The sequence below is a fragment of the Dipodomys spectabilis genome, unplaced genomic scaffold (assembly GCF_019054845.1).
Source record: "Dipodomys spectabilis isolate Male_0828 unplaced genomic scaffold, ASM1905484v1 ptg000307l, whole genome shotgun sequence".
NCBI classification, from domain to species: Eukaryota; Metazoa; Chordata; class Mammalia; order Rodentia; family Heteromyidae; genus Dipodomys; species Dipodomys spectabilis.
The window spans coordinates 5,637,082-5,781,260 of record NW_024870984.1 but is presented as its reverse complement, the minus strand read 5'-3'; the positions used below and the strand labels follow the sequence as shown (position 1 = coordinate 5,781,260).

The following is a 144,179-nucleotide window of genomic DNA, read 5'->3' as shown; positions in this document are numbered from 1 at the left end:
GATACAACCTCACCCCAGTTAGAATGGCAATAATCAAGAACTCTAATAACAACAGATGCTCGAGGGGATGTGGAGAGAAGTGAACATTACTACATTGCTGGTGGGAGTGTAAACTTGTTCAGCCACTTTGGAAAGCAATATGGAGGTTCCTTAAAAGACTCCACAAAGAGCTCCCCTATTTCCCAGCAATCCCACTTTTGGGCATTTACCCAAATGATCACAAACAAGACCACACTAAAGCTACCAGCACGACTATGTTTATTATTGCAGCATTATTTACCATAGCTAAGATATGGAACCAACCCAGATGCCTCTCAGTAGAGGAATGGATCAAGAAAATGTAGTATATATACACAATGGAATTCTATGCCTCCATCAGAAAGAATGACATTACTCCATTTGTTAGGAAAGGGAAAGGCTTGGAAAAAATTATATTCAGTGTACTTGTTAGATTGGTAGTTAAATAAATGATATTATTGTTAATATGAATTTTAATGCAATTTCAGGGAACTCTCCTGTCTCTGACCTCGTAACACTTGTATTTTGGGATTTGTCTCTGGACATCTAGGATTTAGCAGGACTCAAAATAAACCAAGATCTTGCCCATGTAGTTGTAATTCCTTTGTGTGGTATTCTCACAGTTATAAAAAAAATAAAATAAGCAGAGAGTATTTGAATTCTACTATTAAGGTTTAATGATAGATCTCTAATGATCTTTTTCTTAAGTGTGTTGGAGAAACCAAAGCAGAAATTAACTTGGACTTTTGTGGTGGATGTAAATGTCTTAACTACCATTTCTGGTAGTAGGTGCCATTAAATTTCAATTAGCCATCACAGGCTCAAGCCTGTAATCCTAGTTACTCAGGAGGCTGAGATCTGAGGATCGTTATTCAAAGCCAGCTCGGATAAGAAAATCCATGGGACTTGAACTCCAGTTGACTGCCAAAAAGACTAGAAGTGGAGATGTGTCTCAAGTGGTAGAGTGCTAGCCTTGAAGGACAAAGCCCAGGTTCTGAGTTCAAGCCTAGATACACCAATTAACAAATTCAGAGGTTCCACTGTGAGTGCTATATTCTTTTAGAGACTGAAGTATTTTTTTTTCGCATAGTCTTTCAAACATCAGCATCTCTAATGGAGAATCATTCTAGATCCTTCTTTTCCACTTGAATAATTGTTATTCTCCAGGAGTAGAGTGGCCAAGAGGCTTGCAGATCAAGAGCTCAGACATTAAATTGGCTAAAAAGAGATCAAATTAAAATGTATTCCTTGGTTGCAAATACCACATTTTTGGTATGTGTTTGCTAGCTCTGGCACTTGAACTGAGGACCTGGGTGCTGTTCCTGAGCTTTTGTGTCCAAGACTATTGCTCTACCACTTGAACCACAACTCTACTTCGGGCTTATTTGTGGTTAATTGGAGATAAAAGTCTCACAGACATTCTGGACCTGGGTGGCTTCAAACTAGAACACTGAGTAGACAGGATTACAGGTATATGCCACCAGCATCTGGCTCAAATACCACCTATAATGTTAAAAGTCAAGGATATCTGCTAACATCTATCTCTGACAGATGTACAATGTTTTACTCCTCACTGAATGAATGTTCCTTTGAACAGTATTGCATCAAATGGAGTGGACTCAAGTTAGGTCTTGAACACCAACAATGTGGTTTGTTGGAAGTGGCCTTGTTTATCTACACCTTTGTTTTATCATTGGAATACAAAATAGGTACTGGTAACTTACTAGCATTTGCTTATGTGCCTTAAACAACTTTGGATTTAGTAAGTACTCTGTGTGTGTGTGTGTGTGTGTGTGTGTGTGGTATGTGCTGGGTACTGGGGCTTGAACTTATGGCTTTTGCATTCTTGCTTGGCTGATTTTTCCTACAGTAAGTAGTTTTTCTCAACAGATTTAAATTAACTTAAGTTATCAAGAAATGCTGACATGCTGCTTTAGAATATTATTCTCATTTAGTCTTGAATTCCTGACAATGTCACAAGCTTGGTAAAGAAGAAAAATATACTGTTAGAATCAAAGATGACATATATCATATTGATAAACAAAAGCAAAAACAGACAATTGTCATATTTATTAGTATTTTAGTGAAAATAGTAGGATGCGATATTGTTCATTTTAGTATTTTTAATTTTCATGTGCCAGTACTGGGGCTAGAACGCATGGCCTGAGCACTATCTCTTAACTTTTGCATTCAAGGCTGATACTCTACCACTTGTGCCATAGCTCCAATTCTGTTTTTGCTGGTTTATTGGAGATGAGTCTCACAGAGTTTTCAGGCTGGGCTGGATTTTAACCACAATCCTCAGATATCAATATTCCTAGTAGCCAGGATTACAGGTGTTTGACCATGTTATTATATTTTTTAACTCTGTACATGCTTAAAATTAGACTCAAAGACTATGGGTGGAAGAACTTAAAGCCATGAATTGATGGGAAGAAATAAAGTAGGTTGTTATATGCAAGGAAGAAAAATGGAGGAAAGAGGAAACAAAATTGATAAAAATCCTGTGCTGGATAGCACAAAGACAAATTTTCCTACTTCAATATTTTATAATAAGCAGGTTCCTGAAGCCATGAATATAATTATCTTGGCTGGAATTCCTGTGCTAGAGTAAAAAGAAATTTGAGCACATCAACATATTATTTAATCAAACAGAGTGGGTGGCAGTGTGAAGGAGAAATTAAAATGTTCACTAAGATAATGTGAAACTGGCACTGGTGGCTCACACCTGTCATCCTAACTACTCAGGAGGCTGAGGTATGAGGAACCTAGTTTGAAGCCAACTCAGGCAGGAAAGGCCAAGAGACTCTATCCCTAATTAACCAGCGAAAAGCCAGACGTGTATATGTAGCTCAAGTGATGGAGCACTAGTTGGATCAAAAAAGCCAAGCAAAAGCATGAGGCCCTAAGTTCAAGCTTGAGTACTGGTAACAACAACAACAACAAAAGACAATGTGTGAAAAGCTTCAATAGGGATAGAGTAAAGAAAGACAAACACTCATATATACATAAGTATATACATATACACACAGATATGTATATATACATATATGCAAAATTGTTTTTTTGAGCACCAACTTAATCAGAAGAAAATGAAACAAAAATAAGCTTAGGAAAATGAAATTATATTACCGAAGAAAATATACACATTTGCATCAATCTGTTGAATTTTAACAATTTTTTGTGTATGCCACTACTGGGGCTTGAACTCCAGGCCTAAGCATTCTCCCTTAGCTTAGTGCTCAAGGCTAGCACTCTGCCACTTGAGCCACAGCTCCATTTTCAGATTTTTGCTGATTAATTGGAGATAAAAGTCTCATGGACTTTCCTACCTGGTCTAGTTTTGAACCTTGATCTGCAGATCTCAGCCTGCTGAGTAGCTGGGATTAGAAGTCTGAATCACTGGTGTCCAGGTGAGTCTTCTTGCTAAGTTGGAGCTTGGGGTCATTGGAAATAGCATTAAGACCTTGGCGCAGGAAGAAGCCAGGATGAGGAGTCCCTGTGTCTCTACATGCCAGAAATAAGGGCACAGGTATCTGGGGGAAATCAGGAAGGCAAGTTAGCAAGCTAAGTGCTACCAGTACAAAGTTAGGAAGTACCAAAAGAAAATAAATATACTGTACTCCAAATTCAGAGCATCTTATTCTTGCTTGGCTTTTTCACTGAAGGCTGATGCTCTACCAATTGAACCACAGCTCTACTTCCTTTTTTCATTTTTTGCTGGTTCACTGGAGATAGGAATTTCACAGACTTTCTAGCCTTGGCTGGCTTTGAACAAGAGTCCTCAGACCTTAGCCTCCTGAGTAGTTAGTATTACAAGTATGAGAACTTGGTAGTTTTCTTTTCTTTTCCTTCCTTCCTTCCTTCTTTCTTCTTTCTCCTTCCTTCCTTCCCTCTCCTTCCTTCCTTCCTTCCCTCTCCTTCCTTCCCTCTCTCCCTCCCTTCCTCCTTCCCTTCTTTCTTTCTTTCTTTCTTTCTTTCTTTCTTTCTTCCCTCCCTCCTTCCTTCCTTCCTTCCTTCCCCTTCCTTCCTTCCCCTTCCTCCCTCCCTCCCTTCCCCTCTCTCTTGCTTGCTTGCTTTTACCTATATCTTTTTAATATATTGCTCTTTCTGTCTCTCTCTGTCTCTCTGTCTCTGTCTTTCTCTTTATCCCTGTCATGAGGCTTGAACTCAGGGCCTGGGCACAGCCCCAAGCTCATTTCCTCAAGGCTAGTGCTCTACCACTTTGAGCCAGATAGCCACTTCAGTGATTAATTGAACATAAGATCTTATGGACTTTCTTGCCTGAGCTGGATTTGAACCACGATCCTCAGATCTCAACCCTCTGAGTAGCTAGGATTACAGTTGCTAGCCACTGGTGCCAGTTTTCTCTCTAATTTTTTATTTCACTTTTCAAGCTTTCATAATGAACTAAGTTGTGTCATTCTCCTTTCTTTTAAAAAATTCTAAACATTTCTGTCCCTTGCAATATCTAATGATATCATTCTTTTCCACAATAATTGAACTATATTCTTGCACAAGAATGGTTCCTTATTTTTAACTCTTACACAAATAAATTTTGTTTGTCTAACCCCTTCCTATAGCATATAGGAACACTAGTTCCTTTCCCATAGTTATGACCAGTTGTACGAATAATGTATTCTATTACATATAGAATATGTACAATGTCAGATATATATCTGGCATTGCAATTAATGGTACTTGGTATTGAATTGGGGACTTTGTTATACCCAAGCCAGTGGTGAGAAATGACACATAAACCGTGCCACAACCCAAACCTGCCAAGTCAGACAGAATAATTCCATGGAAAGTTGTTAGATAACTGAAACTCCAAACCAGAAATGACAACAAATTTCAGATGAGCAAAGTTCAGTACAAAGAGCACACAAATTACACAAATGAAAGGCAATTAGAGGCATCAAAAAGTAAGTGATATTATAACAAAGGTTCTGCATGATAGTAAGGGGATGGAACCTCACACACTGAGATCAACCAGGAGAATGATGATAAGAACATTTAATGAGAGAAAAGAAGGTATGTATAAACACTTCAGTGAAATCCAAGAGAAGATAAATAAATACCTAATTGAATCCAAAGGGAATATAAATGAATAACTAAATGAGCTGGAAAAAGGATACAAATGGGGGCTGGGAATGTGGCTTAGTGGTAGAGTGCTTGCCTAGCATGCATGAGGCCCTGGGTTCGATTCCTCAGCACTACATAAGTAGAAAAAGCTGGAAGTGGTGCTATGGCTCAAGTGGAAGAACACTAGTCTTGAGCTGAAGATCTGAGGGACAGCGTCCAGACCCAGAGTTCAAGCCCCACAACTGACAAAAAAAGGAGCAAATAAACCCATAAATAAATGCAAAGAAGATGCAAATTAAGAGCACAAGAAACAAGAAAGATATGACAAATAATTTTACTAAAGTTGGAATTATTGAAAAATCAAACTGAATTCCTGAATATGAAAACTCTACATGACAAATAAAAAGAAAGTTGAGCTGGGCACTGAGCGTCATGCCTGTCATCCGAACTACTCAAGAGGCTGAGAACTGAGAATCACAGGACAGATGGCTGGCAGAGATTCTTATCTCCAATTAACCACCCAAAAGCTAGAAGTAGATGTGTGGTTCAAGGGGTAGAGCTCCAGCCTTTAGTGGAAAGCAAGATTTCAAGGCCCGAAGTTCAAGTTTCAGTACCATAGCAAGGGCTGGGAGAGACTGGGGGAACCCCTATTCCTGGGCTGCAAGGTCCCCACATAATCTCCTCTAGCTCTAGGTCCTAGAGTCTGAGCCTCAGGCCACAGTGGGAGTCTAAGGCCTCAGGGCACCCTCAGCACCCCCTCCCCCCAGCAGTCTCTGGCCCACTTCCTCCTGGACTATTTTTGAGCCTCAGATCTCCAGGCCAATACCCTGTTATGGAACCCCCTCATCTTCAAGCCCTCATGGTTCCAGACTGGAGTGCAAATACCCCAGGCCCCCTGCTACCTGCTACCCACACAGCACCAGGTCCTGGGGGAGCCCCAGCTGAGGCCCCCACTTCTGTACCCACCAGCTGTCTAGCCAAGGCCTGCAAAGCTTTTCCCGTGAGCTCTTCTCACAGTGACTAAAACAGAGAAATGTGAAGACCATGGATTTTGAGAAGTGAAGAACATGCCTAAGTGTTTAATATGCAAATAATGTTTGTATGTTAATAGATGCAAACACATGTATTTCAAGACTACAATTTAAAAAACCACTGTAAGTCACAACATGGTCAGAAGTACAGAGAGTACAGAGCAGAATCAGTGCCATCCTCAGTGAACAAAGCAGGGCCTCGAGTGTCAGCAGGGGTGAAAGAGAACATCTTGGGCATGAACACTTCACAACAGACCACAAGTGTGGATAAGAGTTGCAACTCACGACTGAGACTGACTGAGTGTCATGGGTATTTGCATAAGGCCATGAGTTCACGATTGGCCTAAGGCTTTCCAGACCTCTGTGGCTGGCAGAGTCCCATCACGTGACCTTTGCCACCACTGCACTTTTACCAGCCACTGAGGTATTTTACTTTGATGCATTTTTTACTGTTATTTTAAAGGTGATGTACAGGTGGGCTTACAGTCACATAAGTCCAGTAATGAGTCCATTTCTTTTTGGACAATGTCCCCCCTTCCCTCACTCTCTCTCAGTTTTTCCTCCCATGCCCAACCACAAGTTGTAGAGTTTATTTTCCACAGTGTCCAGTGAATACCACGGCTGCGTTTGTTTCTCCTTTGTCCCTCCATTTCTATGTCCCTGCATGCCCTCCAAAAGACAGATACATGGACAAGAAAAAATAAAACAAAAACAGCAATGAGAAAAAACCTCTTGTTTCATTTTTCTGGAGTTCATTTGGATAAATATCATTTTGTATGATCAGAGGTGCATAGGCATAGTGCCTTTGTGTTCCTCTCCTAAGATATCCTCCTTTGGTCTTACTGTGTGTGATTGCCTAGAGATGTGTCTAATTTATCATGTCCTAGTGAATTGTGTTTTTTTTAAAACATCCAGTGTGTTTACTTACAGATTTATAGGCACATTCTAGCTCCCACAAATGAGGGTAACCACACAGCCTATGTTTCTTTGTATTAGTTTCTCTTCTTCATTTGATTTTTTGTGAGAATCTTGAGGTGACTGAATAACTCTCCTTGGTGGCAGGATTTCCACTGGAATATGGCTTCCTTGTTGTGGATTGAGACAAACCAAGCATCCTCGTGCTAGGCAGGTTTCTTAAGTGCAGCTGCACAGGGTGGCAGTGACCTCAGAATCTGTCACTCTATGCGGTATCAGGTAGGGTCAGGTCATTAGGCAGTGAGACATGTCACGGATGCCTTTGACACAAATCTCTGTGCTTCAGCCATGCATCAGTTAACGTGACTTGAAACATGGCCCAGAATCTCCAAGACCTGCTTGTGTCAGAAATCCCCGTTGTTGAACTTGGGTCATTTCAGATCACACAAATGCCACGCCTTGGTCCTCCTGAACCCTGGCTACCACTGCAGGACTGTGCACAGATGGCACCTTGAATGTGTGGGTCCTATTCCTGCCACTGCAATGTATAATCGAGTTCTTTCCTCTGCTGTAGTTGCTTTCTGGACTTCCAGGACCACCCCTCTTACGTGAGCCAACACTGGCCTTTCTCCTTTGTCAGCCCATGTTCCACTGTGTGAACTCAGGCCCCAAATGGCAGCAGTAGGGTGCTGATTCTTGAGCACTGTTCTTTTGGAAGCCAGGAGGAAAAAAAAGAATTATGACACAGTAAGATTTTATCATTTTTAACCACAGACAGAATGTTTATTTCCTGTTTAAATTAGTCTTCACTTACTATATTTTCACTTATTAGGAACAGAAAATATATCGTAACTTGTACATAGCAAAAGCAAATGGGTGCAATCATTCAAACATTAAAATTGTAATCAAATATGTACAACAGATAAATAAACGTATATCTCTAAGAGTTATCTTATACAAAAAAAGCTAGCACGAAAATGCACACATTTATTGCCCAAAGTCACAAGTTCACTTCCAATTCTACTGTGGCCATCCATCTCAGTCATAACTTGAAGCTTCATGACACTGCACAGGCTTAGATAGACAAATATTTTTTTAAAATAGGCAGGGTTCATAGGAAATAGCCAAATGGCTATGAAGAACTTTCTAAACATTGGAAATAATATGCAGAAATTAATTAATAGGAAGAAAACATATCAAATGGGTCTAAAGAGTACCTGACATTATACTGATGTAGTCTAAGGAAAACAGACAGGTGAGTATTTGACCTTTTTGTAAAAAGAAGCAATGACAGTAACCAACAATGCAAAACCCTGTCATAACTGCTCATAACAACTCTGGAGAAACTAAGTGAACAAAGATTTGGGCTTTAATACGTACAATACTTCTATTTTCCAGTTGGTATTTTATACAATTTTGAATTTAAATTTAAAGCCTAAGAGGACACCTCTTATAAACATAAGAGGTGTCCTCTTAGGCTTTAAATTTAAATTCAAAATTGTATTCAGACTTATTTGCAATAACTAGTATATGTCTGAATGATGATTTTAAATATTCACATTTCTCTCCCCATTCAATGATAGATTTATCTCTTCTTTCAATCAGAATATTTTGGATGATTATGAAGTAATTATTGGCTTGATAAGAAATGTACTCATTATCTTTCCCAAGTAATTGTAACCCCTCTATATGGTATTTTCACAATAGAAAAAGAAAAAGAAAAGAAAATCATTATTCATAGAATTATACAAATGCTTGAGGAAAAATTACGTCAATATCATTTTTTTGAATCTTAAATATAAGAAAGGTTCCAAATCTGGATATATCATTAGAACATAAATATGTATCATTCTAAAAGCAATGCTGAAAGTGGTAAAATATTTTTCCCAGCATAAACACTATTTAATGAAAATAGTAAATATTTTCAAAGTAACCTAATTGCTATAGCAGTTCCAACTTCAGCTCCAACTACTTCAGTCAAAAATAAACAGATATTTAGGTGCAGAAAGCAACTGAGTTATGAGCTTTTTGGTGGGGAGTGGGGGAGTGCTGGTACTGGGGCTTGAACTTAGGGTCTCATATTCTCACTTAGCTGTTATATTCATGATGAAGCTCTGCCACTTGAGCTACACCTGGATAATCTGAGATAAGAGTCTCAAGGACTTTCCTGCCCAGGCTGGCTTTGAACCTCCCTCCTCAAATCTCAGCCTCCTGAGTAGCTGATAGTACAGGTATGAACATCAGCACCCAGCTTTTTAATTCATTCTTTAAGGATCAGATATTCCAATGATAAGAAACATTTTTAAATAAACAAGTCCTAGAATAAAGAATGAAGTGTATTTTCTAGAATATTGTACAAATATAAATTTCTTTTGCTCACTTGGCCAGTTTTTCCTCTCATCATCATTATGGGCACAGAGTCTTAGAATACAGCTAGACACAGCACCCCCTCCCCCCAGGACAATTCAAGGGACCGCGTCTCTAAGGTGTCATGTAGTTACGAATGCTAGAAACTTGAGACAAATTTTGTGGAAGATAAATAACTAAAACATCAAGTGTTCACTTAACATGTTCCAAATGTTGTAAGGCAGAGTTTTAATCCTACCAATCTGGGTGGCAATTGCTCACCTGTCATCTCTCTTAACTATTCAGGAGGTTGACATGTGAGGATTTAGATTTGAAGCCAGCCTGAACAAGAAAGTCTGTGAAACTATCAAAATCTCAGAAGTGGAGGTGCGGCTCAACTGGTAGAGCACCAGTCTTGAGGGAAAAAGCTAAGAAGAGATAGTGGCTAGGCCCTGAGTTCAAGCCCTAGTACACAGAAACACACAGACACACATGAGTCTCAACTGGCCTCCTCCACACACACCATTTTTAATCTTTCCAAAGTTCTATGAGAAATCACAATGAGTGTCTTCATGTTGAGAATGAAGGAGTCTAGATACAGAATAATTCATGCTTCAGGCTGAGGAATTAAAAAGTAGCAGATCAAGGTTAGACTTAAGCATTACTTTGCATTGTCAACTATCTTTAAACCAACCAATAGAACCAATAACTCAGTGTGATTAATTTTAATTCAAGAAGCCAGAGAACTGTAAAATAACCTGCTCAAGGTTATTTAGAAGATTAAGTGTCAGTGCAAGGGTTTAAACCTGAGTCAGGTTGACTACAAAGCCACCTTCCTCCTGCTTTGCTGCTTTATATTAGAGTTGAGACCAAATTCCGTACCATACATTGGCATCTGGAACTTGGTAGAGTCTTGACATGTGGTCATGGGTCCTTTGAAGGTGCTGATTCAGTCACTGGAGTTGGGGAAAAGAAAAATCCACAGAAACTCACACGAAGCAGGAACTGATGGTTCACATCTGTAATCCCAGCTACTCAGGAAGCTGAGATCTGAGGTTTGTGGTTCAAAGTCAGTTCAGTTAGGAAAGTCCATGAGACTCTTATTTTCAATTAACCAGCAGAAAGCTAGAAGTAGAGCTGTGGCTCAAATGGTAGAGTACTAGCCTTAAGCTGAAGAGCTGAGGGACAGCTCCCAGGACCAGAGTTCAGGGTCCATGACCACCACCACCAACAACAAAGTCAAACTAGATATATCAATGGTAATAAAAAAACGTATATAATATTAGAATCTTTAAGAACTAGTAATATAACTTATGTAACATAATAATATATAATATAAAATGTAATATTAGAGTTTCTAAGAATTACATGAATTTTAAGAAATACATTTGAATACATACATACAACTAGAATATTGTCACATAGAAACAGGCTTTTAATCAATTTACCATTATAGGATTAGCAACCAGCAGAAAAGCCAGAAGTGGAGCTGTGGCTCAAAAGGTAGAGCACCAGACATGAGGGAAAAAAATCTTAGGGACAGTGCACAGGCCCTAATACTAGCACACTCAAAAATAGCAGCAACAACAAAAACCAAAGAAAAAGCATAATGTGAATAATGTTATACATATACACTATATTAAAAGGTTATATACACTATTATTAAAATAGTTAAAAGGTTATATATATATATATATACTATTATTAAAATAAGGTTATGTATACTATATTATTTTAAAAAGTAGCCAAGTTTGGTAATGCATGTCTATAATCCCTGCACTCTGGACGCAGGAGGATTAAGAGATCAAGGCAGTCTGGGCTGTATTACAAGACCCTGTCACGAAAAGAAAACCCAAAACTAAAAGCACTAAAACTAAGCCAAAACCAAAACAAGATATCATTCTTCCATTATTATTATTATTATTATTCCTGAATGCTATTACATATAGAAGTCTGCTTCCTTTTTTTGCCAATCCTTGGGCTTGAACTCGGTCTGGACATTTTGTTTCTTTCCTTCTTTTAAATACATTTTTTGTAAATGGGGTTACAGTTTCAGAAGCAAGGTATTGAGCATTGTTACCTCCTCCTTTGATTTTCTTCTACCATCCCTTCCCTCCCCATCTCCCCAACTACACTCTCTCCCTCCCCACTTCCCCGCCTAAATTGTAAACTTCATTTTTCAACATAGTGTTTTGTACATCTCATTGTTACAATGGGTCAATCTGTATACCTATTTAAGAATTTTGCTTTTTCCCTTCCCCTCCCCAAGCTAGAGAAGTGTATATATAAGCTGCAGGGAACCACGTCAAGTACAGTGAAAATGGGTTATACCATGGGGGAGGAACATACAAAGAAACAAAAAAAATCACATGTTTCTTTGGGCCTGGCTTACTTCACTTAATATAATTTTTCCAAGTCTTTTCATTTCCTAACAAATGTGGCAATGTCATTCTTTCTGATGGAGGCATAGAATTCCATTGTGTATATATACCAAATTTTCTTGATTCATTCATCTACTGAGGGGCATCTGGGTTGGTTCCATATCTTAGCTATGGTAAATAATGCTGCAATAATAAAAATAGTCGTGCCGGTAGCTTTAGTGTGGTCTTGTTTGTGAATATTTGTGCAAATGCCCCAAAGTGGGATGGCTGGGTCTTAGTGGAACACTATGTGGAGTCTTTTGAGGAATCTCCATATTGTTTTCCAAAGTGGTTGAACACTCCCACCAACAATGAAGTAAGGTTCCCTTCTGTCCTTATTTGCAATAACTAGTATATTTCTGAGTCAAGAGAAAAGGTCAGGTAAGTTGATGTTAGGGAAATGAACCCTAAAATATGTATTCAAATGTATTATTCTTACATGTGATTATCTCTAACACATTTACAAGATTATTTCTTTGTTGCTTTGTATGTCCCTCCCCCACAGTATAACCCCTGCTTTCACTGTATTTGATGCTGGTATAATTTGTGGAGGGGAAGGGAAAAAACAAATTGGTTAAATAGGGATACAGGTGGACCCATTGCAACAATGAGATGTATAAGTCGTTATGTCGAAAACGAGCTTTACAACTTTTGGAGGGGGAGAGGAGGATTGGTTGGCGGGGGGCGGGGGAAGGATGGGAAGGGATGGGGAGGGGAAACAAAGGAGGAGGCTACAATGCTTGATAAGAAAGGTACTCATTATCTCACCCATGTAATTGTAACCCCTCTGTACAGTATTTTTACAATAAAATAAAAAATGGAAAAAAAATCACATAGTACATTATAAATTCGTTAGGAACAATAGCAAGAAAGAAAGAAAAAACGTGTCCCTATCTTGCGGTTCATTTCACTTAGACTCCACATACAGCTTCCCTATGACCTGGCAATCCCACTTTTGGGTATTTACCCAAATGATCACAAACAAGACCATTCTAATGCTACCAGCACAAATATGTTTATTGCAGCTAAGATATGGAACCAACCCAGATGCCCCTCAGTAGATGAATGGATCAAGAAAATGTGGTATAAATATGTAATGAAATTCTATGCCTCAATCAGAAAGTTATGAAATGGAAACTCTTGGAAAAAACTATATTAAGTGAATTCAGCCAGGCCCAAAGAAACATAATAGGTCCCATGGTTTCCCTTATTTGCAATAACTAGTACATGTATAGGATAAGCAGAAAAGGTCAAAAGCTCTGTACATAGGACCAGATAAGATGATGTTAAGCAAAATGGACACTTTCTGAGCTTCTTTTGCTCAAGGTGATCACTCTATCACTTGAGCCACAGTGCCATTTTTGACTTTTTTGAGTAGTTAATTGGAGATAAGAGTCTCAAAGAGTTAACTGCCTAGACAGGCTGTAAATCATGATTTCCAGATCTCAGCCTCCTGAGTAGCTAGGATTACAGGCATGAGTCATCTGCACCCAGCTGATTATTCCTTTAAAACGATACCTGAGAGAGTGTGGATACTCCACATGCACATGCAAGTTTTAGAATTGTTTAATTGGGAATGTGGAATGGGAATGGGAAGAAAATTTTTGGAATTATTAGAAATGTGTTTCTTCCAATGGATCTTTCTCCCCCCTCCTCTCCTCTTTCTCTCTTTCTCTCTCCCTCCTTCCCTCCCTTCCTTCCTTCTCCCTCTCTCTCATTCCTTCCTTCCTTCCTTCTTCCTTCCTTCCCTCCTTCCTTCATCCCTGCCTTCCTTTCTTTCTTCCTTCCTTCCTTCCTTTCTTTCTTTCTTCCTTTCTTTCTTTCTTTCTTTCTTTCTTTCTTTCTTTCTTTCTTTCTTTCTTTCTTTCTTTCTTTCTTTCTTTCTTTCTTTCTTTCTTTCTTTCTTTCTTTCTTTCCTTCTCTCTCTCTTTCTTTCTTCCTTTCTTTCTTTCGTTCTTTCTCTCTCTCTGTGCCTCTGCCTCTGTCTCTCTGTCCATCTCTCTCCTCTCTCTCTCTCTTTCTCTTTCTTTTTGCAAGTCCTGATGCTTGAACTCAGGGTCTGAGCACTGCCCCTGAGCATCTTTTGCTCAAGGCTCTACCACGTGAGCCACAGTGTTACTTCCAGCTTTTTCTGTGTATGTGGTACTGAGCCATTGAACCGAGGGTTTCACGCATGCTAGGCAAGCACACTACCACTGAGCCACATTCCCAGCCCTCTTTGCTTTCTTTTTTTTTTTTTTTTTGGTGAGTGGACAGCCCTTTTTCACTTTTTCAAAAAGGCCACAGAGATGAAATGCTGGAAGTATTAGAGAAATTATTAGAGAAAATGCTGGGTAGAAAGAGTGCTCCAAATGGGAAGTGCTTTGATGAACCCCATGACCTTTCAGGATTACTAAGGAAATTCTTGTAGCAGGTTTTTTATTTGCTTCCCCGCCCCCCCCCCATCAGTGAAATAGTCAGCAAATGAAGCAATGCATCTGAGCATGCTCAAGTGCTAGGAAAACAAATCTGCTGTTTAAAGGACTTCTCTAATAAGAAGCAGAAGACAGATGACAGAGCTGGGTTGTGTTCTGTTCCCTTGGGGGACATTCTTTGGTGATGAACTTTTCCAAGAGCCCAGGGCTGATAAACTTCTCACCTCAGGAGCTCCTGCCAAGCCTGTGGACATTAAAAACTAGACACAGAGCAGAGACCAGTCCCACTGGCTCAGCCAGGTCTACCCTCCTTTAGCAATGGGGAAGAGACTGCAGGGCAACAAATACAGATCCAGTGTGATTTAAGGACTTTTTAAACACCTTTAAGTCTAAAGAACTTATGACTATTCCTGAAGAAATAACCCCAACTTCTTTCATGATATGAAATTACTATAATTTAAAAAACCGCACCATTTTCCCTACTGAGGAATCAATATTATTTCAATTAGTTTAAATATGTCTTTATTCTGGCAAAAAAAAAAACCCCTCAATGTCAATAAAATGTGACATGCTAGGTGGGAAAGTTGAAATATAGAAATAAAAATGTAAGTAAAACTACTACAATCTGACTACAGGGTACATGAATGCAGGGCTTCCAAGATGTATTAATTTACCATTCCCTTGTAAGTCTCTACTCTACTAAAATTGCTGCCATCTGTTTTTATGGGTACAGTTAGTGCTAGAGTTTGGGTTTGGAGTCATTTAGTTTGCTTTTTTTTCTCCCACTACCCTCCTAGCTTTGCATATCAAGAAAATCCAATTAGGTTAATGTAGAGAGTTGCCTGTTTGAGAAAGTTTATGATGCTCAACCATTAAGGAGTATGTCTTATATGAGATTCATCTAACCACAGCCCAAGTTCTCTAAGCAACAAAAGAAAAAACTGATGAAATTCAAGGAAGATTCTGGAAGGATGACTCAATGGATTGTTAAAGCTACTAAGTGATTCACTATTGTAGTTAGGAGGTAACTCTTCCCTTCAAAGTTCATGGATACCATGGAACAAGTTCAGGTTTTATACAAACAAGAGGTTCTATTTGCTCTGGAATAAAAGATCTTATATCTCAAGTCCTAGAAAAGAATGGTGTGAAACATGCTCTCAGGAAAAACAACAAAAAAGACACCATGCTTCTGTTTAGCCATGCTGTGAATAAATTAAAGGTTTTATACCATTGGTAAAAAGAGTTTTAACCAAGTTGTTTATTTTAGAGACTGGAAATTTGATGATGCGGGAGGTGGAGAGCATGATGTGACTCATCCTGTCTGGCGTTTATTTCTTCCTCTGATTCTTTTTACTCTCTCTCCTACCCAGCATCTTATAAATTGAAAAAATTCTTATTTGTATTGCAGTGGTTCTTATTTTTTAATCTCTGTATAAAAATTTGAGCATCTTTCTTGCTTTGACCATTGAAAGAAATAAGAGTTCCATTTCTGTCTGCTTTGCTTAACTTTTCTTTTCGACTTTTGTGTAGGACTTTTGTTTGCAAGAGAGCTATAGCTTTGGGTCATTTTAACTACTTTATACCTACAAGTGATCCCTAGATACCTATGTATCTTAATGCTCAGACATTTACTTATAGTTTGATAGTTTTAAAATATTTAATTATATTAAGGAGAGAAATATCAAGTACTAAATTTTTGTTTTTGCTTTAGTTTTTTTTTAAATAGTAGCCAAAGTTAAATGTATTGAAAAGGGATGGGGGTAGAAAAGTAGTGTCATGGCTTGTTTATTTAGAAATATTATTTACATTAAACTCCCTTTCCTGTGAATAAAACAAGAAAAGAAAATGCAGGAGAGGTCAAGTTCAAAGTGAAGTTGGGTTGCTTTCATATTTGTCTTTTGTTTTTGTTATTATTTCTTAATTAGAGAAGTAACATAATTGCAGCAACACCTTGACAAGCGTTCCCTTAAGTCACACAATTCCTAAGACCCACGAACCTCTCTTCTTCCCTCTGCCCCACCAGTCCCTCCCTCTCTCCTCCTTCCTCCCTCTCTCTTTGTCTCTCCTGGTACAATGGCTTGGGTATAGACTCTTAGCTTTTTCACTCATGGCTGGCACTCTAACACTTGAATCACAGTTCTACTGCCTGTTTTTTGTGGTTAATTATCAAGAATGTCATAGACTTTGATGCCTGGGCTAACTTTGAACTTTGATTTTCACAATCTCAACCTCCTGAGTAGCTAGGATGATTGGCTTGAGTCACCAGGGTCCAGCTAGATTTATATATTTATGTATTTATGTATGTATTTATTTATTGGAATTCCATACAATTTTATCTGAACCCTAGTTATGGAACTCAAATATTAGGATTGTGGTAAATTGGGTCTGAGGCAGTGCTTTCTCCCCTTATATCCACAGAATTTATGTCTGTATTATGCATTTTGAATATTTGATGTCTTGAATGCTAAGATGGTCGTTCCTATAGTTCTAAGATCTCGGTCTTCAGGCTCTGTCTCAGAATCCAGGCTACCATCTCTAGTTTAGGCTTTAGAATTTTATATAAATATAATTTTAATCAAGAATAGTTAATACTGTATCTTTTTCCATTTATTGTTTTATTTTTTGTGCTGGTACTGTAGCACGAACTCAGAGTTTTATCACTCAAGCCTAGCACTCTATCACTTGAGGCACATCTTTACTTCCAAATATTTTGGTAGGGAATTAGAGATAAGAGTCTCATGGACTTTCCTAACAGGGATGGCTTTGAAGTGGGATCCTTAGATTTCAGTCTCTTGAGTAGCTAGGATTACAGGCATGAGTCACCGAGGCCTGGCCTTATTATTTATTTTTATTATGAGGGGACCTTTTTTTTAAAAAGTTACAAAAAAGTTTCAATTCAACATGGCTGTTCATTAGTTCAATGCATCTAGATCACCATCATCTAGTACTGTATTCTTTTGTCCTCAATTATTTAATTTGCAGAATATGACATTGCAAAGGAAAGTCTACTGAAACTGGACATGCAATTCATGGAGGCACTTCCTGTGGCTGAGATATAAATAGGAGAACATCTTTTGTGAACCACTGTGATAGCTTGCACACTTCAAAGCCACTTTCTTTGAGAAAGCTTGGTGATGAAAGTTCTAAACAAAACTGAGGCCAAACGGCCTGGGGCAAGCTGAATTAGGGAACAAGGATTTTAGGGGTTTCATTAAAAGTAAAATTGCAAGCTGGGCTCTGGTGGCTCATGCCTGTAATCCTAACTACTCAGGAGGCTGAGATCTGAGGATCACGGTTCAAAGCCAGCCCGGGCAGGAAAGACTGTAGGACTCTTATCTCCAATAAACCACCAGAAAACCAGAAGTGGCGCTGTAGCTCAAGTGGTAGAGTGCTCACCTTGAGCTGAAGAGCTGAAGGACAGCACCCAGGCCCAAAGTTCAAGCCCCACAACGGACAAAAAAAAAAAGTAAAATTGCAGTTTCAGTGCTTGCCCTAATGAAGGTGTTAAAGAAAGCTTAGCCATTATCACTATATTTTTATATTTTATTTATTGCTTCTGTTTTATATTATAGACATTTATATTTTGCTTTACATATAATCAGAGGCTTACTATTGTTCAATTTTTCATGATTGGCTCTAATGTCATATTGACAGGAATCATTTTATCTAAAGGAAAGGGAAGAGAATGCATGTCTTTTCTACCCCCACTCTGTCCTGCTGCCTGCCAGTCCTGGTGTGCGGTCCCTGAGCATTTTTCCTTCTTCTTATTTCTCTCCTCTCCTCTCCCCCTGCTCTCTCTTTCTTTTTGTTTCTTTCTTCCTTGCCAGTCCTGGGGCTTAATGCTGGATACTATCCCTGAGCTTCTTTTGCTCAAGGATAGTGCTCCACCACTTGAGCCACAGCGCCACTTCCAGCTTTTTCTGTGTATGTGGTGCTGAGGAATCAAACCCAGAGCTTCCTGCAGGCTAAGCGAGCACTCTACCACTTAAGCACCAGCTCCACTTCTGGATATTTAGTGGTTAATTGGACATAAGTTTCTCTGACTTGTCTGCCTAGGTGGACCTGTGATCCTCAGATCTCAGCCTTCTGAGTAGCAAGGATTACAAGCATGAGCCATAAGTACCCAGCTAACATAAAGAATTTAAACCATTAATTAATTATGAAGAACCAATCATAAGGTTATCTCTATATGATAATAGTGCGACCGTGACACTTCCCTTCCCTTCCCTTCTTTATTTTCTCTTCATTTCCCCTCCTTTCTTTTCCCTTCTTCCTTTCCCTCCTCTCCCTGACTCTGATCTCCACAGTAAAACAACATGACCACCTAGTGCCTTCTCATACAAGCAGCATATTTACAGTGAACCACAGACTGCATCTTTCTAAAAGATTTATTTTAGCCAAGCATCCACGGTTCAACCCTGTAATCTTACTACTCAGGAAGCTGAGATCTAAGGATTAAGTTTCCAATGCCAGCCCTGGTGGGAAAAATCCATGAGACTCATATCCAACAAGCCACCAAAATGGTGAAAATAGATGTGTAACTTAAGTGATAGAGTGCCAGACTTGAGCACAAATCTAAGAACATGAAGCCCTGATTTCAAGCCCCAGTACTGGAACAAAAGTATCTTTCAGTTAAGACTGATTTATTTCTATATATATATATATAATAGATTATTATATTTCTTTATAATTACAAAATATTTATAGTTTATTTTGCAGTATATTTATCATAGATTATATCTATATTATATTAAATATTATATCTTTAGTAATTATATTCTTATGTATCTATATTATATTATTAATTACATTATGGATTGTATCTATAATATTAATATTATATCTATATATGTCATAGGTTATATCTATGATATATAATAGTATATAACATATACTATATATTATACATGATAAATAACACTATATAATCTATATCAGATTATATCTATAATATATAATTTATATCATAGCTTATATATGGCATAAAATAATATAGATTTTATCTATGATATTTAATATATTATAGATTATCATAGATTATATCTATGATATATTATAGTATAATTGTGTATACATAGTATATACTATAATATATGTAATATATAACATGAGAGAGCTTTTTTGCAAAGATAATACTTTTTGTTATTTAAAGCTTCAGTGTTTCAAAAAATCATGTGTTTCTTGGGGTTGGGAAGGTGGCTCAGTGGTAGAGTGCTTGCCTTGCTTGCCTGAGGCCCTGGGTTCGATTCTTCAGTACCACATAAGCAAAAAGAAAAAAAACCAGAAGTGGTGCTGTGGCTCAAGTGGTAGAGCGCTAGCCTTGAACTGAAGAGCTGAGGGACAGCGCCCAGGCCCAGAGTTCAGGCCCATTACCGGACCCCAAAAAAAAGAAAAATCATGTGCTTCTTTAACTACAGGCATATAGTAATAATAATAATATTTAATTTTGTAATGAAAACCTGGTGAGGTGAGAATTGGGAGTCAGTGGAATGCTTTACATTGTTCTTAGGAATGGAAGTTGCAACATCATTAAGTTCTAGAAACATGGTTCTCACTATTGGCCAAAGGGAAAATGCGTGTAAGATGTTCACTAAAAATATCTACAAGAATGTTTATAGAGCACTATTCAGAACAGTTAGGAATTAAGTACCACCCAAATATCAATTACATTACAATGGATGAGTAGAACAATTACATAAATGAATAGTACACTGCAATCAGATTATATAAACCACCAGAACACACAGCAATATAGGTGATCTCAGAAATTTAACTTTGAACAAAACAAGGGCTGATGATGTAGTGATGTTTATATATGACTAAAAAACTGACCAAGCTCTTTTATTGGGACCTTATGCCTATAATCCTACCAACTCAAGAGGCTGAGGTCTGAGGATGTGTGTGAAGCCAGTCTGGGAAGAAAAGTCCATGAAACTTTTTTTTCTGATTGTTTGCTTTTTTTCTGCCTAGTCCTGGGGCTTAAACTCTAGTCACTTCACATTTTTTTTCTGTGATTAATTGGAACTAAGGGTCTCACAGACTTTGCTGCCTGGGGCTGGTTTTGAACCATGAGCCTCAAAGCTTAGCCTCCTGAGTACCTACCATGTACTTGGCTCCGTAAAACTTATCTTAAGTACCATAAAAGTCAGAAATGGAGCTATGACATGGCAATCAATGAAAAAAAACAATAAAGAAGGAGAATTTTCTTACAATGAGAGGGTCAACTTTAGCCAGAAGCTGGTGGTTTATACCTGTAATCCTAGCTACTTAGGAGGCTGAGCTCAGGATGGCAGTTCAAAGCCTGGACAGTGTTAGGCCCTGAGTTCAAGCCACATGAATGACAAAAAGAAAGAAAGGAAGAAAGAAAGAAAGAAAGAAAGAAAGAAAGAAAGAAAAAGAAAGAAAGAAAGCGAAAGGAAGAAAGAAAGAAAGAAAGAAAGAAAGAAAGAAAGAAAGAAAGAGGTCAACTATAATAATATAATTATAATCTTTTCCAGTTGAATATGTTATGAAGGTGTTTAAATAGTTAATAACCATGTAAAGATGGGAGCACTATTCTAAGTAGAAATTGTTTACTTTTCTGTGTCTTAACCAGTTTGTGTTTTAAAGATCTACACCACTGACATAATCTACTGTGTGTCACAAGAAGTTATCTTACATGCAATTAACAAGGTTGAATGGTATAAAGGAGAGAAAATCATACTGCAATGAGAGTGGGTTCCTTAAGTATACACCACAACACTGGGCCTGGCTGGAAATGCCTTGGGTAGGAAAGTAAAGTGGTAAGTGATCACAGATGAAAGAGACCTTAGAAACTGACAAATTGGATGGATACCCTGTGCAAAACTACCTAAAGATTAAATAATATGAAAATAAAACAATAAGAAAGGAATACCAACCATCCTTTTGGCAAGTGAGAATGCCAAGACTGAATAATATTAGGGTTATGTTTGCTAGTAAAACAATGGAGTTTCAAGTTTAGTTTCTTGTGATGTATTAATGTGAATATATTTCTGGACCTGGATTGTTTGTTTTGGCCCTATATAGAAGCACATATTTATTTAGAGAGGTATCAAATAAAACACTTAGGCTGATCAGAGCTTATTAGCAATAAGCTCTCAAATGGACTCAGGAAAATTAAAACGTCTGCATCATTTCTATCAATTTTCTCAAATTGTTTAAAATAACCAATTTAAAAAAGATAATATATTGTAAGAAGCGAAATGAATATAATAAAGATCAACTGTGTGTGTGTGTGTATATGTGTGTGGGGGTGTAGGGGGTGGGTGGGTGCGCGCACGCGTGCGTGCATGCCTGGGGCTTGAACCTCAGAGGTCTAGGTGCTGTCCTTGAGCTTTCCACCCCATCTTAAGTCTACTGCACCATCACTTGAGCCTGAACTCCATTTCTGGCTTTTTGTTGATTAATTAGAGATGAGTCTCCTGGACTTTTCCCGCCTAAGCTATATATGAACTACAATTCTTAGATTTCAGCCTCCTAGTTAGAATTATAGGTGTGAACCACCTGCACCTAGCTAAAATCAATTATTTTAATTAAACTTGTGCTTTCCATTTGAAACTAATGTACAGCAAGTATATATATATATATATTTCAGACAAATGAAATAAATAGCATCAGAAAATAGGAGAATGGGAGAACCAGCTGAACATTCAACAAGGGTCTAATATCCAGAAATGAAGGGTTTATGAAATTATAAGTCAAAGAATTAATAACCCAATAAATAAATGGGCAAAAGAACTAAATACAGATTTCTTAAGAAGAGAAGTAAAAAAGGTCAATAAACACATCAGGAAATGCTCAACATCTCTGGTCATGAAGTAAATGCAAATCAGAAAAAGTGAGACTCCATTTCACCCCAGTGAGAATGGTCATCATCAAAATTACAAACAACAAATGCTGGTGAGGATGCATTATTTGTGAGAATATAAACTGGTGTAGAAATTATGGAAGACAGTTTAGGGATTTTGTTTTTTTGGGGGATCCAGTAGTGGGGCCTGAACTCTGGGCCTGGATGCTATCCCTCAGCTCTTCAGCTCAAGGCTAATGCTCTACCACTTGAGCCACAGCGCCACTTCCGGCTTTTTTCTTTTTGCTTATGTGGTGCTGAGGAATCGAACCCAGGGCCTCAGGCTTGTAAGGCAAGTGCTCTACCACTGAGCCACCTTCCCAGCCCCAGTTTAGGGATTCTTAAAATAACCAACATAGGATTATCCAGCCATACCATTCTTGGGAATCTATTCAAATGTTTACAAGTCATGATATGGTAAAGATATTTGCACACCCATGTTCATTGTTGCATTATTCACTGTAGCCAAGTTAGGAATCAGCCTAGATGCCTTCAAATGGATCAAGAAAATGTGGTATAGGTCCACAATGGAATTTAACTCATCCATCAGGAAGAATATTATTGTATCATTTTAAGGAAATGGACGGACAAAATCATGTTAAGAGAAGTAGGTCTAGACCAGAGATACAAGGAACATGTTTTCTTTCACATATGGACGTTAGATTTAAAGTATACACATTTGTGAAAACACATACAGGGTCATAGGCATTTCTATACAAGCTGAATAATTACATTATAGCATATACACGGGAGGATTGCAGTGGTGTAACTCTTTTGAGTAATTTTTACAATTTAAGAAAATAAATATCAGGAAGATGGAACATGTGTTGTTGGTGAGGAGTGGTGGCAGGATGAAGTCAAGGGAAAGGAGCAAAGGCATGGAGAAAGGAAGAGTGGATAAATACAATCATTATACTCAATGTACATATTTTAAAAGGAGCAAGGTAGATTGAGGTGATATATGAGATTGAAAGAAATGTGATCCCAGCAGTGGCAGAAGCTGGGCAATAAAAATTAAAATGCTTGCTACAGTAAATTTCAAATCTTGCCTGGTAATTAATGTCTGATAGGAAAATATAGCATATGCCTAGAGACTGAATTTACATTTCAATCTTCCATGCCTAACTAGTTAACATATGTGTGTCTGGGCATGTAAACACACGTGTGTGTGTGTGTGTGTGTGTGTGTGTGTGTGTGTGTGTGTGTGTGTGTGTGTGGTGTGCGTGCGCGCATGCTAGTACTGATGCTGAAATGGAGGCTCTGTGTACTATCCCTAAGCTCAAAGCCAGAGATCTACCAATTGCAGATTTTTCATGGTTAGTTGTACTTATGAGTTTTACAGGAATTTTCTGGACAGTCTGGTTTCATACTCTGAGCCTAACATCTCAGTGTGGAGCTTTAGTAGTCCTTGATATTGACTTATTGACCAAATTTGTTGTGCTTGTTGCTAGTTACCAAACCATAATCTAAATCCACATGGATCCAATGGATGATACTACTTTCCCCAGTTCCCTTTAGACAATTATTAACACACTATCACAGAAATCAGCTTTCACTGACATGAGCATGTGCCATAGGGAGGTCATATCTGGAAAAGATCCTCTGATTTAGAACAGAGAGAATCTGCATAGTCTAAGTACTCATAGTGTGGACCAGCCCAGATGCCACAAGAGAGTATACATTGACCTTCTGCGTTGTCAGGCGTGGATGCTGAGGAGAGTACATTGGTGAAGCTGGTGGAGTGAGGGGTGAGTCTAAGGCCTAGCTTCCACTTAGATATGATAAGCCATTGCTACCATGTCTAGAGGACATAAAGGGTCCACTCAATGGCCCAAAAATGTTGGATACTCCCAGGTATGGCTCTGCCACCAGCATAGGGTACATCTTGACTTTGCACTTGCTAGCTATAGTCCCAACAAGTCCTCATACATTCATATATGCAAGGAGAGCCTTTAGGCTGGATCTTCCCTTTCTTAGACAAAATGAATCCTTTGTTTTCTTCATCTTGGCTCCAAAGATTTCTTCCATTTCTCCCTCCCCTGTTGGTCTTCCTTCCAGCCCAAGGATGTCATTCCAGTCCCAGTGCTTCCACTTCAGCATGTATAGGTGTGTAGGGTTGCACAGTTAGAGCCTGGTAGTCCAGCCTCTAGTCTAGTCCTGGGGGCATGGGATCATATCCAGGCAGCCACAGATTCCAGTAGGACTACCTGCTAAGTGGAAAGTGACAGTTTTCTATGGTGGCCAAGGGGGTACCCACCTAGCAACCAGCACAGGGCTGCATAGCAGGTAATCATTCACAAGCAGCTTGAATTAGAGGACAATCTGGTTCAGGATGTCACAATATCAACACAGGACGGTGAGGTATTGGTTCCTTTTTCTGGACACAACTTTTCCCTTTATGCTGTAAGAAAAACAATTCATCTTATAACTCTCTAGTAAAAAAAAAAAAAAGAAGAAGTACTTTCTTCCATATTATTCTCCATGCTTCCCAGGTAACCCTGGGGACTATCAGGTGATTGCCACCATGTAAGAGCAGTGTTTAAGGGCTGCAAACTTAGACTTCTTCCATCATCCAGCTAGCCTCTCCTCTTCCCACATTCAGAAAGGATTCTACCCATGTCCGCTCTCATTGCTGAAGTTAGGCACACTTCATTTATAAGCAAAGTAAGAGTCGCTATCAAAACACAGTCTCCAAGGGTAGTTTGGAACATCCACATCCTAAATTGTCCTGAAATCTCCATAGTAGACATGTTTTTGCTGCTAACATTTTTGTGCCTGAGCTAGGGATTAAACTCAGGCCCTGAATGCTCCTGAGCTTTTTTTTTTGTTCAGGGATTACAGCCTATCTCTTAAGTCACAGCTCCACATCCAGAATTCTGGTGGTTAATTTGAGATAGGAGTGTGGTGGACATTACTGCATAGGCTGGTTTCCAACTGTAGTCCGTATAGCCTAAGTAGCTAGGATTAGAGGCATAAGCTACCAGTGCCTGGCTGTTGCTACTGTTTTTATGTTACCCATAGTGAGGTCTCAAATAACAATTAACAACTGAGTCCACCATCACTTTTCTTGGTTTCCAAACCCTTGAGAGAGATGACCTCTAATGGAACTTCTTCCTCCATCCCATTTAAGTTTGAAGCTAACCTGTTAAGGCCACAATTCTGACATAAGACCATTTCTCTCATGTGTTCCTAGCCTGCTGTCAGAATGGCTTCTCCCAGAACAAACCTATCCAGACTAGAGAAGCCTCCTGTGATATTGTTTGGGGACATTTATTCATACAATTCTAAGGATTCATGATTCCAGTCACAGAAAAAGTAAAAAAAAATCCAAAAGAAGGTGACATTATAATGAATTTTGACAAATAAATACCACCAGGGTATTGAGTACTGCCTCAAAAGATGGCATGAGAATTTCATCCTTTTGGTATTAGAACAGGGTTTGAAGTCTTTGGAGTTGCAAATTTCTAACACCTTTTGGTTCATGTGTTATGTATTACATAACTCTGATAATAGAAAGGGTGTTAGAGTGGAGTGTTTGTCATTATCTATTATATTGCACACACACACACACACACACACACACACACACACACACACACACACACATCTTTCAGTTCCTTTGGTTATCAAAAGATATTCATTCCATTCCTTTATGTTCTTTGTATTTTCTCAGAAATTTCAGGTAAGTGTTCTTTAGAGCTGAGACTCTACATGATTTATATTGTTCTTGGCATCCTGAATAGCTTCCGGGTTTCAGAAAGGACCAAGTGGGCTCAGAAAGACCAGGGGTTGGAAGATGAGAGATGACAGGAGCTGTTATATGTTCATGTGTGCTGATATTTTCAGAGAAGGCGAATGAAGAACCAGCCCATTGCTGATAGGAAGTGCTGCCATCAGAGTTTTTTTTTTTTCTTTTACTCAATGGAAAAGTTGAGAAATCATCTCTCAAATGAGGGAAGTGTCTCATGAGTCAGCTAAATGTGGACAGGTGGTGGCCAGATTCAGAGGGTTTGTGATCTGGTGAGGTAATAAGACCTCTCTCTACACAGCATCTGAAATCACTACCTGTGAATTTAAATCCACTACAAAAGTCACGAGAGCCTCAGTCTCCAGCTCACCTGCTCAGCAAGCTGCAGTGAATGGAAACCCTTCAACTGTGAGAACAGTGCTCTGCCCCTAATAGCCCCACCTAGCCAACTCCTGCTACTTTCCTTAGCCCTGTCCCTCTCTGACTTGCCTAGCCAACAGGAGCCACTTTAATGAGACTCTGTTACCTTCCTTCCAGAATGCTTCGTTTTTACCAGGGCTTCACTCCTCTCAATGTCCACCCCCTGTGTGACTTTAGCAAGGCTTCACTCTTTTTCCTATCTTGTAAAATTCAAGATGTACTCATATCATGCTACTCAACTGTTTTGTGGTTAATGTTGATTTCTTTCTTTTTCCCTTCTTTTTTTAAAAAAAATATAATGTCATAACTCGTAGACACATTTGTTTACACCAAAATTGATGAGCTTCTCTGTGGTTTGAATTTAAAACCATTTCCTTTTTTTAACTTTGGCCTGTAGAGCCAGTTATCTCAGAACTGCCTCAAAACAATTTACTTTGGACCTTCCTAGTCAGGCAGTAGGGTCAGATCAGTTTGGTAGATTTTAGGCTCACATCACCACTACTGTTGATAAAAGTTTTTCCTTTTAACAAACAGCAAAATTAATAATTATGTCCTTTAACACAGGTTTACATTAGTTACATTAAATGAAAAAGCAAATAATTTTAGACCATGATAACAATTTTTATCCATTACAATGAAAGTACTTTAAACATGTTTACACACACACACACACTTTTGCACAAAAATTTTAAGGCATGATTTTTTTTTTAAAAAATGAAAATCCGGCATAAGTTCTTCAGAATTCTAGTGGCAAAATACATTTTGCCCATTTTATGATCAAACCATGGGCTCAATGCTAGAAAAACAGGCAACACCAAGCAAAGTAAAAGTCAAACCTTTAAAACAATTTTAATAATAAGACACACTATCATATTAATTGACCTTTAAGTACTTGTTAAAAGTGTGGGGTTGTATAAAAACCAACCACATGGCCAAGATGGCAAAAAACATGTCAGGATGGTAAGAAAACTTGGTGGAACATTAAGTAAGTAAGCAAAGAGGAAGCAGGCAAACAGGAAGCAGACAAATAGGAATCAGACAAATATATAAACAAAAAGGCAGACAGATCACACAGTAACACAATGTGGATGTACTTGAGGAGAGAGAGAAAGTTATAGATAAGAGAATTTAAGCCAGGATGGCTTGCTTTGAGAAGGAATCTAGAGGAGGTTCCCTGAGACCCCGTCTGCACTTCACCTCTCAAGGGCACAAGCAGAGAGGCAAGCAGAAAGAGAGAGAGAGAGAGAGAGAGAGAGGGAGGGAGGGAGGGAGGGAGGGAGGGAGGGAGGGAGGGAGAGGGAGAGGGAGAGGGAGAGGGAGAGGGAGAGGGAGAGGGAGAGGGAGAGGGAGAGGGAGAGGGAGAGGGAGAGGGAGAAGAAGAGAACACATAGTGGATTTCCTTCCATTTTCTCATGCACTCATGGAAATTACATACAGAGGGAGAAACACAAAATCCCGAACATTAAATATACAGGATGGAACTCTGTAATTCCCAATTACATATTGTACTGAAAGGGAAATTACAATTAAATCGAAAATTAGATCATTTTGAAAGGATTCCAAAAAAATTAGTTCTTACACATTCCTTGTTTGTTATCTTGATGTGTTTGTGACTAGTTGGGTCATCTGGTTTGCATTAGGATGAAAACACTATATTATTCTTAAAATCCAAGGGAAAATTACAAGTGTGCAAATGAAAGAGGTATATGTATATTTAGATCAACCTTTATTTTCTTAGTTTTCAAACAATGTCATGGTCCCAAATAATAATGGATTTTGCACATATAAAAAATTGTGTTGATATATTTCTTTTTTAAAATGTATTTCTTATGAACAGATAAGACGTGTTAAGTGAAATGAACCCCAAGATAGGGACACAGGTTTTTTTCCCCCTTACTATTGTTTCTAACATATTTATAATGTACCATGTGATTTTTTTGTTTCTTTGTATGTTCCTTTCCTATGGTATTACCCCTATTTTCACTGTATTTGATGTCAGTGCCCTGTATCTTGTATATACACTTCTCTAATTTGGGGAGGGGAAGGGAAAAAGCAAAATGCTTAAATAGTGATTCAGGCTGACCCATTGTAACAATGAGATGTACAAGACACTATGTAGAAAAACGAACTTAACAATTTAGGGGGGGAGGGAGGAGGAGTGTAGTTGTAGAGGTGGGAGGGAATGGATGGTAGGGGAAAAAACAAAGGAGGAGGCAACAATGCTTGATAAGAAATGTACTCATTACTTTGCTTATGTATCTGTAACACCTATATACAGTATTTTTACAGTAGAAATGTATTAAAATGTATTTCTTAAAAATAGAAATATTTTTAAGTTCTTATGCACATTTCCAATTAGGCAGTTCAGATGATGTAGATATGAAATTTTGTTAGTTAGAATTTTGTGTATATGTGTGGTGGTCATTGAGTTTGAAGTTTGGCCCTGGGTGGTGTCCTCTGTCCCCATCCCCAATTTTTGCTTTTCAAGGTTAGCACCTTCCCACTTGAGTTAGATCTTCCAGCTTTTTGGTTTTCAGTTGGAGATAAGAGTCTCTCTCTTTCCTGCCTGAGCTGGTTTTAAACCATGATCCTCAGATCTCAGCCGCTTGAGTAAGTTACCACTTAAATTTATTGTTTTCCTTTTATTAACATATATTTTTATTGTAAAGATACAGTACAGAGGGATTACAGATACATGAGTAAGGTAATGACTGCATTTCCTATGGAGCATTTTTACCCCTTCCATTGTTTTTCCCCTATCATCCCTTCCCTCAGACCTTCCTAACTCTTCCATCCCCTCCCCCACCTCCAAAGATGTAAAGTTCGTTTTCAACATAGTGTCTTGTACATCTCATTGTTACAATGGGTTAACCTGTATCCTTATTTAAGCATTTTGTTTTTTTCCCTTCCCCTACCCAAATTAGAAAAATGTATATATAAGATGCAGGACACCAGAATCAATAGAGTGAAAACAGGGGTTATACCATGGGGGAAGAACATACAAAAGAAATAAAAAAAATCATAAAGTACATTATAAATATGTTTAAAACCATGGCAAGAAAGAAAACACCACGTGTGTACTCTCGGGGTTCATTTTGCTTGCAATCATCTTATATGGTCATATGTACATAGCTTTGGACTTCTTCTGCTTGTCCTAGATATATACCAGCTATTGCAAATAACAGAAAACATAGGACCTATGTTCCTTAGCGCCTGGCTTACTTCACTTAATATATTTTTTCCAAGTCTTTCTATTTCCTAACAAATGGGGCAATATCAGTATTTCTGATGGAGGCATAGAATTCCATTATATGTAGATTTATATATGCATGTATATCACATTGTCTTAATCGATTCATCTACTGAGGGGAACTGGGTTGGTTCCATATCTTAGCTATGGTGAATAATGCTGCAATAAGCATAGTTGTGCTGGTAGCTTTAGCCACTTACATTTAAATCAGGTGATCTACTGAGTGTTTCTCTGTTCTCTTTTGTGAAAATACACCTACCCAACAGCAAAGGTAAAAGAACAAGTTAAAAGTTGTTCTGATACCCCCAACCCAAAGAAGATACATGATATAATTATTTAAATGCTAAGATAAAAAATTTGGAGTTGTTGAAAGACTGAGTTTCTTTAGTCACATTTTGGGAAAAGTGAATCAAATATTCAAAGTATTCCTAAAGAGAATAAAGTAGACCTGTTTTTTAAATAAGGAGTAATGAGAAGGAGAATAGTTTTTGTGTCATTACTGTAGCCTATTTGAAAGAGTTGGAAGGTACAGATGATCAGGTATATTTTCTGCGTAGCAATCACTTAATTCTAAAATTCTTAGTTTTCCTCTGCATTTTCAGTTTGTTCTCAACAGGTGGTTTATTTGAAACATACACCTTGGTACTAGGTGTTTCTGTAGTTATTTTACTTTTATGAAAATAATTTTAGGTTTTCTAAAGCCAGAAAAGCTAATAATGATGTCATTCTCTGATATCCTTCACCAAGATCTCTACATTTCATTATATTTGTTTAATATGCTATCAGTATATTTATATGCTATAAAGTTTGGTTTTGCTTTTGGTTTTTGTGCTGGTATTGGGGTTTGAAGTCAATACATTGGTCTGTCACAAATGCCAGTCATTAATGGATCATGCCTGTAATTCTGGCTACTGGGAGGCTGAGATCTAAGGATCAAGGTTCAAAGCCAGCCTGGGTAGGAAACATTATGATACTCTTGTCTTCATGACTAAAAGGTGAAGTGTTGTTCAAGTGTCAGAGCACTGGCCTTGAGCAAAGAAGCTAAAGGGTAGCAGCTAAAGGATAGTTCCCAAGTCCTGGGTTTAAGTACCTCTACCAACACACAAACCACACACACACACACACACACACACACACACACACACACACACACAATTTTCTTTCTCCCCAAAGCATGTGGTTCTTTGTGTGTGGGGGGGGGTTCTTTTTTATGTGACCCTGAAATACACTTTGTTTTCTTTTTCATTTAGTTGGTGATTTTTGCACAGGGAGAGCAGATTATTGGTGTTACCTAAGTCCGGGGTGCCAGTGATTCCGCTGGATGACTGAGGTCTGACTTAGTGAGCAATGGGGCACCAGGAAAACTCTACGAAGCAAATGGATGGAAACATGGGAAGATATGCATTCAGGTAATTCTTAAGTCTCTCTTCTTCCTCCCAATTGTCTTTCTCTCTCTGTGGGGTGAGTTCTTTTTCTTACCAGGTAAACCTGAACATTGTATGGCTTTGTGTGTATACCCATATGCGAATAAGGGTTTTGTAAAATGTCAGCCATCACAACCTTGCTCTTTTTTCTTCTCTTACTATTAGTGAGTTTGTTGGCAGCTTTCATTTTTCTGAGAAAAATGGAATGTTCTAGATATTTTCATGGGATATTTATAGAATTAGGTCGGAATTTATTGTGTTTTTGCTCTAGTGAATTGAGAAACATCTATGTGAATTTATAGGTAGCCTATAGTTAACTTATTTCTACAGTATGGATGAATTTTTGGATACGATATCTTTATGGAAAACCAAAGACATCTTTAAGTACTTTATCTAAATGAGGCAGAAATTGAGAGCACTTCAAATTTTTCAGTTTTAATCAGAATCTTGTACTAATTTGACATAAAATATTTTTTAAGTGCTGCAATCAATTAATTTCATTTGTAGGAAAAATGACAAAAAGGAATGTCCCTTAGATATAGTGTAAGTTTTTCCTTTTGATTAATTAAGAACATTATGTTTAATTTCAACTAAGGTATTGTGAGAAATACCAAGATATGAGATTCACTTTCTGCCAATAATTAGATTAAATTAGTAGGAAAACTCCTCTGTTTGCAGTAAAAATTGCAATATGATATATAAAAAGTGTGTGGTCAACACATTTGTGTCGTTGTGTAGTTATAGAATTTTAATAAATTTCTTCAAGCACAAGGAAAAGTTTAAGACATGTTAGAGTTTTACACACAGCAAAGAAAATACCAGGTTGTTTTCAACAAATGTTTTCATTTTTCAATTTGTGTGTGTGTGTGTGTGTGTGTGTGTGTGTGTGTGTGTGTGTGTGTGTGTGTGTGTGTGTGTGTGTTGGTACTTGGTCTTCAACTTAGGGTATTGTGCCATACCAATTTCCAGGGTTTTTTTCTATATGAGTATCATAGACATTGCTGCTTGAAATCCCTTTGAATCTAGAGCCTCAGATCTCAGACTCCTATGTAGCTGGGATTACAGGTGTGAGCCACCAGCATTCTGAGTGATGTTTTTGTCATGTTGTGTGGCAAGTTACCAGAAATTTAATGTTTGCTCACTGAATACCAACTATTGTAGGCTACAAGTTCGAGCTAGTAGTTTGGGTGTGGCTTTTTTGTAGCAGTTGCTCAGTTTCTAGCAGGAGGCCACCAGGCTATAATCTCTCATGAAATGTGTGGACCTCTTCCAAACTTAAAGGATGCCTGGTAAGTTTTAGATCCTCTAGCTGTAAGATTATGGTTTCTGCTGTCTGGACACCTATCATACAGCCACTGTTGTCAGCTGCCAGGTACCCCCATACTTCCTTGACAAACATACCCTCCTTACTGTTTCATTCACTCTGTGTTACTGACCTCTAGAAAGGCCTTAATTTGCACTCACTCCTTGGAAGTAACTCATAAGCACCTCTTGTGGGAACTAATTACATCTGTAGACTTTAAATTTGTTATCTACCAGAGCATATTGTGGGGTTAGCAGAAAATAAAAGACTTCCCAAGCATCTGGGTTTTTGTGCATTGACTTCGGTAGATTATTAGCTATTCATTATTAACGATTTATTAATCTAAGTGTCCTCAATTTCAAACACTGGAAATATTGAGTTGTTGTTTGATTTTAGCTTATCAAGTGTGCAGTTTAAGAAAATGAAAGATAATTCTTTCGATGGAGTAGAAAATAATTTGCGCTACAGTGAATGAAAGGCAGTTAGGAGTGAAACAAATAGATTCAAGAGCTTTGGCAGTGGCTTCAGAGATGGGACAGAAATAAACAGGTTAGACATATTTTTTAAAGAGAACATGTGGGAATGTAGCTTAGTGGTACAGTGCTTGCCTAGCATGCATGAAGCCCAGTGTTCGATTACTCAGTACCATATAAAGAGAAAAAGCCGGAAGTGGTGTTGTGGCTTAAATGGGAGGGTGCTAGCCTTGAGAAAAAAGAAGCTCAGTGATAGTGCCCAGGCCCTTAGTTTATGCCCAGGACTGCCAAAAAATAAAAAGAGAGAACATGTCAATAATAGATGAGGGAGGGATCCAGAGGCCAAATTCATCACTGAATTTTTCTCCTCTATTTCAAAATCAAGACATCATTCTCAGAGAAACAATGGGGCAAAAAGATGATCCAGAAAGAACATACCTTATGAAGTAATACTAGAATTTTTTAGTGCAACTGTCCTGTAGAGATAATTCATTAAGTATAATTGTGTCATTTTTTCTTTTTTTTATTGTGAAAATACTGTACAGAGGGGTTACAATTACATGGTAAAGATAATGAGTACATTTCTTATCAAGCATTGTAGCCTCCTCCTTTCCCTTCCTATCCCTTCCCATCCTCCCCCCTGCCCCCTCCACCGGTTCCTCCACCCCCCTCTTCCCCACCAAAGTTGTAAAATTCATTTTTCTACATAACGACTTATACATCTCATTGTGTCTTGCAATAGCACAAGAGCTCATTGTAATAGCCCATTGTTATCTAGAGATTTTGTTTGGGTGCTGGTCCTGAAACTTGATCAGAACTCAGTTCTTATTCCTATTTTTCTTCCTCAAGGCTACTACTCTATTACTTAAGCCAAGGTTCCACTTGTGACTTTTTGGTGTTTAAATGAAGATAAGAGTGTCATGGACTTTTCCTGGTTCACCTGGCTTCAAAATATGATCCTCAAATATCAGCATTCTGAGGAGCTAGGATTACAACTGTGACTCACTAGACCCAGAGAAGCAATTTTTTTGAGTGAATGGAATTAAGAATACAGATCATCCAGGAAGATTCACTCTCAGTACTAAATAAATCATCATGACCAATTTCCATGAATACACACACATACACCACACACACACACACACACACACACACACACACACACACACACACACACACACGGAACTCAGTGGTCTGTATCATCTTTTCCCAAAAGAATAGTGCCTTCTTAAGTGGCAAAGTATGGTGTCACAGGCCCATAATCCCAGCTACTGAGAGGCAGAGGTATAGGAGAATTGGGTTCTGAGGCTGGCTTGAGTGAAGCTAGCACAAGACTCTATATGAAAAGCAAACTGTAAAAGAAAAAAAGGTTGGAGCCTTAGAGGGCTCCAGTGGTAAAATATCGGCCTAGTAAGTGAACGGCCCTCAGTTTTATCCTCAGTTCTATGGAAAAGACAATAAAGTATAGCATCTCAGTCCATTTTGTCATGATTTAACAAAATCCCGAAGCTGTATACTTCATACGGAAAAAGAGGTCTATTTCACTCACAATAGTGGTGGCTGGAAATTCTAAATAGCATAGTAGTGCATGGGACAAGGCCTCTAGGTGCATCACATCATATACGATTTTGGAATCATGGCATGTTCTAGAATGAGAGTGAGTAAGGGCTTAGGGTGTTTTTTTTTAATTTTTATTTTATTTTATTTTATTTGTGAACATACTGTACAGAGGGGTTACAATTACATGGGCAGGATAATGCATACATTTCTTACCAAGCATTGCAGCCTCCTCCTTTGTTTACCCTTCACATCCCTTCCCAGCCTCCCCCTCACCTAATCCTCCCCCCCCACCCCCCCATCCCCACACCGACCTTGTAAAGCTCGTTTTCAACATGACAACTTGTACTTCTCATTGTTGCAACAGGTCCACCTGTATCCTTAAATGACTTGTTTTTCCCCATCTCCTCCACAAGTTATAGTGACATCAAATATAGTGAAAGCAGGGGTTATACTGTGGGGGAGGGACATACAAAGCAACAAAGAAATAATCTTATAAATGCATTAGAAACACATGCATTAAAGAAAAAAACATTAAAATATATATCTAAGGGTTCATTTTCCTAACATCACATTGTCTGACCTTTTCCGCTTGACTCATACACATACTAGATATTGCAAATAAGGGAAACCAAGGGACCTATGTTTCTTTGGGCTTGGCTTACTTCACTTAATATAATTTTTTCCAAGTTTTTCCATTTCTTAGGGTGTTTTTTTACAACTGCTAACAGTGATCATGTTAGTCCCTTGAGAGTTAATGAGATGGCATTAATCCATTTATGACAGAATCCTCTATTAAAGGTTCCACCTCCTGACACTGCTACATTGAGAAGTTAAACTTCAGTGTGAGCTTTGATGGTGACAGGCCATTAACAGGCTTCTGGTAGAGACAGGTGAGACCATTGGAAGCCGAGGGCATTCATACAACTAGGAACCCTGGACTGCTGCTTGGATCTCATTGATTCTGGTATTTGCTATATTTGGGACCATATCACAGCCAGGATCCATCGAGTCCATGTCTGTTCCATGTGCCAGCTTCAGTTATGCTGACTGACACAAACTGCTGGACAATAGGGAGGACAAGGATGGAGATGGGCACGAAAATGGAGGTTTGGCGTTCTTCGTGACACTTAATTAACATTATTGATTTATGTAGAAAAAAATCATTAGAAAGCTGAATGTCTACATAGAGCCATGTAATAACTACTGTATAACCCAGAAAGATACCTTGTAGAGCAGTCTGTTTACACATAATGCAGACATTCCTCTGAACACAAAAGATAAAAAAAAAAAAACAAGTTCTGGCCTACAAAATTAATTTTCATTAAATATATGGTTATGGACCAGTACTAGGTCTTGAACTTATGGGCCTTCTTCTTACTTCCACACTTCCAACTGGGATCTATACCTGTCTTTAATATTTTATTAATTTTTTCAAGGATAGATCTAAACACTGACCCTAATTTTTGTCTAAAATAAATTTTGAAAGTTTTCCAGTGAGTGAAGTGTTCTATTTCACTTCGTCATTCTATTATCTTCAAGTTTCTAGTGTTTCTTGGAAATTAAAGACAGGCTCTCGGTAGCATTTAAAAGGAAATCTTTTTTGCCTAGTCCCGGTCTATAATCTTAGATTCTTAGGAAGCTGAGATGAGGAGAATGTTGCCTTAAAGCAAAGGCAGAGAATTCCATGACATATCATCTCCAAAATTGTGTATTTTTTACATATATAATATTATATGATATATTTAATATGTAATATATTTGTGAAATATATACATACTATGTATGTATATATATACTGTGTGTGTGTGTGTGTGTGTGTGTGTGTGTAGAGCACGTGGGCAGCAAAGATGGCTCTGAGAGGGAGGAGAGTGGGCAGAGCCCGATTTACTGTAGAGCACATGGGCAGCAAAGATGGTGCTGAGAGGGAGGTGAATAGGCAGAGCCCAATTTGCTTTATGTTCAGTGTGTAAACAGACCATGGAAGCTTAGGTGCATGATAGGGTGTGGCCTTGACAATGATTGGTTTCTCTTCCTTTCCTGCCATGCCACCCACACTTTTTTGCTTTAAAAATGGCTTGCTCTATGTTAATAAACGAGTTTTCCTGCTTGATGACTCCCCGCTGCATCTGATTGTCTCCCGGGCTGAGGGAGGCTGGGGAATGGGTCTGTGGCCGGCCGCACTTACCTTTCCTCGGACCCTGTCCATCTTTCGTGGGATAGATGGACGAAGACCTGACATCTGGTGCCCAACGTGGGGCACGAAAGGAAAAGATATCGGCCGAGGCTAAGTGGTCTCTCAGGGTAAGTGAAACCCTTAGTATGGGTAATACTATCTCACAGAAGAAGGAGGAGGAGGCAACATTAGGCTTAGAAGGAGTAAAGGAGGATTAGGACTTGGGAAGTGAGAAAGAAAAGGAATGGGTCAAATTCGACGGAGAACGCACTGAAACATACACAGTGGAAGTCAAAACAAGGGTGAAGGTTACCCCCTCTGATTCAGGTGCCCCTGATGGTCCTAGGCCCCCTCCCTATTCCCCTGATTGGAGAGGAGGTACGTGACCTGCGAGAGGGACCTGCAAGACTCGGACCCCTACCGACCTTCCATGGAGGGGCCGAGGGCTGGGGAAGTAACCTACTCAGAGGCCGACCCTGGAAGTAAAGGGCCACCGGAAAGCCTGGACCCTAGGCCACAGAATTCACTTCTCTAAGCATATCCAGTCACTCTGGCACCAGGAGCTTATAGGTCCTTGGAATGGTATCCATGGGAAGCTAAGGATCTTAAAAAGCTCTGTAAGGCGGTGGCGGAGTACTGCCCAAATTCTCCTTGGGCTCAAACCCTATTACAGGACATTGCTTTTCACCCATGTGTCCCTAGGCTGGATGTGGCCAAAGCTGTCCTTACTAGTTCTCAGTTTATTAAACGGTGTGCTTTCTTTAAGGGGGAATGCAGAGTGAAAGCAGAGAATAACCCATGATACCTATTATTTATGCCATGTTAACAGAGACGGGGGAAGGGTACTAAACTGGTTGTCCAACAGGCCACAATACCTGGCCCATACTGTGACCAGGTGAGGCAGCCAGGACTTGCTGCTTGGTACAAACTGGATGATTGGACTACTGAGTCCCCCATAGCAGGAGTGAGACAAAAACCGGGTAAGCCTCTAGCTGAGTTTGTAGACCAACTCTAACAGAGTATTAACCACAAGCTGCCAGCAGGAAACCTCCGAGATCAGTTTATAAAGCTGCTAGTCTGGGAAGGGATGAATGCAGACCACCACATGGCCTGCAAGGGATTGAGAGAGAGTTCCCTGAGCAGGTGGGTGGTGGCCTCACAGGATGTGGTAATGCAACAGGACCAGTCCCAATCATTAGCTTTAGCTTTACAGGTTCAGACATCTGCTATGACTGAGGCTATTACCCAGGCACTGGAAGCCCAGGGCCGAGGAACTCCAGGACCAATGGGGAGAGGGACTTGTTTTAAATGTGGGCAGGAGAGGCACTTTAAGAGGGACTATTCACAACAATCCCTCCGACAACTGGCCTGGGTGGTCCAAACCGCTCCCTACACCCTCCCCCAGGTGCAGGAAGGGGTACCATTGGAAAAAGGATTATTGATCCAAATTTTTTGTAAATGGGAAGCATTTAAACTAGGGGAGGGGCATCCTCCAGCCCCGTTAACTCAAGGAGGAACCCCCTCTGCTGTGAGGCCCAGGCAGCCTCGTGGCTGGGTGACCGAGGTCCATTGGACCGTCCCCCTGGTAGAAGGAATCCACCCTAAAATGAGTATTCTCATAGGCAGAAAGAGGTTTCACTGTTTAATTGACACGGGGGCAGATCAAACCATACTCAGGGAGGAGGAAGTACCCTTGGACTTTAAGCTTGCACATGGGCCCCCGATATTGGGGGGTAGGGGGCAACTCCTAGTCCAAAGAGACAGTCGCCCTTATGAAATGGACTAGCCCAGATGGAGAACAGGGAAAGATATGCCCTTTAGTGGCAAAAAACCTCACTGCCAATTTACTAGGGCAAGACACGCTAAGACAAATGGAAGTCGTGGTCACTACAGACCATTGAGCAGCCTATGATGATATCCTGGATGGAGAAGAAGCACAAAGGCTTAAACAGGATCTAGAGGGAGTTAAGGAAAAGGATTTTTTTAACTTTCATAATTACAGAGAAGAACATAGGGGACCCACTCGGTGCACCCCCAATCCTAAAGGCCACTGTCCCCAGAAGCCCAGAAGCCCTATCTGGGTGGAGCAGTGGCCATTGACCAAACCTAAACTTGTAGCCCTCCATGTTTTTACTGATGGAGGTAAAGCAGGCTCTGCATATGCAGCATTTGAGGAGCAACAAAAGACCCCGAGCCAACAAAGATTTCAACCTTGTCAAGGGTCAGCACAATATAAAGAAATGCAGGCCGTAATTATGGCTCTTCAGGACATTCAAAAACCCTTTAATTTGTATTTTGATAGCCTATATATGATTAACTTGCTTCCTCATATTCCCCAGGCACATAGTAAGCTGGATGAAAACAATATTTCCCCTCTTATGGTTATCCTTAAAGGCCTATTAGAAGGGCGGGAGCCCCTATTCATATTCAGCACTTGAGAGGGCATTCAAAACTTCCTGGGTTTTTATCCCTAGGCAATAATTGGGCAGACCAGTTAGCGACTTGCATGCAAGTATTAATGTTACAAGAGGCTACCTGTTTGCATGATTTAACCCACATTAATTGGAGAGGTGTTCAGCATAGATCTCCTCAGATTCCTGTAAAGGACCTCAAAAGGATATTACATACCTGTAAAACATGCCAGCCCTTCTTAAAAGTACCCCCATTAAAACCACCAGGGGTAAATCCCAGAGGCCTTAAACCTAACATCCTCTGGCAAATGGATGTTACTCATCTCCAAGCTTTAGGCAAGTTTAAATATATCTTTGTCTCTGTAGATTCTACTCAGGAGCATGGTGGCCCACATCATATACAGGAGAAAGAACTAAACATTCATAAGCACATTTTCTTCAATGCTTTGCCACCTTGGGTCTACCAGCACAAGTTAAAACCCATAATGGACCCTGTTTTGCTAGTAAAGCAATGTCAGAGTTTTTTGACAAATGGCACATTAAATATTACAGGAATTCCTTATAATCCCCAAGGCCAAGAAATTATAGAAAGAAATCACCAATGTCTTAAGGAGCAATTATTAAAACAAAAAGGGGGAGTTAGCCCCCATATACAGTTACAGATAGTTTTGCTTACCGTTAACATTTTAAATTTTTCAAAAGGAGCAACTGAATCCAGATTACGGAAGCAATGGGAACAACTAAACTCTAAGCCCCAAGTGAAAGTCAGGTGGAAGGACTCCCTGACACAAAAATGGAGAAGACCTGACCCCCTAGTTACTATGGGCAGGGGATTTGGATTCTTTTTTCCCATAGGGGAGACAGCCCCCATTTGGATCCCTGCCAGGAACCTTAAGTTTTTACCAATCTCCTCTATACAGTAGGATGCCTAAGGATAAGCTAACCAACAAGGAAAGAAAAATGGTTATGGTGGCCGAGGCTTGTGTTTAAAAGAGAAAAGCCAGAAAGATAACTACTAACCATCCCCAAGGGCAACCAGCCCTTGAGAAGCTCTTGTGTTCTCTAACAATTGCAGTTGTTGATACTCCAGCTGTTGGCTGTCCTGGCCCTCCCAGTCTTGGCAGTGGCCCTATGGAATCTGCATCAACCTCAGTGGGTGACCTGGGCAATGATCAGCACTGGCAATGCAGAAATCATCAATAGCACCACAAGAGAAGCTGTCCCTTCGACCTGGTGGCCTGACCTTCATTTTGATACATAATGACCTATGTCATTATGTATCGACTGTTTAATATTTCTGTAGGAGCCCATTATTTTAATGTTACCTGCTGTAATTATTCTTTTACTAATTGCTCGTATAGCAGCATTATTGAATCCATACTTATTGCTAAACAACCACTTTTTGTTATGCTTCCAGTTTAGGTCTTTTTCAACCCCACAGGCAAATAGCTGGATTAGAACAAGACCCCCCTCTGGACTCTGAAGTGGCAAAGACTGCTATCCCATCCTTGACTAATGTAAAAGGACTGCTAATGACATTTTTTGGCCTGGTAATGCTTTTGCTGATGGTTTTTCTATGACTTCCTTGCAAAACTCTTATGAGCTTAGCCAGCCAGTTACATAAGATCAAGCTCCAAGTGAATAAATTTCCCCGAGAGGAATCGCAGCCAGAGATGGATAAGAGGGGGTGTCAGTCTGACCAACCTAAGACAGGGCCTTCAGCTTCGCTTTGAAGAAGTTCCCAATGATGGGTAAGGCAGACAAGGTGGTCCACCCAACCTAAGACAGGTGGGTTCGCTTCTTTAAACAAAGACTAGGGAGATGTTGGGAGCCTTTGGGAGCTGACAGTAAAGCTCAAAGGTCATTTTGACCCCTGTGCTTGCTTAAAGGTACGTACAAGGAACTGTCTTACTTAAAAGACACAAGTTGCCCAGGATTCCTTTGCTATGTCTGCAGAATTTGTTTTAAATTTTCCTTGTTTTTCTGGACTATAGTAGAATGGCCTGAGTGTGGGGTCCCACGAGGATGCACCATGCCACATGTGTGGAACTCCCAATACCCAAGCTGCTCCCATATTCTGAAGAGGATGACCTTACGAGATACTGACTTTTATATATGCCCAGGAATTAATTGAACTGCTTCAGACATTTCTGTGGTGGGACTGTTTATTACTGTGCTAGGTGGGGATGTGAGGTAACTGGGATGGGCCCTTAGATCATGCACAAGGGCCCTCCCTATCCTTATCTGGCAAATCTCGCCCCCCAGACTTGCCTTGAACCCCCTGCATAGCCAATGCTATCCTTACCAATGTAATCCTGTTAAAATAACCTTTACAGTGGAGGGGAAAGGATAACTAACTGGGAGGTGGGTCTGCATTAAAACAAAAAAGGGGGAATCTGTAGAGCACATGGGCAGCAAAGATGGCGCTGAGAGGGAGTTGAGTGGGCAGAGTCCAATTTGCTTTATGTTCAGTGTGTAAACAGCCCGTGGAAGCTTAGGTGCATGATAGGGTGTGACCTTGACAGTGACTTGTTCCTCTTCCTCCCCTGCCATGCCACCCACTCTTTTTCTGCTTTAAAATGGCTTGCTCTGTGTTAATAAATGAGTTTTCCTGCTTGACAACTCCCTGCTGCATCTGATTGTCTCCAGGGCTGAGGGAGAATGAGGAACGGGTGAGAGGCTGCACTTACCTTTCCTCGGACTCCGTCCCTCTTTCGCGGGACAGATGAAGACCCGACATATATATATGTGCATGTGTGTGTGTTTGTGTGTATGTGTGTGTATACCTCACAAATTAAGCCAGGTTCAGTAACTGAAAGATTCAATAAGTAAACTTGAAAAAAACGAAGAACTGAAAGATTTCCTCCCATATCCATCCTTTCTTTAAATATTATGTGGGTTGTAGTCTAAAAAGGTAAATCTTCCACCAAAAAGGAAAACCTTATTTTTGATACATCCTAGACCTTTTTTCTCCAATATTTAAAGTACTAAAACACCTACCTGGACAATGGGTATTGTCCATGTCATCCAAAATGATGAATGATTGTTAGATGAACTGTCTAAGTCTGTAGATAAGGATTCAAGCTGGAATTCCCCAGTGTGAAATTGAATTGAAGACCTGGGTACTGTTGTTTTATTATGGAAGGGCTCTGAACCCTTTCTCTTGAAAAAACTTTCTTTGTAATCTGTGAATGTTATTTTTAGGCCTGCACACAGCATCATATTCTGCAAATAGTGATAGGTATACTGCTAGCAACTCTCCTCCAATCCTGTCTCTTATTTGAGATAGAATTTGTGATCTTATTGTCCAACTATCCAAAGGGAAGGACTTTGTCCTCTTACCAGCATCTCCCATTGTTCCTCAGGAAGAAAGAGGAACTAAACTAAACCATAGATTCATGGTGTGTGATCATACTGGAACAGGAGTTCTTCTGCAGGAAGCAGAGGAGAATGGAAGGAAGAGTGGCACTTCTCTTCAGTATTGTTGGTTTGTCATCATAGGACAATTGAAATTCCAATGACAGGCAGGAAGTCAGGTTTTCCATTGTAGAGGAACAGGAAAGGTGTAAATTTCTACATGAGATGGGCATACTGGAACAATTGTAGGCATTGACTTAATTTTGCTGCTGGCATTCTAGTTTAAGTCATTTTTAATAAAAAAAAAAATAGATGGCCGTGATTTCATTGAATGTCCTGTCCAATATTGATTTGTGGGTATCAAGCAGGCTGTAACTCATGTCACACATGAGTGCAAGAATAATAGGGTTCAGCTCATTACATAGTGGTTCATCAGGATATAAGAAATATTCCTCGACTTGGTTGAGCTAGACTCCATTATTTGTTCTATACTCTGCCTATGCTTTGAGTCTGCAGTTTACAGTTTCAAGATGATATTTTGTCCTTTTGGAGACAGGTGAATGGAGCAATATACGTGACCTCCAAGACAATTATCTGTATCTGGCCAAAATTCATATATTCAAATGGGAAATTTGCCATCTCCATAAAATACAAAAGATGACTCCCAAGCACCAGATGTCTACTTTGGAGCCATTGTGGTTTTCATGCAGGAATATTTTGGGGGGGGTCCAATCGTGGGGTCTGAACTCTGGACCTGGGCTCTGTTCCTCAGCTCTTCAGCTAAAGGCTAGCACTCTACCACTTGAGTCACAGTGCCACTTCCGGCTTTTTTTTCTGCTTATGTGGTGATGAGGAATTGAACCCAGGGCCTCATGCATGCAAAGCAAGCGCTCTACCACTGAGCCACCTTCCCAGCCCTGCAGGAATATATTATAGGGACAAAATCAAGGTACCAAATATGTCCTTAAGCAACCACCCTTGGGTAATCCTTGTGCTTATGCCAAAGTCATTGACCTTCACATTGCATTTGTCATCCAACAGGATGCTATTGGGTTTAAGGTCTCAGTGTGCATTTCTATTTTTGTTAAAGTAATGCACAGTACACACAGTCTGTTTGAACAACCTAATTATTGAATAGGCGGTATGATTTTCACATTTATCTCAGGAGGTCTCTGGGTGGCCAGTTCCATTACCAAGTATTGGTGCTCATCCTTCTCCCTCACCTGGTACGACCTGATCATGTGTCTGTGATGGAAAGTCTTAATAATATCCATCTCAATTTTGATCTGACAATTGTTGAACTCTCCCTTCACTACCATCTTGAGGTTTATGAGGTGGTGCTAGGTCAAATTTACATTTGGATAGCTACCATAGCAAATGATCTCCTTCATACTGTATTGTTCAGTGAAAACCTCTTCCGTCCATAGCCAATGATTGCATTCACACTGTATTATTCAATGAAAATCTCATCCTGCCATAGCCAATGATCTTCTTCATAATGTATTGCTCAATTAAGGTCTCCTCCTCTAAAGAGTTTGAGGATAATTCACTGTGTTCTCCCATCTTTCTGCTAGGATGGCAAAGAGTAAATCTACCTAAACTTGGCTAAGAAAATAAAAACCCCAGAGCAATAACCAAAAGGAAATACCCAAACCCAAACAACACAAAGTTCCCACTGCCCCCAAAAAGTACGCGCGCGCACACACACACACACACACACACACACACACACACACAAACACACACAATTGTCAACGTAGCACTGAGTCAAGCAGGTCACCAGGAACTTCCAGCACTGTAATAGATTGCAGAGACTGTTCACAATGGCTGCAATAGATCAATCACAGCTTGGCATGAGCCAACTGGCTCTTTTGGTCTTGAGCCTGGAGGACTACTGCCAAGGTTTCCACAGGGATGCGAGGGTAGAATAGGATGCCACTGCTGCTGCCATTGCAGTGTTGCAAGAAGTACAAGGGAATCAGCCAATGCCTTCTGTCCTTGGTGGCTGCCAGGTCCTAGTGTTTGCTCCCAGGGGGACATCAGCCAGTAGACTTTGTCCTTGAGTACAACCCATTTCCTTAGGCCTGATCCTGCTAGATCCCTGGCCATATGCAAGAACCAAACATATACCCACCAGTGGCTTCCATTCACCACATGTGTAGGTTTTGGAGCTTGCTCCAACACTCAAATAACAAAGTAGATTCCTATGTATTTCTAGGAGAAAGGGGTGCATGACAGTGTCCAACTGGGAAACTCTCACTAAAGTGGATCCAGATATTTTTGAAGGTAAGTAGTATTAGCCTCCTATAAAATGACTATTGCCAAGATGAATCCTCTGTAGAAATAAGTTTTTCCTTTTCAGTATTTACTAATACAATACATCCATGTATTAATGACAACACATTACAACTTTAATATAAATTAAGCATGTTTTCTATTCAACTCAGTGAATTTTGACAACTATTTAAATATGTAATGCTAAGAGTCCTCTTATACATCAATAAACTGGCACTTTTTTCATTTACATTAAAATGCAAAGAAACTAAGACCAAGAACGTTTTTGGCTTAGGTGGGTCATGGAAGCTGCTGTTTTCTTACTTATAAATTAAATCCAGTAGGATGCTACATGGCATTCATAATCTGAAAAGCTGCTCTAACTTTTGGCTTTTAAAAACCTCTTCAATTTACTCAAGATATTCAAGGACTTTTTTTTATACCTGGAGTGCCTGGTATAAAAAAAAAATAGTGGTATCGTTTCAGAATCTTCTGATAATGTAGCAAAATTCCCTATTCCATACAGCACCATGGAGTGGGTTACTAACATCTATAGGAGTGAGAGAAAAGAGAGCATCATCATACCCCATGATAGTTTCTTATCAGATAGTTTACAGCAGAAACCTTGAAATCCATAAGTTATTGTGTTGATATGTTCAAAGTGAAGGACAAGGGATGGAGTAGGGGCTTATGTGGTTGAACCCCTTCCTAGCAAATTGGAGGTCCTCAGCTTGAATTCTCCGACTGCCAAATCCATCAGTCTTTCCTACAGCTAGAGAAAGAGTACATCCTTTAGAGAAAGAGATATATCTGGGTGTTTCAATGCCATTGTGATGCTATAACAAAACTCCAGGTCCCAATAGCTTAGAGCAAGGTATTTGTAGTAAACAGACATTCTGAAGGACAAGATCTAGAACCTAGAAAATTCAAGATACAGAGCGGTCAGCTTCACCAGGTTTAATGTGCTCACTTTTTGCTGCATCTTCATATGGTAGAAAGGCTAGAAACTTATTTTAAAGAAAACAATATAGTTGACAGACTTCTTTCCACCATCCAGATGAAGTTTAATTTGTTTCAGATCTCTATTTTTTTCTTCTCTCATGGTCCTCCTCCTCCTCCTGTTTATTTGTTGTGCTTTTTTTAGCTGACTGGTCTTGAACATTTGAACCACCAAAGAAATGGAAGTTTGGATTCCAAGTACGTACCACCAAAATCATCTGCTGCTACTTCTATTTTGGAAGTAAACCACTTACCTGCCCCAAACCCTGTGCTTTATTGTCCTTCGTGTATTATGTTTTTAAATTTTTGGTCTGTTTCCAATTTTGCAGGAGATTTATCAAGGACCCTTCACAGATAATAGGCAAATATTCTACCACTCAGCTACAAATTCCTTGCATAGATTTTATTTCTTCATTGGTTGACTTCATGTTAAACCAACTTACTGAATAGTTCTTGGTGTATACCTGTAAACATGTTTGAATTTTTATGTAGACTACCATGTCATCTTGCTCACAAATTACAGTGTTTTCTTTACATTGTGATCTTCTTCTTCTTCTTCTTCTTCTTCTTCTTCTTCTTCTTCTTCTTCTTCTTCTTCTTCTTCTTCTTCTTCTTCTTCTTCTTCTTCTTCTTCTTCTTCTTCTTCTTCTTCTTCTTCTTCTTCTTCTTCTTCTTCGTTAAAACATCAAATGTGTCATCGAATTCCATCACTGAAAACAAATTTATCTCTTGATTGCATCAGAAATACCTCAGCTAATTTTTAAAAAACAGTGTGTGTGTTTGATAGATATTCTACATAAGCTAAAGCTATTTTCCTTCAGTTTCAGAGTTTTCAGAAATATTAAAATATTAAATGCTTTTGTGTCATCATCTGTTCAGATGAATATATGGGATTTCTTTGTTACTCAGTATGATAAATTGCATTAGGTTTTCTAAATTTTAACTATGTAAGTAGGGTTGCAGCTTGGTGTTAGAATAACTTGATTACCATGTGTAAATCCAGTGTTAAATCTTCAGGAAAACACACGCATAAGAAAGAGGGAAAAAGGATAAATGTAAACGGTCCTTCATGGTACATATTTTCTTTTGCTTAGGACTTTTTGCCTTTCTCTTCATGAATAAAATTACTATAAATACATTCTCATTTTGTCATGGGGATTATAAAGTTAATTAGGAGGTGTTTCTTCTTTTTAAAAATTTCTGCAGTAGTCAAATAAGAGATATATAGTATATGTATGAGTCAAGCGGAAAAGGTCAGATAATGTGATGTTAGGAAAACGAACCCTTAAATATGTATTTTAATGTTTTTTTCTCTCATGCATGTGTTTCTAATGCATTTATAAGATTATTTCTTTGTTGCTTGTATGTCCCTCCCCCACAGTATAACCCCCGCTTTCACTATATTTGATGTCAGCATAACTTGTGGAGGAGATGGGGACAAACAAGTCGTTTAAGGATTCAGGTGGACCTGTTGCAACAATGAGAAGTACAAAATGTCATGTCAAAATCGAGCTTTACAATGTCGGTGTGGGGGGGGGAAAGGGGGGAAGGATTGGGTAGGGGGGAGGGGGGAGGCTGGGAAGGGAGGTGAAGGGTAAACAAAGGAGTAGGCTGCAATGCTTGGTAAGAAATGTATGCATTATCCTGCCCATGTAATTGTAACCCCTCTGTACAGTATGTTCTCAAATAAAATAAAATAAAATTTAAAAAAATAAAAAATAAAAATTTCTGCAGTAGTCAAATAAGAGATATATTGGGTGAGGTGGCATATACCAATTATTCCAGCTATTCAGGAGGTAAAAACAGGAGGATCACAAGTAGAAGACTAACCTGAGCTAAGCATGGCCTATCCTCACAAAAAATAAATAAAAAGAAAAAAAAAAACAAAAAAGAAATGAAAACTACCAACCAAACAAATTAAAAAACACCATATGAATAAAAAGGCTCGAGGCATACTCAAGTAGTAAAAAACTTGTTTACAATGGGCAATTTTCCGGGTTTGACACCTAACAATAAGGAAAAAAAGAAGGTATTTTCTTTGACACAATTGCCCATGAAATATTTGGTTGGAGTTGTTTATTCTCCCTTTCATCTTTTTCCTTTCCCTTTCTTTTATTTTTGAGACGTACTTTTGGTATAACCTATATAACAACTTTCAATCCTCCAATTTAGCCTCCTAAGAGTTGAGATTACATGCATATGTTATCACACCTGGCCTTTTTGGCATTTTTTACAATAAATTGTGTTGGCATAAGTTTAGTATACAGAAAAGTTCAAATGTAGTAAACATTTTGTATGTCCCCTCATTCTCCTACTGTTGATGGAATGTACCAGCAGTATGTAACCACTGGATGTTTGTAAAATAAAAAAGCAACATTGGTCTTCTATTGTTAAATAAATTGCAACCTTTACTTCATTTTGCCAATTTTTGTAACACTTTTTTGTCCTTTTCTAGTATCCACTACTTTGCTTTTGCCTCTGGCTTTCTCCTTTCTTCATGTTACCTAATCAGCTCTTCCATTAATGAGGAAAATTAAAAGTAGGTTAAAAATCACCACTTGCCAGGCACCAGTGGCTCATTGTTTGTAATCATAGGTATTTAGGAAGCTGAGATCTGAGGATCACTGTACAAAGCCAGAATGAGCAAGACAGTGGAAAACTCATGATAAAAAATGGCATTTAAAAGATAACCCAAGGGCTTGGAATGTGGCTTAGAGGTAGTGTGCTTGCCTAACATTTATGAAGGCTTGAGTTTGATTCCACAGTGCCACTTAAACAGAAAAAGCTGGAAGTAATGCCGTGGCTTAAGTGTTTGTCACAGATGTGCAGGCAAAGGAACATAAAACAGGGCTGGTGGGAATGTGAACTTGTTGAACCACACTAAAAATCAAACAAACAAACTAGGACTACCCTGTGGTCCAGAATACCAGTTTGGGGCATTTACCCAAAGGACTACAAATCAGGATAAAGGAAGGCCACCCATATAACAGTTTATTGTCAAGGTATAGATATAGCACAAATGCCTTCAATAAATGAATGGATCAAGAAAATATGGTATATATACACAGAGGATTTTTACTCTTAGATTAGATTTTTACATCATTTGTAAAGTAGTGGATAGACCTGGAAAAATTTTTGTGAAGTCAGGATGCATGTTTTCTCTCACATGTGGAAGATAGGTCCACTTTTTAAATATACAAGTAAACACATAAAGGTTTTGTGCACATATACATAAACATATTGCACAAAGTACAGTAAATGTAAGAAAGACTTTAAATGTTGTAATTAATTGGAAAAACTAACAGTACAATAAAATGAGTATGAAGAAACTGAAAATTCAAAAGTGGGGAGCAGGTGAATGAAGTCATATTTTTCAATGCATATCCAATGAAACTAGGAAAATTGAAGGGAAGGAATTGAGTTTCAGGGATGGGGGAGATGATGAGAAAAGTGTCATTGATCGGGATTCAATGTACTTATAAATAAATATGTAATTACTATAATAATGCCTGAGCTTCCCACTTATGATTTCCATATTCACACTTCTGGGAAGCCATCCTCCTTCCAAACCACCAGGAACCACCTCATCTTACTTAGAAAGGGTACCACTTTACAGTCTCTGTGAACCAAGGAATTGTAAGAAGATCAAATTAATGCTGTCCATATATCCCAAGCCATCAATATAAGGCCAGACACCATGAAACAATTACAAGAAGTGGCAGGGGAATCACCATGGCTCCTAGAACACAGGTCCAAACTTTCTAAGTAAAGATCCAGAATTACAACAAATCAAAGAAAGACTAGATAAATAGTATTGGATGAAACTTAAACGTTTCTGCCTGGTAAAGGACATAACAAGCTAAATAGAAAACCCACTGAATGGGAGAAGAATTTTTTGAGCTTTGCATCAGACAAAGGCCTAATAGAAAAAATATACATAGAGCACAAAAAATTAGCCCCCAAGAAACCCTCAAATAACACCCCAATTACACCCCATTACTAAATGAAGTAATGCCCTAAAGAGAGACTTCTCAGAAGAAGTAAGAATGGCCAATTGATACATGAAGAAATGTTCAACAAATCTGAACATATAAGTAATGTAAACCAAAACAACACTGTAATTCCACCTCACCCCAGTAAGGAAGGCCAATAAAAATGTTTTTTAAAGTGATTAGCAACAAATGATGTCATGGATGTGGCCAAAGGGAGCTCTATCACTGTTTGTGAGAATATAAATTGTTCAACCAGTCTGGAGGCTGAGATGTGAGTATTGTGGTTTGAAGCCAACTTGGGCAGAAAAGTCAGTGTGTTTCTTATATCCAATTGGCCATCAAAAAGCCAAAGTAGAGCTGTGATTCAAATGGGTAAAGTGGCAGCTTTCATTACAAAATCTCAGGGACATTACACATATCCTGTGTTCAAGCTCCAGTGTGTGTGTGGGGGGTATGTGTGTGTATGAGAGAGTGTGTGCTCGCGCGTGCACACAGGTGTACACCCACCCTAGTGATTTCCTACCTGAATCACATATTTTTGTCTATTTAAATTATTAAGAGAACAAGGTTTATATGTCCTGTGGGGTATTTTTGTGTCTCTGTGTATGTATGTGACTATCTGCTGTAGGTGTGTGTGTCGGTGTATGCATCTGTTTGTGCATTTACTTTTTATCTTGCTTATTCTCCAGCTGGGTTAACAATATTGGCAGACTTGAAAGGTGGACACTACTGTTTAACGTTAAGACAATTTTCCAAGATTCTTTTTCAACAAGTTACATTTGAATTGTCCACTGAAGGACAGAGAGTGTGGGGAAAGAGAGAGGGATAGAAAGTGGACTTGTAAATCTAAGACTGCAACAGTCATATTCCAGAACAAGTCTGTAGAAAGAGGTATAAACTAGATCCAGTGTTGTATCTTCTGTCAGCTATCTGTAAGAAAGCCCCCAGTTGGCCACAGTTGTGGATTGTAGGAAAAAAGACAATTCTGTAAAAAAAAAAAAAAATTCAAATGTTCTGAGACATTTACACAAGTTCTGGACATCACTTCCATTTGAGCTGCTGCTGTTGTGCAGGCCCAGTATTTGATCTGAAGCAAAACTTGCCATTACAAAAGTTAAGCCCCAATGTCTAGTAATCTCTGAAAATCCTGTGTAACTCCTTAGTCCTCATAGCTGATACTGTGACCTATTGGGAAAGGCAGAGAGCGGACTTCCAGCTATTGAAGATTTCTTCCTTGGTGAATTAGGAGCTATCACCTTCAGTCATGTGGTTCCAGCACAGACTTGGCTCAGGGCTATGAACCTGAGTGTAGAAGTTTCAATCTCTATAGTGTGAAAGGAAATTTGGCCTTGTTCTAAGCTAGCAGTTTGGTGGACCTCTGGTAGCTGTGGACAATAAGTCTCCTTTTGTGAACATTTACTTTAGATGTAGGAATTCCTAACTAACTAGTAGCAGTGGTCACCCCAGGTTGGAAAAAGAGAGCCACAGTAGAGGGACAGGGGTAAAGCTCACACTATCTGCCATTTTGTGCTTCTTGAATTGACAGGTTCTGCATGCATTTTAGTAATTCAAGAATAAAAATTAACATTACATATAGATTTTTTAAATTGCCTCTTTGTTTTCCAATCTACAAGATTATTTTTCTAAGGGAGCATTGTGAGAATCAAGGAGTCAAAAACCCCCACTATTAACCAAATGTGAGACCTACAGTAAGTCTTTGCCCTTTTGACCTCAGTTAATGTATCTTCTAAATATCTTCCTGCTGTCCTCTGGAAATTCTATGGAGCCAACCTTATGTGTCAGATGAACGTATGGCCAAAAGGACAAAACTGTCCTTCCTGTGCCAAAGATTAGGTGGGGTTGGGGTGAGGCCAGGCCAGGCCAGGCCATGGGGGACAGTGCTAGGATAGCAAAACCTGCATCCTTCCAGATCAGGCCAGTAGCCAACAATGGCATGTGATCCACATCATCTTTTCTCCAACTTGTTGGTCAAACTCCTGTGAGTCCCTGCTCCAAAGTGCTGACTGTAGGATCTGGTCCCTGAGAGGCATTCATTGAACTTCTCTACAGTTCGTGGTCCACTTTACATAATGAAGACTGCTGCCAAGTATGTGTGTTTGTATGTATACAGAATGTTATACTTAACACTATGTCCTGATATTCTTATGAGAATTTTTTGCTTAATCCATGTAAAAAAAACTAGTGCCAAAATACACAAAAAGTGTCAGCTAATATTCCCAGGCATGGGTTAGTATTAACACTAGCATTAGTATAAATCAGAGCACATAGAAGGACCCATCTGATCTACCAGTTGAGATTCGGGTATCATTTCCTCCTCTGCTGCATTTCAGGCAGTGAAAGACAAATCTTTTCAGTAGACTTGGGGAAGAAGGAGTAAACACCTGTGAGACCAAAAGAAGCCCCATGCTGGCATATGAGTACTGTCTCACACACACACACACACACACACACACACACACACACACACACACACACACACACACACACTTGTGGGTCCATCAGTATTCTCAAGCATCTCCCCTGATCTGTGAACTCTATACAGCAAAGGCTAGAATTGTGTAGAAACAGGATTAGAGCAGCTTGTCCACACTTCACCAGCTGTTTGAATGATCTTCCACTGCTCGATGTTATCTTAGATGCTCTGCTCTGAGCTGGAGGGACAGTATCTTCCCTTGGGAAGACAGTGAAGGGATTAGACAATCTACATAGGTAATATGAGCAGTCCTGCATCACAAAAATACTTCCTTTAAATGCTAGTTTATTAGAAAGCTTTGAGCACACTTGTCCAGTACTGACATATATTCATGTCGTCTCCCTATTTTGTTTAAATAAAAATCTGTATTTATGAACTCTCATTTCTCCTTGCCCCCTCTGGTATATTCGTGTAGTATCTAATGCCTCACTTTAAAGCTTCATTCCCCCCTCTCTCTGGTGAACTTTGGTGAGAGTTATCAAGTAATTTTCTTATTTAATGCAACCAAGACAAAGCTGATGAAGAAAACAATGTTACCTTCAGGTTAGCATAGATATCTGCTCTGATAAAGGAAGATGATGGTCTTACAACCATCATACCAAAGGTCCCTCTGGAGATAGGAGATTGCATTTCCTCTGCCTTCCTAGCTTCCAGGGTAACCTCTGGCCTCCCAGTAAAGGAATTCCTTTCTAAGAAAAAAAGCATGCCACCAAATTGCACAAGGTCAGCACATCCACATTATTTCTGCTTAAGAACACTTCTCCTACCATATACTGCTGATTCACACCCATAACCCTAGCCATTCAGGAGTTTGAGAGCAGAGGATCTCCGTTCAAAGCTTGCCGGGGCAAGAACAGTCCACAAAACTTTTTATCACCTTCACCACAAAAAGCCAGTAGGAGAGTTGTGGGCCAAGTGGTACAGTACTACCCTTGAACAAAAGCGCTCAAGGACAGTGCCCAGTCCTGGAGTTCAAGCCTAATACTGGCACACAGACACACTGACACAGACACACACACACACACACACACACACACACACACACACACACGAAAAGCTAGAAGTGGAGCTTGGCTCAATAGTATAAGATTAGTCTCTTTTTGTACATTTTTATTGTAAAAATGCTGGACAGAGGGGTTACATTTACATGAGCAAGGTACTGAGTACATTTCCTATTGATCATTGTTACCTCCTCCTTTGTTTTCTCCCTACCCTATCTTCCCTCCCACCTCCACAAAATACCCTTCCCATCCCACCCCCACCAAAGTTGTAAAGTTCATTTTCAACTTAGTGTTTTGTACATCTTATTGTTACACTGGGTCAACTGTATCCCAAAAAAACAAAGTTCAGTCTTATGTGAAAATTTTCACTAAGGTAAAATGTCAATGCCCAGAGTTCAAACCCAATATCAAAATACATTTTTTTAAAAAGACTACTTTTAATAAGCTTTCCAAACATAAACTGGTTGTCTTCCTTTTATTGGTACTGAGGTTTGAACTCAGGGCCTCATGTTTTCCAGATACACACTGTAGTATTGAGCCACACTTGTATAATTTTTGCTGTTTTTGAGACAGGGTCTCATTACCTACTCAGGTGTGCAACTGGATTTCAGTCCTCCCACTTTCCTCTCCCATCACTGCTGGGATGAGAGGTGCACACCCCTGTACACAGCTTCTTCTGTTCAGATGAGGTCTCAAAGAATTCTGCCTGGGTTGATCTGAAAACACAACTTTTGCAGTCTCAGCCTCCCCAAAAGCTAAGCTTTTAGGTTCACATCACTATGCTTGGCTTATTGAAGCCCTAAATTCAATCACCAATACAAAAATTGAAAATGAAAATAAATTTAAATGGAAAGGCAGTATGGTAAGAGCAGGGAAAAAGGATGGAGCAATGATCTTGGGCAGCTCCTGAAGTCCAATCTGATGGCTTTATTTACCAACATTGGAGAATAAAATGAAACTATGTAACAAGACAGCCCTGTCTGTTTTTCCTTAGCAACAAGACAGCCCTGCCTGTCTTTTCTCATTTATGCCAGAGCCAAAGGGCTCAGTAGACCACGACTAAAGGAGGAAGTTAGAGCTGTGTAAGATGAAAAAGAACAAGCCCGGGACATGTCTGGAAATCAAGAAAGTTTCTGGAGCCTTAGAACTCTTAGGCATTTCAGAGACTACTATTCCAAAAAAAAAAAAAAAAATGTTCAGAAAGTCAAGATGTGCTCTGAGGTGTGTAGATTCCCTTACTCAAAGAACATACAGACCTCCCAATGGCACAATCCTCCCTGCCAACTATAGTTCTTCACAGTGAGTGTCAGGGGGTAAACACACTGCCCTTTTCTACCCGCCAGACACCAGCCCACATCCTGAGAGCACCAGGACAGCAGGGAGGGAGGGCTCAGCCCTATAACAGCCCAAAGATGAAGCTCAGAGGACCACACCTAATCACATAATGTTCTCAGACCTCATAAAGTTCTAACCGCTTCCAGAAGGAGTCCTCAGCCTTTCAAAAAGAACAAGCTGTAATACCCAGTTTTACAGCCTATCCCCACCCGCAGGACTTCAAGGAGGGCAATGAACCTAAGCAAGAAGGAATGAAGGGACAAGAGACACGAAGAATGACAGCAAGACAAGGATTCTGATCAAGATGCAAATTTTTATTTTTCACACAGGGGTATTTATATGCTTAGAATAAGGAAGCTTTTTCATTGGCGGTAGCAGCTGCAGGATGTTTGCTTAGGGCAGTGTGAAAAGGTGGTCATTAGCAGCTACCTGGTGTTTGTTTGGGGCAGGATGAAAAGACCAGATTCTGTAAACAGCCTCGAGATGTTCCAGTGAGATAGTCAAGCCTATCATGCAGAAAGACTCCCTTTAGGCCTCCCGACAACAGCCCAAACTCCCCACCCAGTATTAGTCCTGCTGAGTGACATGCAAGCTAAGTAGGGCTCTCTGATAATTTTCCTAAAATTATCAGGCTCCATGCCAGTGTCCACTCATTTGTCCTCTGGTGACAAAGCCTCAGGGTCCTTCAAGACAGAAGCAGCCATGACCTCAACTCCACCTTCTGTGGGCAGTTCAGCAATCCTTACTCTTTTGCTCCCTCAGGGGTTTGTTTCATTTGGGGATAATCTCACAAACACTGTCTCCTAATATCACTGTCCCCTAGGGGCGACTCCCTACCCAAGCAAACAGCCAAACAAGCTGGAGGTGCTCTCTTTGGGAAAGACACACCAGCCTTCCCATGAGCCCATTTTGAGGAGCTCCCCTTTCTCCAGAAGCCTTGGAAGGGGCATCTGCTCCATCCAGCAGCAGGCCTGCCATTCCTCCCAGACCCAAACTGACCAAGCATCCTCTAGTGAGCTGAACACTCATTTCCAAGTTGGGAAAGCTGCTGTCCCCAAGTTCTTTGTCTGAGTAGATGCTAGGCAGCTTCTTGTGCCTTCAGGTGCCTCAAGTTGCAGACTCTGCAAAGCTATCCAGCAAGGTTTCACCTTCCAGCCTGTCTAGTGTACAGCTAGCCAATCCTGGTGTCTGCTTGAGCTCTGGCTTCCCTGGACATGCAGTGTTAGGGAACCCGCAGCTCCTCCTGCCAGTGCCAGTGTTGAATTGCCCACCAAGAGCACCATGTACTCCTGGTCTGTCTACTTTGGTCTTTGGGATTTTGCCCCTCACCAGCATGGGACTCTCTGGTGCATCCAGTTTTAGGGGGATATTTCTGGGTAGCAAGAAAGTCTAACTTTTCATTAGGAAGCCGGCAGTCTACTAATACAGGCTCATCACCTGTCCCCCTGCCAAACTGGATAGCCCTGTTCCTCCAAGGTCCATTGCCCACCCTGTGTTTAGGGGCCCCTTGAGTCAGCTTCTGCTTCCTGAACATGCCCATGTATTCTGAAAAGAGCCCAGAGAAGCCTTTGACATATGTTGTTCCCCAGAAGTCAGGCCACAGTGAGGCTTCTGCAGTGCACAGCCTTGCTCCTAGCACAGTCACTAACAGGGCAATGCCCCCAGGATCCAACGCAGACCTCTGACTTGGGTAAAAAAGGCTGTGCTTGAGTCGCCCACAGTCAGCAGTCAGCAGTCCTGGCACATTGGCATCTACTCTGTCCACCCCAGTAGCTATGGGGGCTTTGACATAAAGAAAGAGGCAGGCACACCTGTGTAGGCTGACTTTGGAACAGCTCCTCTTCCAGGTGCAGGCGTGGTGGCCTTTGAAGCACAACATGACAGTGGACACACTAGAAGATCACAGCACACACTAGAAGAACTTGGTAAGCCATGGTCCTGTGCTCAGAGACCTGACAGGCAGGAAATCAGAGAGAGAGAGAAAGAGAGAGAGAGGCTAGCTCTGATTTGTACCAGTTTAAATATCCTTGCCGAGAAAATTTTCACCAAGAAATAAAATGGAAAACTTCTAACTCTAACTCTGATGGAGTAGCTGGGATCAATCTAGACTTCCTCCATAAACAATCACAAAAGAGGATGTCATGTGAAAAAAAAATATGTATATAAATGTATATATAATATAAATATGTAGGCATATACATGTGTATTCACATACGCAATGTGAATATGTATTGTATGTATAATGTGTGTGTGTGTGTGTGTGTGTGTGTGTGTGTATATATATAACATACAGGGAGAAAAAAATGCATAGTATTTGAAGGAATAATTACCAAAACCATCCCAAATTTGATTGAAAGCATGAACCCTTCTATGCAGGAATCTAGCAGCTTAAAGAAGTCAATTAACATAATTACACAGGTCCACACTAAGACCCATTCTAATTAAACAGTCAAAGACAGAATATCTCCCAAAGCACAGAGACACAACTCATCACACACAAGTGATCTTCAATGATATTATGACAAATTTCTCATCCAACACTAGATTAACTATTAGACAGCAAGGGCAACAAATTTAAGGTGCTAAAGGACATATCTAATACCAACCTTTCTAACAAATATATATACTTCCTCCAAATGTGAGCGATGAGCTAAGTACCTAACGATGGCTCAGGCATATAATCCTAACTACTCAGGAAGGTGAATTGTGAGGATTGTGGCTCAGATATTCTGGACCTTGTCCCCTCAGGAGCAAGTTGTAGGACAGCTGTCCTTGAGAAGGCAGAGGCCTTTTTGCCATTTCATTGGTGGAACAAGATATAGGATAAGGTGGGCATCAAGAATGGAGGCTATTGGTTAGTGTCTCCACAGAAGCAATTTATGAGATTCAGGAGTTTTCTGTAAGGTCAGAGGACTTTGAGTACTGTCCTAGTGGTTTCAGGAATGGCATAATATGACCAGAGCAACCTCAAGCCCACATGGAGTCCTTAGCCACAGTCTTTGAAGCCTATGAGCTACAGTAGCAATGCTGGCAAGCTATGATTGGTCCACTTTTTCTCTGACCTCACTGGCCCAGACTCTGATTGGTCCATTTCCTCTATGATGTCACTATGCTGGGCTGTGATAGCTCCATTTTGAGAGGTCATGCAGGATATATAGGAAGCCACTATACTCCAACCTATGTCAGTTAACACCTTTAGGAGCTCTTGATTGGTGACCCACTGGACTGTCTCAAAGCTAAATCCATGATATTTTTGGCTGGGGGGTGAGTTGTTATTTGGATTTTAGTATTTATTTTTACTTTTTCTGGGTTTTTCATTATTTTATTCAGTTAATTTTAGATAGACTTGCTGCCTGCCACCATAGCAGAAGCATGGAAGAATACAAAGAATCATCCTCCAGATCTTTGAAGGAGGAGATCATCAAACAATACCAGATGAAAGAGCTCATTGACCATGGTACTAATGGACAAGTGAAGCTGGCCCATCCTCACCTCACACACATGGCAGTGGCAGTTAAAATACTCCTGAAAGGAGAGTTCTCCAGTCATCAGTTAAAGAATGAGGTGGACATTTTTAAGACGGTATGGCACAAACACATCATGAGGCTGTACCAGGTGATGGAGAAGGAAGAGTATGTGTATTTCATCATGGAACTGGTCAGTAGAGGATACCACCTGGGTTGGATCTGAAAATTCTGCAACCTATTTGAGGATGAAACCAAGAGGCTCTTCACACAAATTATAAGTGCTGTTCACTACCCACACTAGAATAGAATCACACACCAAGACCTTAAGTCCAACAACATCTTGTTGGATACCAAAGGTAATATCAAGGTCAGCGGTTTGGTCTGAGCATCTGGTTCACCCTGGGGCAGTTGCTATCAAATATATGTGCTGCTGTGCTATTCAATCCCCCTAAATTTTCCTGGAAAAAAGAAATGATGGCTGGGTGCCAGTGGCTCACACCTAGCTATTCAGGAGGCTGAGATCTGAGGATCACGGTTCAAAGCCAGCCCAGACTGGCTCTACCCTCTGAGCAGACTCATACTGATACCAAAGACTAATTTGAGGAGGAAATGGCAGTGGATAGAGGAGGCTAGCAAAATAACTACCACTCTTCTCAGAACAAGCTATTGAATGTGGGCCTAAGAACAGAGCAGTTCCAGACAAAGGGGAGGAGAGCCCTAAGAGATATCAAAGATAACTTCACTTGAAACACAGAAGACCCTGTTATTGAGATGGGAGAGATTTGTAGGTGGTCTACTAAAAAAGAGTTGTAAGTGGGATTCAAGAATGGAGATCAAAACATTTTGCCCAGCAACACCCTCAGTCCAGCCAAGAAGACAGATGCATCAACTGCCGTAGGTTTCCTCAGGAGAGATTCCAGCCAAGGGGTACCTTATACTGCAGTGTAACTGAACGTTGTAGTTATCAAAGCATGTAATTTTTGTGCATTGTATCAGTTCCTTGCACATTCAAAACTACTTGAATTACACTTGAAATACACCCTAGTCTTTAAAAATATAGTTTGATTTATTTTATTCTTTGCAGTCTCATTATATAGCCAAGTCTGATCTTAACTTCATAATTCTCCTGCCTAGTATCCCAAGTGTTGGGATTACAGGTGTGTACATCTATGTTATCCCTCATACTATTATTTGCATGTTTCCTTAAGTTTAATACTTTATTTTATCCCTTGGCAGTACTGTGGTTTTGATTCAGAGGCTGGTGCTGGGCAAGCAAGTGCTCTACCCTTTGACCCCTGTCCCCAGCCCCTGTACTTCATTTTACTTTAGATGAGTTCTTATTGTATTATTTTGCTTGGGTCAGAATCAGACTGTGATTGTAATGTATTTTCCTGCTGGGAAGCTTATTTTGTCCTTTTATATTTTTTGTAAATATAATTTTTCTTCTTATTAAAAAGAAGGTACACAGAGATGTTACATTTATATAAGTCATTTTAAAATTCAAAATCTTATTTTAAAAGAGTAAAAAATGCAAATAATCACTAAAATTTATCTCTAGAAAAAAATGACTACCAGATTAATTTTTTTTGGAGGCTAGGTAAGTGGCATTTGGTATTGTTCTCACTTCAGCTCTAGACAATGCTTCACAGTTCCAGGCCTGCATGACCTAAATAAAAACAAGTAAAAAGTAAGAAAAATGATCCTTTAGGGCACAGCTGTGGAAGATTTGAAATACTCTTGTGTATTGTATTGACCATTTTTACATTTCTGTAGTAATGAAAAGTGATATAACAATTATGGTAGAATTTGACACATTCTTCTAACAAAACATAGCATGACCACATTACCCAGCAATCCCATTGCTCATTGCATAACCAAAAGAACTGAAAAGAAAAAACTAATAGCTCATATGCCAATGATAACAGCAACATTTACAATAGTCAGAAGTTGGAAATACCTAGAGTGTCTATCAGATGAACAGGTTTATAAAATATGAGGTATGCATAAATGGATTATGACATCCACAGAAAAGCTGCAATTTAATATATGTCTGTCATGGATGGACACCAAAAATAATCTACTATTTATGTGAAACATATTGACTAAACCATTTCATAAGAGAAACTGGAAGATTAAAATTTCTGGGGCAGGTCATTGGGGTGATTATTACTCAATGATTGTGTGGATTCCATCAGTATCGAAAAGATAGTTCACAAATAGAGGTAATGGTTACAAAGCAGTGTGGATATAATTAATGTCACTGAATTTTATACCTGCCTAGCAAGCATGAAGCCCTACGTTCAACCCCCAGCACATCCAAAAAAAACGCTAAATCTTCCTTCTGTTACCTACCTTGAGTGGTAGGTGCTTTTCTACTGTTTTGATTGTATTCCTCAGAGGATCTCTGGTGGATCTCTGATGTTTAGTCATTCATTACAGAAAATCCATTATTTGAATATTAATTCTGAGTTTTAAAGGAAACCTCATATATTAAAATGAGAGCAATGCTTGCAGTATTAACTCAAGAGGCTAAAGCAGGAAGATCCTTACACAGTTAAGGCTTCATAGAGAGGTCATGTCTAAATCACTGTGGTATCTGCTGAAACTGGAGGGATAATTATTTGTAAGCAATTACAAGTGAGAGATAAAAGAGAAATAAGCTTTTGATCACATTATATTTTGGTCATGTCAGCTTGTATTTAATATTTACATGATTTTTAAAAATTTTCCTTTTTCCCTTACTCTCAGTATGTCATTTTGAAACTTTGTACTATGTTCTCATTTGCCACATTAAAAAAAAACATAGCTTTTCTTTATATCATATTAAACTTTTTTTTATTTTTTCTATATTACAACTACTTTTATTTATTTTTGAAAGCTTTTAGCATTTTTTTTTCTGCATATAGGGAGTGGCCACTCTCTCAGAGATTTTTCTCTGTTCTGCCAATTGAACCACAGATCAACTTCCAGATTCATTCTTTTGAAAAGTCTCATGCAAAGCCCAGCACAACTAAGGAGGATGAAATCTGAGGATCTTGGTTTGAAGTCAGTCTGAGCAGCAAAGTCTGAGATTCTTATCTCCAATTAATCACCAAAAAGCGGTGGGTAGTAGAACTCTAGCCTTGAGTAAAACAGGGCAAGTTCAAGCCCTAATACTGGTAATTACACAAACAAGTCTCATGGACTTTCTTGCTTGGGCTGGCTTTGAACTACAGCCCTTAGATTTCAGCCTCCTGGGTAGTTAGAATTAACAGGCATGAGAAACCAACTGCTGACTTATTAATTTTTTTTGGTCGTTCATGGGGCTTAAACTCTGGGCTTAGGTGCTGTCCCAGCGCACTTCAGCTCAAGGCAAGCACTCTACCGCTTGAGCCATAGAACCACTTCCAGTTTTCTGGTGGTTTATTGGAGTTAAGAGTCTCAAGGACTTTCCTGCCCGGGGTGGCTTGGAACTGTTCCTCAAATATCAACCTCCTGAGTAGCTAGGATTACAGGCGTGTGCCACTGGTACCTGGCTTATTTTACTATTTTTAACCATCTCTTTCTTGCCTTCAACCTCAATACTTTTTTAAATTTTGTCCAGTAGACTTGATCTTTGGGCCACATTGCTGTTTCTTAGTTATTTTGAAGGGAGGTAGGGGTTGAACTCTCAGCTTGGGTGCTATCTTTGTGCTCTTCAGCTTAAGGCAAATGCTCTACCAGTTTACCCACAGAGTCACTTCAGGTTTTCTGGTGTTTAACTGCAGATAAGAGTCTCATGAACTTTCCTGACCAGGCTGGCTTTGACCCATGATCTTCATATCTCAGCCTCCTGTGTAGTAGGATTACAGGCTAGAGCCAGCAGTGCCCTTCTGTTTCTTAGCTTTCTGACTCAAGGATGATGTTTTACAACTTCAACTACAGCTCCACTTCTAGCTTTTTTTGGTTTATTGGACATAAGTTTCAAATGTACTTTTCTGGGTAGTCTGGCTTCAAACCATGATCCTCAGATTTCAGCTTCCTGAGGTGCTCTGATTATACATATGAACCACAAACCCATTGATCAATTAAAAATATTAATATGTTTTATTCACTTTTATTTTTAAAATTTTCCTTGCTTTTATTGTTGTATATGTTCTAGTCCTGGGACTACAAATCAGGGCCTGATACAATGCCAGAGATTTATTTCAAGACTAGTAGCTTACCACATGGGCCAAACTATAATTTGTGGCTATACTTGTTTTGTCTTCGTGCTTGACCTAAAGCCCTGGGTGCTGTACTAGAAAGTGATTGCCCAGTTTGCATCTTTGGTCACAGCTCAACTCCAGGTTTTTGTTTTTTTTACTTCTTGGTAGTTAATAGGAGATGAGTTTTATGCAAAGCCTAGCATGAATCAGTGGGCTGAATTCTGAGGATCATGGTTCAAAGCCAACCAGGGCAGGAAAGCCCATGAGACTCTTAGCTCCAATTAATCAATGAAAACCTGAGAGTGGTAGAGCTCTGTCCTTGAACAAAACAACATAAGTTCAAGCCACAAGATAGCACACAAATGCACATACAGAGAAAGCTTCATGGACTTTCTTGCATGGGCCAGCTTTGACCCATGCTCTCAGATTTCAGCCTCTCTTCATCCTCTCTCCTTTGAAAATTTTATTGGTCCTGTAGCTTGACCTCTGACTCTAAGGCCTATATGTTAGCTTTTAAACTCAAGGCTTTACCACCTCATCCACACCTCAAGGCTTTGTGCCATGTGGCTAGAGATAAGAATGTCAAGCACGTTCCTTCCTAAGCTGACTTGACTCTTCAATGCTCAGTTATCAGCCTCTTGTGTAGTAAGGATTACACACATGGCCATAAACATTTGGGTCATTTTAAAACTTTAATATGTGCTTGCTTCCACCTTTTTTTCTTTTTCTTTTTCCATTTTTGCTTGTCCTGGGAGTAGAAATTGAAGCTCAGATGTTGTCTCATGGCATACATGGGACCAACCATAACATTTGGCTTTTGAGGGGAGGTTAATTGGAGAGAAAAGAATCATATAGAGCTAGGCCAATTTCAGGAGGCTGAAAATTTAGGAGAGTTCATGACACTCCTATCTCCAACTAACCACTAAAGTCTGAGAGTTGTAGACCATTGAGCAAAATAGTGCAAGTTCAAGCACCAGGACTGGCAAACCCACACACACACACACACACACACACGTATCTTATGAACACCTATACCTGAGCTGCGCTTTAAAGAGTACCCTCATATGTCAGCCTGAGTATATAGAATTACAGACATGAGCCACCAATGATTGTCTCATCAAAACCTCTGTTACTTGGTCTTTCTTCTCTTCTTCTACCCTTCTTTTCATTTATTTCACTCCTTTTGTGTGTGTTGGTGCTGGAGCTCGAACTCATGCAAGGCCTGGCCTAATTCAGAAGGCTGAAATCTGTCCATCATGGTTTGAAAGCAGCCTGAGCAGGAAAGTCCATGAAGCTCTTATCTCCCTCCAATCAACACAAACTTATCCCCAGTGTGGCCACCACACACAAAACAGTTTACTGTAATTTCTTGATTGGGTTTGCCTTTACACAGGATCTTATATTTCAGTCTCCTGCATTTCTAGAATTACAGACATGAGCCAACAGTTCTTGGTTCTCTACTTCCAAGCATTTAATTTTCTTATTGTGATCCTGAGGCTGAATCTCTGAGCCAGGGCACTGTTTCAATAAGTTATTCTTTCAAGGCTGGTGCTTTACAACTACAACCACAGCTTTATTTCTGGCGTTTTTTGCTGGTTAGTTGGAGACTTATGCACTTCCCTGTCCAGGCTGGCTATGAACAACAACCTTCAGATTTCATTCTTATGAGTCAGTAGGATTACACATATCGACCAAACATTCTTACATGGATCATTTTGAAAATTTAATTGGATTTTCTCACGGGGGGGGGGTTCTTTTTCCTAATCCTGGGGCTTGAACTCAGGCCTTGGGCACTGTCCTTGAACTTCTGTTACTCAAGGTAAGAACTCTACTACTTGAGCCACTGTGCCACTGCTAGCCTTTTTTATTTATGAGGTACTGAGGATACAAATCCAGGGATTAAAACATGGTAGGCAAGCACTCTGTCACTAAGCCACATTCCCAGCCATTCTTACACCTTTCTATTTGTATTTTTATTTTCTTGTGTATGCTGGTCCTGGGTCTAAAAATCAGCCCAGTTGCAGTCCCAGAAGTTTTTATTCAAGACTAGCACACTAAGACATGAACCACAGCATAACTTGTGGCTATTAGTTTTTGTTTTGTTTTAAGTAGCTACTTAGATTTGAGTCAATGAATTCTCGGGCTGGCTTTCAACTGTGATCCTCAGATTTGAGCCTCCCGTGTGGCTACCATCACAGATGTGTGCCACCTATGCTTGGCTCATTTTAAGCTCTGGAATTGGTCATTTATTCTCCTAACTTTTCTGCAATTATTTATTTTATTGTTTGTGTGTATGTTGGTCCTGAAGTTAATATCAAGATCTGGGTGCTGTCCCAGAAATTATTTTCTCATTTCTGCCATTGAAGCCACAGCTCAATCACCAGGTTTTATTTTTCTTCCTTTTGGTGGTTAATTGGAGATAAGAGTATCATGTAAAGCCCAGCAAGACACAGGAGGCAGAAATCTGAGGATTGAAGTTGAAGCTATCCTGGATAGGAAAGTCCATGAGACTATTTGCATCAACTAAATACTCAAATTCAAGCCCTAGGCACACAGTAAAAAATCCCCATGGACTTTCCTGTTTGGACTGGTCTTAAAATGTATCTTCAGACTTCAGCTCCATGAATAGCTAAAATAATAAGCAGGAACCACCAGCCCCAGGCTTATTTTCAAATCTCAAATGGTCATTTCTCCTCTTCTTTCAGTTTTGTTTTTGGTCGACTTTGGGCTGAATTATGGACCAGGGAACTATTTCCCAGTTTTTTTTTCATGAAATTTCAGTACTTTACAACTACTATCACACCTTCATTTCCAGCTTTTACTGGGTAGTGGGAGAAAAGAATTTCAATCACTTTCCTGCCCAGGCTGGCTTTTAGCGGTGATCCTCATATTTCATCTTTCTGAGTAGCTAGGAATACACACATAAACCAATAACTCATGACTCATTTTGAAACTATAATTTTCTCATTCTCCCATCTTTTATAATTTGTGCTTTTTTTTCTTTTCTTTGTAAGTGTCTGTGCTAGGGCATCAGCACCAGGGTCTGTGTGCTGTCCCAGAGCTTTCTGTTTAAGACTAGCACTCTACCACATGTGCTAGAGCACAGCTAGTGGCATATTTTTGGTGACAAGTGAGACATAAGAATCTCAGGGATTCTCCTACCTGGGCTAGCCTTCAACTGTGATCCTAGGCTTTCATTCTCCTGAGTAGCTGATAGAACATCAGTGAGCTACCAATGTCATTGGATCTGTCATTGAACTCTGTCATTGGATCTTCCTTCTGCACTTCTACCCTCCTTTAATTCTTCTGTGATTGTCCTGGGGCTTGAACTCAGTGCTTGGTTGCTGTCCTAGAAACTGATTGCCCAATTCTGCCACTTGAGCCATAACTCAATTCCCAGGTTTTTTTTTCTTTTATTTTTGACAATTAATTGGAGATAAGAGTCTGAGACAAAGCCTAGCATAAATCAAGCTAGCCTGGGAAGGAAAGTCCATGAGACTATGACCTCCAATTAACCACTGAATAGTTGGGAGTGGTAGAACTCTATCCTTGAACAAACCAGCACAAGTTCAAGGATGGCACACACAAGCTGCAGGATGGCACCGAGATGCACACACACAAAGTCTCATGGATTTTCTTGCTTGTGTTAGCTTTGAACTCTGATCCTCAGATTTCAGTCTCTCTTCTTCCACTGTCCTTTTTATTTATTGTTTTTATTTGTAATTTTTAGTGGTCCTACAGCTTGACCTCTGGCTCTGGGGACTATTTCTTAGCTTTTTAAACAAAGGCTGCTACTTTATCACCTCAGCTTCAGCTCAGGGCTTTGTGCTAGGTAGCTTGGATAAGCATCTCAAGCACGTTTATGCCCAGGCTGACTTGATATCACAATCCTCAGATGTCAGCCTCTTGTGGAGTTAGGATTATACACAGGACCAACAATCCTTGTGTCATTTTAAAACTTTAACATGTGCTTTCCACTATCTACTGTTGTTTACTCTTTTTTTGCATGTGTGTGTTGTTACTGGGTCTACAAATTGGGGCTCATATTCTGTCCCAGAAGTTTTTATTCAAGGCTATCCTCTATTACATGAGACACACTATAACTTTTTGTCCCTTTTTTGGGGAGGGTGATTAATTACAGACAAGATTTTCATGGACTCTCCTGCCAGGGCTGGACATAAACCATCATCCTCAGATTTTAGCCACTTGTATAGCTAGTAGAACATGTATGAGCCACCAATGCTTGATTCATTTAAGCCTTTGTCACTCACTCTTCCTTGGTTACTTCTACTCTTTATTTCTTCTGTGCATGTCCTGGGGCTTCAACTCAGGGTTTAGGTGGAGTCCCCGAAAATATTTTCCCAGTTCTGCCACTTAAGTCATAGCTCAAATTCCAGCTGAATTAGGTGGCTGAAATCTGAGGACCACGTTTCAAAGCTAGCCTGGGCAGAAAATCGATGACACTCTTATCTCCAATTCACCACCCAAAATCTGATAATGCTAGGGTACTAGCAAAGTATGGTACACAAACACACACATCACAAATACAAACACACACACACACAAACAAACATACACACACACACACACATACACCCAAAGTTTCCTGGATTTTGCTTCTTGACCTGGCCTTGAAAGTTGATCCTCAGGGGTTGGGAAGATGGCTCAGAGGTAGAGCGCTTGCCTTGCATGCATGAAGCCCTGGGTTCAATTCCTCAGCACCACATAAGCAAAAAGAAAAAAGCCAGAAGTGGCGCTGTGGCTCAAGTGGTAGAGCACTAGCCTTGAGCTGAAGAGCTAAGGGACAGTGCCCAGGCCCAGAGTTCAGGCCCCACGTCTGGACCCCAAAAAAAAAAAAGAAAAAGAAAAAAAGAAAGTTGATCCTCAGATTTCTGCCCCCACGATCAACAAGCACCAGGCTTATGTTTCAATTTACAATTGGCCTTTCTTCTCTTCTCCTACATTTTTTTAGCACCAGGAATTGATCCCTGGATCAATAAACAATTTTTTTTTTAGCTTTTTCAACAAATACAATGTTTTACAACTACAATGATATCTACACTGGGTAGTTGGGTATAAGAGTCTCATGTACTTTCTTGCCCAGTCTAGCTTTGAACCTTGAATAGCTAGGAATACACATATGAACCAAAACCAATGCTCATTTTGAAACTGGCTTTCTCTTTTCCCATCATTTTTAGTTTGTGGGTTTTTTTTTTTGTTTTTTGAAATATGTGTCTAGGATTTCAACTTAGTGCTTAGGTGCTGTTCCAAGCTTACTGTTTAAGACTACCACTCAACCGCATCAGCCAAAGTACAGCTTGTAGCTTATTTTTGGTGGCAAATTAGATAGATGAGTCTCATGAGTCTCATGGACTCTCCTGCCTTGGCTGGTCATGAACTGTGATCCTTAGATTTCATCCTCCTGAGTACCTCGTATAACATGTGTGAGCAACCAATGTTTGATTCATTTCAACCTCTATCACTGATAGAGGTTTTGTACTTCTATCCTCCTTTTCTTTTATTTCTTCTGTGTTTGTCCTGCAGCTTGAACTCAGGGTCTGAGTGCTGTACCAGATACTATTGCCCAGTTCTGCCAGTTGACCACAGCTCAATTCCAGGGTTTTTTTTTTTTTTTTCTGTTTTGGTGGTTAATTAGAAATGAGTAGAGCCAGTCCACATTTATGAGGCTGAAATCTGAGGATCAACGTTTGTACCAGCCTGGACAGGAAAGTCCATGATATCTCCAATTATAACAACTAAAAAGCTGAGAATAATAGAGCCTTGAGAAAAACAGTACAAGTTCAAGCAACAGGACTCTCACACAGACATATAGACACACACACCCACACACACACACACACACACACACACGTGTCTTATGGACTTTCCTAATTGGTCTGGTCTTTAAATATTATCCTCATATTTTAGCCTCCTGAGTAACTAGAATTACAGTTATGAGCCACCAATGATTGGCTGATTGGCTCATTGAAGCCTCGGTTATTGGTTCTTCTTCTACCCTTCTTTACATTTATTCATTTCATTGTTTTGTGGGTGATGGTCCTGGAGCTAGAACTCATGCAAGGCTTGGCCTGTTTCAGGAGGCTGAAGTCTGACCATCATGGTTCAAAGCCATGCTGAGCAGAAAGTCTAAGATCCTTACCTCCAATTAACTGCCACAAATCTGGGAGTAGTACAGTTCCAGCCCTAGGATGTGCCACAAAGAACTGTCTTCTGGGCTTTCTTGCTAAGTTTGGTCTTTACACTGGATCCCCATATTTCTGCCTCCTGAGGTTCTAGAATTACAGGCATGAGTCACCAGCCCTGGGTTCTATTTTTCTTATCTTTTTTTTTGTGATCCAGAGGCTGGATCTCTGAGGCACTCAGGGCACTGTTTTGTAGCTTTCTCACTCAAGGCTGGTGCCATACAACTCCAATCACAGCCTCACTTCTGTTTTCTTGTTTGTTTGTTTTGTTGGTGATTTGATGATGAGACACCATAATCCTCAGATTTCATCTATCTTAGTTTCTAGGATTATACACATGAAACAAAAACTCATGGCTCATTTGGAAAATTTAATTGGATTTTCCAATACATTTTTTAATTTCTATTTTTTATTTCTATATGTATGCTGGGCTTAGGGCTATAAATCAGAGCCTGGGTATTGTCCCAGTACTTTTTATTTTTGCCGGTCATGGGGCCTGAACTCTGGGCTTGGGCACTGTCTCTCAACTCTTCAGCTTGAGGCTAGAGCCCTACCACTTGTTCCACAGTGCCACTTCTGGCTTTTTTTCTTATTTTTTGCTGAGGAATTGAACCCAGGGCCTCATGCATGCAAGGCAGCACTCTACTACTGAGGCAACTTCCCAGCCCCGTCCCAGTACATTTTTAATACTAGCATGCTAATACGTGAGCCACAGCACAATTTGTGGATTTTTTTAAAAACTGTAGTTGACTAATTAGAGATGAGTCCATGGACTCACCTGCCTTGGCTGGCCTTGAACACTGAGTCTCAGATGTGTGACCCTTGAGTAACTTTAATAACAAGTGTAAGCTAACTCAGTTTTTATTTTATCCTCTGAAATTTGCTCTCCCTTTTCTTCTTCTACCTTTCTTTTCATTTATTTATTTTATTCTTGTTTGTACTGGTCCTGAAGCTTATCTCAAGATGTGGGTGCTGTCCCAGAAATCAGTCTCATTTCTGCCATTGGAGCCACAGCTCAACCTCCAGCTGTTTTTTTTTTGTTCTTTTCTTTATTTTTTTGGTGGTTCATTGGAGATAAGAGTCTCATGCAATGCACAGAATACCTCAGGAAGCTGAAATCTGAGGATCACAGTTTTGAAGCCAGCCTGCAAAGGAAATTCCATGATTCTCTTTATCTCCAGTTAGCTGGTAGTGATCCCACCAAAAAGCTGAGATTGATAGAACTCCAGCCTTGAATAAAGTAGAACAAATTCAACTCTCATGACTGGCACACACAGAAAAATGGCCAATGGGTTTCCCTGCTTGGGCTTGCCTTTTAAATGGTATTTTCTGACTTTAGTCCCCTATGTAGTTAATATAACATGTGTAAGCCACCTGTGATTGATTAATTTAAAACTCTGTCACTGTCTATTACTTTTCTTCTACACTTCTTTATTTCTTTTGTGGTGGTCCTTAGGCTTTAACTTGGGGCTTTGGTGTTGGTCTTTTTATGTCTTCTATATAACTTGTTCCAGTTTTGTTCTAATGTTTCATTTGTTTATATTGCTTTTTATATCTTACATAAGTAAATTTTTATATCTCACAAAAGTAACTTTTAGCTGGTGGCTCATGCCTGTTATCTTACTCAGGAGGCTGACATCGAGGATCACAGTTTGAAGCCAGCACAGGCAGAAAAATCTTGGAAATTCTTATCTCCACTACACTACCAAATGTACTAGAAGTGAAGATATTACTGAAGTAGTAAATTGCTAGACTTGAGCAAAAAACTCAGAGCCCAGGTCTCAAGTTCAAACCCTTGGACTGGCACAAAAAGAAAACTTTCATTAACTTATATTATACTAGGATTACTGGTGTGAGACACCAGTTGGTTTTAAGAACCAACTTTTGTAGCAGCTGCCACTTTTGATGTTTTCCCTAGGAACTTTTATGTTGTTTTTTTCCATGCCTTACATTTACATTCCATTAAATGGCATTCTTATTTCTTTTGTTTGGAGGGACATATCAATAATTCAATGACAAATCAAAAAAGGCATGTCTTGAATTTTTCTTTAATTTAAATAGGAAAGGGAAACGCTGAGTCTAAACCTAGCAGAGAGTGAATGACGGTTTGTTTAATGTATTCGTGAATGTGGGAACCTGCCATTTTGGGTGCTTTCATGGTGGGGTCATCCTGCAGCTTCACAATAACTTCTATGATGTCACAACCTCTTTTTCCATCACAACGGATAGGTGTCAGCCACTGATCTCACCCTTATGTGGACTTAGATACACAAGGAGGAAAAAAATAATTAGAAGAAATGACTATTAACTACAAGACCACAGCTTGATGAGTTTTCCTGACTGAATTCTGATATTACATGAGCAGAGCAGGCTCACCTCTATACAAGAGTACTAAGTACTAAGGCTCATCTCTACACAAAGCTACTAAGCCGTAGGCAACTGGAGAAACATGTGAATGCAGCTATAAATGGCCTTCATGCTGAAGGAGAAAACCAGAAATCCCAATGATAATATCAATGAATCAGAAAGATGGTAATCTGGGGAGACAACTTCACATTGAGGATGGGAGGAAGAGACATATGATCTAACAGCAGGGGACTTCATCCATGCTGGCACCAATCTCAATCCCAGATCTCATCCTTCTGAGTAGACAATTATAGGTATGAAGTACCTGCAGTGGGCTCTTTGATATCAATATCTAACCAATGTGTGCTGTTTCTTGGAAGTTTCTTGAGAGGAAGGTTCAAAATTAAGCATATTATGTATCCTAAACATTCATTTCATTATCTTCTAATTATTTGAATATGAGCTGTATTCCTCACTTTTTGGAAAAACCAAGACAATTTTTTTTTTTTGTTCAAATCCTGGGGAGGGAAGGAAAATCACAGCTTCTTTGCCAAACTAGAAAGTAATAGTCATTTCAACTTACCAGTTTTTCCAAATAGTATGTCTTGTCCTTGATGGATTTTTCATCTTCAACAATGTTAGATGGATGAAATTATAAATGGGAGAAAAGCAACCACATAGTAGCAAGTTTATCACAATGACATATAATCTGTCCACTTTCTATCCAATGAAAACATTTGCCACAAGAATTAAAAAACTTGAATAAAAACTTGGAGATTCTACTCTTTATACAAAGTTGTTTTTTTGTTGTTTTTTGTCAGTCGTGGGGCTTGAACTCTGGGCCGAGTGGCAGTCCCTTAGCTATTCAGCTCAAGGAAAGCACTCTAGCACTCGAGCCACAGCACAACTTCTAGTTTTCTGGTGGTTATTTGTAGATAAGCTTCATGGAGTTTCCTGCACAAGCTGGCTTTGAACTGCAATCTTCATGTCCCAGCCCCCTGAGTAGATAGGAATACAGACATGACACATCAGCACCTAGCCAAACTTGTATTTTCTTCAGTTTTGCTGGCTTGAATGATTACCAAGGAAAAAATAGAACCTAAAATTATTATTTTGTGCTAAAATTTCCAATAGTTTTACCACGAAGAATAGTGAAATATTTAGAATTACATATTTTGAGAAAATGTAGCTTATTAGCTTTTATTGTTCTAAAATAATAGAATCTCTTTTTTTGTAGACACTGTACTCTGAGTTCAGAACTTGTACATGTTGACAGACACTCTATTCTGTGAGCCACATCCTTCTCATTTTTAAATCAATCATCATTTAAATAATTTGAAGCTCACAGGCATCTTTTGTTAAGATTAAGTAAAATAAGCCTAAACTCCTGCCTTTTGAGTAACAGAAGAAATCCTAATATCTAGAATATATAGACAAAAAATGAAACACCCTAAGAACAAATAATCTAATCAATAAATAGGCAAGTGAATTGACTAGATAGTTCCCCAAAACTGATGTAGGTGTCTAAGGAATACATGAAAATATTCAACACCGTTAGTAATCAAGGAAATGCAAATCAAATCTATGTTGAAGTTCATGTCTGCCTAATCAGAATGCCTATTAAAAAAGAAAACAGAAATACTTGCAAGGAGGTGGGGAAAGATACCCTACACAATGATGGCAATTAAGTGAATCATTGCAGCCCCAACAGAAATCAGTGTGTAAGTTCCACACAAGAAATCCTACATATACACCTGAAGAAATGTAAGTCAGCCTTATAGTACAGCTATTTGCACACACATTTTTTACAGCATGATTCAAAATAATCACATTCCAAAATTGGCCACCACAGGCAGAAAAGTGTGTAAAACTGTTATCTCCAATTAACAATTAAAAATCTGGGAGTAGGACTGTGTACCAAGTCGCAGAGTACCAGCCTTGATGGAAGGAAGCCAATCAAGAGATTAATGTCCTAGGTTCAAGCCTCAGGACTGGCAAACACACACACGCACACACACACACACACACACACACACACAATGCTTACTATATTTTTTAGCCAAGTTTCTTATTCCCCTAAGATTCATACATCTATGACAGATCTAAATGTAATGGGAAAGAGATATATATAATGATAAACTTCTACTGAAGAACCCAACTTTTTCTTGTTTTTTTTTTTTTTGTGGTCTTTGGACTTGAACTCATGGCCTGAGTGCTGTCTGTGTGCATTTTCCCTCAAGGTTGGTGCTCTACCACTTAGATACAGTGCCACTTCCAGGTTTGTGATAGTTTGTTGGAGATAAAGAGTCTCAAGAACTCTGTCCTCCACACACTGATTTCTAACTGCAATTCTCAGATTTCACATTCCTGAATTGGTAGAATTAGAGGCCTGATCCACCAATGCCGGGCTAGAACCTGAGTATTTTCACCTTTGCTCATTGGAAGAGTTCAATTCTTTTTCCTCCAGAACACTTACCAAGCACAGTTCTCTCTCGATGGTAATCAAGCAAATACAGAGGCACCAGTAGCTCACACCTGTAAATCCTAGCTACTGAAAAGTCTGAGATATGAGGATAGTGGTTCAAGGCCAGCCCAGATAGGAAAATCTGGGAGACTTTTAGTCCCAATTAACCACAAAAAAATGCCATATGTTGAGTTGTGGCTCAAGAAGTAGAGCTCTACCTTGATCAAATACCTCAGGGATAGACCTCAGGCCCTGAGTTCAAGGCCCAAGACCAGTGCACATGCAAACACACACAATTTAATAACATGGTTCTCAAACCTAGCAAGGTGCCATCCTAATCCATTAATGTCATGCTTTGTTATGAGAACTGGAAAAGTCTAACGTCTGGCGTGGGCTGGTAAACAGCATCTGGACATAGTAATTAGCTCACAGCCAGTCAGACCAACCCAGACCGGAAGCAAGATTGAGTTGGTACAGGCACATGGCCCCTACTCCCTTATTCACCCAGACTGGAATCAGGAGTGAGGTGACACAGGCAAGCAGCCCCCACTCACCAAGACCGGAAGACAGAGTAAGGTGACAAGGGCACCAAGCCCAGACTTATCCAGCCAGGAAGCAGTAGTGAGGTGATGCAGGGACATGGCCCCTACCCACCCAGACCGGAGGCTGTCGTGAGGTGACACAGGCAGCATGGCCCTTACTCCCCCACTCATGCAGACCAGAAGCAGGAGTGAGGCGAAACAGGCACGTGGCCCCCACTCACCTAGAGTGGAAGCAGGAGTGAGGTGAAACAGGCATGCAGCCCACACTCACCCAGACTGGAAGTGGGAGTGAGGTGGTGCAGGCACACGGCTCCTACCCACCCAGACCAGAAGCAGGAGTGAGGTGACACAGGCATGCGGCCCCTATTCATCTAGCCAGGAAGCAGAAGTGAGGTGATGGTCGCATGCCACACCAGAGGCATGATCCTAGCATTCCATGGCAGCTCTCTTCTCTCCCAGCCTTTGTGAAGGGCTGCTAGGTTCCATGATGCACTCCGGAGGTCAAGGGGCTGGAGCCAAGGTTGCTGCTGCCTCCCCCAACTGTTACTCCACCTGTTGCAGCTATGGTAGCAAATTTAATAAGTTCTAATTCACAGACCATATACTATGAACTATTAGTGTCTTCATGTACCATGTTCCACTTGCTAGTCACTTAATTGTATAGTTACCAATGTCTTAAGTGTTCACTGACTTGTAAATGTGCTGGAATGGAAATCCTAATATCACTGATGTCTTTTAATTTCTAGGAATGATGATTTTGAAATGACCCTTTCTGAAGAGAAGAGGAGGGGACATAGACTCAACTGTTCAAGAGTGCCTTTGGTTGACACTCTATTGGCCCAAGAATGAGTCGACACAGCTGGTATCCAGTTGTTTTGTGTTAGTCTTTGGGTCATGTTTTCTGTTTGGCCTTGGAGTCTTAGGCTTCTCTTTGTAGACACAGAAGATGGGAAAGTAATTGCCAAGGCTTATATAATCAGGAGCCATTTACTTCCTGCCCTTCTGAAATGGCATCTCACTACATAGCCAAGATGGCCTTGAACTTATTTTGCTTCTGCTTCAGCTTCCCAAGTGATGGAATTACAGGCTTACCATACCATGCCGAGCTATCTCTCATGGACCATTTGAAATAGAAAAATCATGACATGTGCGCTGTATCTACTAAGAGACTTGTGCAAAGACCAAATAATTTACAACCCTGTTGTTAAGAATATAGACTCATATTCAACTGAATTTCAAATTCAATTTTGGTTTCTTACCTGCTTTGGGTTAAAGAGGTAGACACTATATCACTGAGTTTTATTCACTTGTACAGAAATGTGGATGGTGCCAGGGACAGGTGGCTCATGCCTATAATCTTACTCAAGAGGCTGAGATGTAAGGATTGTGTTTTGAATCCAGCCAGGGCAGAAAAGTCAACATTAGAATAGGAGGACAAGAGCCAAACTGATGAGCCAGATACTCTTCTGAAAAATGGTTTAATATGGTACAATGTTTCCCATATGTCAGTTTGTCATTCTGCTTCTAGTCAGAAAATTTATAAGGCTCAGAAAAGGATTCAAGCTCTCTGTTAAACCATACTGTAGCCATTTTGATTTTTATTAAAGGAATAATCAATTTAGACATTGGTAGCTCATGCCTATAATCCTTGCTGCTTAGGAGGCTGAGATCTGAGGAACATGATTTCAGGCCAGCCCAAGCAGAAAGTCCATGAGACTTGTCTCCAATTAAGCAGTGATAAACCCAGAAGAAGAGGTATGCCTTAATACAGTATTATTCCTAAGGAAAAAGCTTTATTTAAGCTGCCCTAAAACTTTGGGTCATATGTTGGGACATTGCCACGTACAATGCTGCTGGACCCTGCCTTCCTTTGGTGTGTTTGCCTAGAGCCTGGCTTTCACTCCTGTGGATATAGGCTGTTTAGCCCACAACCTTGGGGGTGGCATGATCCGTGTATGGCATATACTGCCCAGACAAAATCCTATGATGGAAGCAATGATTGACAAAGTGTTAGTCCAAAGTTACAATGGTAAGGATGTATTCTGTTTAGCTTTTTTCTTTAGTTAATTGCTTTTTAAAGTTTATCTGCTTATTTAATGTACTCTAGGAAATCAAAAGTTAATATTTGGAATTTTTGGTGCAATTTGCAACTAGGCAAGTAAGAGCACAGATTGCCCCCAAATTCAACATTTAAAATTATTAAAACTCTGTTCAGATGTTTTAGTCATCAGAAATTTGAGCCAGGGATGGGAGCTCACACTTGTAATGCTAGCTGCTGGGTCTTGACAGATACAGAGAGGATTATGATTTGATGTTAGCCCAGGAAAAACATTCAAAATATTGGATCTCAATCAATATTGAACCCAATGCATTGTGCTTCTTATTTCATCTACTCAGAAAGGGTAAAAAGAAGGATTATGGTCCATGCTGGTCTGGTCATAGACATAAAACCCTACCACAAAAATAGCTAAAGCCAAGCCAGGCGCAGGTGGCTCATGCCTGTAATCTTAGCCACGCAGGAGGCTGAAATCTGAAGATCACAGATCAAAGCCAGGCCAGGCAGCCCAGTGAGACTCATATCTCCAATAAACGACTAGAAAACCAGAAGTGGTACTGTGGCTCAAACAATAGAGCCTTCACCTTGGGCTGAAGAACTCAGGGACAACACCCAGGCACAGAGTTCAAGTTACATAACCAACAAAAGAAAAATGAGGGCTGGGAAGGTGGTCAGTGGTAGAGTGCTTGCCTTGCATGCCTGAGGCCCTGGGTTCGATTCCTCAGCACCACATAAGCAAAAAGAAAAAAGCCAGAAGTGGCGCTGTGGCTCAAGTGAAGAGTTGAGGGACAGTACCCAGGCCCAGAGTTCAGGCTCCACGACTGGACTCCCCCCCCAAAAAAAAGAAAGAAAGAAAGAAAAATAACTAAAGCCAAAAAAAGCAGGTGTATGGCTCATCTGGTAAAGTACCTACCTAAAATGCATGAGGCCCTGAGTTTAAGTTCTAGGATAGAAAGGGGGAAAGGATGTGAAGGAATAGAAGGAAGAAAAGAAGGAAGGGAGGAGTTATTCTGTATATTGTACTTGCCTAGCTATTTCATTAAGGTGGCTTCTCATTCCTTTTTTTTTGTTTTTTGGTCGGTTGTGGGGCTTGAACTCAGGTCCTGGATCCTGTCCCTGATCTTTTGTGCTCAAGGATAGTGCTCTACCCTTTTGAGTTACATTGTCACTTACGGTTTTCAGTGGTTAATTGGAAATAAGAATCTCATAGATTTTCCTTCCTAGGCTGGTGTTGAACCTTGATCCTCAGATCTCAGCCTTCTAACTAGCTAGAATTACAGGTATGAGCCATTGGCTCTGGTCACTCATTTGTTTTCTTTCTTTTTATTTGTAAGTCATAGGACTTGAACTCTGGGTACTGTCCCTGAGCTCATCAGCTCAAGTGAAGTGCTCTACCACTTGAGCCAGAGCCCACTTCTGGTTTTCTGGTGGTTAATTGAGGATAAGAATCTCATGAGCTTTCCTATATGGGCTGGCTTTGAACTGCAATCCTCAGATCTCAGGATTACATGTGTAAGCCACCTGCACCCAACTTCCTCATTTATTTTCTCATGGTGAGTTGTAGCTGATTTCCCTACTCCTTGTAGTTCCTAGCAACTACAAAGTAGTCCTAGAGGTACCTCATCCTTTATAGTAGTCCTTAGGACCAAGTGACTGCTGAGTGCAGGAAAGCAGATGAGGCCAATATAAAATACAATGCTATCTATCTATCTATCTATCTATCTATCTATCTATCTATCTATCTATCTATCTATCTATCTATCTATCTATCTATCTATCTATCTATCTATCTATCCAGTGGAGAGAACTAACACAGTCCCCCACTACCACAAATTATACAGTCGAATTTCCCACATTTGGGGAAATCTCAGGAGTCAGCACATCTGAAGTGCAATAGATAAGCCTGGCCCTGGGAAAACCATCTTCATGATCATAGTATCTCCCCTGCCAGGTAAGTAACAAGTGCCAGGTAAGTAACAAGGCTGACTTGGTATTTAAAAAACTAACAAACACATGAGAGTAGTTCACATTTGTAATCCTAGCTACTCAGAATGCTGAAATCTGAGGATTAAGCTTTAAATACTAGATAAATTTTGCTGAATTTTTATTAAAGCTCCTTTGGTGTTTTTAATTGAAGGTTTTATTTATTTTCTTATTTTACTGTTTCTTACTGTGACTACCAAAAAGCTGAGTGACTTCCGTGGCTTGTATTCCTGGATTACTTTGGAGGTGCTCTAAGACTTCATCAGAGGCCAGACTTGTTCTACTCAGTGGAGTAGCCAGCCACAAAGTTGTAAGTGACAATACTTACAGTAAGCAAAATTACATAAAATTAAAAATTCAGACACACATTTACACTAGCCATATTTCAAATAAAAATAGAATTCAAGTTTCAGTGAATGTTAGTAAAGTTATAATGCATTCATTTTATCTGTGTCCCCTGTCACACTGCCACAGAAGAATGGAATACTTAAGGCATATCATGTGACTCCCAAGGCCTGGATGTACTTACTCTGTTCCTTTACAGAAAATGTTTGCCTGACCATGTACCCTAGTGAATATCATTTATTATGCAGAGCTACCCTCTTTTCTATATGCTGTTATTTCTCCCTATACTTTTCTCCCTCCCTCTCTCTTCCCTCACCCAATCCCTCCCTTTCCTTGTTTTAGGGATCAAAACTCATGCATGGTAAGTTGCTAAGCTGAATCTCAGCCCTGTGTATGATTTTGTGTTTGGTGAGGGGATACTTTTTCAGGGCTTGAACTTTGGCCCTGGACACTATCTCAACTTTCTTCCTCCCTCCCTCCCTCCCTCCCTTCCTTCCTCCCTCCCTCCCTCCCTCCCTTCCTCCCTTCCTTTCTTCCTTCCTTCCTTCCTTCCTTCCTTTCTTTCTTTCTTTCTTTCTTTCTTTTTTTCTTTCTTTCTTTCTTTCTTTCTTTCTTTCTTTCTTTCTTTCTTTCTTTCTTTCTTTCTTTCTTTCTTTCTTTCTTTCTTTCTTTCTTTCTTTCTTTCTTTCTTTCTTTCTTTCTCTCTTTCATTTTGTCAGTCATGGGGCCTGAACTCTGAAATCTGGGCCTGGTCACTGTCCCTCAGCTCTTTAGATGAAGGATAGTGCTTTACCATTTGAGCCACAGCACCACTTCTGGCTTTTTCCGACTTATGTGGTGATGAGTAATGGAACTCAGGGCCTTATGCATGCATGACAATCACTCTACCCCTAAGCAACCTTCCCAGCCCTCATTTTATTTTAAAAATAAAATTCAAAACATGCCTTTTATGAATCCTCTTTCAATTTATTGAAACATAGTATATATTCTTTAAGCTGTTTTTAAAATATTTTTAGTGTAAAAATATTGTACAGAAGGTTTACAGTTACATGAGTAAAGTAGTGGGCACATTTCCTAGTAAGCATTGTCACCTCCTCCTTTCTTTTTCCCCAAACATCCCTTCCCTCCCCACCTTCCCAACACCTCCCATCCACCACAAATGTTGTAAAGTTTGTTTTCAACATAGTGTTTTGTACATCTCATTGTTACAATGGGTTAAACTGTATCCTTATTTAAACATCTTGTTATGTACATATAAGACGCAGGTCACCAGAAACAAATACAGTGAATACAGAGTAATACCCTGGAGGAAGAACATACCAGAGAAACAAAAAAAATCACATAGTACATTATAAATATGTTAAAAACAATAGCAAGAAAGAAAAAAGCACTTGAGTTACTATCTTGAGGTTTATTTCACTTAACATCATCCTATATGGTCATATGTACATAGCTTTTGATTTTTTCTTCTTGTCCTAGACATATACTAGATATTGAAAAAAAGGGAAACTATAAGACCTACGTTTTGGGGGGGCCTGGCCTACTTCACTTAATATAATTTTTTCCAAGTCTTTCTATTTCCTAACAAGTGGGGTGATGTAATTCTAATGGAGGCATAGAATTCCATTGTGTACGTGTGTATGTGTGTGTGTGTGTGTGTGTGTGTGTGTGTATTATATATATATGTATATATACATATATGCATATATATGTATATATACATATATATGTCACATTTTCTTGATCCATTTATCTACTGAGGGACACCTGGGTTGGTTCCATATCCTAGCTATGGTAAATAATGCTGCAATAAACAATTGTGCTGGTAGCTTTAATATAGCCTTGTTTGCGATCATTTGGGTAAATGCTCAAAAGTGGGATTTCTGGGTCATAGGGAAGCTCTATGTGGAGTCTATTGAAGAATATCCATACTGCTTTCCAAAGTGGATGAACAAGTTTACACTCCCACCAACAATGCAGTAAGGTTCCTTTTTGACCACATCCCCTCCATCATCTGTTATTATTAGAGTTCTTGATTATAGTCATTCTATCTGGGGTGAGGTGGAATCTCAACATTGTCTTGATTTTCATTTTTATTCTTCATGTGTCTATTGGCCATTCCTATTTCCTCTTCAGAGACCTTTCTCTTTAAGTCTTTAGCCCACTTATTCATGGGGCAGTTGTTTCTTTGAGGATTGGTTTTTGGGGAATTTAATTTTTTGAGTTCTAAATATATTTTAGATATGAGACCCTTGTCCATTGTATGGCTAGTGAAGATCTTCTCCCAGTACTTGGGCTTTCTATTGATCTTGCTAGCTATGTCCTTTGCCATGCAGAAGCTCTGCAGTTTCACGCAATTCCATTTGTCCAACCTTTCTATGATTTTATGTGTTTCTGGGCCTTTATTAAGAAATTTTCGGCATGTGCCAAGGAGACCTAGAGGTTTTCCTCTTCCTTCCTGAAATGTTTTCAGGCTATCTGCTTTGACTCCAAGGTCTTCGATCCATTTGGAGTTGATTCTGTTGCAGGGTGCTATATAAGGATCTAGTTTTAGTTTTCTACAGGTGTGAAATATAGTATATATTTTATAAGTCTTTGTCCATCTCTCTAGAGGCCTCCACAAGTTTATATGTATTTGTAGCTTGGGAAGGGAAATAAGATTTAAATCAGGACAGTAGGAGGCTATGGTTTATAAGACTCATTTGAGACCCTTTTGGAAGGAATGTTGACTTTTTCCATCTGATATCCTACAGATGACAATCTTGGTACAGGTATTGAGTAGTCACAGGATAGGAAGCTTGTACTGATTTCTCCTGACTTTCCCCTGGGGACAAAGAAGGTGAAGTAGCCATAGGCATGAATCTGTAGGGGGATTGCAATTTATTTGTACTGACTGTATATTTCTAATTACTGTTGCCACAGGCCAGTGGGTGAAAGGTTTTTTTTTCCTTTCCTACTTTAACTGTAACTAGTTATTTTTCATTTTTTAAATTTTATTTTATTGTAAAGAGTCTATAGAGGGGTTAGAGTTACATAAATAAGGCAATGAGTACATTTCTGGTCAAGCATTGTTACCCCTTCCCTTGTTTATCTTCCACTATCCCTTACCTCCCCCACCTCCCACACTCCTCCCCTCCCCACCCGAAGTTGTAAAGTTCATTTCCAACATACTATCTTATGGGTGTCATTGTTGCAACGGGTCATCCTGTGTCCTTGTTTTAGCATTTTGTTATTTCCCTTCCCCTCCCCAAATTAGAAAAATGTATCTACAAGATGCAGGGTATCAAAGTCAAGCACAGTGACAACAGGGGATATACCACAGGGGGAAGAATATACAAAGGAAACCAAACACTTACATAATAAATCTAAAACAACAACAACAAATGAACCCCAAGATATAGTAACTTGTTTTTATAGGATATTTATTCTAAAACTCCCTAGACATCTTAAGTTTGGACTGTTTCTTTTTTTTCTGCCAGACCTGTGGTTTGAACTTAGGGCACTCTACCGCTTGAGTCCCAGAGCACCACTTTGAGCTTTTTCTGAGTAGTATATCTTATATAGAGTGTCATAACTTTCCAGCTTAGGCAGGTTTCAAATAATGATCCTTAGTTCTCAGCTTCCTGAGCATCTAGGAGTACAAGTATGAGCCACTAGGACCTGGCTTGAATAATCCCATAGTTTTAACTAGCTGTTTTCATATCCCCTACCAACAATGCTTTCTCATACTTTTTAAAGTTATCTCTAAATAGCTTAGGAAGGAGTTTGAGCATTGCTTAATCATTTTTTCACTTTCATTAGTATATACTAGTTGCACACACTGAGAGGTTTGATGGAGTTACTTCCACACACGCATATGATATACTTGCTCACATTCATCCTGACATCCCAGTGCCCAGCCCTTGAATTCAAGGCCCAGAACTACTGTGTACATGCAAACATTCACGGAGACACACACACACACACACACACACACACACACACACAGCAGAACAATTAGCAAAGGTTATACTATTGATCAGGAACTGCAAGGAAACATGGGAAGGTAGATTGTCTTTTCCCAGTTTCTCTGTCTTCCTCCATTCTCTGCTTTTCCTCAGAACAACTCAAGCCCTCCACACCTCGCTTCTGTCTGTTTGAACACCCTGAGCCTGGCTTCCAGTATGCCATTCATAGGGAGCTGCCCTTGCCTGGATAGATGGTCCTCAAAGTAAGCAGATTGTCTCAGGTTATATTTTATTTTTCCATTTGGAGTGTGAATGCAGGCCCTGGGACCATAAGCAGCATCTTGAAGTGTATGGACAGCTGTTTTGAGCTACAAAACTCACCTCAGAAAACAAGCAGAGGAAGTGGGATGCAAAATACACAACCTGAACCAATAGATCTATAGGTGACTGAGAGCCAATTTCCACATTAATGTGAATACAAGGGTGAGTCCATTTGAAGACAGGTCTCCAACGATTTAATGGGACCCCATGGACAAGCCAGGCAGGAAGACACGTGTGTGTGTGTGTGTGTGTGTGTGTGTGTGTGTGTGTGTGTGCCTGAAGGCTGGGCTGGGGCTTAGGCTGAGGCTGAGTGCAACCTGCCCTTATGCCTTTTTTGCTGCTCTACCACTTCATCCACAGCTCCACTTCTGGCTTTTTTGTTAATTGATTGGAGATGAGATTCTGATGGACTCTCCTACCATGGCAGGCTTCAACTCTGATCTTCAAATCCCAGCCTCATGAGTAGCTAGTATTAAAGAAGTGAGGCACTGGAACCTGTCAGGAAGCCTCTTAAATAACAGAGCTATTTTTAGGGAGACAGGAAACACCTCAGTCCAAAAGATGGTGTTGAATTTTCATGTTTTAAAAGAAAAAATGCACTCAATATTGAAGTGTGAAGTAATATTGAAGGAAAGAAGACAGCAAACTTTCATAAATCTGGTGTTGTGAAAGCCCATCAGACATGAGTGTTTCATATAGGAATCAAAATAATATCTATGTGGCAACATTGAGACTCACCCATGTGGTCATGTGAACTGGTTGAAGACCTATTCTCAGACCGACTAACCTTCAAAAGTCTGGGATTCTGCTCTGTGGAAGATGTTTCCCAGTCACACTTGTAAGTCTCTTAGTTCTGTTTTTCACACTTCTCATCCCTCATTCTTAGTATTCACCAAGTATCTTTTCCATTGCTGCTCCAGAAGATGCTTTCAATGTCACTGTAAGAAGTGGCGCTGTAGCTCAAGTGGTAGAGCGCTCGCCTTGAGCTGAAGAGCTGAGGGACAGCGCCCAGGCCCAGAGTTCAAGCCCCACGGCCAGCCAAAAAAAAAAAAAAGAATCTTTGGGGCTGGGAAGGTGGCTCAGTGGTAGAGCACTTGCCTTGCATGCTCGCGGCCCTGGGTTCGATTCCTCAGCACCACATAAGAAAAAAGCTGGAAGTGGCGCTATGGCTCAAGTGGTAGAGCACTAGCCTTGAGCTGAAGAGCTGAGGGACAGTGCCCAGTCCCAGAGTTCAGGCCCCACGACTGGACCTCCCCCCCAAAAAAAGAAAGTAATATCAATGCCACTGTAAGGATTCATCTAATAAGAGAAACTTGTTTGAAGAACTTTAATACTTATATTAATAATATCATTACTAATAAAGAGTATTATTCAAGAACTACTTTAAGGTAAATAAAACATGATTCAGAGCAGTTATGTAGTTTGGATATTAAATCTGATAACACACATATATTCCTAGGCCATTACAAATCTGTAGTTACTTCAATCTTACAATACAAATGTTCTTAAGAAAGAAAGTGTTGATAATATAAGCAACCCAGTAGTTGTTGAATGAGATAAATATAGTGAGGACTTCTGTTGAGCTAGTACACACTGGTTCTTGCTCTGAAAGCATCACCTATCTGTTCTGAGAGCCAGTCAGGCTTAAGTAGGACACATGCTTCCGGATGACAGACCTGCCTGGCATTCACTGCCTAAGTCCATTCAGGCCCACAGCCCATAGGCAATATAGAACAATCTTCAGAACAGTCATCCTGACTTTAAAGTTCAAGCCTCTAATCCTAGCTCATCAGCAGACTGATGTCTGAGGATTGTGGTTCAAAGTCACCCTGGGCAGCAAAGTCTGGAAGACTCTTACCTCCAGTTAACCACAAAAAAGCCACAGTGGAAGGGATAAACTGAGAGCAAGGGAAGGGGTGTAATTGTCCCCCAAAAATGTATTCATTACCTGACAACTGTTTAATTTAACTGACTTAACTGTTACCCCTCTGAACATCATATTCCTAATAATATTTTTTTTAAGAAAAGGAAAGATGAGTCTGTGAAGGTGGCTCAATGGTAGAGTGCTTTCCTTGCATTCATGAGGCCCTGAATTCAATTCTTCAGTACCATATAAGCAGAAAGAAAGCTAGAAGGCACACTGTGGCTCAAGTGGTAGAGCACTAGCCTTGATCTGAAGAGATGAGGGACAGTGCCCAAGCCCAGAATTCAGGCCCATAACTTACAAAAAAAATAAAGAAAAGGAAATAAAAAAGGAAGAGTATTGCTGCCAGGCTCAGTGGCCAAGCCTGTAATCCTAGCTATTCATGAGGCTGAGGATCAGTGATTGAAGCCAACTTGGGTAGGAAAGCCTGTACGACTTTTATCTCCAATTACGTACAAAAAAACCTAGAAGTAGAGTTGTGGCTCCAGTGGTAAAGCAGTAGCCTTGAGGGGAAAAACATAAACTACAGGGATAGTATCCATTTCTTGAGTGCAAGCCCCAGAAAGGCACAGAATAAAAGAAGGAAAGACACTATGAACTTGGTTTATCTGTACCTGAGATGTCCTTGTTAGAGACGATTATGGACTGAAACTCTGAACATGGCATACTAGGTCTGGCATTTTTTCTGCACAAACTGTGTGCACAACCATCTTAACTCCTTCGCTATTCTATAGTTGCAGGTTGCATTATCTTCTCACCATGGAAGAGGTCCAGTATTTACTTTCCCTAGGGTACCTGCTTCCTTGTCTTCTGCTCTTTATTCATGGACAGCAGTATTTTAACTGAGAATGCAAGGAGGAGGATTGGCAAGGCCTTGAAAAAGAGAATTTGCTAGAAGTGGGTGAGACGGTGGTGATAATGCCCAGGACCAGGTGAGCATTTTGGTGATGATTGGGCATGGTGTGTCATTCTTTATCAATATGCTGAGGGGCCATGGGCATGAAGAGGAGGCCTCAATGCCTCCTGGGGTCATTCAGATTACACAGATATAAGCCAGCTAATCTTCCTCTCACTTTCCCAGCATGGAGTTATGGGCCCTGCCTGGAAGGGGACTCATGCCCAAGTACTGACAGCTATCCACACAACATCCAGTTGTGTCCTCTGCGTTGTTACTACATTGAGAGCAGTGCAGCACAAATCACATGGAGCATGTCTAAATCATTAAAGGGATGGGAAAGTGGTTCTATGTTATATGGACCAAGACAGACAGAGAACACCATATAAGTTCCCTTTCAGAGTCCCCACTTCTGTTCAATGGCCAAGAGAACATACAGGAAAACCTCCAGAAGGAGGAGCTATGTTCCTAACCTGGACCCTTCACTGCATGATTTCCCACAGCTTATGGATACAATAAAACTAAATCTCTCCAAGATCAGGCATGAAGTCTCTCAGAGACCATTGCCCACATCTGTGAGGAGAGCATAGGAGGTAAAATGGACTGTCAGGGAGGGGAATAGCCACAGAGTGTCTCCGTGACATCTCTGGCATCCAGTATTCAGATAATTAGGGAAAGGTTATGAAAGCATATTTGGTGTGGATAATGAATCATTGCAGCAGGTAGCACAGAGGATGGGAAAGCTAGTTGAAGAGTACATGGGTCCCATCAAGTCCCAAGATGTGCAGATCTACCATCAAGAGAGCTGGACATTATGTTGGATATGTTACATGATAGCCTTTGCTAATGCCAGGTCTTAGACACGTGTTATACTACAGCGACTCTGCTGTCTACTACCACAAATGCATCACCAAGATCATCCTAAGGAAGAACTTCATAGACATTATCATCTGATTGTGTGTGGGGTCTGGGGTGGGGGGGGTGTATGTGTGGACACTAGAGATTCCACTTTGGGTCTGGACAGTGCCCCTGAGCCTCTTTTGCTCAAGGCTTGTACTATAGCTCTTAAGCCACAGCTCCACTTTCAGCTTTTTTGATATTTTATTGAAGTCTCACAAGTATTTACTTACAAGATAAATTTTAATTATGAGGTGATATGATTTTAAGGATGATATACTACTATGCAAATGCAATAAATAAAAATGGGAGGTAAAAAGACACTCTAAGGACTATATAGGAAGTTTTATGAAAGCCATGAAAGTATATCTTAAAAAAGTGTTATTAGTGACTTAAACAGCAGTGCTAAATTTTTTGTCCTGTATAAATGAATGAAGTCAGTTATTTCTGTTTAAATGTATAATGTTATTTTTCTCTTTTTACTGTTTGTAATCCATACTATTAATATTAATAGGTGTAGGAGACTCAAGCTGAGCTGTTGAACCTGGAAAAGGTTTGAGAGGTTGGAACATCACCTGAATAGTACTCAGAAAGCTGAGAGCTGACTATGCAAAGGTTAAAACACAGCTCTGTGAAGTAAGCCAGGCCCAAAGAAATATAAGTCCCATGGTTTCCCTTATTTGAAATAACTAGTATATGTCTGAGACAAACAGAAACTGTCAGACAAGTTGATGTTAGGTGAAATGAACCCCAAGATAAGGATTCAAATGTTTTTTTTTTCTTTCTTGAGATTGTTTCCAACATATTTATAAAATGATTTCTTTGTTGCTTTGTATGTACCTCCCCATGGAATTAGCCCTGCTTTCACTGTAGTTGATGTTGGTATAATTTGTGGAAAGGAAGGAAAAAAAACAAATTGTTTAAATAGGGATACTGGTGGACCCATTGCATGAATGAGATGTACAACACGTTATGTCGAAAAGCGAACTTTACAACTTTGAGGGGGAGGTAGGAAGAGCTGGAGGGAGGGGTGGGGGGCGCGACATGGGGAGGGATGGGAGATGGGAAGGGATAGGAAGGGAAAACAAAGGAGGAGGCAGCAATGCTTGATAAGAAATGTACTCATTATCTTGCCCATGCAATTGTAACTCCTCTGTATGGTATTTTCACAATAAAAAAAAAAAAACAAATATATAAATAGGGTTACAGGTGACCCCATTAAAACAATGAAATGTATAAGATGTTATGTTGAAAAATGAACTTTACAACTTCGGTAGGGGGTGGGGGTAAGGAAGGGGGGTTGAGAGGGGAAGGGATGGTAAGGGGAAACAAAGGAGGAGGCAACAATGCTTGATAAGAAATGTACTCACTATCTTGTCAATGTAATGGTAACTCCTCTGTATGGTATTTTCACAATTTAAAAAAAAAGCACAGCTGTGGAGAGTGTTAAGCTATTGCCCCCTTCCATAGTGCTTTAAAGGCCTTGAAGCCTGGGAGGTAAAAGAATTGACAACTTAACCTAGGAAGCTAGATAAAATAGACCAAATGTCTGGATTTTCTCTAGGTTGCATTCTCCTTTCTCAAAACAAAAAGGGAACCAGTGTTTCTCACTCACTGTGGTGGTTCTGATTGCAACATAGAAGCTTCATTTTTGCATGTATCCATGGTAACCTTCCCAGTGTGAATCCAAATAAATATGATTGCTTGTATGACCTGGGGCCCAAGTGCCAGTAAGCCTTGGGACCCCAGGTCCTCATTGATTTTTTTTTTCTTTTTCTCTATACCTGTCCGTGTATTTTCTAATTTTCTTCAGCTTGGTATCCTATTGCACTGCCTTGGGTTGCAACTAGCAACAAATATGAATATTCTTGAGTTGTAAAACATAAAGGACTTACAAACTTTCTTATCCCAGATGGCTTCAAACCACAATCCTCAGATCTAAGCCTTCTGAGTAGGATTACAGGCATAAGCCACTGGCAACCAGCATGCATCTGAAGACTTGATGTCAGTGAGATGTTTCTTGGGGAATGTCTGCACATCTTAGTCCTCCTCAGCTCTGTTCCTTCCTGTTACCCAAACAGAGTCAACACTTTCACTCCTTTATGTTCAAAATCCTTGAGGTTAGTGAACTGACTTGCCTGCCATGTACCTCCTTTCTATAAATACAATAGTGGGTTTTACTCCTTACCATCGATTAACTAAATTAACTGGGATCCACACAGAGGTGACATGTCCTTTTCTGGATTGCACACCGTACACCTATGTTTTACTTTATCTAATAAAGTTAACATAACTTACCTTGTTTGAGGGTTCTTAGTTCCCATATTTCTTCCTTCTCATCCCTCTTTCCCTTGCACAGAGGGAAGAACCATTTGGAATTGTGAAGAGTGAGTTTTTAGTCATTTTCTGAAAAGCTTTGCCAATGGATCCTGATTTCCAAGTCCTGAGTAACTGGCCTGTAAAGCCTTGTTCTTTAATCTCTCCTCTGCTGACACAAATGACCATATATATCTAAAAAAGGCTTTGGGAAATGAGTTCAGGTTATCAGTTAGGAATCCTTATTACCTGGTCACTGTGCATAAGTTGTTTTTGTTTTTTTGTTTTGTTTTGTTTGAATAGTGTACAATTAGTACCAGAATTAGACTTCCAAGTATTTTTTTTTAATTCAAAGCTAGCAAGCTCTCTTATTTGAACCACAGATCAACTTCTGCCCCACACTCTTTATCTTCTGGTGGTAAATAGGACAGAAGTTTCCCACAGGAGGCCAAGGGCACTACACAGTATCCTCAAACCTGAGGACTGTGGTTCACAGCCAGCCTGGGCAGGAAAATCAATGAGCCTCCTATTCCCAACTAATCAGCAAAAAGAAGTGGAACTGTGGCTGAAGTGGTAGAGCAGCAACCTTGAGCATAAAAAAAGCTAAGAAAAAGCTAAGAAAAAAAGTTTTAAAAAAGGTAAGTGAAAAACAGATCTAGCACTAAGACAACCACAAAATAAATTTTTTTAAAAAGTGCAAGAGAGCACAAAGAGTCTTAAAAATGATAAAAATTAACAAGAAACTGGTGGCTCACACTTGAAATTCTAGCTACTCAAAACACTGAAATTGAGCATTACTATTCCAAGCCAACCAGGACAGGAAAGCCCATTGTGTGTGCGTGCGTGTGTGTGTGTGTGTGTGTGTGTGTGTGTGTGTGTGTGTGTGTGTATGAGTGTGTGTGTGTTCCTTTCTGGGATATGATCTACAAGTTTTTGCTTGACCATTTCCAATCTTTTGGAGGTTAATTTGAGATAAGAGTCTCATGAACTTTCCTTGTCTCCTGACAATGAACCGCAATCAGTATAAGTCAGGACCTTGTGGGAGTGTCTATACTTACCTCCTACTAACCACCAAAACCAAAAAATGAACCAAATTGCAACTGTTACTAAAGTTTTAGAGCATTCTATCCTTCAGCAGGATTGGTGAGGCCCTAAAAACAAGACAGAGAACCAACAAATAAATAAATGTATTTGAAGAAGAAAAGAGCCAATTAGTTTTTTATAATATAGACTCATATCTTTAATCCAAGCTGAAATGTAAAGATCACAGTTCGAATCCAGCCTGGGCAGGAAAGTCCAACTAACTTCTTTTTGAGTGTGCTAGACATGGGCTTGAACTTGAGGGTTTTTACTCAAGTTTAAAAATACTACTTCCTGTATCATGTGCTGAATTGGAGATGAGACTGATGGACTTTCTAGCCCAGGCTGGCTTTAATCTGTAATCCTTAGATTTTAGGATACTGTGTAGTGCCTTGGTTCCCATGGGACTCTTATTTACTATTAACCACTAAAAGAAAAATAGAGGCGGAAGTTGAGCTGAGGCTCAAGTAGTAGAGCCTGCTAGCTTTGAAATGAAAAACAAAATACCCAAAACAAAACAAAACAACCCTCAGCGAGAGTCACTAGGCCTCAGGAGTTGAGTTTTTGTTCCTGCTAGCTTTGAGCAAAAAACAAAAGGCCAAAAATCTCATGGACAGTGAAGTATTGTGGCCTAAATATAGAGCCTGCTAGTTTTGATCTAAAAAAAACAAGCCAGGTGCCTCTGGCTCATGCCTGTAATCCTTGCTACTCAGGAAGCTTGGATCTGAGAATCACATTTGGAAGCCAGCCTCGGCTAAAAGGTCCCCTGGTGACTGTTTTTTCCAACTAAGTAGAAGTGGCACTATGTCTGAAATAGTAGTGTGCCTGCTGTGTCCCTGATGGACAGTTTCTAGGCATTGAGTTCAAGCCCCAAAACTGACAATATCAATAAATTAATTAATTAAATACTGAGCATAAATGAGTAGGCCCTAATAATAAAGGACATGAACTTTGACAAAGGGGGAAGGAACAATCAAATAAATGAAAAGGTGGAAAGGGAGCATATTAAGGCCTTCTAAATCAAAACTGTAATTCTATCTGCTCAGATTACTGAAAACTGAGGACTTTGGTTCAAGCCAGCCCAGGCAGGAAAGTACAGGAGACATATTTTACTGTGTTCAGTATGGGGGCTTGAACTTGCTATGTTTTGCTCATGGCTACAGGTCTACTTCTTCCAACCTCTAGGTGGTTATTAGAGATAATTGTCTCATTGACTTTCTTGCCCAAGACTGGCATTGAAACATGATTCTCAGATTTCAGTCCTTTCTGTAATGCTCTTGACTTTCTATTGATATTCTAATCTCCTATTAACCACAAAAAAATGCAAAAGTTGAGCTGTGGCTCAAGTAGTGAAACCATCTACTATTAAGGTAAAAATAAATAAACCTCAAGGAAAGTCATCATGACTTAATTTCAAGACCTAAGAACCACTACTCAATTAAAAAAAAATAGAACCTCAGTCACTGTGACCTGAGCTTAAGCCCTAGAAAAAGAGCTGCAAAAAAGAAAAACAGCCTGTAGTTTACCTGTGGTCAAAGTTGTAGGTCATGGTAGTTTCAAGGGAAACAAAAAATCAGCATAATAGCTAGTGCCTAATAACAAATGCCAAAAAGAAAGAAATAATAAATAACTGAAAAGGTGAAAGAAGAGGTAATTAAAGATTTGTAAATGTTGACTCACACTTATAATTCTGAATGCTAAGGAAACAGAAATCTGTAGGTCATGGTTCAAAGCCATACTGGACAGGAAAGTCCATGAAACTTGCTTCAGTGTGTTCAGTCGAGGGACTTAAAATTGAAGTGTTTTGCTCAAGGCTACAGCTCTACTATCTTCCACCTATTAGGTTGACTGGAGATAAGAGGCTCATTGACTTTCCTGCCCAGGCTGACTTTGAACTCTGATCCTCAGATTTCAAGCCTCTCTGTACTGCCCTGGACTACCCATGGAATTCTTGTCTCATATTAATCACTTAAAAAAGGCAGAAGTTTAGCTGTGGCTCAAGTAGTAGAGCCATCTACCCTTCAGTTAACTAAGTAAATCAATAAAACCTCAGAAAGAGAGGAGAGGAATGAGAGTGAAAGACAGAACGTCTTACAATAAGCAAAAGGAAAGAAATGTATATATCACCTGGAAGAAATAATTGTATTGTCAAAGCTTATAGAATTGTATTGTCAAAGCTTATAGAATTCACAAACTTTATCGACCATAATAATGACAATTTGCATTGTGAAGGTTAAAGTATGTTTGTGACTTCAACTAAATATCACTATTCCACAATATTCTGAAATAAGAGAAATTTAGGTAATCACCTAATCTCAATAATAGTAAAAATCTCAGAAAGAGTCACCAGGCCTTAATTTCAAGCCCTAACACCAACGTGCCTAACTCCAGCCAAACACACACACACACACACACACACACACACACACACACACACACACACACACACACACACACACACACACACACACAGAGCAGGAGCTGAGTTCTCACTCTTGGAGCAGAAGCCAAATGAAACAAAAAGTAGACTGTAGTAGACCTATGGCTTAAGTAATAAAGCAAGCTGCTTTTAAGAGAAAAGAAAAGAAAACTTGAGTATGAAGGCAAGGCCCTAAGCCCCTGACTCTTCCCAGAATGGAAATCAGTCATGGAATCCAACAGAACGTGCCCCTTCAGTTCTAGGCCCTCCTATCAAAAATAGATGGTAGGCTTGTTCTTGGCTTCTGGCACAAGTACCTTGTGTAGAGGAAGCCCCTCCTCTTGCTTCCTGGATCCCAGGGTTCAGCCTCTCTTGTGAGTCAGGGTGGGAGGTGGATGGCAGTGTGGCAAGAGGTTCCAAATAGAGTGGCAGCTGTGCTAATTGACTTGAGGCTGACAGCTGGATGCCAGGGCTAAGTGATAACAGGTAGCTATCTCTGACTACCCAGCAGTAGGCAGACTGAGTTGGAGCACCTGCTGGCTCTGCCTATCAAGTCCACCCCATCTCCTCTGCCCCATAACAACCAGAGGTTTAAATGGGGATCTGAGTTGGCTGTGTCAGATTCCTGCTCCCCAGCCCTACCTGTTTTCCTCGGTGTACACCACTGCTGAGGACACGCATCCAACTGCTTTGCAGCCGTACACCGTGAGGGAGATCGTGTACATACAGGCAAGCCACTGTGGCAACCAGATTGGCTCAAAGGGGAGCATGACACTGGCCTAGGATCCTAGTCTCAAATTTAGGGGGATAAGGAGGAAGAGGACGGGGTTGGAGGGTGCAGGTGGTGGTAGTCATGTCTAGGCTGAGGTAGGTGGGGCTCCATAGTAGTCCCTAACCTCCTAGAAATCAAGTCCCCCAGATAGTTTCCCCAATTTCCCTAATTTGTGTGGCCCAGGTGGGTGTGGTTTTTTAAGCAAGGCTGGGGTGGTTTCAAATCCCTTGCATGTCTTAGTCTTACCTGAGACTCAAGTCATTGTACTTAGTTTCCTGGGAATAGAGTAATGCATTTTTGGTCTGATTTGAAAGAAAGGAGTGCAGTGTCTTTGAGCTGACAGATACAGAGGATTCCCTTTTTGTCAACTGATGAGTATTAGATAATTGAGAACAGTTCATCAACCTTAATGCAAATTTCTCTGAGTTTTCATGCCCTATCTCAGTTCCCTTAAGTTGGGTGTTTTCTAAATCCGTGGTTGTCGGTGTATGCTCTGAGGACCCTTGGGGCTCTGGAGACCCTTCTAGCTGAGTCTTCAAGTTACTGCTTTGGCAATTTCATGTCCATATAAGGCCAGGTTCTCATCATAGAATCCAAACAGAATATGGTATCCCGTAAGATAGAATAAACATAGGAGAACCCAGATGTCTTCTATTCAGCCAGATAGCAAAGAGATTAACAAAACTAAAATACCATCAATTTTTGTGCTTTTTTTAATTTAAAAAATTAATTTTTTTACCAAAATATTTGTGTCAACAGGACTTGGATTTCTTATAGTTATTTTAAAATCCATTGTTTGGACAGTTAACATTCTAGGCCATAATACACTTCTAGTTCCATCTCAGTTTTGGGAAATGCTAAGCGATGAGCACAACATTGACTGCACTGGCAACTATTATGTAGACAGCAGCTTACAGCTGCAGAGAATCGAGGTATATTACAACGAGGCAGCTAGTGAGTGTCTCCTGTCTGGCTTCCAATACTGTGGCAGAATAGGTCCCTGGGGAATACTAATGACAAGGAAGGAGTTCCTGCCTTTCTTAGGGTGGTATTGTAGTTCGAATTTGGGGCCTCAATCTTGTAAGTCAAGTGCTGTATCCACCTGAGCCCCTCCACCATATATTTTGTTTTAATTTTTGAGTATACACTTGTGAATTTCCTCAGGAAAGCCTTTTACTGAATTCCCCCTACCTGTACTTGCTGACTAGCCACACCTGGATTTTTTTTTTTTTTTTGTCATGGGGCTTCAACTCTGGGCATAGGCATTGTCCTTCATCTCTTCAATCTTTCTTTTCCTTTTATTACCAGGGGTTCCTTTTTTTAGAACTCTCTGGGCTTCTGGGATAACTCCTTCTAGCTTAGTTTAATTCATTAATTCTGCTTGTTGTAACATATTTGGAAATTTTAAGTTTTTATGTTTACTATGCGTGAGCCGCAAAACCGCTTGTGAAGTTGTAGGAGTTTTTGGAGGCAGCGTCACATCAGATGATTGATTGGGGCATCGCCCACATTTAATCTTTGGTCCTAGTCTTTATTATTTAGAGAAGTCATCTCTATTGGACTGGAAAGAAACAACATGCTCTGTTCACAGATCAATAGAAAAATAGCCAAAACGAGAATAAAAGCAATGAATGTACAGCCAAGAAGAATATAGTAAGAATAAAGGTAGAGGCTATAAAGGTGCAGCCAAGTGTATGGGAAGCCTTGAACCAACACCCCCTTCCTGCAGGCATGCTTCCTTAAAGCTCTTTGTCTAAGGCTATCTCATGCAGACTCCGCAGGAGGTGGCATGACACCAACTATTTCAGGTAGTTTCTTGGAAATGAGAGTCTCCCAGAATTTCCTGCCCCAGCTGGCTTCAATCTGCGATCCTAAGATCTCAGACTTTTGAGTAGCTAGAATTTCACCCTTCAGCAACCAGAGCCCAGTTGCATTGCCCTCTTTAAAATACAGATTAAATTTCTAAAAAAAAATTTTGAAATTGAAAATTTTAAAATTTTAAAGAGGGATGTTCAGTCACTAATATATATGTGAATAGTCCAAATCATAAAGCATAAATAAAGTGTCTCACCCTGAAATCTATAACACTTCTGGACTTCAGCATTTTGAATATGAATACTTAGCCAACAATAAATTCTTTTTAAGGTTTTTAAAGTAAAAAACATTGTTGTGATGTAGAAAAACCCAATAATAATGTGTAAACACTGCTTTTAAGTGATATATATTGTCTTTCCTAATACAAACAACCTTACTGAAGTCTACAGAGTAGATTGTCAGTTTTTGTAACTGTCAATGTGAAATTCATTTAATTTTTTATAAAGAGTTTCCATTCTACATCATTGTATACAAACAGAATCGTAGATAATTGGTTTTCCTGTGTAATAAACCAATGAAAAAGTGCAAACAAAAGGACAGAGCTATTTAATGTACTTGAGTTTTATAGATCTACATTTGGGGATGTCCTCACCTTCGTATTTTGTGGTGATATTGCTTAAGTAAGATATAAGACTTTAATCTTGTGGTTCCTTGGTTGAGAGTCGTTGTGTGGAATTGTGTCACTGCTATGAACAGTATTTTATGTTGTGTCTTTATTAGATCCTGTATATCAGGCAGGATGGCCAGTTTTCTTCATGTCATTGTTTAGGAAGGGGGCAGTCTCAAACTCATGTTTATATCATTTTAACTGATATCCCTTTTGAAAAATCAGGTTAAATGGCAAATTGCAAGTAATTGCCCAAGGTTGCTCTGAGTATTTGAATACAGGGAAATGTGCTATTTGATAACAATTATTGAAAAATTATAACACAAGAAATATGAATTTTATGTATTTTCCCCAGGAAAGCATTATACTTGAATTTCCCCTACATCTACTTGCTGAAGAGCCACACCTGGCTCTTTTGTTTTATTTGTTTGTTTTTTTGTCGGCAGTGGCACTTAAACTCTGGGCCTATGCACTGTGCCCCAACTCTTCTGTTCAAGACAAGCAGCCCTACCACTTAAGCCACAGTGCCATTTCTGGTTTTCTATCAGTTTATTGGAGATAAGAGTCTCACAGACTTTCCTGCCCAGGCTGGCTTTGAACAGTGATGATCTCCAACTCCATAGTTGCTAAGATTATAGGCATGAGCCACTGGTGCTCTGCACCTAGCTACTTTTAATTGGGGAAGGGAAGGGATAGTGGGAGAACAACAAAGGAGTGGGTAACAATGTTCGACAATAAATGTTCTCATTTCCTTACTCATGTAACTGTAACTCCCCTATACAGCACCTTTACAATAAAAATAAAATTAACAAAAAAGAGAAAGCTTCTTGCTGATAGGCAATGATGACTCACACCAATAATCCTAGCTACTCAGGAGGCTGAGAAATGAGAATCATCGTTCAAATCCAGCCTGGGCAGGAAAGTTCCTGAGAACCTTATCTACAATAAACAACTCAGAAAACTGAAAGTTGGACTGTGGCTCAAGTGATAGAGTGCTAGCCTTGAGCTGAAGAGCTGAGGGACAGTGCCCAGGCCCAGAGTTCAAGCCCCACCATGAACAACAACAACAAAAAAAAGGTGTTGTCATCTTTCTTTTGCCCCATTAGACTCAAAGCCTGATGCTCATCTTTGCCTCCTGAGTAGCTGAGATTTCAGCCACCATGCCCAAAGCAAAGGAATAAAATGCATGGAAATAGACAACTGCAAACGTCCTTAAAGTTGCTGAAGCCTCTTGCATGGTGATTCATTCTCAAGATATCTTTTCTGTTTCCATGTCTGAAATGCTGTAATTTCTATAATGAATGCTGAGAGCCACTTAGAATCATAAGCTCTGCTCCTAAGTTCCTTGTCAAGTATAGGCCCAAGTCAACTCTTGTTCCCACAGGCAACAAATATGTTCCTCGGGCCATCATGGTGGACCTAGAGCCTGGCACCTTAGACTTAGTAGGATCAGAACCATAGAGTTTCAGACCAGACACTTCATATTTAGTACGTCAGCATGGTCCATAGAAGATGGCTAACAGGCACCCCTCCTTCGTAACATCCAGACACTCCAGTTCCCAGAGCTGAGCTGAGCCTTTATTCATCTAGATATCATCCTCACCTAACCCACCTATTTCAGTCCACGGGAGTCATGTCCCTGTCCACTCAATCAGCACAGATAAATACCAGTCTGCAAACAGCCTCTGAAGGGAATGAACAGCGAGCAGGGAACGCCTCCAACAAGGTTTCAGCGCTGCTGGCCTTTTCAAATACCTGGCAATAACAGGGAACCATTTCAGGACACCAGAAATCAAAGCACAGCTATGTGTGAGCAAGGTGCAGACAAGTGCCTGCAGCTTAGCTTCCCTCTGACCATTCTGTTCTCCTGTTCCTCCTGTGAAAGTAAGTACTTTTCCAGTATTGAGGCAGGCTCTGTTCATTTTTTTTGGTCAGTCGTGGGGCTTGAACTCTGGGCCTGAGCACTGTACCTCAGCTCTTCAGCTCAAGGCAAGCACTCTACCGCTTGAACCACAGCATCCCTTCTGGCTTTTTCTGTTTATGTGGTGTTGAGGAATCGATCCCAGGGCCTTGTGCATGTGAGGCAAGCACTCTACCACTAAGACCCCTTCCTATCACCAGGCTCTGTTCATTTTTAGAAGTACGTGGTTTGGGTTAAAATGTATCTTCCTCCACATTGTCTTTACTTTCTTTAGAACCTGGTTGATTTGTAGGGTCCCAGAAACATTGAAAACATTTCCTGGGGGCTAGGAAGGTGGCTCAGCAGTACCGTGCTTGCCTTGCATGCATGAGGCCCTGGGTTCGATTCCTCAGCACCATATAATCAGGAAAAAAAGCCAGAAGTGGTGCTGTGGCTTAAGTGGTAGAGCACTAGCCTTGAGCTGAAGAGCTGAGGGACAGCGCCCAGGCCCAGAGTTCAGGCCCACGACTGGACCCCAAAAAAGAAAACATTTCCTTTATTTCACCAGTGTATCTAAAATAATAGCCAAAGTTGCTCAGAGGAGCCTATAGTCTTCACAATGCATATAGCAAAGTCATTATTCCTGGAGTATGTGTCTCATCATGTCTTTGTGTCTGATAGGCCAGAACAGAGCAGGCAATAACTGGGCCAAGGGCCACTACACAGAGGGAACCGAGCTGGTGGAGTCAGTGCTGGAAGTGGTGAGCAGAAAGGTGTGTCTGTCTCCAGGGTTTCTAGCTGGCCTACTCCCTGGGAGGTGGCACCAGGTCAGGCATGGGCACCCTGATTCTCAACAAGATCCGAGAGGAGTTCCCAGACAGCATCATGAACACCTTCAGTGTCATGCCCTTGCCCAAGATGTTGGACACTGGCACCTTAGACTCAGTGAGATTGGAACCATTTGGCCAGAGTTTCAGACCAGACAACTTCATATTTGATATGTCATCATAGTCCATGGGAGATGGCTAACGGGCACCCCTCCTCCCTAACATCCAGACACTCTAGTTCCCAGTGCTGGGCTGAGCCTTTATCCACCTAACCCTATCATCCTCACCTAACCCTACAACACCATCTTGTCTGTCCACCAGTTGGTGGAAAATGCAGATGAAACGTTATGCATTGACAACAAGGCCCTGTATGACATCTGCTTTTGCACTCTGAAGCTGCCCATGCCCACCTATGGAGACCTGAACCACCTGGTGTTGGCTACCATGATCAAGGTCATCACCTGCCTGCGCTTCCCTGCCCAGCTGAATGCAGACCTGCGCAAGCTGGCTGTGAACACGGTGTCCTTGCCCTGCCTGCGCTTCTTCATGCCTGGCCTTGCACCCCTGACTAGCCGTGCCAGCCAGCAGTACAATGCTCTCTCAGTGCCCAAGCTCACCCAGCAGATGTTTACACCAAGAACACGATGGTCACCTGTGATCCCCGCCATGGCTTCTACCTGACAGCGGCTGCCATCTTCCGAGGCCGCATGTCCATGAAGGAGGTGGATGAGCAGATGCTCAACTTGCAGAACAAGAACAGCAGCTACTTTACAGAATGGATCCCCAACAACGTGAAGACACTTGTGTGTGACATCCCCACACATGGCCTCACGATGTTGGCCACATTCATTGGCAACAACACGGCCATCCAGGAACCCTTCAAGCACACCTCAGAGCAGTTCAGTGCCATGTTGCAGCACAAGGCATTCTTGCACTGGTATACAGGTGAGGGCATGGATGAGATGGAGTTCACTGAGGTTGAAAGCAACATCAATGACCCGGTGTCCAAGTACCAGCAAATCAAAGATGCCACTGCTGATGAACAGGGGGAATTTGAAGAAGTCTTGTGGAAGAAGAGGTTTAAGACTTCCCATTGCTAGCAGTGCAACAGGAATGCCAGAGCCTGCCTACTGCTTCTCAAATAAATGGTGCTTTCCTGAGCTACTGTTGTCCTGCAGTGGGACCTTGCTATGTATCATCATGCTCAGCCTTCTCTGTCAGGAACTCACTGACAGTGAATGTAAAAATGCAGATTTCTTTTAAATATGATTGTTTTAAAACCCTATTTGTATAAATAAAGAAGTATACATTTTATACCCTGAGCCCTTATTCTTCTTTAGAATCCTTTTTATTCTTTCAGTGTATTTGAAATATAAATTTGGCCAGAAGGATTTAATCTTAGCAATATAGGACTGGTGCTCAAGAGGAGTATTAAATTCATGGTTTTTCTGCTATTTTGAAGAGGAGGATGACAAGTGCCAATGTTGTTGTTTTTCCCCCTGGCCCAGTTTTATAGTTTTCAATCTCTCAAAGCATGCAAGTAGCAAAAAAACAGTTTGAAGAGAAAGAAAACTAGATCCAGAAGCTACTTCTCCTTCAGACAACCACAGGTTCTTGTCTCATGTCCCATCAGAGGGATTTCAGTCACATTCCCCAGAAACAGTATCAGGAACACTGATCCCTGTGTTTAGAGTTCAGTTGGCAATGAAGCAGCACTCACAGGATGAGTGCAAGTTCCTGGTTGCCAGGGTAGTTTCTCAAGGTGTCTGGCAGCTTTAAGTACAGAAGTGATTCTAGCTGTTTGAGGGAGTGAGAGGCTGAGAAGCTGACCAATCCCATAGTGTATCAAGAACTGCTTGACACAGTACTTCCAAGTCAAACAGAGGAGGGGAGACATGGCCTCTCCCAATGACCCATTCTCATGTTCATTTTTCCAGCAGTCAAAGCTGTCTGAGGCCCACAGGGTGTTGTAAGGATATAAGGGATGGATGGATCTAGCCTGTTGGGTATGTTTACTTTACATGAGTGAAACAGAAATCTCAATTGCTTAGAACCTACAATGGCCAGGAAGAGGGTGAACACTTCTGTTTTCACTGGAGGCCAAATCAATCACTGGTTCTTTTTGCCAGAATCTTTCACTCTTCTTTCAGTGAGGCTCCAGGCAGGTTGTCTGTGCCAAGCATTCCTCCATGGCCACCAATAACCTGTAAGAGTACATTTTCTTCAGAAACAGGGCTATGGGAATACTGCAACTTATAGAAAGCTCTAAGGAAAAGGTACTTCTGGGTGAGGTGCAAGTACCTTGTTGCTAGTAAAGTTGGGAGATGGTAAGTTCCGTGTTTTCCTCTACCAGCCCTGAGGTTGGGGTAGGGTGGGGAGGGGTGGGATAGAGATCTTTAAGCCAAGCTGGTCTCACTCATTAGAAAGTAAACTGTCCCAGAGAGTGATCTGTGACTAGAAGCAGGTTATTTTGTGTCCTTGCCCCAGGGAGATCAAAGTGCAAATAGCTTCCATTGTGGGAGTCCTAGGGAGTAAGTGTTGATACCCCTGGGTCTCTTGTCCTAGAACTTACCAGGTTGGATGAACCCAAATCTTCTAAGGCTGCTGGGTCAGAACTGAAGGGAGGCCTGGCCAAGGCACTCTCATTCCTCAGTGGGTTAAGGATTGAGGCCAAGCTGTGATGGAGGCACCACCCATCCTATCTACCAGTGTTTGACTAAGAACATTTTTGTTTTCTCTTAAGTACCCATTTATGAGTCTTTTCATGAGTCTTTTCTGGTGGCTTTGGCTTATTTCTTTACACTTTTGAAGAAGTAGTTCTTGGTTCATAATTAATGACTCATGCCTCACTCCTTAGAAAACTCCTGTTGATAATTTTACCAGTAGACCACCATGTATTTCTCAGGCATGACTTTTGTTTTCTCCTAGCCAGAGCTCTGCATTCATTGCCACACAAGCTAATGTGGAGGTGATTCCTATAGATCGGTGAATTTTTGTCCAATTGCTAAGTGCAGCATCTCCCTTATTCTCATGTACCTTAGTAATTGTATCAAATACTTAATAGAGTTCTTGACAAGTTTGATAAACAAAGTTCAGAGGTGAAGATGCAGCTCAGTAGTAGAGTACATCCCTGGCATGCACATGACTCTCAGTTCAGTCCCCAGCACCAAAAGGAGGAAAGGCAACAAATGTTAGGCTCAGGAGAGGATACATTAGGACTCATAGAACAGCAGCACCTAGATTGGCAATGAGGAGTTGTGAAATGAGGGAACATTGGTAGAATATTTGTAGGGGGAAAGAAGAGAGCCCCTTGATGTGTGTACCCTTTTAGAAAGCAGAGGTAAAAACAGGGAATAAACCTCTGGTAGTCAGCCTAGGCCATGGAAGGAAGAAGCCATGACATGTATGTTACTCTATTGGGACCAGAGTGTAAAGTGGCACCATCATACCAGGCCATGGCCCAACAAGAACAGGTTTGTCAGAAACACATTCTTGCATTGGAGAGATGTCTTTTGACCACTTTGGCCATGTTAATATTTCCTTATGCTGTTTCTTTTTCCTTCTAACTTGTCATACCTATAGCAGATCCTGTCCAGGAGACCCATTCTCTCTAATCTTATTCTCTAAGTCTCCCAGTTTATAGCTCCATATATCCTAGACCAAAAAAGTAGGGGGTAGATACTCTGTCAGACATAGATTGAAACTGAAAGCTATTTTTGAAGTAGACTTTGACAAGGTTCAGGTATTGACAGTCTTGTGTTGATATGTGCTGTGATTGCAACCAGCTTCTGGTCTAATTCTGAGATGACAGTGGGAGAGAAATGGTGATAGGACATCATGGACCACTATGGATTCAAAACCTTCGCAGGTACATCTCCATTCACGGATGTGCTATCAGCCAACATACAGATGTCTGTTAAAGGGATGATGGCCGGGAAAAGGAAATTTATTGGCCACAGATGAGACCAGCCTTTTGACAAGTGGTTGCCTTTCAGTGTGAGGCAAATAATGCCTACCTATACAGAGATATTTTTCAGGAAGCAAGATGATTCACTCACATCTTCTTATCCACAAAATAATCTGAGAATAACTCTGGAAGACCAGAGGTGAGAGTCATGTGCTTTGTGTTTCTACACGACTGCTTTGCTTCATGGCTCTTTATGCTCTTCTGAAACCTCCTTCTGAGCTGGCCCACAATGTGCCCAGGAGGCAGGAATCAAAGGGGACTTGGAAGCTTGGCTGCTGATCACTCTGGCCACACTGACTTGGGGCTGTAGGCATGTGCTGCGAATCTGCTCCATTCTAATGGTATGGGCTCCAGTGGGAGCTTTGGTTCTTACCAGGAGAAGGTAACAGTGCCTCTGTTTTTGAGCCATCTCCCAGGTCAGGATGTCTTTATCTGCAGAGGCTGGAGCTTTGCCATATCTCTCATCATGACAGGTTTTTTTCTTTCGACTTTTTCTTCTTCCTTTCTTTCTTCCTTTCTTTCTTTCTTTCTTTCTTTCTTTCTTTCTTTCTTTCTTTCTTTCTTTCTTTTCTTTCTTTCTTTCTTTCTTTCTTTCTTTCTTTCTTTCTTTCTTTCTTTCTTTCTTTCTTTCTTTCTTTCTTTCTTTCTTTCTTTCTTTCTCTCTCTCTCTTTCTCTCTTTCCTTTTTCCCTTTCTTTCTTTCTTTCTTTTACTTTTTTTTCCTTTATTTTGTCGGTCATGGGACTTGAACTTTAGGCCTAGGGGCTGTCTCTCTGTTCTTCAGCTCAAGTCTAGCTCTCTATCACTTGAGCCACAGTGCCACTTCCAGTTTTCTGGTGGTTTCTTGGAGATAAGTGTCTCAAGGCCTTTCCTGCCCAAGCTGGTTTTTTACTGGCATACTATATCTCTGCCTCCTGAGTAGCTAGGTTTACAGTCAAGGGCCACTGGTGCCCAGTTTGACAGGTTAATTATTTGCTAAACATAACAGTGGCCACATTCTGTCCTGGGAGAAGTTTCCCCATCATCCTACAACACTGATGGTCTTAGTGTTGTGGCAGAGCACACAGCAAGGGGGCTTTCTATGCAATACCTGAAAAGGCAGCTTGCAAAGGCCAAGGAGATTGTTGTTGGAGAGATTGTTGTTCAAAAGCCCCTAGTGCTAGGAAGACTCTAGAAATGCATACATCTCAACTTGCACTGGGCATTTCCAAATTTTAAGTTCTAGTGTTGTTTCTTTTCCTTTGTACACAGCTTGAGTAGGTTGTTCCAGACAAGGAAAGCTACCTACAGAAGGTCTGTGTGCTAGCTACACTCATACAGAACTAGTTCAGGGCTTGATTTTTGGTACATTTTTAGACTGCAATTTGTTCACTGGTGAGGTTTTTTAATGTTTCCAAGATCATTTTAAATGATTTTGTGCCCTCTCACCATATCACATAGGTTTCTATCCTAAGCTAAATCAGCAACAACAATAACAAAAACAACAACAAACAGACTGGACTCACTTGTAAAGTAGTTAAAAGTGCCACCTGCTGTTCAAACTGCAGAAATACCCATTTCTTGTAACCTTCAGAGAAACAAAGGCTTTCTTCTTCTTCTTCTTCCTCTTCTTCTTCTTCTTCTTCTTGTTCTTGTTCTTGTTCTTCTTCTTCTTCTTCTTCTTCTTCTTCTTCTTCTTCTTCTTCTTCTTCTTCTTCTTCTTCTTCTTCTCCTTCTTCTCCTTCTTCTCCTTCTTCTCCTTCTTCTCTTCTTCTCCTTCTTCTCATTCTTCTTCTTCTTATTATTATTGTGAAAATACCGTACAGATGGGTCTTTCTTTTCCTATGATATTCCTCTTGTTTCATAGTTACAGTGTATTTTGTCCCCAGCACATATGTCTGTCCTTCCAGAAAATAAGCAATGTACAGACTGTTTATTGCTGTTCTATGCAAAGCAAAGCACATCAGTCTGGGCATGAGTTTTCTGTAGTCTAGTTTGTCGACTAGTAATATGTTTATAGTAGTCTGTACCCAAATTCCTTAAACTTTTTGAGGCAAAGATCTTCATTGTCGTAAATATTCAGAATGGAAGAGAGAATGGAGATCAACTAACATGTTACATCGTCAATTGTCCAGGGCTGCTATTTCCACGATTGGACTTGATGATACCCAGTTTGCAGATTCATTGTCATGAAATGGCCCTTACATCATTGATAAAACTGAGTATCTTGGGTTCCTTTTATAGCATTGGACTTTTGATGTCTGTATACTATGTGTCTGAAGGACCCAAGAGCAAGCTTATCTCCACAGAAGTGAGGTCTCCTCTCATGATAGAGTGAGATAATGTGGGGACTTTCCAAAGGAAGAGGCTATTACTCAGCACTCCTATCTTACAGGATTTGGAGAGAGAACAAAACAAACCCATAAACTGGCCCTAGAACTTGACCTCTTCCTACTCATTCCTTTCTTCTTCAGATAATAAAGCTGAGTAAGCTGAGGAAGGAAGCACACTACCTCCTAATTCAAATTTTGTTGCCTGGTTTCCCCAGACAATTCCTACACCATTCCATGAGTGTTTGACCTAACATCTGATCTTGTCAAGTGTCTTCTCAGAAGGAATTCTATTGAATAATAATGTCTTCAAAAACTAACTTTGTGGAAAATCTTTCCTTCCCTTCCATATCTAAGACAGCCTTTAACTCAGTTCACAGATGATCCAACGGGAACAAATACAAATTGTGTATGCTGCATTGTACACCTCTTAATGTTTATGGGCTTTCATTTTAAGTTTTAAAGGATAAGTATAAAAACCAGGAGCCTGCTGGTTCATGCCTGTAATCCTAGCTACTCAGGGGGCTGAAATCTGAGGATTGCAGTTTGAAGCCAGCTGAGACAAGAAAGTCCATGAGACTCTTATCTCCAATAAACTACTAAGAAAAAGCTGGAAGTGGTGTTGGGATTTAGTTTGTAGAACACTAGCCTTGAGCACAAAGAGGCTCAAAGACAGTGCACAGGCCCTATGTTCAAGCCCCATGGCTAGCAAACACAACCACATGTATACTTACTTAACAAAACTGTACACATTTCCTCTTTAGGTCCATCATGATCTCTTACCACTAGCCACACTGCCGCTGGATTTTTGTAGTACATGATCGTACAGCTTTGTGGACCGGAGAGGTCTCTCCTGACAGGTCATTTCTACAAAGATTTGGTGGGTGGCTGTGTTTTAACAAACTGAGTTTCTGTTCAACTCATGTTTACAAATGAGTTTACACATCATCATTGCACCCTTCCTCTGAGCAGGGCTGCTGGTGAATTTAGCATGGACCTCTGAAATAGAGACATAATTTCATTTGACATTATTACCATTCCAGGCAAAAATTGAAATTCTAGTTATAAAACAATATATCAATCCTATTGAAATCCTGGTATTGATTTTCCTCAAAGACTTTGAAACCAGAATTTTTTTTTAATCTTGAAAATGTAGTACAGAGGGGTTACAATTACATGAGCAAGGTAATGAGTACATTTCTTTTTGGGGGGTTGGGGAGTCCGGTCGTGGGCCTGAGCTCTGGGCCTGGTCACTGTCCCTCAGCTCTTCACCTCAAGGCTAGCGCTCAACCTCTTGAGCCACAGCACCACTTCCAGCTTTTATTTCTGCTTCTGTGGTGCTGAGGAATCAAACCCAGGGCCTCATGCATGCAAGGCAAGCACTGTACCACTGAGCCACCTTCCCAGCCCAAATGAGTACATTTCTTATCAAGCATTGTTCCCTCCTCCTTTGTTTCCCCTTACCATCCCTTCCCATCTCCCTCCCCATACCACACCAGAGTTGTAAAGTTCATTTTTTGACATAACATCTTGTACGTCTCATTGTTGCAATGGGTCCACCTGTATCCCTGTTTAAACAATTTGTTTTTTCCCTTCCCCTCCACAAATTATAGCAACATCAAATACAGTGAAAACAGGGTTTATACTGAGGAGAAGGGACATAAAAAAACCACAAACAATCATCTTATAAATATGTTTAAAACAATAGCAAGAAAGAAAAGAAATGTGAGTCCTTATCTTGGGGTTCATTTCACCTAACATCAACTCCTCTGAACATTTCTGCTTGTCTCAGACATACACTAGTCATTGCAAATAAGGGAAACCATGGGACCTGTGTTTCTTTGAGCTTGAGATGAGAATTTTTTATATATGTACAAATATATCATGGGAGAAGCATGGAATCGTGGACAGTTTTTGATTCTTATGTGTTCATGTACCACAGCTTTATCATTAAACTCCATTTTGAGCTTTCGAATAATGCCTTGGGCCATCTCATTTAGAAACCTTAGATATTAGTGCAGCTTGTTCTTTTAAAGGATCAATTCTTGCATAATGCAAAACATTACTTACCTTGGGGGCAATTGGCAAGGCTGAGATGAGGTCGGCCTTACCTAACAGACTACACCTCACACCAATTGCTGGAATCTGCATCTGCAAGCCCTGTTCTCCTGTGTTCCTTACAAACCTCCCAACCTCCCTCCTTACAATATAATCTAGCTGGAAGCATTGACTCACACTTGTAATTCTAGCTACTCAAAAGTCTGAGATACATCCAGAGGATTTGTGTTAAGACCAGATCAATTAGAAAAGTCTGTTAAAATTGAGCCTCCAATGATTAGTACAAACAGAACTGAAAGTGTGATTCAAGTAGCCAAGTGCCAGCCAACTAAGCAGAAGACCCTGAGTTCAACTGCAGGACTTGCAGAGGGAGGGTGGGGGGGGGGGGGAGGAAGGGGGGAGGGGAGATGCAGCACTATATTCCATCTGATAGTATTCAGAGGATGAGGAACTAGTAGGAAGTGCTTCAATAGCTGTTGTCAGTCAAGCCCTGGCTTAGAACTCTGTATATGAAAAGTTGTAGTTATTGTTCAATGGTCAGGCTCAAACTACCTATAAAGAATAACTTTATATGTATGTAGGTATACGTTTATGCTTTGATCTACTGTGTGAAGTCAGAACAAGAAACTACCTCTGAAAACAGAATCAGCTGTATGGTAGGGAGGAAGAAGCAGATTCCCTATATAGTATAGCATCAACCTCCCTGGAACTACAAAGCCTATAAAACAAATTCCAGCACAGCATTGGCTGTGTTTTATGGCAAGTTCTTGTCCCCTGCAAAGGCCACCCTATCCCATGTCTGCTTTGCTCTCCAATTTCCTGTGGCAGTAGCATCCACCAACACATAATGGGATACAGGCATTGAGATGCTTGCTGATCTTTCTTTCCAACCTTATGTCTTAAATTAGCTTATCTCCATGTCCATAAGTTAATTTAGTCCAGTTTATAAGACCTTAGAAAATACGTGTTTCCAATTCAATGTGTAAAGTCTCCTTGCAGGGGCAGGTAATATCCCTTGGTCAATAACCCTTCAGTCAGTACCAGACAATCTTAGTGCCAAGTTCACTCTGAATTTTCCTTTTTCTTGGATACAAGAACTCCCTAAAAAAAAAAAAAAAGAACTCCCTAAAATCAGTATGATCTTTGGATCTTCAAAGAGAAAAAGTTGGAAATGCTATATGCAATAGTCAGAGTGGCCAAGAGCCACTGTAAATACGAAAGCCGTTCTGGCTATGTCACCTACAATCGGTGGCAGCAGCCACAACTGTGTAATATCCAGGCTGTAGGTAAGCCTTTACAACCTGCAGCAGGTAGATCCACAGTCTACCTTTTCTGGGAAGAGGCTTTTTAAGAAATCTATTTTTTTTTTAATTTTATTTTATTTTATTTGAGAACATACTGTACAGAGGGGTTACAATTACATGGGCAGGATAATGCATACATTTCTTACCAAGCATTGCAGCCTCCTCCTTTGTTTACCCTTCACCTCCCTTCCCAGCCTCCCCCCTCCCTCCCACCCAATCATACCCCCCCACCCCACCACCCCCCACCGACATTGTAAAGCTGGTTTTGACATGACATTTTCTACTTCTCATTGTTGCAACAGGTCCACCTGAATCCTTAAACGACTTGTTTGTCCCCATCTCCTCCACATGTTATACTGACATCAAATATAGTGAAAGCGGGGGTTACACTGTGGGGGAGGGACATACAAAGCAACAAAGAAATAATCTTATAAATGCGTTAGAAACACATGCATGAAAGAAACAAAAACATTAAAATACATATTTGACGTTTCGATTTCCTAACATCACATTATCTGACTTTTTCCGCTTGACTCATACCTATACTAGATATTGAAAATAAGGGAAACCATGGGACCTATGTTTCTTTGGGCCTGGCTTACTTCACTTAATATAATTTTTTCCAAGCCTTTCCATTTCCTAACAAATGGGGAAATGTCATTCTTTCTGATGGAGGCATAGAATTCCATTGTGTATATATACCACATCTTCTTGATCCATTCATCTACTGAGGGGCATCTGGGTTGGTTCCATGTCTTAGCTATGGTAAATAATGCTGCAATAAACATAGTTGTGCTGGTAGCTTTAGTGTGGCCTTGTTTGTGATCATTTGGGTAAATGCCCAAAAGTGGGATTGCTGGGTCATTGGGGAGCTATATGTGGAGTCTTTTGAGGAACCTCCATACTGCTTTCCAAAGTGGTTGAACAAGTTTACATTCCCACCAACAATGAAGTAAGGTTCCTTTCTGTCCACATCCCCTCCAGCATCTGTTGTTGTTAGAGTTCTTGATTTTTGCTGTTCTAACTGGAGTGAGGTGATATCTCAATGTTGTTTTGATTTGCATTTCTTTTATGGCTAGGGATGTTGAACATTTCTTCATGTGTCTATTGGCCATCCTTCTTTCTTCTTCAGAGAAGCTTCTCTTTAAGTCTTTCGCCCACTTACTTATTGGGCAGTTGTTTCTTTGAGGATTTGTTGTTGGGTGGTTTAATTTTTTGAGTTCCAAGTATATTTTAGATATGAGACCCTTGTCCGTTGTATGGCTAGTAAAGATCTTCTCCCAGTCCGTGGACTTTCTATTGATCTTGCTAGCTATGTCATTTGCCCTGCAGAAGCTCTGCAACCTTATACAATCCCATTTGTCCAGCCTTTCTTTGATTTGTTGTGTTTCCGGGTCTCTATTCAGAAAATTTCGGCCTGAGCCAAGGAGACCCAGGGTTTCTCCTATTCCATCCTGTAATGTTTTCAGAGTGTCTGCTTTGAGTTCAAGGTCTTTGATCCATTTGGAGTTGATTCTGGTGCAGGGTGATATATAAGGATCTAGCTTTAGTTTTCTACATGTAGTTAACCAGTTTTGCCAGCACCATTTACTGAAGAGGCTGTCTGTCTTCCATTCTATTGTTTTAGCTCCCTTATCGAAGATTAGATGGCTATAGGTCTGTAGGTTCATTTCTGGGTTTTCAATTCTATTCCATTGGTCCTGAGGTCTGTTCTTATGCCAATACCAAGTTGTTTTGATTACTATGGCTTTATAGTAGAGTTTGAAATTTTGTATTGATATTCCTCCAGCAGTGTTCTTTCCGTTGAGGAGCGTTTTTGCTATTCGGGGTCTTTTATTGTTCCATATGAATTTTTGGATTGCCTCTTCTATTTCCTTAAAGAATGAGGGTGGAATTTTGATAGGTATTGCGTTGAATTTGTAGATAGCCTTGGGAAGTATTGCCATTTTCAGGATGTTAATCTTTCCAATCCAGGAGCATGGGAGGTTTTGCCATTTTTTAAGTTCTGTGTTGATTTCCTTTTTCAAGATTTTAAAGTTTTCATCATAGAGGTCCTTCACTTCTTTAGTTAAGTTAATTCCTAGGTATTTTATTTTTTGTGGGGCTATTACAAATGGAGTTGCTTTCCTAACTTCAGCCACACTTTTCTCATTGTTGGCATACAGAAAAGCCATTGATTTTTGGGGGTTAATTTTGTAACCTGCTACTTTGCCAAAGTTTTGAATCAGCTTGAGTAATTTGGGAGTGGAGTCTATGGGATTCTTTAAATACAAGATCATGTCATCTGCAAAGAGGGAGAGTTTTATTTCTTCTTTCCCTATTTGGATCCCCTTTATGTCTGCATCTTGTCTTATTGCTGTAGCTAGGCATTCTAATACTAGATTGAAGAGAAGTGGAGAGAGTGGGCATCCTTGTCTTGTCCCTGAGTTAAGAGGAAATGGCTTTAGTTTTTCACCATTGAGTATAATGCTGGCTGTAGGTTTGTCATATACAGCCTTTATTGTATTGAGGAATGTTCCATGGATTCCTAATTTTTCCAAAACCTTCATCATAAAGGGGTGTTGGATCTTGTCGAATGCTTTTTCTGCGTCTATTGAGATAACCATGTGGTTCTTATTCTTGCTCCTGTTGATGTGATGAATAATATTAATTGATTTGTGTATATTGAACCAGCTTTGCATCCCTGAAATGAATCCTGTTTGATCGTGGTGTATGATTTTTTGGATGAATTGTTGAAGTCGGTTGGCCAAAATTTTGTTGAGAAGTTTTGCATCAATGTTCATCAAAGAAATGGGTCTATAGTTCTCTTTCTTTGATGAGTCCCTGCCTAGTTTTGGGATGAGGGTTATGATGGCTTCATAGAATGTGTTCGGTAGTGAGCTTTCTCTTTCAATTTCATTGAAGAGTTGGAGGAGAATTGGTGTGAGCTCTGCTTTGAAGGCCTTGTAAAATTCCGTTATGAAACCATCTGGTCCTGGACTTTTCTTAGCTGGGAGGTCTCTTATTGCTGTTTCTATTTCAATGCTTGATATGGGCCTGTTAAGATAGTTTACCTCATCTTGGTTTAGTTTTGGCATGTCAATATTTGCTAGGAAGAGGTCCATTTCTGTCAAGTTCTCAAACTTATTAGCATAAAGTTTTGAGAAGTATTCCCTTATAATGTTCTGAATCTTGCTTGTTTCCGTGGTGATGTTTCCATTCTCATCTCTGAGTTTATTAATTTGGGTGTGTTCTCTTCTTTTTCTGATAAGATTTGCTAAGGGTCTGTCAATTTTGTTAAGTTTTTCGAAGAACCAACTCTTTGTTTTGTTGATTCTTTCTATAGTTTTTTTGGATTCTAATTCATTTAATTCTGATTTAATTTTGATTATTTCTTTCCGTCTACTGGATTGGGGTTTATCTTGCTGCTCTTTTTCAAGGAGGTTTAGATGTGTCATTAAATTGTTAGTTTCAGATCTCTCCAATTTGTTGATGTAGGAGCTCAGAGCTATAAACTTGCCTCTGAGTACTGCCTTTGCTGTGTCCCAGAGGAGCTGGTATTTTGTGTGTTCATTTTTGTTCAATAGCATGAACATTTGAATTTCCTTTCTAATCTCTTCCATGACCCACTCATGATTCAGCAGTGTGTTGTTCAGCCTCCATGTGATACCGGACTTTCCTTGGTGGCTTTTGGTGTTGAGTTCTAACTTTATTCCCTTGTGGTCAGAGAGAATGCAAGGTATATCTTCAATGTTTCTGAATTTAGACAAGTTTGCTTTGTGGCCTAAAATGTGGTCTATTTTAGAAAACGTTCCATGTGCTGCTGAGAAAAACGTGTATTCTGATGCTGCTGGGTGAAATGTTCGGTAATTGTCTGTTAAGTCTAGTTGATCTATGCAGCTGTTTAGATCTGCGGTTTCTCTGTTGAGTTTTTGCCGAGTTGATCTATCTAGTGGGGAGAGTGTTGTGTTAAAATCCCCAACAATTAATGTCTTTGGATCTATATGGGATTTGAGGGAAAGTAGTGTTTCTTTGATAAATTTGGGTGCTCCATTGTTTGGCGAATAGATATTTAGAATTGTAATATCCTCCTGAAGGAGAGATCCTTTAATTAGTATGTAGCGACCTTCTTTATCTCTTTTCACGAATTTTAATTTGAAGTCTATTTTATCTGATATTAGGATTGCAACTCCCGCCTGTTTATGCGGTCCGTTTGCTTGGTAGATTTTGTTCCAGCCTTTAACATTGAAAATGTGTTTGTTTTTACGGGCAAGATGTGACTCCTGTAGGCAGCAGATAGAAGGGTCTTGTTTTTTAATCCAACTAGACAGTCTATGTCGCTTAATTGGAGAGTTCAGTCCGTTAACATTAAGAGATAGGACTGAGAGGTATTTGGGAGTTCCTGCCATGTTATCTACCTTCTTGGGGGCTGCGAAAACTGGGTTCTTCCTATGGTTCTTGGATTCTCAGTTTGGGTGCAGTTTCTTGGCCTTTATTGCGGTCTTGTTGGTTTTCTATGTGTAGGACATCTTTAAGAATCTTTTGTAGGGCTGGTTTGGTGGAGATGTATTGTTTCAATTTTTCTTTGCTATGGAAGGTTTTTATTTGGCCTTCAGTTATGAAGGAGAGTTTAGCTGGGTACAGTATTCTTGGTTGATAGTTGTTTGTTTTTAGGGCATGGCATACATCATTCCAGGCTCATCTTGCTTTGATTGTCTCTGCTGAGAAATCTGAGGTGATTCTAATTGGTTTCCCTTTATAAGTGATTACCCTTTTCTCTCTGACAGCTTTAAGGATCTTTTCCTTGTTCTGAGTTGATCCTGTGTGGATTATAATGTGACGGTGGGATGTCCTATTCTGGTCTGGTCTATTTGGGGTTCTAAAGGCTTCTTGTATCTGGACAGGCCTATCTTTTTGCATGTTTGGGAAGTTCTCTGCTAGGATCCTGTTAAACAGATTTCCTAGACCATTAACTTCTGTTTCTAGGTGCTCCTCTACACCCATTATCCTTACATTAGGCCTTCTGATGGTGTCTTCCAGGTGTTGGATAGATCTATCATATTTCTTGGACTTGTCTTGGATGGTTGTATGTTCTTTCTCTATAATATCTAGGCTGTCTTCAATCCCTGAGATTCGATCTTCTGCATGGTCTAACCTGCTGTCAAGACTCTCTACTTTGTTTTTTATCTCTTTTCCTTCTAGTTGGTCAGCTTTGATGGCTTCAAGTTCTTTGTTGAAGTTCTGTTTTAGGTCTTGTATGAATTTCTTTACTTCCTTAATTTGGTGTTCAGTGTTTGTCCTCAAATCACTTAGTTGATTGGTTATGGTTTCTTTGGGCTCCCATTCCTTCTGTTGGGTTCCATTCAGCATTCCCTTTGTGGTCTCCCTGACTTCCTTCAGCTCTTTGTTAATGGATTCCATGAATGCCTTTAGTGATCTTTGTGTGTTCTCTACCTGGTCTCTCAATTCCTGTATTACTCTTTGATTAGCTTCCTCCCGTTCGTGGGATTCCTGCAGATCTCTTTGAGTGTTCTCAGCCTGCTCACGCCATTCCTCTCTTTCTCTTTGAGTATTCTCAAGTTGTTCACGCAAATCCTGTATCAGTTTTTGAGTAGCTTCCTCACGCTTATGATATTCCTGTATAAACTTCTGGGATGCCTCCTCTCTCTCCCTATCACGCTCATACAGAGTCCTTTGTACGTTGTCAAACTTCTCATTTATCATGTTTGCCACCAGTGTTTGTAGAGCTGTTTGGGAACTCTCCTCTGGATTATTCATTATCTGTTCTAACCCCTGATTATCAGGATTGGGAATTGAGATACCCGAATTTGCCATTTTTCTTGTGTTTTTCCGGCTTACTCTGCCCATTTGAGATGAAGATAGCACCAGTTTTGTGCTAGAACACTATCTTAAGGCAACCATCAACCAAAGTTTGCATTTGTACAGTCAATAGTCTACAGATACAATCTAGTTCAACAGATACATCTATTCGACATCAAACAATTATATGTTAAAGGACTTCGAACCGCAGAGAAGAATTTGGAAAACCAGAAATTATTAGGGTTGGGGAGAGATGTGGGTAAAAAATAGGAATAGATTGGTGTGGGGAGGCACAGGGAGAGTTAACTATGTCCTAATCACAATGCAGGAAATAGGTTGGGTAGGATGTAAGTAGAGAGAGAGAGAAAAAGAAGAAAGGGAAAGGGGAATGAAAAGAGACCAGAAAATAAAATAGAAACGTAAAAATTAATGTTATTTTAGAGATTAAAAGACCATCTATTTATAGAGGAATATGAATATGTTGAGAGAAAGGGAGGGACATAGAGGAGATGAGAAAAACTTTAAAAAAATGCTTAAAATATTATATAGGTATAAAGAGGTAGTACTGCTATTAATGAATTTAAGTCTCAGAGGTTTTGAATTGAGTAATAAGTTTGTGGATTAAGTGTGTACACAGTGGGGGATAGGGTCTACTGGTTAACTACGGGTTTATCTGAGGATGTGCAGGACAAGAGTTAAGTCACATAAAGATGAACAAAGAGGAAAAGATGGAAAGGATAGGAAAGTGAGAAGAAAAGATCAGAAGTTCAGTAGAGCTAGAAAAAAAAACAAAAAGATAATTAAGAATGAAAGAAAAAGAGAAAGAAGACAAGAAAAGAAAAGAAAACACACATTCACGTATTCCTAAAATAAAAATTATAAGAGGAGAAAAAAAAAAAAGTTAATGGAAAACAATTATTTTTTCAGAAGAGGCAAAAATTAAAGATTAATAAAAGTTTTAGAAAAGCAAAAAAAATTTTTATATATATATAAGGTAACAAAAAATGAAAAAAAAAAAAACAAGGAAAAGAAAAAAAAAGAAAAGAAGAAGAAGAAAAAAAAAGTTCTTTGATTTTTTTTTTTTTTGGGAGGGGTGGGAAGAGTCCTGTATCTCCCTTTTGTCTGTAACCAGAGTCTGGTTGGAGTCTCTGGTCAGGTTGAGGTCCTGTGGCTTGATTGGTTTCTTAAGTCAGTTTGTTGGAACAGGCAGAAAAATGCTCTGCTTTACCCAAGATTTTGAGATCCCCCTCCCAGGTTAGTTTACTGGGAGGGTGATCTGCTTTGAGAATCACAAAAGAGGGGGATGCAGTGATGAGGCTAGGTTCTGGGTAGAGTTGAGGCCTTTCAACGAACAGTAGCTTTTCCCTGGGGCTATTTTGTGAAAAAAAAACTCACAGCACCCAGCCTGGATCCATTCTCAGGGTTTCTGTTTTTCAATTGATTGTGGTGGCTGCTAGAGGGCGGGGCAGCCTCTGGCTCTGGTTACCCGGTGAGGAGAGCCACTCCAATGGCTGACGCCTGAGCTGGGTGACTTTTCCCTGGATGGAACTGAGTCTGTGAGGTCACTTCGCCGTTAAGTTCTTGTGACCTGCTAAATGACTCGTTTTATTCCAAGGCCTGAGCTGGAGCTAGCCGCTCCTCCGAGCTTTGTTGGTATCCAAGATGGAGATCACTGGTGCTGGGGGGGGAGGGGTGGCCTTCCCTCCTCTGCTCTCAGAGAAGGAGTGAGGAAGTGGGGCTTCTACTCACGCGGAGTCTTGGATCCCGGGTCGTCTCTGGTCTGCAAAGTGCAGGATGAAGTTGTCCGCTCCTTGTCGGTTCTTGCTGGTGTTGAGTAGAATCCGCTCGTCTGCTGCGTCTGGCTCCTTCGTCCCGGACTGCGTCTCAGGTATGCCTCCGCGGCGGTGGTCGCCGCTGCGACCCTGCCGCCGCAGCGGCAGCTGTTCAGATGTGTCTGCTTGGCTTCCCCTCTCTTGACTAACTCTCTGTCCTGTGATGGCACACTTGGTGTGATTCTCTGGCTTGGGACTGTTCACTGGAACTCTGAAACTGTTTTCTATGCGAAAGCTTGTTCAGATTCCAGCTTCTTCTCCGCCATCTTCCCGGAACTCCCAAGAAATCTATTTTTATGATTTGCACAGTTTCTGCTTGGCAACTTCCAATCTAGAATATATTTTTGTCATCTGCTCACATATGCAATGTTTTTACTTGTTCCCTGTGTATTCTTTTTAACTTTAGAAACTTAGTGAATACTTTCATCCAGTCTAAGAAGCCTAATTTTGTAGCAGTAAAGGGCCCAGCCATTGGACTAGAAGCATCCATATTGTCTCTTTGTGATGTGGTTTGGACCAAGGAAAAGGCTTGGTTCCAAACACTCTGTACCCCCGTAGGACAGGATTCAGATGGCTGCTCTACTGGTATCTTTCCCAAGGATATAGGAGGCACATCTGTGAGTACCTTGGTTAAAAACTTATTCTAGACAATGTCCTAAGAATCTGTGCTTTGGGTGTTGTTCCACTCAGGGTATCTTGTGTGTTCTCTGGGGACATTTCATCAAACCTACTTGGTTCATGTAGGCCTTTCCTCCCATGAGGAGCCTCCAGATTTACCTAAATCACACTGATACTCAGTTTTCAATCAAGAATTTTCTTTTACTTCACTTTAAAAGCTGCCCTTTTAAAGTGGCAGTGGGAGACCATGCACTAGTTGCTCACACACACCTGTAATACTAGCCTTTTGGGAGGCTGATACCAGAATTGCAGTTTGAAGCCAGTGTAGGCAGAGAAACCCAAGAGATTCTTATTGCAATTAGCCTGGAAAAAGCCACTAGGGATCAGTGGCTGGAATGGTAGAGTGCCAGCTTTGAACAAAAAGAGCCAGGTTAAGAGCCAAAGGCCCTGAGTTCAATCCTATTATACACAATGTCCCCCACACCCGTACCCACACACCTTCCCCAACAAACACACAAGAGCAATTAGGGAGCAAACTTGCACAAATAAAAGAAGCGGGGAGAGGGGTTCAGTATAATTTTGTGGTTCATTTTTTTCACTATTTAAATTGGTCCATTCATGATGAGAGATTGTGTTTGTGTTTTCTCAATTACATATACCTTGTTCCTTAGTTCTAGAGACAGACTGAGAGTGTTGGCAGAGAGGTGAATGCACAGAGATTGAATTCTGTTGAAGGGAGGGACTGGATGTCAGATTGGATAGGGGACAAGTTCAACTCCTCCAGTTCCACCACTGAGTGTCCCATAGTTTGACCTGGCCAATTGGCATGATGCTGTCTTTGTACCCATCAGTGTGGGGAGTGCAGGAAGACCATTGTGTCATGGAAAATGACTGTAGCTGAGGGAATTGCGGAAGGAACTGACAGCCCACAGCTGAAATAACAGGATCTCCCTTTGGGGTTCACAGCTAAGTTTACCTCCTCATGTAGAAATATCCAGTATCCAAGGGTATCACTTCCTTGGGGAGCCTACAATGAGGGGAGATAGTACAATTTCAGGCAATCTTGGGAGCAATTAGAGTACAGTGAAAAAGAAAATGCATGACTCCTCTCTGAAATTCCAGAGGGTAAGAGTAACTGAGGAGAGCAAGCTGTCAGTCACTGCTGAGTTGGTAGGGTTGAGAAGGAAGGCACATTGGAGCTGGAAGTCACATGTGTAATCCTAACTATTTAAGATGCTGAGATTTGGATGATCATTATTCAGGGCCAGCCCAGGCCAAAAACTGGGTGACATCTCCTCTTAAGCTAGCAATGAATATCAACTTCACTACAACAGGAAGCTTAAAATAGGTGAGTCCAGGCCCAGGCATGTACCTGGATAGGAAGCAAGACCATAACTAAAAAATGACCAGCACAAAATAGGCATATAGCTCACCTACCTAGCAAGTACAGTACTCTGAGTTCTAACACGAGTACCATGAACAAGGATAAGCATGGTGACCTCGGTGCCCCAGTGTGATTCACTGAGATGGCTGCAGCATCTGTTGCTCTGTAGACTCCTGCCAAAGAGGAACAGTCCGTCGACATCCCTCAATCTATGTCTACCAAGACAGCAAATGCTGAGCAGAACCCCTCACAATGGCCAAGGATGGAGGTTTGGTTGGAACTTTGGCCCCTCAAAGGGGAGGAGAGCAATGATCTGCAGGACCAGATGGACTCCTGAGTGAGAGAAGGGCAGAAGGAGGCAATGTTGAGGTTGGTATGGGATTTGTGTTTAATGACTAATATGGCTTCAGTGGAAATGTTCTGACTTTGAATAATATGTTTTATGACATGTGAATCAAGGGAGAGCTAGGGCAGTGAGGGAAACACACTTGTGTAAATTTTCCATAGGTTGAAACTTACTCTAAAGTCTAAGTTGTTTTTGAAAACTGAAATGTGGAGAAGTTGATAAAAGAGCACAGCTCCCCAGTACTGGCACTGTTGTCTGTAGATTTACCTGCCCTATCCATCCCTCTACTGGTGGGTACTTGTCCCCAGGGTGCCCCATACCCCATCCCAGTGTGCTGCTCAATCCAGAACAGCTGCTGTTTGGCAGGGAGGATCAGGAAGCCCTGATGCACTCATGTGCCAACAGTGCCTCCTTCCCTTGGAGGCACAACACAATCCAGAGCTCTGCATCACCCTATCATTGCTATGAATTGGAGCCTCCAACACTTCGGGTTTGCTTGCATTATTCCCCCACACTTCCAGACCAGCCTTTTGGGGACTTCTGAGACCTGGAGAATACGAAAGGGAGGCCTGGAGGCAGCATCTATTCCCATTGGAGCACTGAGTTTGCCACAAGGACCTAACAGGCTGAGAATCTTGGAAATGAGCAGTGCAGGGTGGCTAAACCTTGATACTCTCTGCTAACATGTAGGCATTTACTGACATTTATATTCTAGCCCTCTGTGTCCACCAAACCATGGCCATTTGTGGTGTGTGTGTATGTCTGATAAGTCAGAAAGTGATTGGCTAGCAAACAAGAATGACCAGTGCTAATGGATTCACATGGTTGACTGTATTGGCCCTTTATGAGAGATCTCTGGTAGATCTGAATGTGATGTTGCAGTTGACAATTCTTTCCATCAACTCATCCCTCTATTTATCATTCAATTCACATCCTACTCCCTACTTTTCCAGCTCTCTGACCTGCAGTCCAGGTTAACACTCAGTATTGTTCAGCCCTAATACTTTGACATCAAGTAGATGACCAGTGCAGTCCCATTTGGGGTTATTTTCCTCTTCTGGCCACTATAGGATGATACTGTAAGGAAGTGGTCAGTCCCCTCCTTGGCTTGCATACCCACACTGTCTGACCACAACCAATCCATTTCTATAAGCTCATAAGTTCTTAGTAAGTATGAAGGTGTCTTCTCAGAAATTGCATGCCACGTTTTAGGCTCCTGTCTTTCTTCACCTGTAGCCTAGCATACCTTCCTTGGGCAGATTACTGAGTTTTTCTGAAACTTCGCCAGCAATTTGAGAAGAGTAAGGGTTGGACTCAGGTCTCAGCCTCCTACTTTCCTGATATCCAGGAGTCCCATAAGTACAAGAGGGTATTCTGCCCTCACCTTGGAGGTCCATGTTTAGCACATGATGGTATCGGGTCAGGTCCCATAGTGCTCCACCTGGCATTGAAATGCTGTTTTGTCCATTTTACTATGCTGTGTCCACCTATCCCTACCTGATTAAGGGTAGATCTTTAAGCTCATTGTGATTTATTACTGAAGAAGGTGACTTGCTAACAATTAAATGCTAATTCTACCACTAAAGAATCTTTATTTCCAGGAAACTGTTAAGATCATTGTAAACAATAATCTGGGGGAATGTGTGGAGGTGCAATGGTATGGGAGGATGAGGGTCAACTAGAGGAAAGACTAAGTAAATATGGATAGGTAAACACCATCTAACCAAATGGCATTTTGGAAGTGGAATCTTTGTACTGAATGTTTCAGTGATAGAATTCTTGATGGTTCATTGTGTTTAGAAAGATTCAAATTGGTTTGAAGTCTCTGCAACATAAGCACGTGCAACTTAATATTATCAGTGTACACAACAAGTGCATGAGTATGTGAAGTTGTACACATACACACTCATACACAAAGTTGGAATTGAAGAGATGTTATTAGTACAGACCTGGGACTAAAGGGCCTGTGCTACCAGCAGCCCAAGGTGACCTACACTATGATAGCTCTTGCTCAGATTGTATGCTCACCGTAAGCCATACTTCCAGCCCTTCTTTTGTGATTATTTTGAAGGTGGGATCTCAAGACTTTTCTGCTTAGGCTGGTCTAGGAGCCACCATCCTCCAGATTTAAGCCTACTTATTAGCTAAGATCACAGGTGTGAGCCACCAATCCTGGCCCACTGCTTGTGTGTTTAAGTGGAAAATAGTTAACAGCCTTGAATCAGCCATGTCATTCACACTCTTGGCAAAATTCAGGAACTCCTTTTATTGTCTTGCACATCCAGTCATTTGGAAAAGTGAAAAGCACAAGTCAGGAAAGACTCCCTAGTAACAAACAGATGTGTATGGAGCTAGCTGGGAAGAAGGAAGATGGACCACCATGACAGTGTGCTGGCTAGAGACAGATGGCTCCAGTTAGACCAGATGGAGAGAACCAGATAAGGGCGTGAATAGAATGTAAATGGAAGAGAGAGATGTTAGAGCTATTGGGTGACTTTCAAAGGGAAGAAAACAAAAAGAAGTAATGAGGCTAGTCATGGTGGTACATGCCTATGATCTGCATACACAGGGAGCTTAGCCCAAAGTCCTACTTAGATTAGACCCTATCTCAAAAAAGAGAAGAGAAGTTACTGAGAGAACAGAGTGGAACCACTATCACTGAGTTCTCTGGACCTCAACATGTTGGCATATACTATTGAGAATATATTTCTATTGGCTAGCTGGACTAGGCTGTGGCTTCCTTACTGTATGTTGAGAAAGAAAATGATGCTCTAAGATGGGAAAATTCAGTGGTCCTAGGGCCCTTCTCCTTTATCCATTCTCACTTGTCTGCCTTGAAGAACTGACTTAATATGAAGAACAAGGTTTAGTGAGATTTCTGATAAGTGTTTACTTATAGTAGATCCTTTTCCCCCAAGGAGAGGCTGCTTAGTCAACCTGTGGATTAGCAGAACATTCCACACTCTTCAGATGCTCATGACCTGTCCAAGACTGTGCTCAAATGCCAGCCTCACTTAGGGTGATGTTCAGAACCTTGCAAGGCTTTCTGCTGAGGAACAGGTCCCCTGCCACTGTGTTCATCTTTTTTGACTCTCTTGAAGGGTGGTGAGTCAGCCATACCTGTGCCCTCCAGCATTTGCTCGTGTGCTCTGTGCACTGCGTGGAAGTAAAAAAGCAGTGGAAACTGTAGTGTCCTCTGGGCACTTTTCATGAAGATTTCATCTCTTGAGAAGGGAGACTCTATCCACTGCTTGTTTACCTGAAGCCCAGAATCTCTGTTTCTGGTTTCAGCACTGCCAGGGAAACACAGAAGGAAGTCATCATTTCAACCCATTCTCCCCTCTTCACCCTGCATGAGCATCTGGGAGCCTGTTGCTGGAATGGTAAATCCAGACACTTTCCTCTGAAACCAAAATGAAAACCTGGGACAAAATTAAAGTCAGTGTAAAGTGAATAAGCATGTATCGATGTATACACTATTACATATTGTAAAAACAAAAGAATGTCCACTTCCTTCATGCAGTCATTCGAAGTCATGTGTCAGACTCACTCAGCATGGCAATAATTTTGGGAACATCAAAGTCCTGGCTGCTTTGTCTCTTATAGTTATATCCACATGGTGAAATGTGATATCCAGCAGTAATAGCTCAGCCATTAGAACATGGGCTCTGTGTCTCAGGAACAAGTCACTTTTTGTAACTCAGAGAGGAAAAGAAACCCCAGACAGCCATTCTATACCTGGCTGACTTCCATAAGATTAACAATTACTTGGCCTTATTTATGGCTCATTTTCTGCATATGAAGAGTTCACACATGGGAGCTGGCTTTAGAGGACAGAGTGCAGATAAAGGAAGTTAAAACAATAATCTCAAACACAAAGTAGACCTTTTCTAGTTCACATTTTTGGAGTCCATATGATTCTGAAAGAGGTTATGCCTTTCTCATAGTAGCCCAGCCCATCTGCCCATTGGATCATGACTCCACACAATTCATAATTAGTGTCTACTAGCATGTGTGTCACAGGGTCTGGGGTTTGTGAGTACCCATCCTCAGTGTTGACAGTGGGGGATGAGGCCCCCTCTGTCTGCTTGCATCATGTTTCACATCTCAAAACTCTCCTTCCTTTCAGGCCAATGAAACGATGCTCAGTGGTTGGAAGCTGACCACACAGGAGACTTGTGGCAAAGGCCTGGTCTCCCAGGTTTCTGGCCATGGAAGTCATGGTTCTAGTCATGGAGCTCGCCTCCTGTAATACAGTTGTTCATGTAGTTGGTTCTTTTACATGTTAGCTTTTAAAAAATAAAATCTTGGGCTGGGAAGGTGGCTTAGTGGTAGAGTGCTTGCCTAGCATGCATGAAGCCCTGAGTTTGATTCTTCAGTAACCACATACCCAGAAAAAGCCGGAAGTGTTGCTGTGGCTCAAAGGTTAGTATGTTAGCTTTAAGCAAAAAATGCTTAGGGACAGTGCACAGGCACTGAGTTCAGGCCCCAGGAATTGCAAAAATGAACAAATTGTTGATCAGCTTTTACCACTTCAGGCCATAAAAAAGGGTAACAAGGCTCAGTACTGCTGCTACAAGAGCTCATGTCTTCCCACAAACAGAGGGATAAGGCTCATGTCTCTCACTTTCCAGTACCCAGAAAACCCTCATATGGTGAATGGATCAATAAAATGTGGCATACATGTATGAGGTTACATATATATATATATATATATGTACATATATATATATGTATGTATGTATGTATGTATGTATGAGGTTACATACATGTATACCACATTTTATATACATATATGTATATAGATATAAATATATACATATATGTGTGTATATGTACATATATATACATATATATAAATGTATGTATAAACACACACACAAACAGAGAGAAATCCCACTCATCCATCAGAGAGCATGATGCACTACCATTTGTAATAATGTGGAAAGACTGGGAAAGCATTATATTATGGGAAGTAATCCAGACCCAGAGAACACAAGCTTCATGGTTTCCCTTATTTGTGGCTGCTAGAATGCTCCAATAAACCCAAAAGCAAATTCACTCAGTTGTATACTAATAGTTACAGATGAATTAACTGAAGTATAGTAGACTCTATGAAGAGAAGAAATAGTGTGGTATTTTTTCCTCTAAAGAAATGTTTAATGGTTTGCCAAGAAAACAAAAACTCTCAAAGTTTGCCTGGCAATCCATTCACTTGTTAATAACTTAGTAATTAAGGATGCTCTCACCAGAGTGGGCAAGAGTAAGCGTAGTAGTCACACACATTTTAGTGACTAAAATTCCAAAGCCTACTGACATCACAAATAAATGTATCATGTTTAAAATTTTAATCTATTTCTATTTCCTAACTTTCCACACCAAGAATTATTGTCTTACAAGGGAATATGAAAATAAAAACATCCATTTGTGGAAATGAGCATGAGGTTAGTTGTTCTTTCTCAGAAGTTTGTCTCAATGAAAACAAAGAATTAAACTTAAATGCTGGGGAAAATAAATGTTATTACTTCATTATACCATAAAAGAATGTAAACTGTGAGCAAGGTAAATATGACAGGCAAAAATAAGGCAAATAACCGAGTTTCAGTGAAGTAAATTTCTTTTTTCTCATTGCTATCTAAAACCCTCCATCTCTGTGTTCTTCTGGTACACAGCTGAGAATCTAGCAGACCTCTTAAGGACCAGAGCAGAATGGACAATCTCCACACAGGCCAGATGAACACAGTGAGTTGACAAGTACCCAAGGAGTGGGTGTTTCAATATGGGAAACTGTTGGAATAATTATTCTTTCCTCATAATCCAGACAAATGTTCATGCCAAGGTCCAAAAATGTCCAAGTCAGGCTTATAAAGGCCACAGGTGAAAAAGAAATAATCTAACATGAAAGTTAAATGTTTCAAACATAAATGTGGTTATGCATGGCTGTAATCCTAGAACTCTGCAATGTGAGGCAGGAGGATCTTGACTTTTAGTCCAGCTAGGCAATAAAGCCAGGTCTTGCCTTAGGAAGCTCAGGTTTCCTACTATCACTTGCCAAAGAATAACTACTTGCAGTAGAAGCACCATCTGAGATTTCCATGGCACCCTCTCCATCTTCACATTCATTGCCTTTACTGGTTTCTTCTCTGCCACCATTTTCTAGTCAATCAACTACAGTTCATCTTCCTTGGCCCTATCTTCTGCACACAAATTGTTCCTGCCAATAGTGCCAATCCTATTGTTTCTCTGTATTTTAAACAGTGTCCTATCTTCATCTGATTGATCATTTTCACTGGATCTCCATGGTATACTTGTGAGCTCAATTACTAGATGTGGTTGTTTCTTTGGTCTTGGAGATAATTCAATATTTCAATAATTCAATATTTCAGATGTCCTGAAATCCCTCTCCAAACTTGAGCCATGCTTCAGAGAGGGAAGCAGCAGCTGTGCCCACTCTCCTAATACTTGCTCTTCTGACCTGTGGTGGACTCTTGTGAAAAGGATGGGTACTCTATGTCCCACTTCCTTTTCCACTTGGATCTGCTGATGCCATCACCAGAGACGTGGTATCAACCCATGATAATATACTTGTTTGGAGAGAATAAGACAAAAACCAATAAAGGAAGCACAAGGAAAGTATATGGTGTTCAGTGTGAAAATAGAAAATTCATAGTGAAGCAAAATTTATGCAGGTTAAACCTTCATTTTCAGAGGCCATGAAGGTCAAGCCATCATACTAGTTCTTCATGTCTGTGTGTAACGTTTATCCTCATGCTCTTCTGTGGTCATGTAGATCATACTGACCACCAGGAGTCACTGGAAGTACAGGATACATTTGGAGCAGGGGTGCAGGGGTTCTCCTGGAGGCCTTTTTTGGCACTGACAGGCCAGTGATGAGGGCAAGAAGGAAGCAGCAGTAGTTGCAGGAATTACTGCCAATTATTAGATATTAAATTATGTCTCCAGCCGGGCGCTGGTGGCTCATGCCTGTAATCCTAGCTACTCAGGAGGCTGAGATCTGAGGATCGCGGTTCAAAGCCAGCCCGGGCAGGAAAGACCGTGAGACTCCTCTCTCCAATAAACCACCAGAAAACCGGAAGTGGCGCTGTAGCTCAAGTGGTAGAGTGCTCGCCTTGAGCTGAAGAGCTGAGGGACAGCGTCCAGGCCCAGAGTTCAAGCCCCACGACCGACCAAAAAATAAAAATAAAAATAAATAAATACATAAATAAATAAATTATGTCTCCATTTAATGATACATCCCAGCTGAGCAATTAATAAAGCATTAATTAATAATTACTCAATATCCTGTTATTGTTTATTATATATGTACATATATACATATATTTACATATTTTATAGAATGAGACAGATGTCTATATATAATTAAATTATGCATCATGTGTCACTACCTATTATTAGGTATTTAATTATGTCTCCATGTAATTTTTATTCTGGTAATGCTTAATAAAATATTAATAAAACTTAACACACTTCCTATAATTGTTGCATCTAATTTAATCTAGAATGATTCACTAATTCAACCCTTTATCATTTATTGTAGTGACAATTATTCCACCTATGCCATTTATTGCATTTATGACATCCTATTACATAGCATATAGATTTGCATCCAAATTATACATCCTACCTGACACTGAGCACTTTCAAAGAAAAAGAAAACGTGTCATGCTCAGCTTCTCACTCCAAGATTATACTTTTGGCAGTGCTGGGATCTAAATTCATGGCCTAGAAGTTCATGAATGAGTGATTGTAAGCACAGCAGCCAATTCAGCTCCTAGGCAGTTCCCAGGCCCTGAAATCAAGCCCCATATGTTGACTCCATATTGTGCTTAGTGTATCTATTCACTAAATTTTTTCTTTTATGCATCTATTTGCCATTTATTTTATTGACTGTTATTACACATGGAAAATTTATTACATTTATTACAGAGGATATAGATTTGCCTATGTATGAAACTTCACACCTGACATCCAAGACTTTCACAGAAAAGGAAAACATGTGTCACCATGGGCTTCTTACTCCATGATTCAATTTTTGTGAGTGCTGACATCTGAACTCACAGCCTACAAGGCCCAATGCATGAATGGGTGAATGTCAGCATGCCAGCCTGGTGCATATTGAGCCCACAAGTAATTCCCAGCACCTGAGATCAAGCCCCAGGGGTTGACAAAATAAGAACAGATTGACATGCAGATGGTAGTACACAAATAAATATAGATCTTTATAGAGTGCCAGAGATGTCTATATAATATTCAGTTATATATGCTACCTTCCTACCAATTATTGGGTACTTATTATGCCTCCATGTAATTAATATTGTTTTCATCCTTAATGAATTATTAATTAAATCAACCACTGTCCCAAAATAATTGTGTCCATGTAATTAATAGTATTCATTTAGTGTGCCAAAAATATTCATTAAACTCCATCGGCCTCCTAAAATAACTCTAATTTTATAGTAGTATCATTCAGGAACAACCAATTCAACCTTGAAATTCATAACCTTCCATCGGTATTCCTATGAATAGGAACAAGACTCTTAGGATCTCCTGCCATTGGTAAGGTCAGGACCGGGCTTCCCACCCAGAGCCTATGTTGCCATGTTGGCCTATGGCTTCCCTGATAGTCTGCCAGCCTTCAGCAATGCTAGGTTACCAACACTTTTCAACTGTGTCATTCCGACCCAGGAAGGTCACCTTGCAAAGAAAACAAATGTAAAACTTTCAGCCATATGCAAGTTGCCAGGGTTTTTTTTTTCTTGTGTTATTTTTTTTCCTATCAGCCTTTGGGGCCCAGGAACCCAGGTTCCGCTGTGGGTCCAGTGGCTAGAGTAAAAGAAGCTGAGGCAGAGTTGACGGACCTGAGTTTGAACTCTGCCTCAGCTTCTTGCCTTGTGCTTGACAAAATAAAAATGCATACATACATACATACATATATGCATACATACATACATGAAAAATATATAAAATATTTTGAGGCTCCTTGGCTTGGAATTCAGGCCATTTTTTCTGCCAGGCCTGGGATTTGAACTCAGGGTCTGGGTAAATCTGCAGCATTGTGGGGAAGGGGAAGCTCACCATGCTGGAAGACAAGAAAGTCAGACCTATCTCCAGGGCCGGAATTCAAGTCCTAGCACTCATATACATTTTAAATCCATGGTTTATATTTACATACACGTTTACTGCATATTGCAGCTAGTGTAGTTATTCATTTTATTCTGTTTTATTTATTTATTATGTATTTTAGTGAGTATGATTACACATATAACATTTTTTACATCCTATTTCGTAGGACATAAATTTGCCTATGTATTGTACATCATTCCTGAGACCCAGGACTTTCACCGATAAGGAAAATAAGTGTGACAATTGGCTTCTTCCACCAGGATCAAGTTTTTGGCAGTTCTGTTATTTGAACTCCGGACCTAGAAGGCCCACTTCATGAATGAGTCAATGTTAGCACACCAGTCTGATGCAAGTGAAGCTGTCGGGCAACTTTGAGGACCTGAGATCAAGCCCTAGGGGTGGCCAATATACAAACACATAGATGTGTAGATTTCAGTGTGTGTGTGTGTATTTACGTATGTATATGCATCCATAAATGTATACAGAGACAGATAGACATTTATGTAGATTTTAGTATATAACTCTATATAAAGTGATGTCTATATCTTACTTTTATATATTCTAATACTACCAACTATTTGGTCTAAAATTATGCCTCCATTAATTAATCACAGTACAAGACTTAATAAATATTAAATTATCAATGAGTTGTATTTATTGCATACAAACTTATAGAATGACAAGCTAATTAGTAATTCAGTTAGCACATTTCAAACATCCTATTAGTGTTCCTATACATAGGAACAAGTTTCCTAGGATCTTCAGCAGTGTGTAGGTGCCAGTCCCAGAATCCAACTCAGGGCCTAGATGTGTCAGTTGAGCTTCACTAATAGCCCACCAGCTTTCAGCCATGCAAGGTCACATTCAATTTTCAAGCCAAGTCATTGAGACCCAGGATGGTCACAGTGCAAAGGAAACAAAGGTAAAACAGTTATGTAAAACTTCCTGGTTTTTTCCTCCTCCATTTGTGTTGGTTTGATTTTTTTTTTTTTTTTTTGCCAGTGCTGGGAGTTGAACTCGGATCCTAGGATCCCTGGATCATCTGTGGGTGTGAAAGCTGCACCCCAGCCTAGAGTAATCATGGTTTAAGACACAATAAAATGCTTCCATGAGCAAAAAGAGCACAGGGAAAATGTCTAGGTTCACAGTTCAAGCCGCAGGACCTGCCACACAATAAAAAAGCCAGTAACTCCATGTGTCTGTGTATGTATGCATGTATTTCTATTGGTGAACATCCAGATTCTCTATGGAGAAAAGCACCCAGCTAGGAAATTTGCTTTGAATAGAATGATTTCATAGCACAGAGAGTGCTTTCAAGACAGTGCATGTTCCGGGGCTCCCCTCACTGTTCCCAGTGTAGCCTGAGTGTTTCTGTGCACCCCAGGCAGCTGGAGGAAGTCTGCTTCATTGTTGGAACAGGCAGAACAAAAGCCTCACTCCTGTACAGCGTTGTAGCAATTCATCTGGGGGCAATTGGTGAGGATGAATGTGGGTGGGCTCTGAAGTCCAGGAGAAAAAGGCCTCTTTGTACCCCAAGCTCTTTCTCTCCCCAGTGCTCTGTTTTGACAGGAAGCCTTCATTTGTGCCACTTCCCATGTCAGGCCTGGTTTATGTCTCCGAGCTCTTCAGCTCAAGCTCTACCACTTGAGCTACAGCACTCCTTCAGGCTTTCTGGTGGTTCACTGGAGATAACCATCTCAAGGAATTTCCTGCCCAGGCTGGTTTGGAATGTGATCCTCAGCTCTCTGCCTCCTGAGTAGCTAGGATAACAGGCACGAGTCAGCAACGCTGGCTTCCACTTCAAGTTGCTAAGTGGTGAGTAGGAGATAATAGTCTCATGGGACCTTTTTTGTCCCGGATAGTTTTGAACCCAGATCCTCAGATCTCAGCTTCCTGAGTAGGCAGGATGACAGACCTCAGCTACAGATGCCTAGGGTCCTTGGTTCCACGTGATAGGGCACTAGCCATGAGCCCAACAGGGAAGGGTCACAACCGAGAAAAATAAGCCAGGAGACAACTCATTAGAGTTCAATACATACTTAATTTTGGCCCTGATATGGGGACATATTTGAGCTTCAACTTTCTTATGTGCACAATCATCTTATTTGTGAACCAGATGAAAGAATGCACCCTGTGGAGAGTTCCGGGAAGATGGCGGAGGAGCAGCTGGAATCTGAACAAGCTCTTGCATAGAAAGCAGTTTCAGAGTTCCAATGAACAGTCCCAAGCCAGAGAATCACACCAAGTGTGCCATCACAGGACAGAGAGTTAGTCAAGAGAGGGGAAGCCAAGCAGACACATCTGAGCGCCTGCCAGCAGCTGCCGCTGCGGCGGCAGGGTCACGGTGGCGACCACCGCCACAGGGGCATACCTGAGACACAGTCCGGGATGAAGGAGCCAGACGCAGCGGACAAGCGGATTCTACTCAACACCAGCAAGAACGGACAAGGAGCGGACAACTGCATCCTGCACTTTGCAGACCAGAGATGACCCAGGATCCAAGACTCGGCATGAGTAGAAGCCCGATTTCCTCACTCCTTCTCAGGGAGCAGAGGAGGGAAGGCCACCCCTCCCCCCACCCCCAGCACCGGTGATCTCCATCTTGGACACCGACAAAGCTCGGAGGAGTGGCTAGCTCCAGCTCAGGACTTGGAATAAAACAAGTCATTTAGCAGGTCACAAGAACTTAACGGAGAAGTGACCTCACAGACTCAGTTCCATCCAGGGAAAAGTCACCCAGCTCAGGCGCCAGCCATTGGAGTGGCTCTCCTCACCGGGTAACCAGAACCAGAGGCTGCCCCTCCCTTGAGCAGCCATCACAATCGATTGAAAAACAGAAACCTGGAGATGGCTCCAGGCTGGGTGCTGTGAGTTTTTTTTCCACAAAATAGCCCCAGGGAAAAGCTACAGTTTGTTGAAAGGCCTCAACTCTACCCAGAACCTAGCCTCATCACTGCATCCCCCTCTTTTGTGATTCTCAAAGCAGATCACCCTCCCAGTAAACTAACCTGGGAGGGGGATCTCAAAATCTTGGGTGAAACAGAGCATTTTTCTGCCTGTTCCAACAAACTGACTTAAGAAACCAATCAAGCCACAGGACCTCAAGCTGACCAGAGACTCCAACCAGACTCTGGTTACAGACAAAAGGGAGATACAGGACTCTTCCCACCCCTCCCCCCCCCAAAAAAAAATCAAAGAACTTTTTTTTTTCTTCTTCTTCTTTTCTTTTTTACTTTTTTTTGTTTTGTTTTTTTTTCGTTTTTTGTTACCTTATATATATAAAAAACATTTTTTCCTTTTCTAAAACTTTTATTAATCTTTAATTTTTGCCTCTTCTGAAAAAATAATTGTTTTCCAGTAACTTTTTTTTTTCTCCTCTTATAATTTTTATTTTAGGAATACGTGAATGTGTGTTTTCCTTTCTTTTCTTGTCTTCCTTCTCTTTTTCTTTCATTCTTAATTATCTTTTTGTTTTTTGTCTAGCTCTACTGAACTTCTGATCTTTTATTCTCACTTTCCTATCATTTCCACATTTTCCTCGTTTGTTCTTCTTTATGTGACTTAACTCTTGTCCTGCACATCCTCAGATAAACCCGTAGTTTACTAGTAGACCCTATCCCCCATTGTGTACACACTTAATCCACAAACTTATTACTCAATTCAAAACCTCTGAGACTTAAATTCATTAATAGCAGTACTACCTCTTTATACCTATATAATATTTTAAGCATATTTTTAAAGTTTTTCACATCTCCTCTATGTCCCTCCCTTTCTCTCAACATATTCACATTCCTCTCTAAATAGATGGTCTTTTAATCTCTATAATAACATTAATTTTTACGTTTCTATTTTTTTTTCTGGTCTCTTTTCATTCCCCTTTCCCTTTCTTCTTTTTCTCTCTCTCTCTACTTGCATCCTACCCAACCTATTTCCTGCATTGTGATTAGGACATAGTTAACTCTCCCTGTGCCTCCCCACACCAATCTATTCCTATTTTTTACCCACATCTCTCCCCAACCCTAATAATTTCTGGTTTTCCAAATTCTTCTCTGCGGTTCGAAGTCCTTTAACATATAGTTGTTTGATGTTGAATAGATGTATCTGTTGAACTAGATTGTATCTGTAGACTATTGACTGTACAAATGTAAACTTTGGTTGATGGTTGCCTTAAGATAGTGTTCTAGCACAAAACTGGTGCTATCTTCATCTCAAATGGGCAGAGTAAGCCGGAAAAACACAAGAAAAATGGCAAATTGGGGTATCTCAATTCCCAATCTTGATAATCAGGGGTTAGAACAGATAATGAATAATCCAGAGGAGAGTTCACAAATAGCTCTACAAACAATGCTGGCAAACATGATAAACGAGAAGTTTGACAACGTACAAAGGACTCTGTATGAGCGTGATAGGGAGAGAGAGGAGGCATCCCAGAAGTTTATACAGGAATACCATAAGCGTGAGGAAGCTACTCAAAAACTGATACAGGATTTGCGTGAACAACTTGAGAATACTCAAAGAGAAAGGGAGGAATGGCGTGAGCAGGCTGAGAACACTCAAAGAGAACTGCAGGAATCCCACGAATGGGAGGAAGCTAATAAAAGAGTAGTACAGGAATTGAGAGACCAGGTAGAGAACACACAAAGATCACTAAAGGCATTCATGGAATCCATTAACAAAGAGCTGAAGGAAGTCAGGGAGACCACAAAGGGAATGATGAATGGAACTCAACAGAAGGAATGGGAGCCCAAAGAAACCATAACCAATCAACTAAGTGATTTGAGGACAAACACTGAACACCAAATTAAGGAAGTAAAGAAATTCATACAAGAACTAAAACAGAGCTTCAACAAAGAACTTGAAGCCATCAAAGCTGCCCAATTAGAAGGAAAAGAGATAAAAAACAAAGTAGAGAGTGTTGACAGCAGATTAGACCATGCAGAAGATCGAATCTCAGGGATTGAAGACAGCCTAGATATTATAGAGAAAGAACATACAACCATCCAAGACAAGTCCAAGAAATATGATAGATCTACCCAACACCTGGAAGACACCATCAGAAGGCCTAATCTAAGGATAATGGGTGTAGAGGAGCACCTAGAAACAGAAGTTAATGGTCTAGGAAATTTGTTTAACAGGATCCTAGCAGAGAACTTCCCAAACATGCAAAAAGATAGGCCTGTCCAGATACAAGAAGCCTTTAGAACCCCAAATAGACCAGACCAGAATAGGACATCCCACCGCCACATTATAATCCAGACACGATCAATTCAGAACAAGGAAAAGATCCTTAAAGCTGTCAAGGAGAAAAGGGTAATCACCTATAAAGGGAAACCAATTAGAATCACCTCAGAATCCTCAGCAGAGACAATCAAAGCAAGAAGAGCCGGGAATGATGTATGCCATGCCCTAAAAACAAACAACTATCAACCAAGAATACTGTACCCAGCTAAACTCTCCTTCATAACTGAAGGCCAAATAAAAACCTTCCATAGCAAAGAAAAATTGAAACAATACATCTCCACCAAACCAGCCCTACAAAAGATTCTTAAAGATGTCCTACACATAGAAAACCAACAAGACCGCAATAAAGGCCAAGAAACTGCACCCAAATTGAGAATCCAAGAACCATAGGAAGAACCCAGTTTTCGCAGCCCCCAAGAAGGTAGATAACATGGCAGGAACTCCCAAATACCTCTCAGTCCTATCTCTTAATGTTAATGGACTGAACTCTCCAATTAAGCGACATAGACTGTCTAGTTGGATTAAAAAACAAGACCCTTCTATCTGCTGCCTACAGGAGTCACATCTTGCCCGTAAAAACGAACACATTTTCAATGTTAAAGCCTGGAACAAAATCTACCAAGCAAACGGACCACATAAACAGGCAGGAGTTGCAATCCTAATATCAGATAAAATAGACTTCAAATTAAAATTCGTGAAAAGAGATAAAGAAGGTCGCTACATACTAATTAAAGGATCTCTCCTTCACGAGAATATTACAATTCTAAATATCTATTCGCCAAACAATGGAGCACCCAAATTTATCAAAGAAACACTACTTTCCCTCAAATCCCATATAGATCCAAAGACATTAATTGTTGGGGATTTTAACACAACACTCTCCCCACTAGATAGATCAACTCGGCAAAAACTCAACAGAGAAACCGCAGATCTAAACAGCTGCATAGATCAACTAGACTTAACAGACATTTACCGAACATTTCACCCAGCAGCATCAGAATACACGTTTTTCTCAGCAGCACATGGAACGTTTTCTAAAATAGACCACATTTTAGGCCACAAAGCAAACTTGTCTAAATTCAGAAACATTGAAGTTATACTTTGCATTCTCTCTGACCACAAGGGAATAAAATTGGAACTCAACACCAAAAGCCACCAAAGAAAGTCCGGTATCACATGGAGGCTGAACAACACACTGCTGAATCATGAGTGGGTCATGGAAGAGATTAGAAAGGAAATTCAAATGTTCATGCTATTCAACAAAAATGAACACACAAATTACCAGCTCCCCTGGGACACAGCAAAGGCAGTACTCAGAGGCAAGTTTATAGCTCTGAGCTCCTACATCAACAAATTGGAGAGATCTGAAACTAACAATCTAATGACACATCTAAACCTCCTTGAAAAAGAGCAGCAAGATAAACCCCAATCCAGTAGACGGAAAGAAATAATCAAAATTAAATCAGAATTAAATGAATTAGAATCCAAAAAAACTGTAGAAAGAATCAACAAAACAAAGAGTTGGTTCTGCGAAAAACTTAACAAAATTGACAGACCCTTAGCAAACCTTATCAGAAAAAGAAGAGAACACACCCAAATTAATAAACTCAGAGATGAGAATGGAAACATCACCACGGAAACAACCAAGATTCAGAACATTATAAGGGAATACTTCTCAAAACTTTTTGCTAATAAGTTTGAGAACTTGACAGAAATGGACCTCTTCCTAGCAAATATTGACATGCCAAAACTAAGCCAAGATGAGTTAAACTATCTTAACAGGCCCATATCAAGCACTGAAATAGAAACAGCCATAAGAGACCTCCCAGCTAAGAAAAGTCCAGGACCAGATGGTTTTACAGCGGAATTTTACAAGGCCTTCAAAGCAGAGCTCACACCAATTCTCCTCCAACTATTCAATGAAATCGAAAGAGAAAGCTCACTACCGAACACATTCTATGAAGCCATCATAACCCTCATTCCAAAACCAGGCAGGGACTCATCAAAGAAAGAGAACTATAGACCCATTTCTTTGATGAACATTGATGCAAAAGTTCTCAACAAAATTTTGGCCAACCGACTTCAACAATTCATCCAAAAAATCATACACCACCATCAAACAGGATTCATTTCAGGGATGTAAAGCTGGTTCAATATACGCAAATCAATTAATGTTATTCATCACATCAACAGGAGCAACAATAAGAACCACATGGTTATCTCAATAGACGCAGAAAAAGCATTCGACAAGATCTAACACCCCTTTATGATGAAGGTTTTGGAAAAATTAGGAATCCATGGAACATTCCTCAATACAATAAAGGCTGTATATGACAAACCTATAGCCAGCAGTATACTCACTGGTGAAAAACTAAAGCCATTTCCTCTTAACTCAGGAACAAGACAAGGATGCCCACTCTCTCCACTTCTCTTCAATCTAGTATTAGAATGCCTAGCTACAGCAATAAGACAAGATGCAGACATAAAGGGGATCCAAATAGGGAAAGAAGAAATAAAACTCTCCCTCTTTGCAGATGACATGATCTTGTATTTAAAGAATCCCATAGACTCCACTCCCAAATTACTCAAGCTGATTCAAAACTTTGGCAAAGTAGCAGGTTACAAAATTAACCCCCAAAAATCAATGGCTTTTCTGTATGCCAACAATGAGAAAAGTGTGGCTGAAATTAGGAAAGCAACTCCATTTGTAATAGCCCCACAAAAAATAAAATACTTAGGAATTAACTTAACTAAAGAAGTGAAGGACCTCTATGATGAAAACTTCAAAATCTTGAAAAAGGAAATCAACACAGAACTTAAAAAATGGCAAAACCTCCCATGCTCCTGGATTGGAAAGATTAACATCCTGAAAATGGCAATACTTCCCAAGGCTATCTACAAATTCAACGCAATACCTATCAAAATTCCAACCTCATTCTTCAAGGAAATAGAAGAGGCAATCCAAAAATACATATGGAACAATAAAAGACCCCGAATAGCGAAAACGCTCCTCAATGGAAAGAACACTGCTGGAGGAATATCAATACCAAATTTCAAACTCTACTATAAAGCCATAGTAATCAAAACAGCTTGGTATTGGCATAAGAACAGACCTCAGGACCAATGGAATAGAATTGAAAACCCAGAAATGAACCCACAGACCTATAGCCATCTAATCTTCGATAAGGGAGCTAAAACAATAGAATGGAAGACAGACAGCCTCTTCAGTAAATGGTGCTGGCAAAACTGGTTAACTACATGTAGAAAACTAAAGCTAGATCCTTATATATCACCCTGCACCAGAATCAACTCCAAATGGATCAAAGACCTTGAACTCAAAGCAGACACTCTGAAAACATTACAGGATGGAGTAGGAGAAACCCTGGGTCTCCTTGGCTCAGGCCGAAATTTTCTGAATAGAGACCCGGAAACACAGCAAATCAAAGAAAGTTTGTACAAATGGGATTGCATGAGGTTGCAGAGCTTCTGCAGGGCAAATGACATAGCTAGCAAGATCAATAGAAAGCCCACGGATTGGGAGAAGATCTTTACTAGCCATACAACGGACAAGGGTCTCATATCTAAAATATACTTGGCACTCAAAAAATTAAACCACCCAACAACAAACCCTCAAAGAAACAACTGCCCAGTAAGTAAGTGGGCGAAAGACTTAAAGAGAAGCTTCTCTGAAGAAGAAAGAAGGATGGCCAATAGACACATGAAGAAATGTTCAACATCCCTAGCCATAAAAGAAATGCAAATCAAAACAACATTGAGATATCACCTCACTCCAGTTAGAACAGCAATAATCAAGAACTCTAACAACAACAGATGCTGGAGGGGATGTGGACAGAAAGGAACCTTACTTCACTGTTGGTGGGAATGTAAACTTGTTCAACCATTTTGGAAAGCAGTATGGAGGTTCCTCAAAAGACTTCACTTAGAACTCCCCTATGACCCAGCAATCCCACTTTTGGGCATTTACCCAAATGATCACAAACAAGACCACACTAAAGCTACCAGCACAACTATGTTTATTGCAGCATTATTTACCATAGCTAAGATATGGAGCCAACCCAGATGCCCTTCAGTAGATGAATGGATCAAGAAAATGTGGTATATATACACAATGGAATTCTATGCCTCCATCAGAAAGAATGACATTTCCCCATTTGTTAGGAAATGGAAAGCCTTGGAAAAAATTATATTAAGTGAAGTAAGCCAGGCCCAAAGAAACATAGTTCCCATGGTTTCCCTTATTTGCAATATCTAGTATATTCATGAGTCAAGCAGAAAAAGTCAGATAATGGGATGTTAGGAAAACAAACCCTCAAATATGTATTTTAATGTTTTTGTTTCTTTCATGCATGTGTTTCTAACGCATTTATAAGATTATTTCTTTGTTGCTTTGTATGTCCCTCCCCGACAGTGTAACCCCTGCTTTCACTATATTTGATGTCATTATAACATGTGGAGGAGACGGGGACAAACAAGTCGTTTAAGGATTCAGGTGGACCTGTTGCAACAATGAGAAGTACAAAATGTCATGTCAAAACCAGCTTTACAATGTCGGTGTGGTGGGGGGGAGGAGGGGTATGATTGGGCGGGAGGGAGGGGGGAGGCTGGGAAGGGAGGTGAAGGGTAAACAAAGGAGGAGGCTGCAAAGCTTGTAAGAAATGTATGCATTATCCTGCCCATGTAATTGTAACCCCTCTGTACAGTATGTTCTCAAATAAAATAAAATAAAATTAAAAAAAAAAAAGCATGCACCCCCTGAAAGACAGCACAAAACATCTCATGAAGGTCTCATCACATAGCTGTATCCCACAAGCTGTCATTAGAATTAGGGTGTTTTCATCAGTATCACCATTCTTTCAGAAACATGTCACAAACTGCACCAAGTTCACATCTAATGGTTTAGAGGGGTGGGGTTTTTTTGGGGGGGAGTTAGCCATGGGTATTGTACTCAAGGGTTGGGGCTACTGTCCTAAGATCTTTAGCTCAAGGCTAGAGCTCTAAAACTTTGAGCCACAGCTCAGACTTTTGCAGACTTCCTGCCAGGGCTGGGTTTTAAACCCACCAGTGTCAGATCTCAGCCCCCAGGTATCTTAGATGACAGGGGTGAATGAGCCAGCAGCATCTGGTTCCATGGAGCTAGCTGGGTTGCAGTGGTTTACTTCTGGCTAAGTCAGGTTAGATGGCATTTGTCAGTACCAGACTCCCAGCTTGCTCTGTGATGAGGTATTTGCAATCCTATCCTTATATCATTGTGCTCAGAACATTCTTTTTTTTTTTTTTTTTTTGATGCCAGACAGCACGACTTCCGAAGTTTTCTGTGCATGTGGTAGTGAGGAATAGAAACCAGGGCTTTGTATGTACTAGTGGAGCACTCTACACTGAGCCCCAGCAGTGACAAGTATATATACAAATAAATGTGTAGATTGGTAGATAGATAGACAGATAGATGTATATGTATAAAACAAGAGAGATGTCTATATATTATGAAATTGCATATACGATAGTACTACAATTGGCAACTAAATTATTCCTTCCTTTTTTAAGTATCATGATTGAATACATAATAAAGTAGTAATTGAAAATTAGTTAATGTAGTATAATAATGTATAATTTTATAATATGAAAATCATACACTAACTACTAATTTAATTGTTACTTTTATAACATTCCATTTTTATGGATGTATCATCAGAATGGGTTTCTTAGAACCTCCCACCATTCATTAGTGGTAGTCCTGGGATTTGACCTCCAGGCCTAAGTTGCCAGTTTTGGCTATGGCTTCCCTAATAGCCCACCAAACATCAGCAATGCAAGGTGCACTTTCTGGGCCTTGTCATTTAGACCCAGGATGGTCACAACACAAAGGAAAAAAAATAGTAAAACCACCTCCTTGAACTTCTCAGTTTTATCCTTCTCCTTATTATTTTTTTTTTTTTGCCAGCCCCAAGATTTGAACTCTGGTCCTAGGATCCCAGGGTCAGCTGTGGCAGAGGTGCCAAGACCTAAATGCTTGGCCAAAAAATAAATAAATAATAAGGCCCTGGCTTGGAATTTGCACCATTTTTCTGGCAGGCCTGGGATTTGAACTCAGGGTCTGGGTAATTCTGTGGCATTGTCCTTAAAACAAGAAATTCAGATCAGGTCCCAGGGCCTGAATTCAAGCCTCAGCACTGGAAAAAATAATATTCACATATGAGATCTATTTACATACATGGGTTTACTGTGTATGACGTTTACTACCCTTATTTATTTAGTATTGTTACACATGTAACACATTTATTACATCATATCACCTAGATTATATTTGCATATGGATTATACATTATACTGAGACCCAGGACTTTCACGCAGAAGGAAAAAAAATGTGTCAAAGTTGGCTTCATACTCCACGAATAAGTTTTTGGCCATGCTGGGATTTCAACTCATGGCCTACAATGCCCAATCCATAAATGGGGGTCACAGTCTTAGCACACCAGCCTCCAGAAAACTGAGCTGCCAGGAAGTTCTGAAGACCTTTGATCAAGCCACAGTAGTGCCCAATATATACATTGATAGATATGTATATGTATATGTGTGTGTGTGTGTGTGTATATATATATATATATATATATATATATATATATACTGAAAGAGAGGGAATGTGAGGATATTAAATTATATATATATATAATTACCAATTATTAGTTATTACATTATGCCACCATTTAATGAAATATCATGGTTGGATACTTATACAAGCATTAATTAAAAATTAGTCAATATCCTTCAATTAGGGAAATCATACCATAGTGCTAGAATGGAAGATATAAATCCAATAATATTTGTGTGGCATTCTAAAATAGAATCATGAATTAACTGCAAATTTAATTATTATTTTTCTAATATTTCATTAACATTCACACAAATAGGAATGAGTTTGTCAGGATCTCCCTCCATTTGTGGGTGACAGTCCTAGCAATCAAGCTCCAGGGTAGTTTACTTCAAGTGCAAACCATTGGAATGACACGGTGAAGATTTCAGATTGTCATGGTTAAAAAAAGAATAAGAAAAGAAAGCTAGGTGTCAGTGGCTCCTGCCTGTAATCCTAGCTCCTCAGGAGGCTGAGATGTAGAGAATGCCAATTTGAATTCAGCCAGGGCAGGAAAGTAGGTGACATTTATTTCTAAGAGATCACAGGAAAAAAACAAAAACAAAAACAAAAAAAATATGAGTGGGATCGTGACTCAAGTTGCAGAGTACTGCAAAAGGAGCAAAAGGAGCTCAGGGACAGGGCCTAGGTTCATAGTTCAACCCCAGACCTGCCCCCCCCTCCAAAAAAAAAAAGGCAGCAGTAACTCCATGTCTCTGTTTATGGATGGATGATATATGAATGATGGGCATTCAGCAGGTTGTTCATGCTCAGCCCACCCAAGCTGGGCAAGCTGGGACAAGCCCTCAGAGTTCCTAGGCTGTAGGAGTGGTCGAAGGTTCTGGATCCATATTCTGTATCCCTCCGTAGTATGTGAGCCTAGACCTCTGGGGCCTGGTGACTCTCACTCTTTCATCATTCCTCATTGCCGAGTCACAGACTGGTCCCAAATCTCGGCAAAGATATGACATAGTCAGCGATTTCTATGCTGAATGGGGTAAGCCAATAAATCCCACCCTCATAACTCCTGTTACAATTCAGCCTTGGGCTGCGAATGTGGCTTAGCGTTAGAGTGCTTACCTAGCACACACAAAGCCTTGGGTTCTATTCCTCAGTACCATAGAAACAGAGAAAGCCAAAAGTGGCACTGTGGCTAGCCTTGAGCAAAAGAAGCTCAGAAGCAAGCCCAGACCCTGAGTTCAAGCCCCAAGACTGGCAAAAAAAAAAAGTGAACCTGGTGAGACATATTCTTCTGGGACTCAAGTGGTAAAGTGCTAGCCTTGAATGAAAAAACCTGAGAGACAGAGCCCAGGACCTGAGTTCAAGCCCTAGTACCAAGATGCACCCACACACACCGGAAGGTGGTAATGATGAGCTGAGCCAGAACTGGGGGCAGTCCTGAGGCATAGTCATAGTAAACTCTCAAGCCAGATCATGTGGTTTCTCCCTAAGTCCTTCTTGGGCTGAGGGGTCTGGGCCATGGCAGTAAGTTCCAGGGAACCTGCCCCTCCATCCATGCATGGGGTCACAGGACCTAGGGAAAGAACACTACAGATGCGCCTTTGTAGTTGGCCCATGATTGCAGACCTTCATTTGCCCCCAAGCACTGATGAGGAAAGAAGGGCTCTGAGCCCTGGGACTCCACGTGCTGCTAGAAGCAGCAGCCAGCCAGCTGTGGATTTGTGAGCACACAAGTCTTTCATGAGCCCAACTCAATACCCACCCGAGGTGTGCCTGACAGATTTGCACTCTTGTGATCCCTAGATGAGTGGGCATTACCTACCCTGCCATCTTGCAGCTTCTGCCCCTCCTTGCCCAGATCTCAGCCTCCTGAGTAGCTAAGAATATGAGAGCATGAGCCATCACTATCCTTCTTGGCTAAAACCAGAGTACCTCTCTACCAGCCTAGCACCCATCTACAGTTACCCCTCCTACTCCACCCCTACTCCTCCAGGCTTCAGAGGGATCATACCCTTCCCTGAGGACAAAGAAATATGATCAGGTTTGAGCTTTATGTTCTCCACATAGTCAGGGGCTTCTGGGAGCTGAAGTGTACTGTAGTTCAAGTGGTAGAGCACCAATCTTATGTAACCAAGCTAAAGAATACCACCTAGGCTCTGAGTTCAAGCCCCGGTAAATTCATAAACACAAACACAAACACACACACACACACACACACAAAGCACACACAAAAACATCCTTAGCAGATCCCAATGGCTTATACTAGCAATCCTAGCTACATAAGAAGCCAGCCCAGGCAGGAAAGTCCGTGAGACTCATCTCTCCACTAAACTACTAAAAAAGATGAAAGATGAGCTGTGGTTCAAGCGGTAGAGTGTTAGCTTTGAGCAATGGAAGCTCAGGGACAGTGCCTAGGCCCTGAGTTCCAGCTCTAAAATTTTTTTAAGACACCCTTTGCCCCCACTCCACCCCCAATTAGGCCATAAATCCAGATTTTGGTCACCCTGGATCTCACTTCCACTCCTGCCACTTTCACAGCACTGGCACAAGTGGCCGGTGTGGGGCCAGCACTGGATTAAGAAGTGAACGTACAACAAGGGGAGCAGAGCCAGGTCAAGGCTAATGCCCCAGAACATTGAGGTATTGGCCATACTGGTTTCTCATCTCCCACTTGCCTGGACTTAGAATCTAAAGTGTGTGCATCTGTATTCTGGGCATCCAAATTGCCTAGAAGGGCCTGAGCGGCCAAGCATGGGGGGGGGGGGGGTGAGATAGACTTTCCTGCAACAAGGTATGTTGACATTTCCTAGACACTGATGGATATTTCCAAGCCACCTTGGCCTCACCACACATGTAGCTCCGGATCCTCCTTGCTTGAGTGGCCTTCCGTCAGCTATCAAGCTCGAGTTGGCCAGAGCCACCAGAAAACTTCCATCCCCACTCCACTGCCAGCGTGCAGGGAGGGACATGCAGCCAGAGACCTAGCTAAGGAAAAGGACAGGACATCGCATGACTGAGGCCCCCCAGAGGCAGGGGAGACCCTATGCTAGCTGGCCATGCTGACCCAGAATCCAGAATCCCCTGGAGGCGCCCAAAGATTTGGACAGGCCGGACTTGGGCCCCAAAGAAAAACTGGAATGCAGGCCTCTGGCAATTTGGGACTCGTTGTAGACCCTGACAGGGGGCTAAAGGGCAAGGTCAGTGTGGAGGAGGAGCACCATCCAAGGTCAGAAAGAGGCAGACAGGCACCCAGGAAGGAGACAGAGAGAGACGAAGGAAACACACACACACACACACACACACACACACACACACACACACACACACACACACACACACACACACGGTAGCCCAAGGCCTCAGCAGTCCCTGAGCACCCTGAACATCCCAAACCCAAGAAGATGGCACTACCATTCTCAGACCAAGTATAGACAAAACTCAGGACATCTCATACATCTGGAATGGCTCATAACATATCTTGGCACTTCCTAAATGTACATACAACTATGCAGAAAACTCAGCTACTTTATTTTTGGTTTTCAGTCATGGGGTTTGAACTCTGGGCCTGCACGCAATCCCTTAGCTCTTGAGCTGAAGGTGGGCACTCTACCACTGAAGCCACAGTACCACTTCAGGCTTTCTAGTTGTTCACTGGAGATAAAGTCTCACAGATTTTCCTGCCCAAGCTGGCTTTGAACCACGATCCTCAGATCTCAGCCTCCTGAGTAGCTAGGATGACAGTTGTGAGCCACCGGCAACAATCGGCTTCAGCCACCTTCTAATACCAAGGGAAAACCCAACTCATCAAGACACAAACCACATGTAACCCTACACTTCAGACTTTGTCACCAGCATCCAAAACCATTCTTCCATGAGTGGAGAGCATATAATTGACACTGCCATCCCACCCTTGCTCCCATTCACCTACTCCCTGCCTACCACAGGCCACGACCTCTGGAGTTCTTGGTAAGGCATCACCCACCCTGTTACGGCTTCATACTGGGGCAAACCCGGGGAGGCCAGCATCTGGTCTCCCAACCATAGCAACCATACTGCTTCAAAATCTCTTGCAAGCAAGGAAGGGATGCCTTTCTTTCTTTCCTGTTTTTTTTTCCTTTTTGTTTTATTTTTCTTCTTTTTTTGTTGAGGGGCTTGAACTCAGGGCTTGGGTACTGTCCCTGATGTCGATTTTTCTTCAAGGCCAGTGCTCTACCACTTGAGCCACAGTGCCACTTCCAGTTGGATTGGAGATGAGCCTCTCGGGGTACTATCCTGCCTGGGCTGGGAAATGAGATCCTCTGGATCTTAGCCTCCCGAGTGGCCAGGATGACAGGTGTGGGATGAGAGGGGTGAGCGACTGGCTTAAGGTGTCTAGTCCTTCAGAATTTCCACCTAGTCCTCCTCTAGAAGCTACCACGTAGACACCCCTCTACCTCCCTCAGTGACAGCAAAGGGAGGCTCAGAATCTGAGTGGGGCCATGGGGATTAAAGGGCCCCCTCCAAATCACTAGCCCTCTCTAAGCTCCCATCTGCCTCCTCCTGATTGCCTGGTCTTCCAGGGCAGATCAGACCCACAAGGAGTTCTGGGGCCTGTCCTATATCCTCCTGCCCCACCCAACCGATACCTGAGGATTCCTGGGTCCAGCTGCTCCATGCCTCGGTGGAAGACGTTGGGAGGGTTGCTGATAACTGGATCCATGGGTGCCCAGGGCAAAAGGAGTGTCCAGCTCCCCTCTGCCAAAGGAGACACAAAGCACGGATGGATCTACTGAGAGCTTCAGGGCATAGCCATCCACCTGTCACCAAGGTCCCTGGGAGAACTGTTTTGTGGTGACAGCCCTGGGGCCTGACATTGGGACCCCGACGCTGTCCCCGACTTTCTTTGTCTCCAGGGGAGGGCTCTTTCACCTGAGCCACAGTGCCACTTCCAGCTTTTTCTGTGTATGCAGGACCTAGGAATCCAACCTGTACTTTCCTGTGAGCTTGATGAGCCCTTTACCTCTAAGACACAATTCCAGCCCTGGATAGCTGTTCTTCTATGACCCCCTCAGACCTGTCTCGGGACAGTCTCGCACATCTATACCAAGTCGCACATCTATACTGAGTCTCTCACCAGCAGACCTGGCTGGAAATGAACATGCTCTGATGTGTTGTCCATCATATTCAGCACCTTTGCTCTCGGTGCTTCCTGTCAGATCCTCAATCTTAAGCAAGACCCCCTTTTCAAGTGCTGCCTCCAAGAAGACCATTCCGATCACCTTGGCAGAGCTGGAGCCTCTCCACTCTGCAGTCTTCCAGCCTTGTAAGGCTCTGCCTTCCAGCCAATGTGGGTTGACAGTGCACAAAGGGAAAGGCCTGGATTCCATCACCGGATTTCTGAAGGCCCTGATACTCCACCCAGGGACAGGTGTTGTATCACACTCCATGAGAGGGGACTCGAAGCCCAGGCAATCTGTGGGCAACAAGATGGGGCCATTTCTTTGTGTGGGCTTGAACTGAGGATCTGGGAACTGTCTTTCTGAGTTTTATTGTTCAAGGCTGGTGCTCTACCACTTGAGCCACAGTTCCACTTCTAGCTTTTTGGTGGTTCCATGGAGAGTAGAGTCTCACGGACTTTCCAGCTTATGGCTGGCTTCAAGCTGTGATCCTCAGATCTCAGCCTCCGGAGTAGCCAGGATGACAGGCATGAGCCTGAGCCTGAGGTGATGGGCACCAAAGGCTTTTTTTTTTTTTGCTCCTGTTTATCTCCTGTCAACTAGCAAGCCCAATTTAAAATAATCATTACAGGGGATCAAAATTCTCTCCTAGGTCAGTTAATCCAAGGAGATAAAGTGTCTTTGGAAAAGGCTAGTCTGAGTTGGCTTAGGGGTGTTTGTGTGTTCGTATGTGTGTGTGTGTGTAAAAGTGTC

The 144,179-nt window shown here is 40.6% G+C and overlaps 1 non-coding gene and 1 pseudogene across 1 annotated transcript; one reads left to right on the top strand and one right to left on the bottom strand.

Moving 5' to 3' along the window:
• Positions 1 to 23,893: 23,893 nt before the first annotated feature.
• LOC122127670 lies at positions 23,894 to 98,762 on the top strand (annotated as a pseudogene).
• On the bottom strand, positions 77,350 to 77,513 carry LOC122127685. The gene has a single exon (XR_006151251.1). It is a non-coding gene; the product is annotated as a U1 spliceosomal RNA (small nuclear RNA).
• Positions 98,763 to 144,179: the final 45,417 nt, after the last annotated feature.